The sequence below is a fragment of the Chanodichthys erythropterus genome, chromosome 11 (genome assembly GCF_024489055.1).
Source record: "Chanodichthys erythropterus isolate Z2021 chromosome 11, ASM2448905v1, whole genome shotgun sequence".
Classification (NCBI taxonomy): Eukaryota; Metazoa; Chordata; class Actinopteri; order Cypriniformes; family Xenocyprididae; genus Chanodichthys; species Chanodichthys erythropterus.
In genome coordinates this window covers 44,878,902-45,000,797 of record NC_090231.1, presented here as the reverse complement: position 1 = coordinate 45,000,797, position 121,896 = coordinate 44,878,902, and the positions used below count along the sequence as shown (strand labels likewise).

At 37.9% G+C, this 121,896-nt stretch overlaps 2 protein-coding genes and 3 long non-coding RNA genes across 5 annotated transcripts; 3 read left to right on the top strand and 2 right to left on the bottom strand.

Annotated features, from left to right (window-relative positions):
• Positions 1-2,113: 2,113 nt before the first annotated feature.
• On the bottom strand, positions 2,114-5,207 carry LOC137030667 (uncharacterized). The gene is made up of 3 exons (XR_010896456.1): positions 4,938-5,207; positions 3,865-3,941; positions 2,114-2,777 (listed from the first exon to the last, which is right to left on the bottom strand). It is a non-coding gene; the product is annotated as an uncharacterized lncRNA (long non-coding RNA).
• A 3,712-nt stretch (positions 5,208-8,919) lies between these two features.
• LOC137031234 (uncharacterized) lies at positions 8,920-10,769 on the top strand. Its single transcript, XR_010896514.1, has 3 exons — positions 8,920-9,016; positions 9,539-9,635; positions 10,287-10,769. It is a non-coding gene; the product is annotated as an uncharacterized lncRNA (long non-coding RNA).
• An 11,467-nt stretch (positions 10,770-22,236) lies between these two features.
• LOC137030886 (uncharacterized) lies at positions 22,237-24,504 on the top strand. The gene is made up of 3 exons (XR_010896473.1): positions 22,237-23,360; positions 23,532-23,606; positions 24,122-24,504. It is a non-coding gene; the product is annotated as an uncharacterized lncRNA (long non-coding RNA).
• Positions 24,505-27,259: 2,755 nt separating this feature from the next.
• On the top strand, positions 27,260-72,956 carry ostc (oligosaccharyltransferase complex subunit). The gene is made up of 4 exons (XM_067399903.1): positions 27,260-27,482; positions 27,888-27,981; positions 56,990-57,187; positions 72,521-72,956. The coding sequence occupies exons 1-4, from the start codon at positions 27,344-27,346 to the stop codon at positions 72,537-72,539; spliced, it is 450 nt and encodes a 149-aa protein (XP_067256004.1). The 5' UTR covers positions 27,260-27,343; the 3' UTR covers positions 72,540-72,956.
• Positions 72,957-73,299: 343 nt separating this feature from the next.
• Positions 73,300-102,336, bottom strand: etnppl (ethanolamine-phosphate phospho-lyase). Its single transcript, XM_067399902.1, has 13 exons — positions 102,216-102,336; positions 101,553-101,671; positions 97,996-98,155; positions 97,473-97,547; positions 96,947-97,040; positions 91,678-91,794; positions 80,783-80,865; positions 78,044-78,269; positions 77,578-77,732; positions 77,161-77,250; positions 74,832-74,962; positions 74,677-74,747; positions 73,300-74,593 (listed from the first exon to the last, which is right to left on the bottom strand). Exons 1-13 carry the CDS (start codon positions 102,272-102,274, stop codon positions 74,480-74,482), a joined length of 1,494 nt encoding a protein of 497 aa, XP_067256003.1. The 5' UTR covers positions 102,275-102,336; the 3' UTR covers positions 73,300-74,479.
• Positions 102,337-121,896: the final 19,560 nt, after the last annotated feature.

The window sequence follows — 121,896 nt, the reverse complement described above, 5'->3', positions numbered from 1 at the left end:
CAGGCGCATTTCAGATGGTGGAGTGTTTGGGGGATGCTCATTGCAGGATGCCTTGGAGAAAAGAACATCCAACATTCCTGCACCTGCACCACTTCCTGAATCAGACCAGCTGGCCCCTTACTGCATTGTGGCTGATGAGGCATTCCCCTTAAAGGAATACCTCATGAAGCCATACCCGAACCGCAAGCTGTCTGTAGAGCAACGCATATTCAATTACAGACTTTCGCGAGCTCGAAGGGTGGTTGAAAATGCATTTGGCATCCTGGCAAATCGTTTTCGCGTCCTACTAACCACCATTAATATTCAAAGCACTGCCAAAGTGGAGGACATTGTTTTGTCTTGCTGTGCTCTGCACAACTTTCTGCGCAAAGAGTGCTGTGAAGTGTACATGGCAGGAATCGACCAGGAAGAACAAGATCATGACACTGTCCCTGGAAGATGGAGAGAAGACCCTGGCCTACAGCAGGCCTCTCTGCCACGCACAACCAACAGTACAACACACGCCAAACAGCTCAGGGATAAACTGTGCCAGTACTTTAATTCGGACACCGGTGCAGTGCCCTTTCAGTGGGGCAAAATATAAGCATGTAGCAAACTTGTTTCTTTCCCCCTTGACCTTGGTTTATGTTTTATAACAATGGTGTGAATTTGCAAAATAAAGTTTATATTTTTACATCATTGTGTTTTGTGATTTTTTTTACATAAAGAACAGTGAAGTACCTTTTACACAAAGTCAGTGTTTTATTTTCAAATGTGCAAAAATAGCATTAAGGTAATTTACAGAAAAATATCAACAGTTGGTATTTAAAATAAATAAAATGTACAGAAATATAAACTTTGCATAAGTACTCTAATATAACGTACAACTAAGCGTGACATATTTACTAAATGCTACAATATCTGTTTACAATTTTGCTACATAAAAAATTACAAGTGTGTATACTGATTGGAAGATGCATCCAGTGCATGGTTGTGGCCCACTGAATATTTGAAAATGCAATTATCAACCTCATGCTGGAAATGTGGCAGTAGATGTGGTGGCAAATTCCGCATTCTGTGTTCAAGATTTTTGCAGTAAGCTGAGATGGCATCATTGGTGTTTTCCTGTGATGCCAACTTTTCCAGAGTTTTGCCGATGGTGCGCATCAAGTTTGTGGATTCCTCGCTGGAGGATTCGTCTTGCATCTTCCTGCGCTTCCCTGGAGGCTTTGGTTTTATGTTGGAGCTTTGCAAATGGTCCTTTCTCATGGCTGTGGACTCAGTTCCACAGATGGTGGATTCAGCCAAGGGTGTACTTGACCGTAGGTCAGCATCACTGAAGCTGGGGTCTTCATGGGTGCCAGTCCAGGTGTCACTGTTGGTACCATCTGAGGGTGAACAGGAATCACTATCAGCCGCAGGTTCCTTAAAAAACATAAGATACAAATGTGACAAGTTAATGTAATGGCTTGACTTAATATGCGAGTTACTTGTGAATAGACTCTTTTAAAGAAGCACTTGCCATCTTACAAAAGCAAAATGTTTATTTTATTCTGAAATTAAACAATAAATAAATAAATAAATATAAATATATTTGTTTATTTACCATGATCATTAGATTTGAAGTGCTCTCCTTCCTTTTTGTGTGAGGCTCTAGAAACTGCAGGCGGTTCAGGATCCATTGCTGCCTGCCAGTCTTCTGAGCTCCAGAACTTCCTGAGGGTCCTTGTTTCTTATAACGCATGTATTGGGTTCGCAATGAATCCCACCGCTTCTTGAGCTCTTTTTCTGAGGGACAAAGTAAAATTTTGTAAGCATTAAGTGTTATGGCTGCTTATTTTGTCACTTTAATGAGTATTTGTTATGCCAACAAATGTTACTTTTTGCTGTATTGTTAATTATATTATTAACAATTTGATTAACTTTAATATTATTATGAAATATGAGATGCTAGCACAGCACATATTAATTACTGTCTGTTTCCATAAACAAACTTAGTTTGGTACACACAAAACACTAAAATGGTTATATTAGTTTTACTATGGACTATTGAACAATTACAAACAAGCTTTCTCAATTGCCAAAAAGGAAATCTTACCTGATATGACGAGTTTATTTTCGATCTCACGCCACAGTTCAGCTTTCAGCACACGGTTGACATAACATTTTTCCGTAATGTCATACAAACCCGGCCTTTCCTGGATCATGTTGATCAATTCGTCTTCACTTGCCTCGTTCCAGATAGCCATGTCTTTCACGTACCTAAGGTAAACAATGTGTGTTCCCTCTTGACTTCGTCGTTTACTTGCTTCGTCACTTCCGTTTTTCTTTTCTCATGCACTGGTTCGCTAGCTGAACAGCCAATCAGAATGATCATATGGCCCGACGGCCCGACGAGGTCCAACGCCGATTCAACATTTCGAATCGGCCGAAACAAAGCCGACGAGGACCAACTTCAGCCGACGGTGCAGAACACACCGAGGAAACTTAGTCGGCCGACGAAGAAAAACTGCCCGACGGCCGACCGTCGGCTTGGTGTGTTCCGGCCTTTACACACTTCAGGCACTTTTACATTTTTATTGCATTAAATTAAACTCTACATAAACTCTACACACTTGGACCTATTTATTTTAGGTCACACTGTAATAACATTAGACATTAGAAAAAATAGAAAAATAAACAACACATTCTCTCTCAAACATTTGACAACATTCAATAACTGGATTGAACTTGAGGGACAAGAGTTTTGATAGTGTCCTCATCTAAGAGAAGAAATGCCTCCTCATCTCTGTCTTCACCTGAAAGACAGAAAACAAGACAACATGAGTATTGTTAATAAGTCGAGACAATTGTGAACCACTCACCAGACACTCTTTGATTATCAAGCTAACAAATAATCACTTTTAAGGGAATGATGTTGTTGTTTTTTTTTGTTAAAAAAAAAAAAAAAAAAAAAACGTGGCCCAATTTGCTAGTTAACTAATGTGGTTCTTTTGCAGCATTACCCATTTTGTGTGAATGACAGTCTATACTGTACATCTTTTCTTTCATTAACAAGTGTAATAATGACATTAATTCAAAGGTGAATATCTGGCCCATTATTATGCATAACAGTTTAAAGACAAGGCACAAGTATCTTTTAACTATAAGGGTTATTATAGAGATGCATTCCCCACTGTCGAAGAAGTTGTGACTGTCACAAAATCTTGCACTGACATATTAAAGCCATATTAAAGAAAATATTTAAGTATAGAGAGATGATATGAGGGCAGTTAAAGGGATAGTTCACCCAAAAATGAAAATGTGATGTTTATCTGCTTACCCCCTGGGCATCCAAGGTGACTTTGTTTCTTCAGTAGAACACAAATGATGATTTTTAACTCCAACCATTGTCGTCTGTCAGTCTTATAATGCGAATGAATGGTAACACAATTTATAAGAGTCAAAAAATAATCCAAAAATAAATCCAAATTAAACCCTGCGGCTCGTGACGACACATTGATGTCCTAAGACACGTTTGTGCGAGAAGCCGAAAATTATTTATATAATTTTTTACTTCTAAAACACCATGTCCAACTGCATTTAACAATCGCTTAGGTTTCTCGCACAAACCGTTTGTTTCGTGTCTTAGGACATGAATGTGTCATCACGTGCCGCAGGGTTCAGTTTGGATTTGTCTAAGCATATTTTTTGACTCTTATAAATTGTGTTACCATTCACTCGCATTATAAGACTGACAGACGGCAACGGTTGGAGTTAAAAATCATCATTTGTGTTCAACTGAAGAAATAAAGTCACCTACATCTTGGATGCCCTGGGTGTAAGCAGATAAACATCAAATTTTCATTTTTGGGTGAACTATCCCTTAAAAAGTAAAACGCTCACCTCTAAAATTCTCTATCAGCTCAGACATCCGCCACTCAGTTAGCTTATCGGCAACAAAGCTGTCCATTTAAAATGACCTGGAGAAAACAATAGAGGTTAGCAACAATTTGAACACTTGACACACTTCTTTAACTCTCACTACTTAAGCCCGTAGAGCACTGTATAATATGATAAGCACAGCGCAGCTGGGTTAACATAACTCAACTATTGTGTTGCCTCGTCGCTCTAGCCGCGGCTAAAGGGGGTCGCACACCGGAAGAGATGCGTATTTAAAACTGAAACACATTATTCTCTATGAGTGTACACACAACGGAAGCGCCCAGCAACGGTTCAGGACCTTGTTCAAAATCCTGCAGTGCCACGTACATAGATTTATATTAAATTTACACTTATTTGTCTCAAATCGTCGTTAATGTATATACTGACTTCACCATGTGCTGCAATATAAAGTTAATTTTACATTAATTTACAGTAATCAGCTGCATGAATAAAAATTGCTTATGTTATTGGATTTTCAGGTGATATTCTCAATTCATTCAGTTAACGGACACTCTGAGGTAAAGTGTTCAGACTGCAGACTCAGCAACAATTGTATTTAATTATACAGTACAACCATAACATAGTACTGACATTATCTTAATTCCACAATGTCCTAAAACATAACAATATTGCTGGCCATAAACTGAGAAAGTACATGATACCTCGAAAGTTGTCCTAGACGCGGCGCAGCGCGGTGCTTCTCGTCCGGTGTTCGACCCCCTTAACGCGGCATGAAGTCGCCACTAGCTGCACTGTACTTATCGTATTATTACGTTACGTCAAATTTGGCTGGGTGGTTAATAACACTTTCTTATTTAGTCTGACAAACTCAAAACACATATTTATTTTGACTTTACACAGACTTTAAGCTAGTTAATGTAGATGTTGTCGCGATATCCGCAGGCGGCTACATGCTCACCACAGAATTACCATGGTAAGCCATGGTCATTTTTTTAACAAATGGTGCTAAAATAGCAACGGGGACATGGACACAGACGTTTAACGTTACATTGACACTGAAAATACTTGCTTACCTTGAATACGCGACGAAGTTGCACCGAAGAAGCCCAGGCCAAAACGGATCGAGTGCGTTCAAGTTCAAGTGACGGTTATTTCAAACGACTGTTGTGAGAAAATTCCAGAACATCTGGGAGCGGGGGAAGGGGCGTTAACCCAGAACATGGGTTACTCTTTGAAAAATAACCCAGAAACCTAAACAACCCAGGAATTGGGTCAAAATATTAGCCCTATAACCCAGAAAATGGTTACTCTCTGAAAAAATAACCCATAATTTTAACCCAACACAAATAACCCAGAAAATGGGTTGAAGAAATAACCCAGGAGTTTTTAGAGTGGAGGTATGTGTATATATATATATATATATATATATATATATATATATATATATATATATATATATATATATATATATGAATGTAAAAATTATGTTAGGTTCCTGTGATGGGTAGGTTTAGGGACAGGTTCCTGCTAGGTATAGTGTAGGGAAGGGACATACTATAGTGACTTTTAAGATTTTGTCAAACATTCTAATATATAACTTTTAAGATGTTGTCTTTGTGGGGTCCGACTAAAGGACCCAATGACATAAATTCCTCATCTTAGCCTACTATCTTAGTGTATTAACAAAGTTAATACACTAAGTAGTATTAACAAGGATGTGTGTGTGTGTGTGTGTGTGTGTGTGTGTGTGTGTGTGTGTGTGTGAGAGAGAGAAAGAGAGGGGGCCTTCACTTTGATGCACTGAAAAGCGTGGAGCTCAAAAAATTGTGTTTTAAGATGATTATTTGTTTGCATGTTTTTATTTTTATTATGAGCCATTTAAATACGTTATAAAGCTATTATTTTAGAAATATATTTTAAATATCCTGTTTTCATACAGAGAAAAACACGTTTCACTTGTTCAAGGCTTTTTATTAAATGGTTATTTTTATTTGACATTAAATACGTTACATAATCTAAGTATCATTTGTAACAATATGAACATAAAGGACAGGGGCGCAGGAGACATTTTCAAAGTGAGGGGGGGGGGGTTGTTATGACAACGGGCGGTGTACATATAGATGCGCCGAACGCCCGTGGTCTTTCTGCGCTCATGGGCAAAGAAGTTTCTCTGAAAGGCTCGCGCAAGACTGAACGGAACGCGGGAAATGAAGTACCGGGCCTTAACCGCTCTAAATTGTAATGGACTGCTGGGAGCTCACGTTCACATCGGGAACACCGCGATGCGACCGCAAAAGGCACCAAAGTGCACGCCACTGATAAGCATGTAAATTAAGTATTACAGAATACACATACCAATTAAACGCACAGATCTCCTCTCGTGCGTCCTCCACTGGATGAGGCAATATCACTTTCGTTTCTATTTCAGATATCTCTTTTATGGATGCCATCAATGCTTTTGCCTTTAATTACCGAAATCAAAACAACTTCAGTCAAGCCAGCTCGCGCGTCAACTTGAGAGATCCTTACCTTAAAGTGTCAAATTTCTCGGTTTCTGAATGGACGATTTGGCTTGATTGACAAACGCTAACGTTCGGGCATGATTTATATATCGACCTGTCCTAAAACGTTAGCACGCTTCGATGGTTTGGAGATCATGCGTTTCTCCGTTCGAGAGCGCATTTCCTGTTCACATCCGCGACAAAACAGTTGATTATTTACGAATGAAAGCTCACAGAAACGTGAAAATGGTCTGGATCTCTGGCGTGCGGGATTTGCCTGCGGAAAAAAAATATAGGCCTAGTCCTTGACTTGCTATCGTGCTTCATTTCATTCATACAATTTACACTAATTAATTTATCATATCGTACAATGTTTTAAACATTTAAGTAGACATCGAATAGTAGAAAGTGTGTATGATGATGTAGTGTTTTAGTTGATAGCAGCATACTGACAAAGCTGATTTCTGAGAGACGCAAGAGAAACGCGGCTATTTGATTTACGAACGCGCTGCTCATCATTTCATAGTTTTTGCCCATTTGTGTTTCATCCATCATCTCGCAAGGTTTAAATAATTTAAATACATATCAAATAGTAGAAAATGTTTATGATGCAGTATTTTATTGATGTATTAGAATATTTTTTTTACAAAGCACTGATTTCTGAGAGACAACAGCACGGCTATTTGATTTGCGCTGAGCTCAGTTTACACTCATTCACTTCACACGCCTATTGCGTAGTAATTTTAGAGATTTATGTATTTTGTGTTATACCTCGGCTTACCTGTTAGCCTAGCCTACCACCCTGATAGCACACGTACATCTCGGAGACGTCTATTTGATGTGCGTGTTTACGTCTGGAAGACGTATTATTTAGGGTGTTTGCTCATCTGGAATACGTCTATAGGACGTATCCTGTCAGATGTCAAATAGACGTTTAGAAGACGTCTTTAAGATGTTTATGATTTAGAATGTATGTAAAACTGACATATTAAAGACGTCTATTAGATGTTTGTAAACAGCAGATGCTTTCCAGATGAAGTGATCTTTAACAGACGTCTTGTAGACGTACGTGTGCTATGGACGTCTCTCAAGTTGTCGTGATCTTTCTTAGCACTCTGTGGAGTGAGAGATCGCGGTACCGCTTCAGTTCACGCAGAGAGAACATGAACCGACCGCCACCGGGATTTCACTTTTCCCAGCTGCTCGCGATGGCCAGTCCGATACTGCCTTATATTTAGCACAGTTATTATATTAATAATAAAATATCCAAATATCCATTTATGATGTAACCGAAAAACAGGAAAAATGAACGTCTGGTTTCAATTTTTAATTTTTGCATTGTATGGTCTGAAAATTAAATTGTGAAGCATTACACGGACCCGCAATAAATCAGACAATGCTGAAGTGGCACATTTTAGGCCTATACACCAACAGCTTCAGACTTCATGGCAGCACAGCTATCGTTGGAGGCACTGTTACAGACAGAAATATTGACCATCAGTTAATTGCGAGAAAAAAAGTCAGAATTCTGACTTTTTATCACGCAATTGCGACTTTATATCTCAGAATTCTGGCTTTTTATCACGCAATTGCGACTTTCTCAGAATTCTGACTTTATAACTCGCAATTGTGCACTGTAAAAAGCCCTTCAAGTGTGTTGTCTGTAGGAATTAATTTTAAAAAGTATATTTTTTCCAATAAATTGATTCCCTTTTCTTTTTGAATTCATTTAAGTTTTACATAAGTAAAAAGTGTGAATGTATTTGTAACTTATTATTACCTATCAAAAAATTGATTTTACTGACCTTCACAATAAATTGCTTCTACAAAACTCTATTTAAGTGTTTATATCCAAAGTAAAACGTCACGACCCGCCCACATGCTGCAGCAGAACAACGAGACCGTTGCTCATTGTCACCTGTATCGGACCAGTTTCGGATTTCTGTGGAGTTTTTGAAGGCTTTATACAACGTGTAATCGAAGTAAGTAACTATTTACATTGCATAAAGTTAGGTTTTAGCCGAATGAGCATGCATTTATTGCACTATAAACGTTAAGTTTGTCAGGTTTGCAGGCGCCGCATGAGGCCTTACCGAAGGTCTTAACATTAATATTAAACATATGTTAACTGCTAGGTTTGTAGTTACTGTTGTTGCCCTACACGATTGAAAAAGAAGAGGACATAATATATTCCTGGCGCTTTAACTTAATCTGTTGATATATTTGTCTGAAATATTTTGAAACAATTTGTTCAAGTAGAAAGATTAAATATTTCTTTTGCATTGTAATAACATCAATGATCCTGATATTTTAATAAATAAACTCTTCTTTCATTTGTGTTGCTTCTTTAGAAGACCATCAGAGTTCATGGAGGTAAGCTCTTTAGTAGGTGGAATTGAGGTAAATGTTTCAGAGGTTTGTTGTTATCTGTCATTTAAATTAATTAAGGTAACCAAAAGTTATTGAGAGTCGAAAAAAAAAAAAAAAAAATCTCATCCCTTTCTATATAGAAGCCAGCAAGAAAAGGGACGTTAAAAGCATAAATGCCGATGGCCAGGACATATAGCTGGAGAAGAATGGAAGTAGTTGTCTAGTCCCCAGATGTGGCAAAATTTAAAGAAAGATGGCCTGCCCTCTTTGAACCATTCCAGGTAAATGTTTTAGCACTGACATGCTGCTCATTCAGTTTTTTTAAAAAGGCAAATAATAGTGAACAAGCTTGTTTATGTAATGCTAGACACACTTTTTGCTGACCGCATACTGAAGACCCATCCCACATATTTTATGGAGTATTGGATTGCATAAAAATGAAAGTTTGCTAATTCTTTACACATCTTGAGTGTTCCAAATAACAGTCAAACAATTGATGTATTACAGATAAATGAAGAAAAAAACATTTTTGCAAAAAAAACATTTTTGATTACAGCTCCTAATTCATTTTAAGGTTAAATATTAAAAAAAAAAAAAAAAAAAAAAAAAAAGTTATATATATAGGCTATATATATATATATATATATATATATATATATATATATATATATATATATATATATATATATATATATATATATATAAGCTTTATCAGACCCACACTGATAAATGCATTGTATGTTTGTAGTTACTGTATATGGCCTGCAAGATTCAGTTTTTCATTATTCACTTACCAACTATAGGATCCAAGTACCTCTGTGGTGAAGAAGAGAGACATGACTCTGAGATGCCTCATTGAATACATGGGAGAGAATGAGCAAGAGCTCCTCTCTGACTACTGTAAGTATTTTTTAAAAAGCATAGTTTGACTTTTTTGGGGGAAAAGCACATATTCCTCAGATATCAATCTTATGTCTGTCTGAGTTTAGTACAGAGCTGGAGTTGGGGATTGGTTAGCTTGTCTTAGAACACATACTATAATTGGGTGGAAATGGCTAGTCTGGCTCTGTCACAAATTCAAAAACAGACCTACAAACACCAAAATGTATGTGCAGGAACCAGTGTCCAACATTAACCTTTTGGTCTTTCAGTGGCTAGTAGACTTAATTTAAAAGATACTGTCATATTTTTCAACTGCAGCTTCACAGAAGTAAAATCTTTGTTTTATAATAATGCAGGAGTCATAATCATCTGATGATATAACTAAGCGTGGTATTTTCAGATACTTTTACTTAACCACACCTATGTGTTACCAGCTAAACCCCTCTCCCCTTTAAGGATTTAGGCCTTGGAGGTTACTTGTGTATGTGATGTAGTCTAGCAGGTTTGTTGTGGCAAGTGAGTCCCTACTGAAAGTTGTACTATGAAGCCAGTTCAACAGGCCATGTTCAACAGGCCAACGTTTTGTGAACTTTTAATGTGTGATTTTACTGAAGGCTTTTGAAGATTGTTCTCTGCTGCCACTTATTGTTCTGTTTATGTCTCATACAGGGAAAAACGGAGAGCAGTGTCCACGAGGACTTGAAAATTCGCAATATGCAGATATATGTCTGCCGTGAACCAGATGCAGTGGGCATCATCATTGAGGGAATCCCAGTGCTTACTGATCTTGGAAATCTGGCCAGGGCATGTTGCCTGCTTCTGGGGTTGACATATGCTCTGAACCTGTAGTATCCACCACAACTCTGCAAAACATTTGAGGTGTTCCAAAGACTTTTTGCAGGACTTGACACACTGCACCCAAAGCCTTCATCCCAATTCATGACACTAAACAACAAACTTCTGAGTAGGTTGGTCAAATGCCAGCCTCACACTCAATGTCAATCTTGTGTTTTTCAGAGCTTTTCAGAAGATTGTTCTGTTATATAAAAGAAGTTTCTGTAATTTTTAATGTTAAAATGTTTACATTACCATTATTGTGTTACATTAACATTAAAATTGATTACAGAAAATTAGTGCACCCAATTGTTTGTATATGGCAGCTGTTATATAGTAATAAACGTTGGAAACGAATACCTCTCGTTCCTTATTTATTAAAGTTATGGCAATGCTAACTAATTATTTCAAGTGGATTAAAGAAATAATTTGTCTAAATTAATGAGAGTAAATGAATTCATTAAAATCAAAAAGTTTAATTTTTTATTTTAAATGTTACTTATTTTAACTAAGTACGATTTGGTCAATATGCTGCTCTTTGTCACAATGGCTAAACTCAAATAATTTGCTTTATCTTGTAGACTCTACTTCTTTTTTTAGCTTACAGTAAAATACATAATATTGATTTTTACCAACTCAAAATACCAAGAAGTTCACTAAACTTACAAAAAGTAGTTGGAAAATATTGCCTTAATTTTTTTGAGTTGAATTTAAGCAACAGTTTTTACAGTGTGAGATATAAAGTTGCAATCTTTTTTTTTTAGTGGTGGAAATGGGCTTCCATAGGGTTTGGGACTCCTTCGGAATTTGCCCCTAACAAAGAGTATAGAACTCGAGTGGCGACACTCTGATATTTTTTGAGCAACAGCCACTAGATGGCGCTCCGGTAGCGCGGCCGCCATTATGGGGTGAAAATACTAACTGGACCTTAGAATCCTTCACATCTTACGCACCCAAAATCGGCGAATTTCACTGCCAAATCAGAAGCGCAAAAGAACATTTTTCAAATGAAATCATCAGTAAATTTTATGGCTCCTACAGTAATGTTGTATTGTCTTATTGGCTAGGGCTGGGTTTCCCAATAACGATGTATCTTAGCTCTTAAGAGCGCTTTCTACGTGCGTGGTTACGAACGCTCGCTGCAATTCCACATGCGTTTCCCAAAAATGCCCTTAACATGAACGCGTGAGAACGCGCTCTACGTGCTACTTAAGAGTTGCTGTCCGTTTCTCAAGTGCTGAATATTACCTTATAAAATCGTATCCTTTAACGTTTAACCTAATAATCGTCACCTGATGCGGTTTAGAATAAATAAATAAAGATACCTTTCAAAAAGATTAAATTAATGTTCTTCTGGAGGAGAGCTAAACCAAGATTTAATTTTCAGACGATTTCTTTAATATATATATATATATATATATATATATATATATATATATATATATATATATATATATATATATATATATGAAGACTTCAGATGCAAAAGCCTATAAATGCCGTCTGAAATGTTCTTCTAAAATTAGCATTTTTATCAAGCTTGTATGTTTAGGTTCAGTAATTTCACTTTAATGGCAATTAATAGGTCATTTTCTTTTCCATTAATGTGAAATAACTGAACATAAACATAGGCCTACAAGCTTGATAAAACTGTTCAATTTCTAAGAAAATTTCAGATGGCACTTAGAGGCTTTTGCATCTGAAGTCTTCATATATATACACACACACACACAGTCAAACCACAGTTTATTCAGACACCTTGAACATTTCATTCATTTTTACAGATTATTCACTCTATATATATATATATATATTTATTTATTTTTTTAATGGTAGTAAAATATGACAAGATCTCAAATAACACTTTAGCAAAACATGGTCAGGTCAAAGTGTCTGAATACTTTTTGGTTCCACATTTGTATCAATTTTACCGGTAGTCCACTGTATGAAGAATTGTTGGGCATAATATGTCACAGTTTACTTTATTTTGTCATTCTCACTTACATAAATTAACTATAGTGTCTATATTTAACTTACTAAATTTATAGTTTTTATATATATATATATATGTGTGTGTGTGTGTGTGTGTGTGTGTGTGTGTGTGAAATCAATCAAACTGTGATTCAGTGTTTTTGAAGTTAATATCTAAACTTGTTTATGTTTTAAAATTTAGTTTATAGTTGAAAAAAATCAGTCACTTCAGAAACACTTGGAAGAACTCCTATAGTATTTCATAGAGCTTTAGGCCATGGGTGGTAGGCCTATATAAAGCCTAAAGGGTATATAGGGTGACAGTAGTACAAATTATGTACTTCATCTAGCCAATTTCTACAGGTGTACAGACAATTTTTTTTATTGCAGACATGTTTTATCAGCACTATTTATGACATCATGTGTATTTTTATTTTTTTATTTTCTTCCGTTTTCTTTTCATATTAAACAACAAAGAGGATTTAAGAGGAATACAGTCAAAACCTTAGCTATGTTATACACATTGCACTTGAATAAAGGTGTAATCTGCCGGTTGTCCTGTAGGTGACCTCATAACTCTGTCTTCTTACGATGCACTTAGGGCTTAACGATTACTCCTGAGCACTCGTAGATCTACGATCATTTTCAAGTGCAACTTAAGTTACGATGCTTATGGGAAACAGACCTTAATATTAAGATCACTCGTACGATCGTTTTATGATCAACTTAGGCTTACGATGCTTTTGGGAAACGCAGCCCTGGCTCATTCTACAGAAACGTCCACTTTTCTGTCCCTAGACTTTACAGAAATATTACACTTGCAAAACACTGTAGGATTACAATTTTTTATATTTTAATATGAAACAATATGTTATTTGAACAATTAAACCTTCTTGAGTCATCAATGTGGCAATATTTGTTTTTTAATTAATTATAAAAATTCCAAACACCACAGAAGTGCTCGTCCCCACTGTCATGTACAGAGGGAAAGGGCTTTATTTTGAGCTCAGAAACAGGTTATGTATTCATAACTATCAAATATATAATGAAAATGACATAAAAAAAATGCTGAATAAATATCATAAAATATATAATGAATGTAGTTGTCCCCTGGTGTTGTGTCACTGGTGTTACCTTTAACAAAATCTCTTATTTTGAAAAAATCACACTGATGACATCACTTGACTTCCTTCATCCTATTTCCTAAAGATCAATGAAGAAAGGCTAATGGAAAGTCCTCTATCTCTTTTTAATTATCAGAAATTTTAATTAGAAAATCATAATGAAGCTTTTAGTTGAAGTCACTGGTGTGACCTACTTTATTGCTAGGGAATTATAAAAAAAAACTAGAATACAAATGGATTAAATTACTTAATTTATTGAATATATCATGATTGACAACATGTGGATTGATACCTTTTTCATGAAAAATGTCACTGGTGTTACCTTTTTATGAAATTGTCACTGGTGTTACCGTCACTGGTGTTACCCGTTTATTGATAAACTTTATTTAAAGCTATTCATTTAGTTCTTTTGCATAAAATACCACTAAGATTACATGATTATAACTTTTCTCTCTCATTGTTAATCCTCCTTTGGTCAGAAATGGCTAAATTAAGGGTATTCGGCTAAATTCAGTGCAGCAACTTTACAGACAGCGTATTTTAGAGAGAGTATGCGGTTTCGGATGCAGCCCCTGTCAGTCCTATGATGGCCAAGAGGACTGTCTTCACTTTTTATGTTTTGGCGGTCTTGCGTGCCTGGAGGATACACTCAGAGCAGCCCGAGCCAGTCCTGCATGCTTTCCCTGTCAGTCCTGTGATGCACTCAGGGCAGCCCGAGCCCGCTGCCGTCACCGAGCTGGCCACTCTCCCTGATACGGCCATGGAGGCTGTCACGAGCTGCCCGTTCTCCCTGATACGGCCACAGAGCACCCTTGGTCTGCCCTGCCGCCGCCGCCCAGGCCTTCTGCCATGCCGTCACCGCCCAGGCTACCTGAACCGTTGAGACCTGCCTGGTTTGTTCCTCCAGCACCGCCCTGGCACTCAGCCAGGAATCCAGACCTGCCAGTGCCTGCCTGGTCAGTTCCTCCAGCGTCACCCTGGCACTCAGCCAGGACTCCAGAACCGCTGGAACCAGCCTGGTCAGTTCCTCCAGCACCGCCCTGGCTATCAGTTGGGCACCCTGGATCTGGCCCGCCATCCCTCCCCCTGATCCTCCTCCTGTCTACCTCCCTCCTGAGTTTTTGTGTTTTTGTTTTGTCTGGTGGAGCGTCTGGTAGCCGCTCCTTTGAAGGGGGGTAATGTCATGATCACCAGTGAGAGTGCCCTATCAGCCACTAGAGGGCACTCCATCCCGGACTCTTATTTCCACCCGTTACATATACTACATATCCCATAACACACTGCCTGGACTCGTCATCACTTCATTGCACCCAGTTGGATTGTATTATGTTATTAGTGTCTGTCTATTTATACTGAGTTGTTTCTTTCTTTGGTTGTGGTTTGTTGTTTAATGTTACGCACACTTCTGTTCCTTGTGTTTTTTTTTTTTTTTTTTTGCTTGTGCTTGTTTTGTTTGGACTGCCTTTCTGGATTCTGACCTTTGCCTGTTTCTGGAATATGACCTTGGATTACCCAATAAACAACCGCTGCAATTGGATCCTATCTTCTTGTTTTTGTGTGCACCGTGACAGGATCATGCTATAGACATAACGATCTTATAATGATGCATTGCTGTGTCCCATTATCGCATAAAATTCCCACTTTTGGGCACTTTTGCTTTAACGGACATTAGACAACACTGCAAAATCAAGCTGTTATATTTATTGTCCAACATTCCTAATTTTTCTGATGCTTGTCCTTAATTTAATTTCATATGTTAATTCAGTGTTTATAAGCCTAATGCTAATACTAGATCTTTTAAAGAATTTGAACCCACTGGGTTTCTAGAGAACAAAAGGTTTTTTGAAAGTGGAAGGCTTACACAAAGTCTGTAAAATAAACTGTTAAAAGTATTTTATTCTGTGTTGTCATCATTCAGGTTGAATTTCAGCTTTAATGTATGTTTTTTTTTTTTTTTTTAACAAAGCATATAAGAAACTTGCCATAGAAACTAGTGGACTGCGAGTCGCTTACACCCCAAAATGGCGGAAATGCAGGGCCGCTGCTGGGCGCCGGTGTTGCAATGGAACGATATATTGAGTGTCGCTTCTTGTCAGTGGCTGCGCCCGAAAACCTATAGCTGTCTTGCTGCTTTGCTATCTTATAAGAGAATGACTTGTACGGCAGCATTTGTGCATGAAGGTACTTCACGAAATTGATTTCGGACAGACTTCTGAGGCAGCGTAACAGTTTAATGATCTACAGCAATATAGCGCAAGCTTTGGTGAGAACTAAACAAATATTTAATTACTACAGTAGTAATTTCTCGATAGAAATGATATCAAAATTGAAATATGTTGATCAAAATCGTACATTTATACACAAACTGAGCAGCAAACGCAACTTTCAGACGCCATCTTTATTTTTCTAGCTCAACTGTCACAGAATGGAAAGCACAGGATTGTGGGATATCAAAGGCAGCTAAAGCCGAGTTCAGACTGCACGATTTTCAAAGTAGTCGGGTCACTGTTCTTTTCACACTGCATGACTATCTTGGCCAGCATTCAGTCGCTGCTGTGTTCAAACTGCACGATGGATCGGCGACAGAAGTTTTCACACTGCATGACTTTACAATAGGAAGAATCGCCGACAACTCTGTCTGGCACGCAAACTACGTTTCACAACCACGCGAGATGTGACAAGGAAACAACGCGATATCACGTGTGCAAGACCGGAGTTATTATTATTATTATTAAAAACGGTAGCCCGCAAGAAGCTTGCAATATGAATTGCCTTTGCGCTGATTTGCAGTGAAAACAAGTAAAAGAAAAGAAGAATATGAAGGAGGAAATGGTTGGGGAGACTGTGGATTGTGTGTTCTGCATCGAGAGTTGGAGGTAAATACATAATTTTTCAATGTGCTGCTGTTGCGGATGGTCAAGCAAAGGTTTGTGCTTTGTTTTTGTTTGATAGAATTGTAATGTTTATGTGTATGAAGCCATGCTTGCTGAAATTGTGGTCTATAACTCCTCCCCGAACTCCCCGCTGCTCTGTATCTTGCTCTCTCATTGGCTGTCGGTCATCGCCGATGTAGTTTTCAGTCAGAACACTTTTCACACAGCAGGATTTTGAATCGCCGACAGGTCCAGATATTTAGCATGCCAAATATCTCACGAGTGTCAGCGACTCGTCAGCGTATTTGCTCATTCACACTGCGTGATTGTCACTCGCGTGAAAGAACCCCGATTTGCTTGTGATTTCAAGCATTTGTCGGCGATTTCTCAAAACCTGTCAGCGAGCCAAAATTGGGCTAAAATCGTGCAATCTGAACTCGGCTTAAGGATACATCTGCTTCCTTCAAAAATCGATCTGAGGAAGGTATCTCATGAGAGAGGAAGTGAAGCTAACATTGGATTCGGACGTGCCTTGATGCCTTATTTACTACCTTGAAATGTGTCCTCGGAAGGCAGCATTTTCCAGATTTCGGACGCAGCCAGTGTATATAGAGGATATCCACGTGACGTCACCGTGGATCGTTACGACTGCGGTCACGCCCACTGAGTGGCAAAAGACTGAAGGGGCTCATACACCGGACGCAAAGCTCAGCGCCAGCTACGACTCAGAAAAAATGTAAAACAATGTGTTCGAAGTTGAAAGACGTGTCGCGGCGCTGAGCTTCACGTCCGGTGTGCGAGCTCCTTGAGCGGCAGCATTGGTTTTCAGCGTGAATGTCGTGAAAAAAACACAAAACACTTCCAAAACGGGAAAGAGCTTTGTGATTGACTGTACAAATAGCTTTGATACAAAACCTGTATGTATTTAAAAATTGGAGAAAGCAACGACTCCAGGCAGAGAAACTCGGATTTGCAGTTATCATTTTGTGTCAAATTGTTGGATTTTGAGGTAAAATCACGTATATATTGTATTGTTATATATTGTGTTGACAACTGATCAATTAAATATTTTCCATCTTATATTCTGCATAATTGGGTGTTTTTCAATAAACAACAACACTGACAAAAACTATAAAACTATATATGTTTTAGGGCTGGACAATATGACGATATAACATTGATATAAGTGATTACGCGGATTTAAACCTGTCTATATTGTAGTTATATAAAATATTCACAGGCAGATTTGCTTTATGTATTTCCCCGGCGTCAAATCAGGCACATATAAATGTCAGGAAAAACGACTCCTGGCTGCATGTCAATATCCATGGATTAGGTTTATTTGACAAGCTGGATAGGAACACATTCAAATCCAACCTTTAGTGTAATACGTTAGTTTTACTCATGTTTTCGCAGTTTCCTCTGTTAACTCTTAAATGCATACCTCGGGTCTTTTGTGACCCGGGACGTCATTCACTATACTCTCCTCCTCGTTCATTTTTTAAAGTTAGACATCAACCTTCTTGGTATTCCTCAATCAATTCATTATAGAGAATATAACAAGAAAAAAAACATACAATTATAAAAGAATGCCTATTTTTGTATTCATTTTTTGTAAAAATTGTATAAGGTCGCAAACGACCCGAGGTGTGTATGAGTGTACGTATTTTTCTGCACAACAATAATTGAATCTTAGATGATGGAATAAGTGCGATTCACCTTTATACCACAAGGTGGCAGTGTCTGATACACAATGCTGAAGTGACGACTCATTCAGACAGAAAACGAAATAATAATAACAACATGAAATGGCTCAGTGATTTACTGCAGAGTAAATACTGAATGCAATGAAATAGGACTGTTACTGGATGGATCTGGTGAAGCTGTTAGTGATAGAAATATTGATTTTGAAGATGTTGAAAATGAAATAGTTTTGAGAATACGTTTGAGATCGCAAATGGGCTTATATTCGTGACCTGAAACTAAAACTAGCCTATTATTTGCTGAATGTACTGGGAAATAAGCTCTGACGAGGACAGTGGTGATGGCATAAAACATCTGCTCAGACTGAGCCCTTTCAAGCTCCAAAAGGTAACAAAATATGCTTTATTTTATTCTTCTGTAATTGTTACTCTAATATCAGAGGAGTTTTATATTACCGCGACAGGTAGAAATCCTTCCATGTTAGATATAGTTCCGGGTCGATAAAGACCCGAATATGTAAGAATGATAGAGTGCCCCAGGGATGACGCGTTTTTGTAGGCCAACCCGGAAGTTAGCAGCACACGGGTTCCCTCGACTGAAAGCCTATTCATTTTTCCCATAGACTTTTGAAAAATCGCAGAAAATAAGCTCTGTGTTTAACAAAGGGTTATGACACTTACATGTTTTGTCTATCAAGATAATCTTTACAAGTTATCACAACATTTATAGATTTTGAAGCCTAAATAAAGTCGTCAGATATAAAAGGCTAACAGTAGGCTATAAATGGACTACAGCACACCATGGTCGCGGATCAACGTCGTCACCACCAAGCGTCCTCAAACTTTATTTAGAAAACAACTCTATTTAAAAACATGCTCACTGATTATATATGCGCTGTGTATGAATACTTATCCACTTTTTCATGAGAAATGCTGTCCAAATGTCCTGTTTGTCATGATGACATCTAAAGTCCCTGCCAAAGGAAGTAGTCCCGTTTAGCAATTTGTTAGCAACCGCCGAATTTAAGACACAGTAAAAGTTTAAAAAATCACAAGTGGGTTATAACTGGTGTGTTTTATGTCATAGATCAAAACGTGAAAGTATTTAGAGGCTTTGTTTACCACAGCCCTTATTTCAGGCGATTTAGCAAAAACCCATTCAAAAAACCCATAGACTTTACGGCGTTGGAACCGGAAGTCCTAAAATGCTAACTCGCTTCCGGGTTTTGCCTACAAAAACGCGTCATCCCTGGGGCACTCTTTTGGCGAAACAGTCATGCATTTAAGGGTTAAATACAGGCCGTTTCTCAATATGCGTACTTGTCTGTACTTGTGTTCTTGTGGACTTGTGAAACGTCATCAGTCGCTGTCCAAGTACTGTTCCAATTCAAAGTTCACATCTAGCCAAGTTCAGATCAAATCCCCGGATGTGTTCTTGATCCGCCCCTTTTATCGAGGATGCATCGAGAGGTGACTTGTGCAGACTTGAGACAGCCAGGTATCCCAGAATGCATCTCGTACTAACCAGCAAGCGTCAATAGAAAAGGAGAAAACCCGCATAATTTAAACATATACTGTTATTATGTAATGATATGTAGTTTTAAGAGTTTTTCAGGCGAAAATGTGCAGGTTTAAAGCTCAAATTTGTGGTTTATTGATAAAGATAGCGCCTTTCTGACAATTTGATCTGACGTTGTCGGAGTTGTGAGATCCAGGCGATCACCGGACGCTCAGCGCTCATGTACCCAGCCGAGAGCAGCCTTACCTCGGCTAATCCTTCTGACGTTTGCCGCTGGCTCCGTTTTGGCTGAGGGCAACGTGACATTTCATAACGTTATGGTTATTAACTTTTGTATCCTACTAAAGCGCTGATTTTGTATGCTTGACTGAATTGTTTGCTTTATTTCTTATTGTATATTCTTACCTTTTATAATGGCTATTATTGATCATTAAAACTGACATAAAACATATAGAGACATATGTTTTGTTTATGTTATTGCCTATTTCATTTCATTACAGTTAGGTTAATCAGAGTATGCACAAATAGAATTACATTTAATATTTTTGAAATATATACGAAAAGAGGCAGGGTTGTTTAATATTTCGTTTTGTGATAAATTATATATTCAGACATTGCAGATAATCAGTCACTCGTTGCCTGAGACTATTAATGTTTTTGTTTGTTTTTTAAATAAAACGAAAAGAGGCAGAGTGGTGTTTTATAACAAAATTCGTTTTATTGTTGGCTAAAATATACATAAAGAGATAACCGGAGAAGCCAGAGCGAGCTGAGTGACGTTATCAAGAACGCTGCTGTTCCATTTGCAGAATCACAGGACTTGTGTTCTCCCGTCCACTGGAGTTTGTTCTCCTGACTGAGTCGAACTTGCCAAGTCCCAACTACCAAGGACGTGAGTCCGAAGTTTGCGAACTTGGTTTTGAGAAACGGCCACAGTCACGCACAAGGGCGTAGATTTGGTTTCAACATTGGGGGGGTTGAACGTATGCTGCCTGTTTGTTTTTTTGTTTTATATTAAAAAATAATAATCTGTTTTATGTGTAGTGTTATTGGATAATCTATCTATCTATCTATCTATCTATCTATCTATCTATCTATCTATCTATCTATCTATCTATCTATCTATCTATCTATCTATCAGAACTTTATGAAATGTATGTATAATCATTCATCAAATTCTAACATAACGGTGATTCTAAAAAGAAAGAAATTATGTTAAATATTGAAACCGCCAGTAGGCGGCAGCGATTCGCTTTTTTATTGAGTGAGTGAGTCACTTAAATCGTTCATTCCCCAGCTAACAATGACCTGGCGGTCCGCCAGCGTTTTTTGGGCGGCACAAAGTCAGCGGCTAGAGACGGTCGGACCACCGTCGGCAAGCCGACCAATCTGAAAATGCCATCGGTCTGCCAGCGTTTCTCGGGTGGCACGCCACCAGCGGTTTGCCGCTGCTGGACCACCGTTGGTACACCAGTGGCAAACTGATAGTCGGTCCAGTTTCTACTGAGCACTTACAGGACATCTTTTTTGATAAGTGTGTATTTATTTTATATTGTCGTTGCAGTTAAAAAGAATCTGAAAACACTGAATAAAAATATTGAGAACCTAATATATATCAAAAGCGTGGTATAAAAAACTGCCTATGGGCACGCTTTCAAATAAAATAACGTGGTTGAATGTTTGTAAAAACAACAATAAATAATTAAGTTATAAAAGTTTAAGTTATACAGTTATTAAGTTATAAAAGTGCCACAATTGTCCCACTATCACGTGCTGGGGTGGCATTTTTGCGCCTATGATCGGGTCATAAAACTACAAAATGAGTTTTAAATTCATGAATTAATATTAATGAGATTTTTATGTAATGTTTTAATTCTAGATGTTTATTTATGTAAATGCTGCATGACTGTGACGCGTTTTAATGCGTGCGCGCGCCGAACATTCGAAGCGCTTTCAAACACTGAAGCGGCGCAGCGTTGCCATGGAAACGGAGAAACAACAACTGACAAGCAGCAAAAACGGCAGCCTCTCGCTGTTGTTTTCACTTATTTCAGGTGAGTTTAGTCGCTAAAAGCACACAAATAATACACACAACTGTTCTTGACACTTCTCTAACATGTAATTGACACACTTATGTTGAATATTTACTTTATAGAAAAAGTTTAGTGTCTTCGAAAAACTCCGTTAGCATCCCGTTTTCAGAAGAGGTAGGCTAACTCTATTAGTTGATTTGTTTATAATAGTTTAGGCTTTTAATAACATCTTTATGTGTAGATGATAGGTTTTGATAGTTTTGTAAAGGTTTTGCTGTCAATAGGAGATTAGAATCTGGCTAATTTATAAACGTAAATGTAGCCTACTGTTAATCGGTGACGTAACTTGCAGGAAGCACGTTTTCAAAAGCATTTTGAGCTCTCATGGTAAACAAATATTGATAAACATTGTTCTGTGATTTCAGCAAAGACAAAATAACCCTCTAAAACAGAGGGGAATCTCCGAAGATTTCAACATCTCTGAAGGAAGCTGCTGACAGAAGAAGGAAACACAGATGAGCTAGGCCTGCACGATAAATCGTTATAAAATCGCGATCTCGATTCACCCTGTTCACGATTTAATTTTTAAATGACTTCGATTTAAAAAAAAATTAAAAATCAGCCTTTATTTTGAAAGGACCGCTCTCACAGGGCTTCACCCTCAGCCAACGACAAAGCGCCTGTTCACACCAAACGCGAATAGAGCGTCTGGCGCGAATGATTTCAATGTTAAGTCAATGTAAAGACGCGTTTACGCGCGTCTGGAGGTCTCACGGCGCGGAAGACGCGAATTCGCCTCATTCGCGCGTCAGCCAGAGATTTATGACACAAGTTCATACTTCAGACAGGAATAAAAAGGAGCTCGCTTGGAAGAGTGTCGGTGAGGAGATTGGGCTACCTGGTAAGTTGTAAATACACATTTCACTTTTGAGTCACGTACAAGTTTATCGACCCGCAGCCTTCCCGCGACGCTGACCCCTACGCCGCTGTTCTGCTCTCCAGAGCAAATACAAAGCGGTGGCTCTCTCGATGAACGCACGATCAACATCAGCCATCTTGCAAACAGACAACCGCCTAGCAGTTGCCCCTCACACAAGAAGCGGATTTCGCCTCGGACGCGTGTCAATTTCGCTTCAAACGCTTGTTTTTTACGCGCGTCTATTTCGCTCTAGACGCGCGAATGCATTCAAAATGTTCAAGCGGCAAACTAGACGCGGTAGACGCGAATTTGACTCTCTATTCGCGTTTGGTGTGAACGCTAGTCTCGTGTTTCACTCGTCGAGCGAGTGCGGTAGTTCTATTCATTGAAGCCTCTATGTTTACAGGCTTGTGGTGATGTGCAATGTTCTATAGGTGCCAAAACAAATATTTTTGGTACGTTACTTCCAATTTGTTTTGTTTTGTCATGGTTCATGTGTGCAATAAACATTACATTTCATGAGAAAAAAATCGTTGTAGAGAATCGTGATATCAATTCTAAGCTAAAAAATCGTGATTAATATTTTTCCCAGAATCGTGCAGGCCTAAGATGAGCTGAGGAAACTCACCAAATAACTCCATATCCATTTTTTTCCCCACAACATTTTTCACCTATACCATGCATCTGTTATTTTCTTCTTTTTTATTTTCTCAAATTTACATTTTTTATTTATTTTATTTGTTTTAAGAAGGCTTTGACATCCAAATGTAAGTGACACAGTATGAGCAATATTTGATGAATAATAAGTAAACCTAAAAACACAAATCCTGTTATTTTATGTATATTCTTCTTTTTCTGCTGTAGCTTCTTTTCTTTTAATAAACCTGGCATTGTATAAAAATAATGTTGGCTCTGTGACAAATTGTTTATGTTCCTAGATACTTCCCTGCTGATGCCCTGCACCATAGCAGAGTTGGAGCGGATAAAAAAGTTCCTGTCGGACCACATGACTAGTAAGTAAACCCTCTTAAACATACACTAATGTTCAAAAGTGTTGGGTCGATAAGATTTTTAATGTTTTTAACTTCTGCTCACAAAGGATACATTCACTGGATCAACATACAGTAAAAACAGTAACATTCTGAAATATTACAATTTAAAATCATTTTTATTATGTGAATATATAGTAAACTGTAATTTATTCCTGTGATCAAAGCTGAATTTTCAGCATCATTACTCCAGTCTTCAGTGTCACATGATCCCTCAGAAATCATTCTGATATGATTTGATGCTCAAGAAACATTTATGATTATTATCAATGTTGAAAACAGTTGTGTTGCTTCACATTTTTTTCAGAATACTTTGATGAATAGAAAGTTAAAACAGTTTCCACATCAATATTAATCAGCACAACTGTTTTCAGCATTGATGATAATCAAAAATGTTTCTTGAGCAGCAAATCATCATATCAAAGTCCATTAAAGGAGGTAGTTAGCTAATTTTTCTCCTGTTGCTGTTTCTATTTCAGGATGCCCAGCAAGGTTACTAGAGATTATGGCAGCTCCAGTTTGGATCCAGCCTCACTTGTGAAGACTTCAGATGATGGAAACTATAGATGAACATACAAAACTGACAGATATTATCCTTATATTGTAATCATTGGTCCGGGTTCACAGACAGGGCTTAGATTAAGTCAGGATTAGGTCTTAGTTAAATTAGGACATTTAAGTAGCTTTTTTAAACATGCTTTAGAAAAAAATAAAAAAACATTACTGTTGTGCATCTTGACACAAAACAATAACACTGACATATTTTAAGATATTCTTTCAGTTAAAGGGTTAGTTCACTCCAAAATTACATTTCTGTCATTAATTAATAATTATCAATAATTAATAAGTCATTGCACCTTTTGACATCCAGAAAGGTAGATGAAAACATGGTTAAAATAGTCAATGTGACTACAGTGGTTCAAAAAGTATTCTCGTCGCTTCATAACATTAAGGTCGAACAACTGTAGTCACGTTGACTATTTTAACTATGTTTTCAACTACATTTCTGGACCTCAAAAGGTGCAATGACTTTGCTGCCTATGTGTGGATCAGATACCCTCGGATTTAATCAAAAATATATTAATTTGTGTTCTGAAGATGAACAAAGGTCTTAGTGTGGAAGGACAAGAGGGTGACTAGGGTGAGTAATTAATGACAGAAATTTTATTTTTGGGTGAACTAACCCTTTAATCCTTGTCTGTGAAACCGGGCAAGTGTCTCAAAGGGAAGGTTTGCATGACAGTTTTGCTGACAAATAAACGGATATCTCTATGGAAGCTTGTTTCCGTCACTAAATAAAAAAGGTAATTGTAGGCCTGCACAATTTATCGCACAGTACGAGCTGCGCAAAAAATAATTGCAGTCTTTAATCGCAATAAATTGTGCAGCCCTAGGTAATTGCGACTTTCTATCATGCAATTCTGACTTTATAACTCACAATTCTGACTTTATATCTCGCAATTCTGACTTTATAACACACAGTTCTGACTTTATATCTCACAATTCTGACTTTATATCATGCAATTCTGACTTTATATCATGCAATTCTGACTTTATATCATGCAATTCTGACTATAACTTGCAATTCTGACTTTTAATTCGCAATTCTGACTTTATATCACAATTCTGACTTTACATCATGCAATTCTGACTTTATATCTCACAATTCTGACTTTATAACATGCAATTCTGACTTTATATCATGCAATTCTGACTTTATAACACGCAGTTCTGACTTTATATCTCACAATTCTGACTTTATAACATGCAATTCTGACTATAACTTGCAATTCTGACTTTATATCATGCAATTCTGACTATAACTTGCAATTCTGACTTTTAACTCGCAATTCTGACTTTATATTATGCAATTCTGACTTTATAAATCACAATTGTGATATTTAAATCTCGCAATTCTGAGAAAAAGTCAGAATTGTGAGATAAGAATTTGCAATTTTTTATTTTTATTTCATGGTGGAAACAAGCTTTCATATATCTCAGTACATGTAACTCAGAGAAAGATTAAACATTCTCCATTTACATATATGACCAACATTGTAACAACACAAAGTGTGTTGAAAATCTGCAAACTTGCCCTTTAAAAATGTTGAAGGTAGCATCCTTTTGTCTGTTTGACTGAACACGATTTTAAATTGACTTCATCTTAGAGCTATTGTCATATTGACATTCCTCTGGCTGATTAAACGATATTTTGCTATTGTATAATATTGAACATGCATTTTCTGTAAAGCTGCTTTTAAACTAATATATATTGTAAAAAGCACTATATGGTTTTACTATGGTAAAACTGTAGCAACTATGGTTATCATGACTAGGTACTATAGGTTTTGAAACCATGCGCTTTGTAGTTATGGTTTTACAACAACAATCATAGATAAACCATAGTTGTAGTAAAACCATGGTTCATTTTGTTGTTTTTACTGCAAATGCTGTGGTAAAACCAAGGTTAATTTAGAAATAAATGTGAATTTAATGCTCCTAATTTACTTTACTAATATTCACGTTGGATAAAAACATCTGATAAATGAATAAATGTATGTATTTATTTAGTCTGTTCATTGAAAATGTATTTAAAAATAAATTTGCAACTGCTATTGAGAGTGGTGTACATTGATTCATTATAGTGTGGAAGGACAGTGGTTAATATAAGGAACTGATTATAAACCGTGGACCGACCGCGGGCCGCCAGAAAACCTTTATTATAAACCAGCGGCTCGATAGCGGACCACCGTCGGAAAAGTGGCGGCTGCCGCCGGTGGTCCGCTGGAATAACGATGAGCAAAATTCCAGCGGACCGCTGGTGGCGTCCGCCGGTGGGCCGCCCACTTTGCCGCCGGTGGGCCGCCAGTGGCCCGCTGGTCTGATGTTAGCTGGGTCAGCCAATTCGTTCAAAAGTCAGATTAATTTTGGAAGAAAACAAACACCGATGTGAATATTTTTGTCATTGATCATTACAGACACTATTGAAAAATGAACAAACAAAACAGACGGCTGTTTTGGTAACTGGTTACAGTTACACTGATAGTTATGGCTACATTGTAATGGATTAGCTAGCTAAAATATGAGTGTATTACACAACATTCTCATACCTCCTTCTCAGTACATGCTTTATTCTTTTTAACGGACCAGCGGTTTAATATAGTTTTCTGGGCAGCGGTTCTCTTCATTTTTGGTGCTACCCGCGCTGTCTCATTCAAACAGTACAGCTCCACTCGCGTTGTTTTGGTGAAAGAGCGAGGCGCGTTGGTTGGGCGTTACCAATCGGTTCAATGGAGGGGGAGAATATTTTTGTCTAATTTATTATGACAAACTCATATTTGAATACAAACAAAATTATTGTTACAAAATAAATGAATTCTACATATTTTTAATTTGATCTGCTGTGATTTTCATGTTGAAATATTGGGGGGGGGGGGGTTGTAACTGAAGCATTTGAATATTGGGGGGGTGACCTCCCCCCATCCCCCCCACAAACTACGCCCCTGGTCACGCAGCAGGTTCTTTTGCCACTCAGTCCAGCTGAGGGAGCGCGCTTCCGGCGGGAAAGTGACGTCGATGCATACCCTTTGCCCCTAATCGGAACTCCGCACTCTCTTCCTTCCTGTACACGTCGCTCTACGAATACTGTGACGTATGCATTAACCGGGCAACCACTGGAATAGCATCGATCGAGTTAAACCATGGAGACTCTCTTCAGCCTACCGTTTGCTGTACTTGAATGCCCGAATATCAAACTTAAAAAACCATCATGGCTACATATGCCTTCTGCAATGACCGTATATGCTGTCGTGATTGTTTCATATTTTCTCATCACCGGTGGTAAGAGTCTCAAAGCCATCTCAGGTTAAACTAGCCTTAAGCTACTAACCCTTATCCTGTTGTCTGTGCAGATAGCAGCACAATCGTTTATTTACAAGTCATATTTGTTGTGACGTTGTGTATTAAACTTTATGTGAATATGAAGATGCATGCTTCGTGCTTTGTGAAATAATCTTGCGACTTAGTCTGATTTCTCTGACAATGCTGTTCGCATTCATACATCTCAAATTATATCGTACACGTAGACAGAATTATTTGCTCTTCTGTTCCTCCTGTTCTTGTTCTGATATGAACAAGAATGAATGATTATTTTGCAAAATAATTAAATAAAGTGCGACATTACTCTGTCTCCAAATGACTAAACAAAGCTGTGATAATGCTGCTATAATCTTCTGATCTCTTCAGGCATCATATACGATGTGATCGTTGAACCTCCGAGTGTCGGATCAATGACAGATGAACACGGACATCAGCGGCCAGTGGCCTTCCTGGCGTACAGGTAATGGGTTTTCGTTTGATACAGACAGTCAACGTAAAAATCAATATAGGAATGTGCATCTCCATAACTGAGGCCGATGCGATACGCTTCTCAATGCAGCCAACGATACGATACATTAAAGATACAAATGAAGCAGCTACCGATGCGATGCGATACGATTCACCCCATCGATGCAATACGATACGATGCAATGGGGGGAAAAAATGATGCTATACAGTTCAATATGTAGGGCTCTAAACTTAGTTTCTTCTCATTGTGTTTGTTTATTTATTTATTTATTTATTTTTTACCAAATTAATGTTAAAATTAAACAATAGATGAAAAATTGTGATTACTCATTCAAAAATAAAGTCTTGAATATTTTATTATTATCATTAGTAGTAGTAGTAGTAGTAGTAGTAGTAGTAGTACATTACATTATACCATACAATAGGAAATAGGGCTATATTTTCTTAAATTAAATGGTAAAATGCTCATGAAGTGACTCTCACAGCAGCTCTGGAGATGAAGGTTGTATTCATGTCGTCATATAGTCAGATGAAAACACTGGAAAAAATGCCACAAGTGTCATGATTGCTTCAGTATGTGTAAACATTTGCGCGTCTGCGCCATTCACGCAGAACATGTAGAAATCATATTCAAATAGTCTTTTTGCAGTGTAATATTCACAGACACTAGTCCATATCATGATTTACCCACCTACTTTTGATTTATTCATCCAAAATTTGACAAATTACGTGACATTCCGCTTCAAATTCCATTGCTATAAATGGATTTTGCGATTCTGTCTGTATTTTCTGCGTCGTCAAAATCATAGCGCCCTGGATATGGTACAAATAGTTTGCTTTTATTTCTTTGGTTCAGACAGTCAGCAAATCATAAATTAATTTAAGTGCCCTCTAACACATGGCTCTTTCACAAACATTGTAATGCAATGTTAATCTATATTCTATATCAAGGGTTCCCAAACTTTTCAGCCCACGACCACCAAAATAACAATGCCAGTGACTCGCGACCCCCACTATCCTCGGAGATGGTTAAAGTATAGAAACGTTGTGCGCAATAGTGCATGCGCATACACACCAATGCCTGTTTCACACATACTCTGTTTGCAGTGTGCTTTTTTTTCTGTGCCCATATGAATGGATTAGAGCGTTCACACTGCACGCAGATGCGGTCCAGCACTGCGTTCCAGGAGTGGTGCAGCGATCGTTTCCACGACGAGTCTATTTTTGCTGCGCTGCACAGTGCTAAATTAAAACGATAGCGCATTGTTCGCATTAAAATAAACATGTATTGACACGAAAAAAAATAGTAATGTCACCATAGTCTCTGTTACACAGTAAAGCAAGGAAAATGACACCTTACCAGGCATTTAGGTGAACAAGGAGACATACCCCTTTTCCATTCCCGATACCGATTCCGATACCTGAGCTCAGGGTATCGGCCGATACCGAGTACTGATCCGATACCAGGGTGCAGAGCTCTGAACCGGTTCAAGGAACGAAAACAAAACAAAGCAAAATTTTGACTGGAACATAACCAGAAACGGAAACTGAATCAGATTTAATCGTTTTGAACAGAAACGCTCATTTGAAATGGCCATTAACCGGTTAATAACGTTAGTTTTTCGTTCTATTTAATATTTCGCTTTGGCAGTCAACCAATCACGAATTCAAATAGTACAGCCTATGCAAATGTGACGCTGATGCATCCAACGTGAGTGAAATGCCCGCACTGACGCTCTAAAGTGCGATATGCCCGCGCTGACGCGCTCGATCAGGCTCAGCTGTCATGTCATCAATAGGTTAGGTAAGTTACAATGGCAATTCCCTGACATTAGTTTTTCCGATGATATATGTCACCATTAGGCCTACATTTAAGTGAAAATGAATGTCAAGTAGGCTAATATGCAGCTTGTTGTGCATTTTGAAACCAGCAAAAATTACAGGATATGTAGAACATGAGTTCACACAACGCCACATCACGCACATGCAGCGGTTCAGAATAAAACTATAGGCTAACATAACACATATACAACAAAAGGGAATATTTAGGCCTATTTCACCATATAATTAGGTCTACATATTAACAAAACGAAAGTGGTTCATTGTGGTGCACTCCAGTGATCTAGGAAAGGAAACAGACATTCTGCTTGTTTTCGTTATTTAAATGTATTTTGTAAATGTATGAATTATGTCTGGCTTTTAAATTACGACCGTAAAACATAAATTACAAAGTACATTTTAGGAAAAAAGGTTCCAGTGGTCGCGACGGCGCCTCATGCGCGCGCACACAAATTCTTGCATTGCTTGCTTGATATCGCAGCTCAGCTGTTAAATATTAAAATAAAATGCAATCAACCAAACATATAAAACTTGCTCTACACTACACTGCTCAATTCAATTCTGCAATACAATCTGCCGTCCTGTGACCACCGCCTGACTGTGCTGTTATGTGAAGAAAGATGTCGATAATGTGAGTGAAGTACAAAGCTTACATAATAAATAGTCTAATAGTTCAGTATTCGTCGCGAAAAGGAATGAGAAAGGTATGCTTCAGATTCACTTTAAATTAATTCGTTTAGCATCTTATTTCATTTTATTTCTAATAAATAACCCTGTTTTTCACTTCTTCGCTGCTCTAAACAGTGGTTGCTTATGGCAACACAGCACAACTTCCTGTGTTTGCATTCTGAGAAGAATTGATTTCCGATTTGCTGTGTTAAGCAAAGATAGCCGGCACAACTAGATATTGTTTAAGAAAATGGTATCGGATCGGTACATGAGTTTAATTACTCGCCAATACCGGTGCTAGAATTTTTTCTGGCATCGGTGGTATTTCCGATACTAGTATCGGAATCGGAACAACCCTATAAGCGATAGCACTCGTCTTTTCGTGAAGGTGGAAAAACAAAGTTCTTTGACCTGAGGGATTTCTTGTAAAAAGATTTAAAAGAAAAGACAAGAATCCCCTGTTTTTTGTCTATTTGTCTGTATTTGTTTTTAATTTGATTTTAACATAAAGCTTATATTTAAATGTTTTGCCACTTGCGTGAGCAACATAACAAAAATCTATTACTTTATATAAATATAAAGTAATGAAATGAATAAAACGTTTAAATGTAGTGCGTTTAAACGTGACATCAAAGAGATTCGTAATGCTGCCATGCCATGTTCAGTAACAAATTTTGGATTTGAAATAAAAATAAGTAAATGTTGTGTTTGTGATATACAGCCATGGATTAGTTACGCACTGCAAACTCAGCATGTGTGAAAGCATAATAGCTTGTACTGCAAAAGCATGACGGTGGTGCTTCTCCGCTCTCCTCCGCCGGCCTCCCTGCGTTGTCTTTTTTGGTCTATATTAACCAATGTTTCATTTCAACAAAAATAATATTCAGAGCTTAAAGGCTAAAGAATTATCTACGTGCACATGTCTGAATTTTTAACATTGTGATGTAAACTGACCTGCTGCAACTAATGCTGTTGCTAATATGATGTTAATCTGTCATAATCACCTCAGGAGTCACGGTCAAGGGGAAGGAAAATCGAAAGGTTGATGGCTTTTTTATTTGCATGATTTAACTACTATTTTTAGTATTTTGTTAGTTATTGATAAAATATGCCATTTCTAATCCTTTAAAAAAAATTATTTTTTTTATTTCTGGAAATCATCTCGCGACCAGTCCCCCGCTTTCTCGCGACCCCCACTTTGGGAACCACTGTTCTATGTGACTCTCAGGACATGCCTCGGTCTCCGTAAAGGGGGTCGCACACCGGACGAGAAGCTCAGCGCCGCGCCGCGCCGCGCCACGTTTTTAAAATTCGAACGCATTGTTTTGTATGAGTGTATGCACACCTGTGATGATTTAAGGCCTGGGTACACTTCACTTTCCGCACCTGGACGTGTCTTACGCATCTTTTAAAGTATAGAGACAGAGTGCATTTAGGCCACGCCCACACCGGGCGGGAGGCTGCTTCTTTGTCATTTCTGACTTATAACAAAAAAACAGAACAATGTCTAAAAGCTGGTATATGACAAGGTGTACAGAAAACAAGCTAAAAAACCCAGAACTAAGTTTTTATAAGCTACCGAACCGTAAAAGCCAGCCTTTAAGGAGACAAAAGTGGATACAGGCAATAAGACGTGAAGCATCAGCAGGAAGAATGGGTACATTTTGGGATCCTGACATTCAGTATGCCTCAGTAAGCCTACGTGTGCAGTAAACATTTTGTCACTGTTAAGTCAAATATCCCAATGTCAGTTTTATATATTATATTTTCCTGTCGCTGATTGTTACCCTCCAGTGGGCGTATTTCTCATAGTATTATAACGTTGCGCTCTGTCTTAATTGCCTGTATCCACTTTTTAGTCCTTAAACGCTTGTTTTTTTGAGTCAACAGCTTATAAAAACTTAAGGGTTTTTGGTTCTGTGTTTTTTTTTTTTTTTAGCTTGTTTTCTGTACACCTTGTCACATAGCAGTTTTTAGACATTGTTCTGTTTTTTTGTTTTAAGTCCGAAATAACAAGGAGGCAGCCTCACGCAATACAAAGTCAATGGAGACGGTTGGATTGTTTTCTCCCCCGGTGGGCGTGGTTTTCAGATTATGACACATGTCGCTCTGTCTCTATACTCAACCATGGATGCGTGCGGGTGACTGAGTTTGACACATGCGCAGTAAAGTTTTTTTCTATACTCTTATTAGACATCTTGTCATCAACGGGACATTCACTGGGCAGGATCGGAGAAGAAAAATAGTGAATCCACCATTGCAACATAGTTCAGAAGATACACCAAGAGAACAAGAATCAAAAACGATAGAGAAGGATATGCTTCTAAGTTTACTCGTCTTGTTTTTGTATTGCTCTTTTCACACTCTTCTTTGACGACTGCAAACTGTGCTTAGTACTGTGCGTATTGCCACCTAGTGGACTCTTCTGTCCTGCTTGCGCATGCGCTGTTGCACGTGCACCGTCTGGTCTCAAAATTTGGGCTACACATGGATGGGGTGTGCGGCAGTATACTTAGGGCTTTATACTTTTGCCTGGCTCCGCGGCGCAAGATGTTACATTGTTACAAAATCACATTTCTTATGTAAGTCTTATTTAAGCTTGTCAGACAGAAAAAGGAATATTGTTGCCCAATGTGTAAAATCATAACAAGCAACATAGCATAACATAAGTGATAGGCCCATTATGTCTGTAAGCAAGCGTCAATGCCTTGAACTTGATGCAAGCAGCATGTGGTAGCCAGTGCAGAGAGATGAAGAGAGGTGTGACGTGGGCCCTTTTGGGCTACTGAAAAACAAGAGGTGCTGCAGCATTCTGAATCATTTGTAGAAGTTTGATTGCACACAATGGTAGTCCAGCCAAAAGAGCATTGCAGTAATCAAGCCTAGAAATGACCAGGGCCTGGACAAGAAGTTGGTTGCAAATTCTGTTAGAAAAGGCCTCATCTTCCTGATGTTGCATAGTTCAAATCTGCATGACCGAGCTGTCTTTGCAATGTGTTCTTTGAAGGTCAGTTGGTCATCAAAGATTACTCCAAGATTTCTAGCCAACCTTGATCAGGTGGATGACAAGCTAGCTGGATGTTTAAAATTGTGCTGTAGATTCGGATTGGCAGGGAAGACGAGAAGCGCTGTCTTTGCCAGTTTGAGCTGCGGGGGATGTTCTTTCATCCATGCCGAGATGTCCACCAGACAGCTTGAGATTTGTGCAGTTACTGTGGGATAAACTGGATGAAATGAAAGGAAGAGCTGCATGTCATCAGCATAGCAATGTTATGAGAAACCATATGCCTGTATGATGGGACCCAGTGATGTAGTGTAAATGGAGAAGATGAGGGGTCCAAGAACTGAACCCTGAGGAACCCCAGTGATCAGTTGATGTGCATTGGATACCTTCCCTCTCCAGGCAACCCTGAAAGACCTACCTGTGAGATAGGATTCAAACCAGCAAAGTGGAGTTCCTCTGATGCCCAGTGGTGACAGGGTGGATAGCAGGATCTGATGATTCACGGTGTCAAAGGCAGCAGATAGATCCAGCAGAATAACTGATGATTTGGAATCAGCCTTCACAATCTGCAGGGATTCAGTGACTGACAGCAGTGCTGTCTTGAAACCAGATTGGTTGATGTTCAGCTGGTTATTCTGTGAGAGGTGACACCTGGTTGAACACAACCCGTTCAAGTGTTTTTGCTATGAATGGTAGGAGAGAGACAGGTCTGTAACTGTCTACATGTGATGTGTTTAATGTGGGTTTTTTAAGCAGTGGGGTTACCTGAGCCTGCTTGAATGTGGCAGCGAAAATGCCGGTGTGGAGTGATGTGTTGATAATGTGTGTGAGTGCTGGTAAAAGTGTAGGAGAGATGGCCTGTAGAAGGTGTGAGAGGATGGTGGTAGGATGACTGGAGAGGAGAGGAGTGAGGGGAGAGAAGGAAGTGAGATGATTTGTGGCTGTGGATGGTCCAAGTTCCTTTGTGTGTGGAACTGAGAACTGACTGCTGATGGTTGATGTTTTGTCAGTGAAGAAATTCACTGCATGAATGGTCTCTCTCTTTCTCTCTCCATTTATTTGTGTAATCTATACATGCGTGCATGAATGTGGGGGAGGGGTGCAATTTTCGAAGAATAATCGAATAATTCCCAGCGATCATCGAATATTATTTTTGCTTGAAATGCCCATCCCTAGTATACAGCCCTTTGTCATGGGTGGATTAAGGCCCAATCCCAATTCTATTTTATACCCCTTCCCCTTCCCCCTACGCCTACCCCTTCCCCTTGCCCCTTGAAACAGAGTGTCAAGGGGTAGGGCTGAAAATATTCCCCTAAGAAATGGGACACCACTACTAGACCGTTACACGTCATCATAAGTCGTCGCTAGCTCCTACGTCATACATGCGCCGATGTTTATCACACACTTCTAAAGACCAATTCATACCGCACCAACAACACTCGTCTGTTGGAGTTTGTTGGATCGGTGTGATACCTCTGTTGGTGTCTGTTGGAGCCGGTTTTCACCCGACTGAACATGTTTAAACGGCTTTTGTCGGGTCGTGGAATGTCTGCGCGGTGTGAACAGTTTTCTAACAGACGGCAACAAACTCTGACGTAATCTGACCTGGCCACGAACCGTTGCCATGGCGATGAGGCAAGTCCCCTGCAAAGACAGCTGTTTGATCGCGTCTGCGCCTCACGCACACACAACAAAGCAGTGGAAATGTGACATCGCAGCTTGTTCAATATAAAAAATAAAATACTGTTAAAAAAAAATAAAATATACAAAAGGTACAATAGTCCACAGTGCAATCCGTGCCATTCAGCAAGAGCAGCTGCTCCACTTCACCAAAAGAGAGGGGTAACGTTAACCACTATGAGAGCAACGCAGGTTTACCTTCAGTTTCGTTTTTTAAGAATTCGTTTTGGCTTATTTAGCTACATGGTTGTATATGCTTATGGGTCTCGTTAATAAAAAGGGTCGTGCTAAAAAAATTGTTTGTTGGTGCGGTGTGAATTGGCCTTTTAAGATGCCATCGATAGCTGTAGTGATCTTTGTTGCTTGGGCGACAGCTATTTTTTTGCGTTTGTCTTCGCATAAGACTAGTGATCGACCGATGTATCTGTTTACCGATATTTTTCCAGATATTTAAGCATTTTTCCATAATCGGGTATCGGTTTTGTAATATCGGATTCGCCGATTTTACGGCGCCATCTTGTGGCCGTTTTGAGATTTCCGCCATTGCAGCCCGGGCGTCTGAGGAGATCAGTCAACAACAACTCAGTGCACAGGTAACATATATGTTCTACTTGGTTTACTTTAATTAATCAACTTTATTTAACATAACAGATATGCACAAATGAGATCTGAGACATAAATTCCTGATATAGTTTATTTATGCAGCATGTTTCTAAACAATTGAGACAAACTCATTGAGTCACGTAGTGTAATTCGTCATGTCCTGCCCCAATAAAGACGTAACTTTATATGATTTAAATAAAACAGACATGAATGAGTGCATGTTGAAAATAAAAGCACTGAATTTAATTCTCTATCTGTTGTATTTGGTCACCATTAGTCTAGAAGAAAATGTTCGTTCATATTGCTTAGCAACTGACAGATGATCAAGAGGCTTAAGCACGGCCACTGAATGAAACTTTTGACAAGATTATCTTGTTTAAACGCCCTAGATTATATTATCATTTACTACATAATTTTTTCGCTAATACACATATAAATATAGCCTACCGCTTTGTGGAAATTAATTATTATCTACATGCGCGATCGCGGTTGATTAAGTTATAGTCAAACAGCACTTTGTCAGTTGGCATTTCATGATTTAACGTTAGATTAAATTTAGATCATAAAATGCCAACTGACAAGTGCTGTTTAACTTTATATAGTCTCGGAAAAAAAAGTTTGTTCATATTGCTCAGCACCTGAATGGGTTGATGATCAGGAAGCCTCATTTCGGCGCGGCATTTCACTTTTATGGGGGGGCACATTTTTATGATCCGAGAAACAGACTCACCAAAACAATAATATCCCGTATTTATTATTAATGTAATAGACTATAAACAAACACCAAAACACAAGATAGTCCATCCTAATTAGACCAAACTACACCAAAAACTAGAGAATGACTGATTGTATTACATTTGGTGTAAATGGGGATCGATAGTGGATCGATCGCTCATGCAGCTCATCTCGAGCAGAAATCAAAACAAATGAGAACAGCACAAACAAAGAAACTCAGTTAACGTGATAAAAATTCAAAATGTGGAGTTTTTATATTTCTAACATATGATACAGTTAAGCAACATCACACGACCAACAGTACTGTCCTCCAGATTACGTTACCATCATAATTGAAAATGTGACACTGATTTCACGACAGTTCAGTAAACAAGTAGTTAATATTAAAGGTGATACAGAGGATCTTTTCTTCGCTGAGAAACCAAAGACTGTTACTGAGTTTTTGAAATGAGCGCATGCGTAAGAACAACCCCCCTCCTTCACAGCTCATTTTGAGGGAACGCCTCCCAAAACTCGTGCACAAGTATTGGAACACGAGTGTTTACCACCGGCATTCGCTGTGTCGTGTTAGTGGATTCATTATGTCGGACTCACCGCAGGAAAGTTACTGGAGCGCGCAGCCGCGCATGTCTCTCACAAGGAACGTCATGGCAGTGATTGACAAGCCAGAGGGCCAATCTGCGCACGCCTCTCACAAGGAACGTAATGGCAGTAATTGACAAGCCAGAGGGCCAATTGTTTACGCGATGATCGCATAAACGATTGGCTGATGTTTTTAAGGCCCTACCTCATGCACAGATGATGTATATTAATATTATTCCTTTACAGTGCACCTAATAAATAGTCTTTTATCAGTTAGTAAAGACATTTTCAAGTAATATTGCAAAAACGTATAAAACAAAACATCCTCTGTAGCACCTTTTAAGTCACTTACATGAGACACAATATTGCCTGTTTTTGTTCTATTTCAGCAGCGAAAACGGTTCCAAACAAAGATCACAGCAGAACCATTGCACACGTACATCAGAGCAACACTCAGTCGTCTTTCTTTACTGAATGATTCAACGTTTTGAACGAACCGGTTGAATCAAAGATTCAATAACCCATTCATAAACAACTGCCTCATTCTTGAATGAATCAGCCATTTGAATGAATCGTTTGAATGAATGACTCAGTGACAATGACTCAATGATCAAGGCGGTCAAAAGCCGCCAACTACCGCTGTTTTAATTTCATGTTAAAACAATCTCTTATTTAAAGCAGCTGTCAATGTGTCAATGATTTGATTGATAATAGCCCTGTGTGTCTAATTATTCTAATTGAATTTATTGATCAAATAAAAAAATAAAATGAAAGATGCAGCATACATTTAATAAGGTTAGGGGGAAATTCCCTTTATAAAGGTAAAAAAGGGGGCACTGCCCCCTAATACCCCCCCTTGGCGACGGGCCTGAGAGTCGGGATGAGGCTGCAGCCTTGACCGACTCCTTTATTCTAACTGAAATAATCAGTTATTCTGTCACTGATCTTGACACAGCACTTATATATGTATATATCCTTTATAATATGTCCTTCCTCCTATTCCACATTGGATAAGTTTTAGGAAAAGTCCATTATGCCATAAAGAATCAAAGGCTTTTTTAAAATCAATGAAGCAATTAAGCTTTTTTTGATGAACATATTTTTGTATTAGTGTGTGGAGTCTGTAAATGTGATTTGATGTTCTCTGATTGGGCATAAATCCAATTTGACAATTCTTTTAAAATCTTGTGTTCGTGAATGAACTGAACTAATCTGTCATTAATAATGGAACAGAATAGTTTTCCAAGGTTACTGGTCACTGTGATGCCTCTGCAATTATTTGGTTCGTACTATTCACCTTGTCTGAAAAATTGGAGTTATCAATTTTTTTTTTCCATATCTCAGGAGAGTGTCCTGATTTTAATAAGAGATTGAATAATTTTAGAATAGCATCTTTCAGTTTGTGGCTGCTGTGTTTCAGCATCTCATTAGATATTCAATCCACACCATAGGATTTTCACATTTCTTTTTTGCATCTGTATTTTTTTCTTTTTCTCAGGCCTTTTCTGACCAGTGTATAAAAGATTTTAGTGTTAACTGTTCAGTTGCTAAATTGGTAATTTTCTTCTCTTCTCTAAATGAAGTCAGTAGAAATTAGGCTCTGATGTTCTGAAAATGAGTGCTGTAATAAGGCGACTCATATGGGGGGATATATGTGGCACACAGGTACAGGTCCTCATCTAAACACAAAAGCTCTTTAAGTTTTATCCAAATGTGTTTTCCCTTTTTTCAAAGGTTGAATATAATGCCACAGATGGTCTTTGAACCAAACTATAATTCCTGAATTTCTTCCGTTTTTAACATTAGGCTGTTTGATTGAGGGTATACGTAGCTCTCTGTGGTTTGAATGAATGTGGGTTTTGGAGTCTAAATGACTCCATGTCTCAAGTAAAATAATTATATCTGGACTATATACAGAATTAACAAAATCAGGCTTAGTAATTTTCTCCCCAAATGTTGAAGAGAACATCCCTTGAATATTATGTTATTGTTATAATATACATGTTATTTCAAACGATGACATGAATACTTTCCGTACCCTCTGTGTGTGTAATATATAAATAAATAAATATATTAGGGGTGTGACGAGATCTCGTGGCACGAGATCTCGCGAGACTAATCTGTGACGAGGCTTGTTTGAGATGAGCAGAATAGATCAACGGTGATCACTGTGAGATGCATGCCGGTTAGAAATGTGTCCGAGGGTGGTCCGCCTTGCTCTGATGTCATGCTGACGTGTGTCAAAAACCTCTCGCGAAAGCGAGGCGGACGCGTCGAATTCTGCAGTCGAGCGCAGTTGCTCTCCACCGACTGCGCTGACCAAAAGCACGATGGGAAACGACTTGATGACGACACAGCTTAAAGCTTATTGGTTTAAACAACCGTGATGTATTGATCTCTTTTAAAATGTTTGATTTTGAAACACTACCATGATTTTATGCGTATAAATTATGTGTGAATATTTCAAAAGTCTCTGAGAGTGCGATCTCTCTGTGGGTTATGTGATTATCATATTTATAAAAATATATAAAAACATGTCTGTAATTTAAAATAAAAATGATTGATACACACATCCTTCGAATGGAAATAAATATCAAGTATTTTGGGTGTGTTGTTCATTATCTTTATTTTAATTTAAAAGCAACAGAACGTAAGTTACATCCAGTTTATCAGCAACACAGCGCACGAGTGTGAATCCCGCGATATCCGCCTTTGATCTCGCAGGTGTCTGATGCACTCTGAGAACGGAGAATTTTCCATCTTGCATGCACTTTTTTCACTCCACCCCTCACTGCAGCCGCCTACTCTCGGCTGAACTTAAGGCGAGGCCAGGCGCATCTCAAACAAGCCTACTATTTCTCATTTTTGTATTTAAATAAAAAACATCTAATTCAGTTGGATAACGGTTGCCGCCACCATATTTACAGAAATGGCCCTTTCACACAGGACGCAGCATGTGCTGCACTCGCCGCTGGGTTCAGCGCAGCCCTTCAGATACAAAGCGATTTGCGCTGCGCTGGCCAGAGCACAGTAGGCGGAGTTTTCCAAACTTGTACCGGGAGTTCTATACGTAGTCATTTGATTGTTGTTTCACCTTTCGGTCAGCAGCAAAGTATATGTCCCGTGCTAAGAAGTGAGCAATAGCAATAGCCCTTGTAAGAAGAAGAAAGAGAGCAGCTTGACAGTGTTTATCATGTCTCCATGACACAGCTTTTCTCCCGATGTCTCTATACGACCAGCAAACTTGTATTGTATAGCTCTGGATATTCCAACACAGTAAATAGCTGTTCATCCATTTTGCTTTTCCTCGCACAGCGCAAGCCATTGAAACAAATGGGTTTCATAGCGCAGCGCATACCGCGTCCTGTGTGAAAGAGCTTTTAAGCGCGATCGTGAAAGTAAGCGTGAGCACGCATTCAAACGCAATGTCAATACCCTGCATTTTGGAAATTCTGGAATAAAGCAAAGTCAGAGGGTGCTTTTGGTAGCAATTGGGAACTTCTAAAGTTTAAAACTGGCCAATATTTGAGGAATTATGGTAGTATCTTATCCAAAAATCGTAAATTGGAGGAAGAGAGAGTGGTTTCTAAAATAATTTCCTTGTACCAGAAGGACCCTGCAGATATATCACAGGAGGATCAACTAACTTTAATTTCGGAATAACTTAAATTAAATGAGATCTTCTCCAACAAAGCATAAGGTGCCTTTATAAGGTCAAGAAAAAGGTGGATTGAAGAAGGGGAGCAGAACTCTGCCTATTTATTTTGGCTTGGAAAGATATGGGAAATTTTAATTTGATCCAGCAACTTAATATTAATGATACTGTAACTGATATTTCGAAGAGCATAGCTGTTTTTTGTGCTGACTTTTATAGTAATTTATACAAATCTAAATATTGCCATCAATCATCCACTACATTCGTGAACTCTTGTCGTCACTCCAATCTCACAAGATGATAGGAAACTCTGCGATGACCCTATAACTCTGCAGGAAATTTGCAATTGAACATTGTAAAACTAACAAATCTCCTGGTGTTGATGGCCTCTCTGCAGAGTTTTATCAGGTGTTTACGCAAGATTTAGCTCCCTTTCTACTTGAAGTAATTTTAGAAAGTGTTAAAAGGTTCTTTACCTCCTTCGCTGAGCCAAGGCTTAATTACCTTAATCCCCAAACCCAATAAGGATCCACTGTTTATAGATAATTGGCGATCTATTTCATTACTAAACACTGACTACAAAATTTTTGCAAAACGATTAAAGAATGTTTTAGACCCTATTATTGAAGTCCAATCAGGATTCATGAGAAAAAGACACATCTTAAACAATATTCGGCTTGTCTTAGATATGATTGATTATTTATTTTTATGTCCTGATGATAGTTATATCTTTTTTTTTTTTGACTTCTATAAAACCTTTGACACAGTAGAACATAACTTTATATTTAAAACTATTAAATTTGGTTTTAGTGATTTTTTTTTTGTGTGTGTGTAAAGCTGTTAGAACTGCAAAGGCAATAGCTCTATTAGACTAAAAAATGGGACTTCACCTAGATTTGAGCTGCAAAGAGGCATCCGACAAGGCTGCCCTACCTCCCCCTACCTATTCATTTTATGTTCTCAACTTCTTTCCACCCATATTAAAAATAGTACCCTAAAAGGAATTTCAATTTCTGAAAGAGAAGTTATCCTCACCCAAATTGCAGAAGATACTACGTTATTTTTAAAAGATGCCACCCAAGTGCCAATTGCTATCAAAACAATAGAATTATTTTCAGCAGCTTCTGGACTCTGCTTAAATCTAAAGAATTTTATACCTAACTATATCTTCTCTAAGGTTGGTTTTATGTGATTAGATAAAATTAAGGGAATTTTCTCTATTTTATAAATTCCATAAACAAACGCTCTAAGCATGGTCATTAATTTACAAACATAATTTCTGCCCACATAAGTGCTTCATCTGGAATAATCGACTTATTAAATTCAAGAATAAATCCTTATTTTATAAGACTTGGTTCAATAATAACATAATTTTAGTGTCCCAACTAATAAATGATAGTGGATCATTGATGAATTATTCTGAATTCCTTAACACTTTTGGCATTCCAATCATCCCAAGAGAGTTTTTTTTATCTTACCACTAAGAGTTCTCCTAAATAGCAGTAAATGTTCTTAGCAGCTTTGTGAATAGGTTAAGAGAAAACTTGTGGCTGAGACAAACTTTTACTAAGGAATAGACTGAAGTCTTAAGATAAGAGTAAGGGCGGGGTTGACCTCGTTGCTATGGAGTATACACACAGTGATTGGCTGATGGGGAGGAGTCAGCGATTTAATCATAGAAATATTGTAGAATGAGGTGTCATGTTTCCATATTAAAATAAAGGTTTTAAAATACAAATGTTACCATAGTCCAAATAAAATGTTGCCATATTGTTGCCATAAAGGTTTTAAAATGTAGGCTGTGTCACTAATTAAACTAGTATATACAGTTTTTTATATATATATTTATCTTGATCTATAACGCCCATCTTGCGTTATAGATCAAGATAAAGATCATTTATAAAGGCTTTTAAACGACAAAACACACTCACTTACACATATTTGAGGATCAGAATATCAGATAGTTGATAACATGGTAAGCAAGTTTGTGAATATTTTAAATAAACAAGGAAAAACAAAATAATAGAGATCCATCTGTCATACAGTTTTATTGTTGCTGCGCTCAGCGCTAATGACACGCAAGACGCGTTGCTATGGAAACATTAAAGGCAAACGTTCTAAAATAACGGTTGCATTAAAAAAAAAAAACTCACTCTGGGGGGAGAGTTAGAATATTTTAAACTCACGCGCGAAAGGGATAAAACAAAAACAGCTCCTTATAAAAAAAATGAAAATGTCATATAGCTTACAGGGAATCCAAAGTGTACCCAAACACCAGACCTGTTGGTTATTGGACGATCTTCTATTTCTGGTCTGTTAAACGCATTAGCCATTTTGCAAAGAGCCTTCAGCGCGTACTGAGTGAGCGAGCACCTGACTGAGTAGCCACATGTAAATCAGACGCTCCAGACGCCCCAGACACGTTCGGTGTGAACGCAGCATAACATAAACACATAAGTTGGTGTTTTTTTTTTTTCTTCGGGGTGTCAGGGGCGTTGCCTGTTACGTCGTTTGGGTTATTGGCCTACCCTGTTGAAAGCATAACATAATTTTTTCATTATATTTCACTTTTTTATTTTCTAAATGTAATTTAATTGTTAGTCCAACGAACCGTTCGGTACATAATGCGTACCGAACCGAAAGCCCTGTACCGAACGGTTCGATACGAATACATGTATCGTTACACCCCTAATACATACATACATACACAGTGGGTACGGAAAGTATTCAGGCCCCCTTAAATTTTTCACTCTTTGTTATATTGCAGCCATTTGCTAAAATCATTTAAGTTCATTTTTTTTCCTCATTAATGTACACACAGCACCCCATATTGACAGAAAAACACAGAATTGTTGACATTTTTGCAGATTTATTAAAAAAGAAAAACTGAAATATCACATGGTCCTAAGTATTCAGACCCTTTGCTCAGTATTTAGTAGAAGCACCCTTTTGATCTAATACAGCCATGAGTCTTTTTGGGAAAGATGCAACAAGTTTTTAACACCTAGATTTGGGGATCCTCTGCCATTCCTCCTTGCAGATCCTCTCCAGTTCTGTCAGTTTGGATGGTAAACATTGGTGGACAGCTATTTTTAGGTCTCTCCAGAGATGCTCAATTGGGTTTAAGTCAGGGCTCTGGCTGGGCCATTCAAGAACAGTCACTGAGTTGTTGTGAAGCCACTCCTTCATTATTTTAGCTGTGTGCTTAGGGTCATTGTCTTGTTGGAAGGAAAACCTTCGGCCCAGTTTGAGGTCCTGAGCACTCTGGAGAAGGTTTTCATCCAGCATATCCCTGTACTTGGCCGCATTCATCTTTCCCTCGATTGCAACCAGTCGTCCTGTCCCTGCAGCTGAAAAACACCCCCACAGCATGCTGCTGCCACCACCATGCTTCACTGTTGGGACTGCATTGGAAAGGTGATGAGCAGTGCCTGGATTTCTCCACACATACCGCTTAGAATTATGGCCAAAAAGTTCTAACTTGGTCTCATCAGACCAGAGAATCTTAATTCTCACCATCTTGGCAAACTCCATGCGGGCTTTCATGTGTCTTGCACTGAGGAGAGGCTTCCGTCGGGCCACTCTGCCATAAAGCCCCGACTGGTGGAGGGCTGCAGTGATGGTTGACTTTCTACAACTTTTTCCCATCTCCCGACTGCATCTCTGGAGCTTAGCCACAGTGATCTTTGGGTTTTTCTTTACCTCTCTCACCAAGGCTCTTCTCCCCCGATAGCTCAGTTTGGCCGGACGGCCAGCTCTAGGAAGGGTTCTGGTCGTCCCAAATGTCTTCCATTTAAGGATTATGGAGGCCACCGTGCTCTTAGGAGCCTTAAGTGCAGCAGAATTTTTTTTTTTTTTTTTTTGTAACCTTGGCCAGATCTCTGCCTTGCCACAATTCTGTCTCTGAGCTCTTCAGGCAGTTCCTTTGACCTCATGATTCTCATTTGCTCTGACATGCACTGTGAGCTGTAAGGTCTTATATAGACAGGTGTGTGGCTTTCCTAATCAAGTCCAATCAGTATAATCAAACACAGCTGGACTCAAATGAAGGTGTAGAACCATCTCAAGCATGATCAGAAGAAATGGACAGCACCTGAGTTAAATATATGAGTGTCACAGCAAAGGGTCTGAATACTTAGGACCATGTGATATTTCAGTATTTCATTTTTAATAAATCTGCAAAAATGTCATCAATTCTGTGTTTTTCTGTCAATATGGGGTGCTGTGTGTACATTAATAAGAAAAAAAAAATAACTTAAATGATTTTAGCAAATGACTGCAATATAACAAAGAGTGAAAAATGTAAGGGGGTATATATATATACATCTCAGTACAGTCCAAAAGTTTGGAACCACTAAGATTTTTTATGTTTTTAAAAGAAGTTTCGTCTGCTCACCAAGGCTACATTTATTTAATTAAAAATACAGTAACAAACAGTAATATTGTGAAATATTATTACAATTTAAAATAACTGTGTACTATTTAAATATATTTGACAAAGTAATATATTCCTGTGATGCAAAGCTGAATTTTCAGCATCGTTACTCCAGTCTTCAGTGTCACATGATCCTTCAGAAATCATTCTAATATGCTGATCAGCTGCTCAAACATTTAATGTGTACAATTGTACAAAATATTTGTGTACAATATTTATTTTTTTTTCAGGATTTTTTGATGACTAGAAAGTTCAAAAGAACAGTGTTTATCTGAAATCTAATCTTTTGTAACATTATAAATGTCTTTACTGCCACTTTTGATTGATTTAATGCATCCTTGCTAAATAAAAGTATTAATTTCTTTAATTTCTTTTCAAAAAAATAAAAATAAAAATTCTTACTGGCCCCAAACTTTTGAACGGTAGTGTATAATGCTACAGAAGCTTTGTATTTAAGATAAATGCTGTTCTTTTGAACTTTCTATTCATCAAGGAATCCTGAAAAAAAAAAAAAAAGTACACGACTGTTTTCAACATTGAAAATAATCATAAATGTTTATTGAGCAGCAAATCAGCATATTAGAATGATTTCTGAAGGATCATGTGACACTGAAGACTGGAGTAACGATGCTGAAAATTCAGCTTTGCATCACAGGAATAAATTACTTTGTCAAATATATTTAAATAGTACACAGTTATTTTAAATTGTAATAATATTTCACAATATTACTGTTTTTTTTTACTGTATTTTTAATGAAATAAATGTAGCCTTGGTGAGCAGACGAAACTTCTTTTAAAAACATAAAAAAATCTTAGTGGTTCCAAACTTTTGTACTGTGTGTGTGTGTTTTTATATATATATATATATATATATATAATATATATATATATAAATATAAAATATATATATATATATATATATAAAATATATAAAATATATATATATATATATATATATATATATATATATAAAATATAATATTTTTTTTTTTTTTTTTTTTTTTTTTTTTTTACTCTATTCAATCATTTGTAAGTGGGAACTCATGAAAACCACTGGCACAGGTAATCAGACAATATTTATTTTTTAAAGATTTTTTTTGGCGCTTCATTGTAGATTCAAATCTATAAATCAAAATGTATTGCGTTTATGAAGAAAAGGTTCAGCCCCCAAGGCTCTATCACTATTCCCTCAATGGTGTACAGTGTCTTTGAATGGATTAGGACTGTTTGTGATTTGGTCTTAGTGACTTGGGAGTCCTCTTGACTATTCCTAATGTTTCACAGACTTAGGAGCTAGTTTTAGCGCTAAAATGCTTTGTGAAATACTCTGAGAAAAAATTGACGACCTAAAATTAGGACTGACGCCCATTATTTTTAAGAGTTTCTCCTAAATTGGCAAGTTAGGGGCTACCTTTAGCCTTAAGATGTTTTGTGAATACGGCCCCAGGACCCTAATTTGACCTCAGTTGGTAAAGTATGTTTCGCAACAACAATGAGGAATAATAATCGTAATAAACTCTTTATTTCAGAGAGATGTCACAAGCATACCTAATGTTGTTTCCTATTGGTCTAACTTTGTTGACAACCTGAATTGGGGAAATATTTGGAACCTTCCTTACAAATACCTCCTTACGAATAAAGTAAGAGAAGTCTCTTTCAAAATCATACATAGGTATTATCCTGCTAAGCATTATCTCCTTGGGTTTAAGTCTGACATATGTGCTAACTGTTCTTTTTTTGGAATATGTCCAGAAACAATGGTACATCTGTTCTGGCAATGTCCCTATGCCATCACTTTCTGGAAAGATCTATCCCGATACATTACTGTTAAACTCATTGCTGATTTTTTTTTTTTTTTTTTTTTGGAAAAATGTACTGTTTGGTTTCCATGATAACAAGAATAAAAAACACCAAGAAATATACCTAATTAATTTATTGATAATTTTAGGGAAGCCAAATTTAGCAATTCTAAACCTTCTCTTATTTCTTTTGGTAAGGAGACGGAATGGTACATCAATTCCATCCATGATTCAAAAAATAAGAAGGCTGCAAAAACCATTCAGTTATGCTCTATCATTAATGTATTTATTTGAAACTCCCCCTTGCTCTGCTCTTGTCTTATTTGATATTTCTGTATTAATGACTCTATTTGTGTGTTCTTATAGACACCTTAAAACTTTGTAAACATTGCAACATTTCCTGGTGGGCGGGGCTTAGCTGGAGGCAAAAAGAGACGCTGGACTCAATGTTGACAAGCGTAAGCTAGCATGTTTTAGGAGGGATTTATTAAACATAGATGCAGAAGAAGGTTCAGAACTGTCCGAATATGTACAGTCACTGACTCTGCGGGACTGTGACAGCTATTTTTGTAAATTACCTTAAGTTTTGGATATTTCCTAGACAACATATGAATTACTTTCGGGTGGTTCAGGGAATTTTGTCAAGGTTTATTGTCTAATGTAACCTAACGCTGGGCTAACTATGATTATGGCTAGCAATGTGGATTAATTTAAGAGACCATTTAAAGGATGGCACACACATCTATCGCTGTATGTTTGTTTAACATTTAAGCTAGTTAGTGCGCTGAACGTTGGCGACTTTTCACCTATAAAACAGAAACGTGCTGATTTGTACTAGATAAAACCAACACACCATTACATATGCATCGATTATTTTACCTGATATGAATTGTGCACTGCAAACACGAGTATTATTTATGATCGTCTCCTTCCAGTCTGTATGCCGTATTGCTTTCAACCACAATTATCTTTTTGATTTCTGTGAAGGAATGTCTGCCGTGATCTGGTAAAACTTTAGTTTTGAACCAAAAGTGCTGTTTCTTCTATTCTGGCAGCCAAAAACACAACAAGACGACATTTTAAAGTCAAAACCTCAAACTTTTAACGCGCCCGCTATTAGTTCTTATTTATTTTTTGCCTCCAGCTAGAGCGGTGACGTCACAGTGACATAGGCGATTAAGGGGTCTATTGTTTGTATCGTAAAGATTTAATAAAGATTAAAAAAAATAAAAATAAAAAAAAAACTCAGAAAAGCCATTCGTTGACCAAGAACTTATAGTCAGCAAGATAAATAACAAAACAATTGTAACAAAATTGTAACAAAACAAAAGTAAGCATAATTAACTTTATTATTATAAAATTAAAGACTTAATCTGGGTGCTCATCTGTGTGAGCACTCCACGACCGTGGTTGTCATGCCTACCGTCACAGCCCTACTTAAATGATTTTAGCAAATGGCTGCAATATAACAAAGATTGAAAAATGTAAGGGGGTCTGAATACTTTCCGTACCCACTGTTTATCCTCCACTACTGCAACAACAGCAGCTCAAAAGTATAGAATATGAATATATATATATATATATATATATATATATATATATATATATATATATATATATATATATATATATATATATATATATATACACACACACACACACACACACACACGTTTGTTTTTGTGAATTGTGGGGACTTTCCATAGGCCGCAATGCATTTTATACTGTACAAACCATACTTTCTATCCCCCTACCCTAAACCTAACCATCACAGGAAACTGTGCACCGCTTTATTTTCTCACAAAAACATCATTTAGTATTTTTATTAATTAATTTACATTGTGGGGACCAGTGGCTGTAGGTGAACTCAGGTTTATATTACATCGTGGGGACATTTGGTCCCCACGATGTAATATAAACAAACACACAGACACAGACACAGACAGACAGTATCTCACATCAGTACACCCCTCACATTTTTGTCAATATTTTATTATTTATCTTTATTATTTTATACTTTATCTTTTCATGTGACAACACTGAAGAAATTACACTTTGCTACAATGTAAAATAGTGAGTGTACAGCTTGTATAACAGTGTAAATTTGCTGTCTCCTTAAAAATAACTCAACATACAGACATTAATGTCTAAACCGCTGGCCACAAAAGTGAGTACACCCCTAAGTGAAAATGTCCAAATTGGGCCCAAAGTGTCAATATTTTGTGTGGCCACCATTATTTCCCAGCATAAAATATGGGAGTTTAACAGCATAAAACATAACACTGGTGTCCAAAGTATTCACATTCATTAATCAGGTAGAAGTATAGATACTTGGGTTTAAAATACTTCTGTAGAAGTTGAAGTATCATCTCAAGCTTTTTACTCAAGTAAAAGTGTAAAATTCCTGGTTTCAAAAGTACTTAAAGTATAAAAGTAAAAGTAATGTAAGGAAAAAAATGCCATTAAGGACAAAAGCTTAGGCTGCGCCACAGGGGCATCCTCCAAAAAACATTTTTCTAAAGGCCATAATGACTATAATGTTATATTGAAATGTTAATGTTGGAACAATTTGGGATGCACTAGGCTACCTGTTTCAGCCACATATATGCCCATTGAAAATGAATGCATTTTAGTACAGTGCAAATACATTATAGGACCATATATGTGTACTACTGAGCATTAACGTGTTTCATGGAGCGAAAGATATAACTAGTTGCCTATAAGTACTGTAATGGTGCAAAAAGTCAAACTTCAGAGGCATGTCATCAATAACCTTTATTGGAATGTAAATGTACAACAATAAGGGCTTCACATTAACACCCACCTACCCGCCAAATGTGGGTAGATTTCAGCTGTGGCGGGTAAGACAGCCACTTCCACTAGCCACTTTGGCGGGTTTAATTTCAGCATACAGCCAAATTATCGTTAAAGATCATAGATCACAAAATTACAATTCAATTACAATTCTTTACCGATTAACTTGTTGTGAAGTTGGGATATCGGAATCTCTCTGAATGGCACACAACAGAAGCGCCCTCTCACGTACGCTCTCTCTGCGCGCCCGCGATCACTTCTCATTGCACCTGAATATAGTCAAATACACGCAAACACGGATGTCAAAATGTACGTACATCTGCTATGTCCAGTGTTGGGGGTAACAAGTTACAAAGTTAGTATATCCTGCTTATCACAAAATGGTCAATCGCGAACACTAATTTATTCAAACGCCTCTCTACTGAACTACCTACTGTAGCTTAATTTGCGGAGGAAGAGAAAGCACCCGTTTGATAAATGAGCCAGTAGTGGAGAAATAATAACTTTTAAGAAATAATATTTTTTTAAGTAATGACCCCAACACTGGCTATGTCCTCTTAGAGACATGATTTGGATGGAGTGTGACATGATTTGTGTCATGTGCAGGTGCGATGGATCGCATACCAGTAGGGTGTCGGAATGGTTATATATTTATACTTCTCATCTAGGGTTGGGAACCGAGAACCGGTTCTCATCCGGAACCGGTAGTGTTTTTTGAAAAGAACCGGAACCGTGCAAGATTTCTAAGTTTCGGTTTCTGAAAACTGTTCTGGTGTGATGGGTGGTCGAAGTGCGGGGAGCGTATCCTTTCATAGAGACGTCTCACATCGTGAATATTATAGCAATGAATGCACTGAAAAGCCCTCACGCGGTGATACTCATATACGCAAGACATGCCAAAACCTGTATGATTAATCTTTAAAAGATCGCGTTCTTGATTTCATCACCCACATGATCGTCCCTGTATATTAAACCTTTGACAAAAGTAAAATCGCGACATTCAAACCTGCGTTCGCGCTGCCGTTGATCTGAAGAGAGTTGTAATGTGTATATAAACAGCTTCAGTCTTTTCAAAAGCACAGTATCATTATTTCTGTGTGACAAATAGGCCTATTATAGCCTAACAGAAGTATACAAAAGTTTATTATTCAGATAGAAACGCTGATGTTTATGTATAATAAATTACCTTCTGTTCTGAAGTGACGACTGTATCGATTACAATGTTACGCCACTAGGTGGCAACAAATTTACTGTTAAAAATGTGTGTATCAATTAATCATTCTGTCAGAAACAAGTCTTTATGAATCCAACTTAAAAAAATATTCTATTTCACCTGTCTGAATCTTACATGTTTGTTCAAGCATCTTATCTAATTTGTGGTAACACTTTATAAGGTTCATTTATGAACTAACCATCAGTAATACCTTTGTTACTGTATTTTTAATCTTTGTTAATGTTAATAAAAATACTGCCGTTCAGAGATTGTTCATGTTACTTCAGTGCATTAACTAATGTTAACAAATACAACTCTTGATTTTAATAATGTAAATGTTGAAATTAACATTAACAAAGATTATAAATGCTGTGGAAATGCAGTTCATTATTAGTTCATGTTAATGTAGTTAACTAATGTTAACTAATGAAGCTTATTGCAAAGTGTTAGCGAATTTGTTGAGATTAACAGTTTGTTTAATTAATTTTACACAAAAAGGACTGTTTGAGTCGAGTATTGTGCATTTTTCCCTTACTACTGTTTTTTTTAATAGTTGTTTAATTATTTTAATGGAACCGGAACCGGAAAATTTCTCACGATTCCCAACCCTATTCTCATCCAACCACAATCAAATTCACTCTATCCGGATGGCTCAATTTATCTGGATATTTTTATTTATTTATTTTATTGAACGATGACAAGCCAGAATGAAAACAAACCGAAATGAAATAAGAGTAACAAGGCTATTTTTAAAACGTAAGGAGTAGAAAGTACAGATAATTGCATGAAAATGTAAGGAGTAGAAGTAATAAGTCGGCTGAAAAATAATTACTCCAGTAAAGTATAGATACCCAAAATTTCTACTTAAGGTAACAAAGTATTTGTACTTTGTTATTTTACACCTCTGAAACATAACAAACAAAACGTTTAGCATAACTACAAAAAATGCTGTCATGCAGGGCCACCAACTCTTATTCGAACTCTCAGTTCACCACACGTCCATTTTCTCATGCAGTGAAAGATACACAGCAGAGCATAGAGCACACAGACAACATGCCGACAGATAAGACAGATCAGGTTAATTTTGATATAAAACAAAGTCTCAGCTTTTAAATTCTGTCAATTTTACTACGGGATTCAAACAATACATGTGGTTTTGATGCTCTTTAATGTTGCATTAAAGGTCGCTGTAACACCTCAGGTCAAGCGTCATGTGAACCTATTATCTCTTACTCTTCTGCTATTACAACACGAAATAAACATTAATGAACATCAAAAGGTATTCTGAAAGATAAAGTACAATTTACTGAAATGAATCCATCTCTAATGTAATCCATTTAATCAGAGTTTCAACTGCAGAAAGACCACAATAAAACAGCTTGCAAACAAATATCACAAAATGTTACATTTACCTCAGGAAAGCCATTTAATGTCCATAAATTCGATAGTTAGTAAAAAGAAAAAGAAATCTAGAGAGGAGCATTTTTCAAAAATTTTTGCACAATATTACATAAACATATTTTTACTCTTATTAAAGTTTATTACAACAGTATTTAACAGTATTTTTTTTTTAATTCATTAAAAATACACTTTCAAAAGCTGAAGTGATTTCCTTGTTTTAATTATCAAAGTATTTTAACTAATTGCTAGTGGACTAATCGAACAAAGCATACTGAATAATCAGTGTAATCATTGATGATTAGTCGATCAATCGTTTCAATAATGGGTAGATTAATCGATTATCAAAATAATCGTTTGTTGCAGCCCTAGTTTGAGGTCGTTATCACGTTGGAATACTACCCTGTGGCCCAGTCACCAAAGGGAGGGGATCATGCTCTGCTCATTCATGGCTCCCTCATTGAACTGTAGCTCCCCAGTGCCGGCAGCACTCATGCAGCCCCAGACCATGACACTCCCACCACCATGCTTGACTGTATGCAAAACACACTTGTCTCCTCACCTGGTTGCCGCCACACACACTTGACACCATCTGAACCAGATAAGTTTATCTTGGTCTCATCAGACCACAGTAATCCATGTCCTTAGTCTGCTTGTCTTCAGCAAACTGTTTTCTTGTGCATCATCTTTAGAAGAGGCTTCCTTCTGGGACGACATCCATGCAGACCAATTTGTTGCAGTGTGCGGCGTATGGTCTGAGTGCCTCCCCTCCCATATCGCCATTGAAATTGATTAGGAATCAGCAAAATGGCTAAGCGTCCCAATACACTTGATAATTATTTCTCCAAGAAAACAAAAACAGCTGACGGAAGACAGGTAACTGAGCAGACCGGTGTCATTCATTCAGAGGATGAGATTGAAAATTGTGCTGTGAGCCGTCGGCTCCGCAGCAATTTGGAGCGGTTAGTCAGGCCTTCCACAGTGCGCGACCTGAACGAGATCCAGTTCACGGACCCAAAATGTCTGCAAACTTTATTGACATTGGGCCATTTCAACCAGTAATTTAATTTCCAGTGACTGATGGTAGAAAGTTCAGAAAAGAATTGATGGATTTAAGGGCCACTGATAACCAACTTATTAACCGGCTGCTTTTTAATTATGTTCATAACCAGCACTAGAATGAGTTGATCAATATAATGGCTGGTCAGGTTAAAACTGACTTCATACAATGAGTGCATGAAGCCGGGATTTTTGCCCTTATTGCAGACGAAACGCAAGACATAAGTAGGCATGAGCAAGTTGTAGTGGTTTTAAGATCTGTCGATAGAATAAATTAAATAATGTCTACTAGAGGTTCTGATGAAATGTTAGTTGATGCAGTCTATATAAAGAAATTTAATTCATTTTAATTTTTTTTTTTTTTTTTTTAATGGTTGAAAGACTTCGCTTCATTACTTTACTACATTCCATTACTGGATGAATCAGCATTTCAAATGTTTTGCTCTCTTCACAGAAACATAAAATGGTAGACAAGTATGTCTCGTTTTCTTTTTTTTTTCTTTTTTTTAATCTATTATTGTCATGGTAGGTTGCAGACAGGCAGATGAAGACGTAGAATGAGCTTCAATACGCAGGTTTAATAATTTAAAACAGACTGGCTAACAGGCAACAACTCACACTTAACATTGACGATAACGGAAAAAGAACTGAACACAAGCAGGAACTAAATACACACAGGTAAATGACAAACAGCTGTGAGGGTGGTTAGTGTCCATGGTGACTGTTGAGTGGCGGCAAAGTGGAACAGGGAAAGCGAGACGAGTGATAACAAGGGAAAGTCCTTGAACAGAACATAATGGTGACAATTATTCTGTAGTTACATAATTTTGTGAGGCTTTAAACTGAAAATAAAGCTAACTCGTCCACACTCTGCCCCCTTTCTTGTCTGCCGCTGGCTCCAAAGTACAATTTGAAAGTGCAGTGCTGATGCTCCGCATGTTATTCATACATCCATGTGAAAAGCATTTTTGCAATGTCAGAGAATGGGACGCGACACTGCATGGCACGCTCCCTAATGTGAATGCTGTTATCTGTTAGTCTATGGGCACCTCTGCTCATGCAGTATGTGTGAATCCAGTTATACATTGTGCATACGCTGATATCAGACCATGGGTAGAAAGACTTTTGTGAATGCATTGCTTGTCTTATCAGAGAAAGAGATGCTGACTTGCCCAGTTGCCCATATGGGTAATAATTTGTTTTTAGTCAGTACATAACACTAATGAAATGTGTTTGTTTTTGGAAAACTTGTTTTAAAATGCCCCTATTATGGATTTTTGAAAATAACCTTTCATGTAGTGTGTAACATAGCTCTAAGTGAATGAAAACATCCTGCAACGTTTTAAATCTGAAAATGCACCATATATAAATGTATTGTCTCTCAAAAGTAAGAGTCGACTCTGACAAATCTCAGGCGGTTTCATTGTGACGCCACACAACGAAACATTAGCATATTGCCCGCCCACTTATTGTGCTTGCAGACACCAGGGGAAAATGAATTTTTTTTTCAACAATACCACAGCAGTACAATCTTTTGTTGTGTTCCCGTCATTTTACTTATGACAGCTTCTCAACCCTCTGGGAGTTAAACACAGTATTCACAAAACGCTTGGTCTTAAAATATGGATCAATGCCCAGTTTATTTGGACCAGTTTGCTCCTCTGAATCTCAACCTGTAAGTATGATTAATAATTGATGATTATATTTTCTAGCGATTGTTCATAGTTTTTTTTGTATGTTATGTTGTGTAATGTACACCCCTAGTCTGTATGTTTCCTGCTAACAGGCTAACTAACATTTCTGTAGTTCTGCTATTCAAATGTGGGTCCAATATTGTCTAAAATTGTGTCGATTAATGCAGCTTGTCTGTCTTATTACTTGGAGTAATGATCAAGGATGGAACACGACTTTTGTTTACAAAGTGTATTGCATTATCAGCTATTCACGTTTGTGCTCGACTAACGTGGGAGTTTACAACATGGTTGTGGGCTCGGTTCACTTACATAACTGAAAAACAAACTTTTTTTCCTCTGCATTTTAATTTTTACAATAGAGTGGAGCTCTGTATTGTAATAGGATGTTAGGATGCTAGTCCGTGCTAACTAGTTGAAGTATTCTCTCTGTAAACATTGTAATGTCAAACAGTGATATTGCCATTTTTTACTTTGTTAATAGTTATGACGAAAATGTCTGTACACGTCTGGCCTAAATGTTTATCCTATGTTAGAGGTTTTCAGCTTTGCTTGGCATTCTGATTCAGTTCCCACAGGTGCACCTACATAAAGTATAACAACGACGCTGCTATCACGTCTTATAAATAATGCAAACTAAGGGGACACTTACTATAGAGAAACGTCCTACTCCAGTCGTGATTGCGAATCAGTTTCTGGTTGATTGTCTACTTCAGACGTTTCGTCGTCGGACTCAGGCTCGAATTACGGTAAAATACGGTAAAATCTATGCTATCTTTTCTGTCCACACATAGTGTTGTCACGGTACCAAAATTTTAAGGTTCCAATTTCGGTACCACAGCAAAATCTATTGGAACTATTTAACTATTTTATATAGCCTATTTTAAAAACATTAAATATGATTTGGAGTGTGTGTGTGTGTGTGTATTTATATAGGCTACCTCTATGAAATAAATTTTGAAATATAAATAAATAAATAAATAAATAAATGCTCAAACATCCATTTTGTACTGTTGAAAAAACCAGCATATGCTGGTAAGGTAGGTTTTGAAGCCTTATGCTGGTCAAGTGCTGGTCCTAAACTGGTCCTGCTCGGCCATGCTAGTCCTAAGCTGGTCCTGGACCAGCATAAACCCGCTCAAACCACCATACCAGCTTCAAAACCTACTTTATCAGCATATGCTCGTTTTTTTTCAATAACCTATTATTTCTTCTGTAAACAAAGCTTTACTCGTGTCATATTCACAAAAAATACTGGCACAGCCCTATCAGTGGGTACCGAATATACCCGGATTCTCGGGTACTACCAGTACTACAGAAATTCTGGTATCGTCACATTTTCAAAATTTCAGTACCGAAGTACCAGTACTTTTGACAACACTATCCATACATGGTATACAAAATCTTGCGAATTGATAGCTGTCATTCAGTTTTGGCAATATGTGCGCGGTGCACACAGTAGACCAATCACAAAGGATTGGGCCATCTGACCAATCAGAGCAGTGTTGGCTCATGGAAAGGAGGGGTTTATTGAGATTCTTTGAACTGCTTCTAACAAATTGTTTACAATACATTGAGAACTGAGGTGAAATTAAATGTATATTATGAGAAATTAAAGTGTTTCTTGACCTTGCATGCATGTAAACCTGTTGTAGGAGACTCCCAAAACAATATTAGGAACCTTAAAAAAGGCATAACAGGGTAATATACCCTGATTTTTGACATGCAGAACAGCACAACAGTGCTTCTGTGATCCCTGTAGCTAGATAAAGTGTTTAAGTGCAACATTAGTCTGTCCCTGAATGATTGTGTTCTCTCTTAAAGGGTGAATGGGCAGTACATCATGGAGGGGTTGGCATCCAGTTTTCTCTTCACCATGGGAGGCCTTGGCTTCATAATTCTGGATCGCTCTAATGCACCCAACATTCCCAAGCTCAACCGTTTCCTCCTGCTCTTCATCGGCTTTGTCAGTGTGCTACTGAGCTTTTTCATGGCCAGAGTCTTCATGAGAATGAAACTGCCGTAAGTCACTACACTTTACATTAGCTTTTTAAACATTTAGATTGTTTATATTATATTACACTGGAAACACCTACTCATTCTTTAATATTGCTAGGGGCCAAGCACTCAAAGTATTGTTTATTGTGTAAGACTGATACCAGAATGTTTGGACCAAGAGGGGGCTATTCTCTGAGAAAACAAATGAAATTAACATTTGAACTCCCTCTTGCAAAATTAGCAACCCACCCAAGTTGATCACACCTTAGTATTGTCTTAATCTACATTTCCTTTTCTTCTCCCCCTCTTCCCAATCTTTTCTCTCTACATGTGGAGATGACCTGAAATTCACCCAAAAATATATATAGTTTAACGTGAACAATTATCATAAAGCACTATACATGTTTGGTATCATTTGAAATGTCTGACTGGTAAAATTATCCCATCCCCATAAAAGGTAAACCAAAAGGTAATAATAAAGGTTTTAAGAGTTTAGAGATACTTTGCTTACTGTAGCAGGTGTGCCCTCTTCCAGGGTCTTTCATTCAAATTACCTTCTGTCCTCAGTAAGGTGTAAACTACGCAAGTATGGGACCTTGAGTATTTAAGGAAATGCTGCAATGGGCTCAAGGCATGGTTCTGTAGCCAGATCGGCCCATAATAGGGGATTTCACTCCGAAAATAGTTCTAGGAAGTCAGTTATAAGAACTAGCCACTAGGATAGTTCCCCGAGAACTAATTTCTCCCTCGGAACACCTGGAATAGGAACTGTGAAGCGGCCAACAGCGGCGTCTTTAAGCGTGGCATTTACAAACCCTAAAAAGTGAGGATGGAGGATGCCGTAATCGGAGCTTTGTGTCGTGGGTTTCGTGATAACGGAGATGGAATGTAAACAAATAATTTATGCGACTGAAAGAGCAAAAAGTGGGGCTAAGAGACTAAATATCCTATGACAACTTTCAGTATTAAATATCATGGAGGTGGAGAAAAGAACCCTGCAGACAACAGGTAAATGCCATTATTGCTGTTTTTCTTGTTCGTGAAGTAAATGTGTTTACACTGCTTTTTTAAAGATGCCAGGTGCTGGTGTTTGACACATCAATGTACACTCAGGTCACTGATAGTTCCTATAGTGCTGGACCCTACTCTGAGGTGGGAGGTAATTTAGTTCCCCCAGAAGAAGTTCCTAGAACTAAAATTCCTAGTTCCTGCGGTGCGAACACGGCAAAGTCCGGGTACTTAAGCCAATAGTTTTAGGACTAGGTTCCTCCGGTGCGAAAGACCCTTATGCTGTGTGTCCTTCAGAAACTCGGCAGTATGTATCTTTCTGATGTCAGGTATGCATCTATTACTCTTCATTTCTTAGCATTTGATGTTTTATATTAATTAACATTGAGTTGATTATGTAATCTGCATGATACATTTACCTGCCTAATAAATTGTTTAATTTGATTTTATTCTGACGTACTCTGAAATTATTAACTTGAGTAGATTACGATGTATCCTTTGTTACTGCAAATCTGCAACCATGGTTAAGTACATATTAGATCTCGGTTTGTATTTAGCATCTGGTGAGATTCTAGATTTCTGATAACTGCTTGAACGTTAACTAAGTTGTTATACAGTCACATTCACTATATGGGGCTAGACAAACGCAAGTACTAGCCATAACCTCTGGTCATTATCTCTGCTTTAATTAAGTTGTTATATAGTTACACTATATGGTGCCAGATAAAATACTATAAAGGTTCTATTCAAGTCAAGTCATCTTCATTTATATAGCGCTTTTTACAATACAGATGATCACAGTGATAATAGGTAAATTAATGGACAGAGATTATTTTCTAGTAAGCATGAGGCAATATTATTACCTCATAGTACTGGCCATAACCCTTGACTATTGTCGGAGCTGTAACTACGTTATTATTTAGGTGATTTTATGGGGCTACACGGGTACCTTTTTAACAGTAGTTAAAAGGTTTAATTGCTTCATCTTTGCAAATCTTTGCAAATTTATTAAAAAAAAAAAAAAAAAAAAAACATAAGTATTTACAGCCATTGCTCAATACTTTGTTGAAGCACCTTTGGCACAAATTACAGCCTCAAATCTTTTTGAGTATGATGCTACAAGCTTGGCACACCTATTTCTGTCAGGACCACTATCGTCAAATATAAATGATAATTGCATAGAGTTTGTATTGGCGGTATGATTCTGTTCTGAGCAAGAACTCCTATGCAGCCTAGCATGGATAAGAGCAGGGAGAGCAGCAATAACCCCCATAGGGTAAACAGAACAGAACCAACAAATGCAGATATAATTAATGTCAATAATTTAACATGTACACGTTTTTCAAGAATTAGTTTGATTCAGGGTAATCATAAGGCCAATCCTGACTGACGAGAGGAGGAGCTGGGGATGGAGGAGGGTATTAAGCTCCTGAGAAACGCATTAGCTACTGACAATACTGAGGTGCTTATTTATGGATGCTGTGATAGGCGTCGTATCCTATAGGTAGACGTGAGTCACCTGGGAGTCAGCTGATGCAAGCTTGACTGATGTGACCTGCCAGATCTGATGCTAATGCCGGATTTCTGTCAGGACCACTATAGTCAAATATAATTGATAATTACATAGTTTGTATGGCTGTATGATTCTGTTGTGGGCAAGAACTCCCTGCGCATCCTTGCAGCCTAGCATTGATAAGAGCAGGGAGAGCAGCAATAACTCCCCAAAACAAAACCATATGCTGATAACCCCCAACACAAACTGACTGCGGAAATCTGAATGCCATGTTTCCTTAAATGCAATTACCTGAATGAGCCCAGTCCTGTAAAAACAAATTTATTTATTTTAAATGGGGGAAGCATACACCTTTAGCGGCAGCAAATCTGATACAACAGCATGTTGTAAATCACAGACTAGTGTAAAAATAGTATTAAACTAGTTTAGTCATAAACTAAACTAACAGACATAAATTTATTTTTTTTAAATGCATCTATTGGGGGAAGCTAACACCCCTAGTGGCAATCTAGTCGAGGAAGCATACACCCGTTGCCTAATAAATAAATTCTTTTTTTTTTTTCTTTTTTTTCCCCCTTCCTATTGGGGGAAGCTTACACCCCTAGCAGCAAGTCTGATACAAGCAGCATGTTGTAAATCACACACTAGTATTAAACTAGTGGTAGTCTGGTCGGGGAAGCATACACCTGCAGCAATAGCTTAGATGCAGCGTGCAGCTAAGCAATGAAATGCAGTGTTCTTCCTCATTCATGAACATGATTTCTGCTCCCGTTGGCGAGCGTTTCAAGAACAGCTTGTTCCCAAATAGTGACTATAGCTTTAATAGAATGTTTTTCCAATAGCAACTATAGTTTTAAAAACGAGCATTTTTACAATGCACTATAGATTTAAGAATGAGCATGTTTACTATGTGCTGCGCCACAGCAGAAATCCGTTTGCACCATGAATCGTCTCTTCCGGGACTTCCGGGTTAAGCATGGCGTGAGTAGGCGCACACGAGTGTAGCTCCCGACTTCTTTCGTTCATTTGGTCGTTATTCTTTCAATATTAGTCCCATTACAGTCTATTATCTGGCAGCTGATATTACGTGAAATCTAGGAGGAACAAAAATGGCGAGTAGAAAGCAAATTCGGAATAAAATTGTCGACAGAGATGGCGAAGCTTCCTCGAGCAAGACCGACGAAATGGCACCGCCGCCTGAGGGCCTAACGGCTTTACCTGAAGATCTCGAAAAACTCCGGTCAGCGCTCCTTTCTGACATGACGCAAGTAGTTCACTCACTTTTAAAAACAGAGCTCGCTGGCGCACTGTCACCGGTGAACGCGACATTGGAACAAGTTAAATCATATTACGAAGCTCATGACGAACGACTTTGCGAGGTTGAAGACGGGCTAAATGATTACAGTGACAGGCTGGCGAATGTTGAGGTTTCAATGGATGCGCTACGGAAAGAGAACCTGTTCCTGAAGGAAAAGCTGGACGATCTCGAGAATCGCTCACGGAGATCTAACATGAGAGTGGTGGGCATCCCTGAAAGGCTGGAAGGGTCAGACCCGATTAAATTTATGACTGAGTTTTTTGAGGAAGTGCAAGGAGTCCTCTTGTTCTTTCTCGGGCACATCGAGTCGGACCCAATCCAACTAATGATACAAGGGCCAAGCAGACCAAACCCAGAGTGTTTCTGGTTCTCTTCCACTTTTTCCAGGATAAGCATCACATCCTCCGATTCAGCAGGCAACAGCGGGAGCTGCTCTTTCGTTTCCACGAGGATTTCAGCGCTGAACTAGGGAAAAAGCGAGCGTGTTTAAAGATGTTAAGTCTCTGCTCTACGAGAAGGGAGTCCGATTTGGTCTATTGTACCCTGCAAGGCTCCGTGTTTCTCATGAAGGGAAAACACACCTCTTTGGCACGCCAGAGGAAGCCAATGAGTTCTACCGTACTCACTGGGGTGAAGAATAATGTGCAAAGACGTTGCTTTCGTTCCCTCGGGTAAGAATTAGAAAACTGTTGGTTTTATATCGTATGTGTAAAACCCGAGGCTGAACTGGACTTATGGAAATAATTGTACACTCCATTTTGGCTTTTATTTTTATTATTATTATTCAAAGCCAGATAATGTACTCAAACGTTGACAACTTTTGTTTCTGAACTTCTTTTAGGGGCTACATCCACATTGTATATGACTCCATTTGTTGTTAGTTTGCATACTTTGGAAGTCTTTTCATTAATCTTTGTTTATCTGCGATCATCCTCAGTTGGGGAATTATATCTAGGTATTATAATGTTCTTTTCCTGTTTCGTTTGGGGGGTGGGAAGGGCGGCTGGCAGCATTGTTTACCTCTGGTTTCTAGGTCTGGTATCTCTTATTTGTCATTTATGGTTAAAATTTGTTTCAGTTTGGAACCCTTGCATGCTTCTAATTTTTACATCACTCAGGTAATATAGGTGATGATAATGGAGGTCATCCTGTGAGTCTGATGACATGGAATGTCAGGGGATTAAACGGACCTGTTAAAAGAGCTAAAGTTTTCTCCCATCTTAAATCTTTCAAACCAGATATATTATTCTTACAGGAAACACATTTAAGACCAGAAGATCAGAGTAGAATTCGCAAGATGTGGGTTAGTCAAATTTTTCATTCCAAATTTAACAGTAGATCAAGAGGTGTGGCAATTTTAATTAATAAGAGAGTACAATTTATACCTTCTGACACAATCTGTGTTAAGTTATTGTCTCTGGATCTCTCTTTCAAGTCCCAGTGGTTTTAGCTAACGTTTATGCTCCCAATTGGGATGATGTTCAGTTTGCAAATAGTCTCCTATCAATAATTCCCAAGCTTAATACACATCATTTGTTATTTGCTGGAGATTTTAATTGTGTTTTCGATCCTCAGCTTGACAGGTCCAGCTCTAGTAGCAATGTTTCTGATATGGCAAAGGCTTTTTCTCTATTTATGCAACAGAACGGCTGTGTGGATCCTTGGAGATTCTTAAACCCAATGACAAGGCAATTCTCCTTTTATTCCCATGTCCATCACTCCTTTTCTAGATTAGACTATTTTTTTTAGACAACTTGTTTATATCAATGGTTAAGAAAGTTGACTACTTGGCTATAGTTGTTTCCGATCATGCACCTGTCGTGCTGGACCTGCATTTCCCTTTAAACATCAGGGAACGCCCTCTCTGGTCATTTAATTCATTACTACTATCTAACGATAATTTTTGTAACTTTGTCTCAACTAATATAGACACATTTCTGGAATTCAATAAAACGAATACAGTGTCTTACTCCTTACTTTGGGAGACTTTGAAAGCTTATTTGAGGGGCCAAATATTATCTTATACATCGTATGCTAATAAAGAACGTAAGAAGGAACTGCAAGCACTCTCACAATCCATATTACATTTAGACAGACGATATTCTGAATCGCCTACAGCTGAATTACGTAAAAAAAGAGTGGAATTGCAAACAAAGTTTAATTTTTTATCCACTACTCATGCAGAGCAATTAATAATGAGGACACGTGGTCTTTACTATGAGTATGGAGACAAATCAAGCCGGCTCTTGGCTCACCAGTTGAAACGTCAGGCTGCTTTCCCGTCTTATTTCCCAGATAAAGGACTCTAATCAAACTTTAACTAGCAACCTAGAAGAAATTAACAAAACGTTTAAAACCTTTTACTCCTCATTATATACTTCTGAATTCCCTTCAGATCCAACAGATATGGAATATTTTTAGATAATTTAGATATTCCCACCCTGCAATCAGATAAGATGGAAGATTTAGAGCACGACCTTGAGATCGAGGAAATCAGTAGGGCCATTATGGCAATGAAGAGTGGGAAGTCTCCGGGCCTTGATGGGTACCCTATAGATTTTTATAAGAAATTTAGGGAGAAACTTGCGCCATTTCTTCTGCATGTTTTTAAGGAATCATTGGAGGCAGGCTCTTTGCCTCCAACTTTTTCGCAAGCATCCATTTCACTCCTCCTTAAAAAAGATAAAGATCCCACCCAGTGTGAATCATATCGCCCCATATCTTTTAAATACTGACATTAAAATATTAGCTAAAGTGTTAGCATTTCGTTTAGAACGTGTCCTTCCTTCAATAATTTCAGACGATCAAATGGGATTTATTAAAGGTCGCCAATCCTTTTCTAATATTCTTAGACTTGCTAACATAATGTATCTTTCTGATCCTTCTCCGCACCCAGAGGTAGTTATTTCCTTGGATGCGGAGAAGGCGTTTGATCGAATTGAATGGCCATATTTGTTTGCAGTCTGAAAAAAGTTTGGTTTTGGTAATATTTTTATGTCTTGGGTTAAATTAATATATAAGTCCCCTTCAGCTTCCATTCGGACCAATTATTCCCGATCAGACTTTTTTCCATTTAACATGTGGGACTCGTCAGGGATGCCCACTGTCCCCACTCCTTTTTGCCATTGTAATTGAGCCTCTTTCAATAGCTCTGAAAACATCAACTGCATTCAAAGGAATTAAGCGAGGGGGTATTGAACATCGTGTGTCTTTATACGCCGATGACCTTTTGCTTTACATCAGTGACCCCATATCTAGTTGTCCTCTAATTATATCATTATTAGGTCGGTTTGGTAACTTTTCTGGATACAAATTAAATTTCCAAAAAAGTGAATGTTTCCCCATTAATAATTTGGCCTTACAAATTCAACAAGAATCATTACCCTTCCGTTTTTCTCTTGATGGGTTTAAATACCTTGTTATTCATATGACGCGCTCCTTTTCTTCTTTGTTTGAAGCCATTTATAAAGCTCAGTTAAAAGAAGTAAAGGCAGAGTTGGAAAGGTGGCATAGTCTTCCCCTTACTTTAGCTGGAAGAATAATTTCAGTGAAAATGACAATTCTTCCCAAGTTCCTTTATTTGTTTCAGTCCCTACCAGTTTTTTTGCCCAAATCTTTTTTCCATTTAATCAACCAATCCATATCCTCTTTCATTTGGGAAAATAAGATCCCCCCCAGGGTTAACAAACATGTTCTTCAAAGGACCCGCGATGTTGGTGGTTTAGATCTCCCAAGTTTTACCCATTATTACTGGGCATCAAATATTCAGAAGGTATTGTTTTGGCTTCATTGCCCAGAAACAAATTGGTGTTTAATTGAAGCACATACATGTCACTCTTCTTCTCTCCCTGCTTTAGTGTATTCTTCCTTGCCTTTGAAAGCTTCTCGATTCACATCCAATCCTGTTGTACTTTCTACTCTTAAGATCTCTAATCAGTTTCGTTGTCACTATAAATTTACATCTGCATCGGTTTTGGGTCCTATTTACAAAAATCATTTATTCCCTCCCTCTACACTGGACTCAACATTTAGACAATGGGTAGTTTCCGGGTTGAAATGCATCAAAGATTTATATACTGAAGGTTTATTCAACAGTTTTGAGAACCTCTGCAGATTGTATGATCTCCCACAAAACCACTTTTTTAGATATCTTCAGATTCGCAATTTTGTTAAAAACAAATTCCCATCCTTCTCTGACCTTCCTCCTACCTCACCTTTAGATAATCTTACTCTCAATTTTTATAATAAAGGATTGATTTCACTTTTATACTCCCAGCTCATGTCTTTGAAAGAGTACAGTCTGGATAAAATTAAATCCAGATGGAAAGATGAATTGGGCATTGAGCTGTCTGAGACTTTTTGGAGGGAGGCGCTTAAAAAGGTCCACTCATCATCATCTTCTGTTATATTAGGGCTCATACAATTCAAGGTGCTGCACAGGGTTCACCTGAGCAAGGCATGGTTAGCTGGAATATATCCTGGAGTATATGCAGCCTGTGAGAAGTGCTCTTTTTCCCCAGCCAGTCTGACGCATTCGTTTTGGTCTTGCTCCTCTCTAAATAATTACTGGGCATTGGTGTTTAAAACTATCAGTGATGCCCTTGGGGTGATATTGCAGCCTTGTCCTTCAATAGGTATTTTTGGAACCCCCTTTCTCTTTATTTATTTATTTATTTATTTATTTATTTATTTTTTTTGTGATGCTGTATTTGATGTTTTGTCCTCTGTGTAATGTCTCACAGAATGGCTAAAAAAATTATTATTATTATTATTATTATTATTTGTACTTTTATCTATTCACACTGCTATACTATTATTGTAATAATAATAATATCATCACTATGTAGTGGTATGCATGGGTCCAGGCCTTGAAAAGATGTCAGACATTATGTTGTTTTGTTGTTGCTAAGCTGTCTAGGGAAGGGATAGGTTTGGGTGGGTGGGGAGGGGGTGGTGGTGTTATATTTAAAATAGAAGGAAATAAATTGTATCTTGGATTGTATTAATGTATGTTGTTTTACTCCTTCAATAAAAAAAAATAAAAAAAAAATGAATCATCTCTATCGCAAAACTGCTTGAATCAGTGATGTATAGCACTAAACACAAGGTGACCCAACCAGCATGATGTTGCTTGACAAACGAAAGTGACCCGACCAGCTGGTTGCCAATGACAACAGATAAGTAACGCACATTGCCAATACGATCTTCTCTTGAAACCCTCCTTCATGCGGGGAATGCAGATCAATCTGAACTTGTTCTTGAGTCAGCCATAGTATGACTTCATGGTGTGAGTCCATTTCTAATTGCAGCGATGTGAGAAGCAATGCTAACTCAGTCACAAATCAGGCGGCTTATAATCAATGTGGCGAATTTGCGTGTTCAAGAGGTGAAATCCATGTGGGGAACGAATCCCTCGCTAAATTCCAGATTGCACAATTCCTTGTAAGATGATACTGTTTAGCCTGTTGAATTAGCCATTTAATTAGCTCCTGAGAAACGTGATAGCCACTGATAATACTGAGGAGCTTATATATGGATGCTGTGATAGGCATTGTATCCTATAGGTATATGCGAGTCACCTGGGAGTTAGCTGATGCAAGCTTGACTGACATGACCTGCCAGAACTGAAGCTAACGCTGGATTTTTGGGCAGTTTCTCCCAATCTTCTTTGCAGGACCTCTCAAACTCCATCTATTTACATTGGGAGCATCGGTGCACAGCCATTTTCAGATCTCTCCAGAGATGTTCAATCGGGTTCAAGTCTGGGCTCTGGCTGGGCCACTCAAGGACATTCACAGAGTTTCATCAAAGATGTCTCTGTACATTGCTGCATTCATCTTTCCTTCAATCCTGATTAGTCTCCCATTTCCTGCTGCTAAAAAAAAAAAACATGGTATTGGCCAGGTGATGAGCGGTGCCTTATTCCCTCCAGACATGATGCTTGCTATTCAGGCCAAAGTGTACAATCTTTGTTTCGTCAGACCAGAGAATTGTTTCTCATGTTCTAAGAGTCCTCCAGGTGGGCTGTCTTGTGCCTTTTACTGAGGAGTGGCTTCCATCTGGCCACTCTACCATACAGGACTGATTGGTGGAGTGCTGCAGAGATGGTTGTGCTTCTGGAAGGTTCTCTCCACAGAGAAATGCTGGAGCTCTGTCAGAGTGACCATCGGGTTCTTGGTCACCTCCCTGACTAAGGCTCTTCTCCCCCAATTGATCAGTTTGGCCGGGCGGTCCGCTCTAGGAAGAGTCCTGGTGGTTCCAAACTTCTTTCTTTTACACATGATAGAGGCCACTGTGCTCATTTGGGACCTTCAATGCTGCATAATTTTTTCTGTACCCTTCCCCAGATCTCGGAGGTCTACTCTCGGCCTTCATGTCTTGGTTTATGATCTGACATGCACTGTTAACCCTCTGGAGTCTAAGGCTGATTTGGGGCCTGGAGAAGTTTTGACATGCCCTGACATTTGTGCTTTTTTCAGTTGTTCATAAACATATTAATGGAAAAAGTGTCATTACACTGTATTCAGCACAAACTAGGCTACAATAATATGTGAGGAACATGTATGTACATGTTTGTGTTTTTGAAGGAATAACATTTATGCGTGGTTATTGAAAAAAACAAAAAAACTTCACCCAAAAATGAAAATTTGATGTTTATCTGCTTACCCCCAGTGCATCCAAGATGTAGGTGAATTTTTTCGAACGCAAATTATGATTTTTAACTGCAACCGCTGCCATCTGTCAGTCAAATAATAGCAGTGATTGGGAACTTCAACTATAACAGTAAATAAAACTTGCTTAGACAAATCAAAATTAAACCCTGCGGCTCGTGACGACACATTAATGTCCTAAGACCCGAAACGATCGGTTTGTGCGAGAAACCGAACATTATTTATATAATTTTTACCTCTAATACACCACTATGTCCAACTTCGTTCAGCTTCCTGTTAGTGAGGTCAAAAAACGCGTTGTGATGACGGAAGTGATGTCTCGCCCATATACTTCAATGAGCGCGAGACATCACTTCCGTTGTCAGAGCGCGATCAGACCTCACTCACCGGAAGCTGAACGCAGTTGGACATAGTGGTGTATTAGAGGTAAAAAAATTATATAAATACTGTTCGGTTTCTCGCACAAACCGATCGTTTTGTGTCTTAGGACATCAATGTGCCATCACGAGCCGCAGGGTTTCATTTGGATTTGTCTATGGAAGTTTTTTCGACTCTTATTGTTCAAGTTCCCAATCACTGCTATTATTTGACTGACAGACGGCAGCGGTTGCAGTTAAAAATCGTAATTTGCGTTCGACTGAAGAAAAAAAGTCCTCTACATCTTGGATGCCCTGGGGGTAAGCAGATAAACATCAAATTTTCATTTTTGGGTGAACTATCCCTTTAAGTCACTGAAATAACACAGTGACACACAACACATAACACACAACACTTTTTGCCAAGAAACACAGTATGCGAGGAGGTGTGAATCACCACTGAATAATGGGCCATTCTCACCTGAGAAGACAAAAGAATTGGATAGTAATGAGCTGAAACGACTTGCACATTAATGAGGCATTTCAGTCAGGTAGGCTGTGAAAAAAACCTTCTGTGATGTCTCAAGCTCATCATGATATATGAAACATACAGAAAAATATTATTACAATATAAAGTAATGGTTTTATATTATACTTTAAAATATAATGTATTTCTGTGATGCAAAGAGTCTGAATATAGGCTTTTAGTTTAAAAGCATGCACATTTGGAGAAATATTGGATTCTCATATGCTTGTCAATTTTCTATACAGAGGAGTTATATTAATTTAATATTCATTGTCATTACTAGGAGTGCTGGTGTTTTCAATTCATACTTGAAGTCGGAGGGCGATCTCTGTGCATTTTTAGTCCGAAAATTCATCTAAAAGAAGAAGAGGCTTTTCCATGAATGGAGTTTCCAATTCATACTGCAGCCGGAGGGCGCTAAAGAAACAAAAACCAATCTAAAATTCATCTATAGAAGAAAATAAAACAGGAACTAACTGCATGTCTTCTAGAGATCACTAACCATGACTTTTACATCCAGATAAACACTTTTCAAGACAATAAATACACGATTGAGACGATGAATGCATGTATTGCCTCTGAATTTGCGTCTGAATAGCGCTGGCTCCGTGGGCGTGGCCGCATTAGCGGATAATGAGCTGAATCACGGACTTCTGACATGGCTCTTTTCATACAGATTACATAAACACAGAAGGTTTGTTTTCGATTTGACTTACATAATTTAAAACCTGACATCTTAACATTTTTTTAGACATAAGTCTAATTTTTTTGTCATTAGTATTCACTAAGTTACAGTTCATTTTCTGAGAACTATCAGATTGGACTTCGTTCAGAGGGAGACGAGATCACGCATCATGTTAGTTTTCTTTATTTTACAAAAAGCACAACATTTTGTTTGTACACAAATGAAAGAAGATATTCCACAGATTAAAATGGTGTATAACTCTTAATTGTATGTGCAACATTGACAGAGTATTTTGAGTCTCTTTCACACTGATAAGAAAAAAACCACGGTGGTATTGCCGGCGATACCGTCAGACCTCAGAGTGTTAAAGGGATGGTTCACCCAAAAATGACAATTTGACAACGGCAATGATGTCTTGCACTCATTGAAGTATAAGCGTGAGACATCACTGCCGTTGTCAGAGCGCCGCAGGGTTTAATTTGGATTTGTCTGTGCATGTTTTTTCGACTCTTATTGATAGTTCCCATTCACTCGCATAATTTGACTGACAGACCATGACGGTTGCAGTTAAAAATCATCATTTGTGTTCTACTGAAGTAACAAAGTCACCTACATCTTGGATGCGCTGGGAGTAAGCAGATAAACATAAAATTTTCATTTCTGGGTGAACTATCCCTTTAATTGTGGGACCTTGGTGTGTGCCTTTCCAAATCATGTCCAATCTACTGAATTTACCACAGTTGGACTCCAGTCAAGTTGTAGAAACATCTCAAGGATGATCATTGGAAACAGGATGTACCTGAGCTCAATTTCGAGTGTCATGGCAAAGGCTGTGAATACTTATGCACATGTGATTTTTTTAAAAAAAAAATTTTCCCTCTCCGTTTTTTATATTTAATAAATTTGCAAAGATTTCAAACAAACTTCTTTCATGTTGTTGTTATGGGGTATTGTTTGTAGAATTTTGAGGAAAATAATGAATTTAATCCCTTTTGAAATAAGGCTGTAACATAACAAAATGTGTAAAAAGTGAAGAGCTGTGAATACTTTCCGGATGCACTGTAAATGGTCAGTAATAAATTGGCATTCTAACCTAAATTCGAGGCCATAATAAAATAGAGTCAGATAAAAGTTTAATTGCAATTAAACTACTTTGACACACTGAAAAGACCGAACGTGTGGGAACCCTCTGCTCTGTTAGAAACCATCTTTTGGCCGATTGAGTGGGCTCTACAATCGTTCTTATTAAGGGCTAGGGAAGGGCATTTCAAGCAAAAAATAATACTCGATCGCTGGGAATTATTGGATTATTATTCGAAAATCGCACCCCTCCCCCTCATGCACGCACGCACGCAAGAGAGTTTCAGTCTGTATAACTAAGACTGCCCTCGACTAAAGATTTTTCTGGTCGACTAGTAGTCATCCATTTCAAGAGTTTATTTGACTAATCGCACATTTATTAAAGCTGCAGTCCACAACTTTTTTGTGTTAAAAATTTACAAAAATTATATAATGAGAATATACAACATGAATCCATTTTCAAAACTGTGTTTTTGTCTTATCCTGAATCATTATGGTACACTTATAAGAAGTGTTTATATTCGGACTGTTTCAGACCAGACTGTTAGGACTCGCCGCAGAGTATCACGGTAAGTACGTGACTCGCCATAGACATACACGGAGAAAAGTAGCTCCGGCTAGAATGTTCCTCCACAAGACGTGTGCAGTTCTGTTTATTAACCGCTAGAGGGCCAAAAATCGCAGACCGCAGCTTTAATAAACCATATAAATCACAATAAAGAGCCTTTAATGCCTACATAGCCTAATCAGTGCTCAAGCACACACATAAAGCTTGCCACAGCACACTGGCAGAAGTAATGATTATAAGTCAAATTGATATCCAGTTTTCCTCCTGGATAAAAAAAAAAAGTTTCAGGCAGCACCAGCTTGTGGTCAAAAATTATAATTAAATTTTAAATAAATGTATGGCATACACTGCAGGAGAGATTAAAGCAGAACGAAGTAACTTTTTTTACCTTCATAAATAGTTTAAGTCTTCATGATGGTTAATTGACATGTAGTGGTGTGTTTGAGGCGTTATAGCATTATCTGATTTGATGGTATGATGCCAAACTGAATCCTAGGCTGTATCTTTGCCCAGCTGGTACAGATATGTTTTCATTTTCCACTGTGGGGCTTATAACAGAGTTCTATGGAATGTAATGCAAATGCTTCAGTTGTTGTCTTGGTAACGCAAGTGTTTACAGACGAGATGTAAATAGCAACAGCATTATGGAGGATGATCAGGTATTTATTTTTAATTTTATGAATAACATGTTTACTTCACTCAAATCGCACGCTTGGCCAGCTAAAGAGAAACTGTTAGCCAGACAACAGTCAAGCAACCAATTCTGAGTGGCGATGTCACTACACGCATTCTACCAGCACGATTCAACAACCATAGACAAAAATGCTGAGAATTCTGGGCGGAGAACAGTTTGTAATTGTGTTGTGCGAACCAAGCTGGAAATATAACTGGAACGTTTTCCTTACCCTTTGGCCCAACATTGTTCGTTTTACAAATGATTCCATTTATGATTTTTTTTTTTTACCTGTTTTTTCTAAAATAATCTAAAAATGTCTTTATTTATTGTAGCAGTTGTTGTGCTTGGCCCCATTAATTGCTACTTGCAGCTATATGGCCGTGTGTCCACCTAAGCGTTTTTTCCAGCTCCGAGCGTACTTTTTCAATTGTTTTCAATGGGAACGCCGCGTTTTTTAAACGCGAGAGCGTAACGAGGCGCTGAGCATCTTTTTCACGCTCAAGCGCTGAGAGCTGGGCATTTTTTACTGGTCGCCTCGAGTTGAAGAATGTTCAACTTAGAGTAAAACGCTGCGCTCATCACTGTCAATTTTTAGCCAGCCGATCAATCAGAGTGAAGGAGGGGCGGGACAAATACAACACTGGCCAACTGATATTGCGTATCATAACAACAAAGCGTCTCAACGGAAAAAAAACGCTGCGCTGCAGAAGCGCTCTCAAGCACTCACAGACGGGCATTTTAAGCAGAGCGCCTAGCGTTTTCAGCTGGCTAAAAACGCTTAGGTGGACACACGGCCTATTTGTTATTTTCAGAGCATGGAGATAGCAGCAATGTTTCAGCAGTTTCTTTAAAGATACATGCATCATCATATTGTGGTTTTAGATTATTCTCTGTTGTCTTGCATTTGATGAACTTTTTGTATTTCTGATCATTATCTGAATGTGTTTATCTTGCAGTGGTTACCTTATGGGTTAAAGCTGCAATATGGCATACGCCACGGGAGAGATTAAAGAGATACAGAAAACCATTCCAGTGCCAAGGACTCAATCAAATGCTGATCAGTTATTGCCACTGGCAGACATTTCCTCCCTTATTTTTTATTTTTTTGTGGTGACATGCAACTTGGTCTCTAACAGGACTCTAAATGTGCTAAATTTACTTATCAACATTGCTGATAAAAAACATCTCATTACATTTGTAAAAAGTCCAGAGGGTAGTCAGTATTATATTGATGCCCTCAAAAATGACTGTTGTGGTCGAACAAAATCCATTTTGAATATCTCCTTATACTGTTATTTTGCAGACAGCCTGCTCTGTGTAAAACCCTTAAATGTGGCTGTTTGATGTGATTTTTTTCTATAATAAACAAATGTATTTCCCACAAAACGTTTCTAAGTTTGAGTTATTTGATGATTTGATGAAATTATATAAAGTCAAAAAACAAGATAAAAAAGTACAATGAAAGACTCTTTTAAAGTTATGAAATAGATTTAAAATGTAATAAGACTTGTAGATGTTTTGATAACTTTCAAACACTAGAGAGCAGCACTGAATAGACTGACCTGAAATAAAGTGCTGCAGGGATGACAAAACCCACAAATGAGTTAGCATTTTAGCATTTCCTGTTCAAGTCAATGGGTTTTTTGAAAGGGTTTTTGGTTAAATGCTTGAAAAAAGGTCTGTGGATAACACAAGCTCAAGAGATTTTCACATTTTGTTTTACAACGTGAAATACATCATTGATACCTTTGTGATTTTAATTTTTTTTTTAAAAAGCTTTTTACTCAAGTGGCAAAAAAGGGACTACAGAGGTTGTCATGGCCATTAAATGTTTTCATGCTGAACAGGTAAACTATTCTAATTTTAACGGAACATTTAAAGGAAAATGTTTTTGAATAAAGAAAGTGTTGTCGAAGCCTAATATGCAACCAGTGTAGTTCATTTATGGCCTAAATTTAGCTTTTTACTTATGGCAATTGTTTAATCATAAAGGTTGTTTATTTGTGAAGATTATCATGATGATGAAAACGTGTAAGAATCATGAACTTTTGTTGGTCACAGGGCTGTATTCATTTTTATTTTATTTTTTTATTATTTTTTTTCAATAATTTAATGCCAATGTAAAAATCCTATTGGGTAATGCTAGGGAACCAGGGTGATGCTAACTTCTGGGTTGGTCTACAAAAATTTCACTACTGCAGCACTTTGAGTGCAAAAATCCTAAATGAAGACAGAATTGTACTTTGAAACAATGTTATATATATATTTATTTATTTATGGATATACCCAAGCAGCACTCCTCTTTTAACTATTTTTTCTAAATCTTTCATTCTACATTAGTTTTTTTCCATGCTGCCTTTTATCTAGAGGGTGTTTTCCACTCCATTACTATCAGACATGAGTGATTCTCCAGCTGTTTTACTGTGGCAGACAGCAGCAGAACCTGCTGAGTGTGCATTTGCTCAGGTATGTATGTAGTTGAAGAGGCTGTTGCAAAACAAGCAGTGTTGAAGGTGCACTTGCTGTATCTAATTTGGTATAGATGCATTTCAACTTATCTATAGTCTCTCCCACAAAACTAACCAGCTCCAGCAAGTGTCCCTCAGTTCACTTGTCACAACACAGATGATAATGCCATAAATACAATGATTTATTAGCTTATTTTTACTCTTTTAGTAATTTATAGCTTTCTATGTGTGAAAGCTAATGCTTTTATCATATTGGATAATTTAATTTCACCCAGAGGTAATATTTCAAAACTCATTATTAGAAACACTGATACAGTTCTGACTGGCACTACTAAAATATATGGCAATGTAATCTTCATACAGTGTAATTGTTGATCCATTATAACATGGAAAATGTTAGACATAATTAAATAGTAATTTAAAGAAGTTGTGTCCCCCGCTGTTTCATTAGGTTCTTAGTTTCTTGTTGGTTTTTTTGCTGTGAGGTATTGTGCCGGTGTGCTTGTGGCTGCTGTCATATGAAGTATGATCGAGGGTGAGGCCATTTTCCTCACTGTGTTCCTTGGAACCAAAAGGTAAAGAACAAAAGGTCTTAGTTGTTTGATTCTGCATTAAGTAGTTTATTACATAACCTGCAAGTTTACCTTTCTCTTACTATGTCCATTCTCTGAGATTACTGCTTCATGCATGTGAAGGCCCAAAGCCTTTTCTAAGTCTAGAACAAAAGAATAAAGCACAAATTACCATGAGAAGTGTGAACCAAAATTAATTAAACCAGGTTTTGAGTTAATAGAAGTACCTGTCAGAATTTGGTCAATCGTATCCACGGCAAGTTCCGCATCCTCTCTCGTGAAGCACATGGGAGGCTTGAACTTCAGAACGTTGCGGTGTGGGCCATCAGCACTGAGCAGAATCCGCTGCTCTTTTAGTCTTAAAAAATAAATAAATAAATTATATATATATATATATATATATATATATTTATTATATAAGTTCCATTCTAATTCAACCCTTTCTGTGCAGTTCTATATATTTTAAAGGTAGGGTAGGGTTTTTTTCCATAATTTTTGTTATATTGTTTGAAATTCTCTTCACATCCTAGCAAGCAGTAATAAAAGTGGTTTAAATAAAAAAGTGCATATATCTTCTGTGGAAGACTCAGTACCAAAAAAATGGCCAAACAGCAGCCTCCTTTTACCATTTCTACTGAATCAAAACAACGAACTTATGCTGAGTTCACACCATGTCATAACCGTAATCAAGAGATGTGACATTCTACTCAAAGCTGTTCGCGTCCACTGACTCTGAATTATGTGTTTCTATTGCAACTCTATCAATGCTGAAATTAATCTACAGCAGGTCAGGTAGTCCAAGTCAGTTGTTTACGTTCATTATTGTAAAGCTATGTGCTATGAGACATGAGGTAATTTAACACTTCTGACACTTTGTAGACTCTGTTCTGGCTTTGTGAGTTCAGGTGTTTTGGAGGAGACGTGGCTTTGGAGGGCGCTGAAGAGAGGGTAGAATGTTTTCAAAGCTAGCTAGCTATTGCTAGCCTCTCCAAAATTGCCTACCCTACCTTTAACTTGCCATGTTTTGTGGCTAAGCTAACAAACTTTATTTACAACTTGTTTTATATTATTACTAAATTGTATGAGAAACATACACAAATAACAGATAGTTAGCAAAGAAAAAAGTGACAAAATATGTAATTTTGTAACTTGCATATCTTTTCAATGGGAACGCCGCGTTTTTTAAACGCGAGAGCGTAACGAGGCGCTGAGCATCTTTTTCACGCTCAAGCGCTGAGAGCTGGGCGTTTTTTACTGGTCGCCCCGAGTTGAAGAATGTTCAACTTAGAGTAAAAAGCTGCGCTCATCACTGTCAATTTTTAGCCAGCCGACCAATCAGAGTGAAGGAGGGGCGGGACAAATACAACACTGGCCAACTGATATTCCGTATCATAACAACAAAGCGTCTCAACGGAAAAAAAACGCTGCGCTGCAGAAGCGCTCTCAAGCGCTCACAGACGGGCATTTTAAGCAGAGCGCCTAACGTTTTCAGCTGGCTAAAAACGCTTAGGTGGACACACGGCCTATTTGTTATTTTCAGAGCATGGAGATAGCAGCAATGTTTCAGCAGTTTCTTTAAAGCTACATGCATCATCATATTGTGGTTTTAGATTATTCTCTGTTGTCTTGCATTTGATGAACTTTTTGTATTTCTGATCATTATCTGAATGTGTTTATCTTGCAGTGGTTACCTTATGGGTTAAAGCTGCAATATGGCATACGCCACGGGAGAGATTAAAGAGATACAGAAAACCATTCCAGTGCCAAGGACTCAATCAAATGCTGATCAGTTATTGCCACTGGCAGACATTTCCTCCCTTATTTTTATTTTTTTGTGGTGACATGCAACTTGGTCTCTAACAGGACTCTAAATGTGCTAAATTTACTTATCAACATTGCTGATAAAAAACATCTCATTACATTTGTAAAAAGTCCAGAGGGTAGTCAGTATTATATTGATGCCCTCAAAAATGACTGTTGTGGTCGAACAAAATCCATTTTGAATATCTCCTTATACTGTTATTTTGCAGACAGCCTGCTCTGTGTAAAACCCTTAAATGTGGCTGTTTGATGTGATTTTTTTCTATAATAAACAAATGTATTTCCCACAAAACATTTCTAAGTTTGAGTTATTTGATGATTTGATGAAATTATATAAAGTAAAAAAACAAGACTTCTGACACTTTGTAGACTCTGTTCTGGCTGTGTGAGTTCAGGTGTTTTGGAGGAGGCGTGGCTTTGGAGGGCGCTGAAGAGAGGGTAGAATGCTTTCAAAGCTAGCTAGCTATTGCTAGCCTCTCCAAAATTGCCTACCCTACCTTTAACTTGCCATGTTTTGTGGCTAAGCTAACAAACTTTATTTACAACTTGTTTTATATTATTACTAAATTGTATGAGAAACATACACAAATAACAGATTGTTAGCAAAGAAAAAAGTGACAAAATATGTAATTTTGTAACTTGCATATCTTCAATAATTTTATGCATGGTATGCAAACAAACCTGTTAAACTTTTTTTTTTTTAAATCCTCTTTTTAATGCATGACTTGTCCTCACCTGTAAATAACATCCTGAGCTTCAGCTGTGGCAGGTGTCCTTTTATCCCGGTTTCTTACCAGCTCCAACCCAATAAACAGACCACGGCCCCTAGAAAACAAAATGTTTGACCTGCAACTTTAAACCTCCGGGCAATGTGTGTTCCAGACACACTTTCATCAGCACTATTACAAGTGTACCACCGTCACAAACAACCCCAGGGAAATGATTAACACAAGACTTGCAACATAAAGAGGCCATGGAACTTCAATAATCTTATGCAAACAGTCATGGTTACACCATGGCACAGTATTACTCACAGTCTTTACTGCAGAATTTGTTGATATATGAATAAATAAACAATGGCATTATGGATCTGATCATGTCCATCAATTACTGATTTTATGATTTTTAGAAGTTAGGAGGGAGTTAACCAACCTCACATCACCCACTAAGGGGTGTCTTTTCTTCAGATCACCCAAAAGCTGAGTCAGGTAACCTCCGACATGCAGGGCATTGCCTTGGAGATCTTCCTTCTCAATTACATCTAGCACCGCCAATCCAATAGCACATGATACTGGGTTACCTCCAAACTAGAGGACACCAAGGAGGGATATTCTTCAGCCTTTTGCTTTTTGTGTCAATAAGAATTTCTGCTCTAAGCTGCTCATTTATAAAATGTTGTGTAGAAACTGACCTACATTTGTTTGTTACGATCATTTCTCAAATGTGAAACCCAAAAAACAAATGTGAAAACGCAAAAAAAACAAATCATCCTCACAAGTTATAAACGAGGCCCCTGTTAACAATGCAAATAGTTTTTTTTTTACATTTGTTGTTTTAGTCTTAAACTGTATTATTTCGTGCCTGCCATTGTCAAAATATGGTTTCTTTTTGTCCTCACTGTGTTGAAGTACTCCATTCCAGATGACATGAAGCTTTCGGCGACCTCTCTAGTGGTGATCACACATGACATTGGATGACCATTTCCAATAGGTTTGCCCATTGTAACAATATCTGGTACAAAATCTTCTCCTTGTAGCTGGAAGCCCCAGAAGTGGATGCCCACCCTGCCAAAGCCCACCTGGACCTCATCAGCAATGAAAATGCCTCCTGCATTTCTCACATGCCTGTGGTAAAGCAAGAGTTGTGGTACATACAAATTGGAATGTATGCATATTTATATTCAGAAACACATATTTCATATGATACATGCATTATAAGACATGTCCCTAGTTTGACAAATGCACACTTGGATACATAGTGATTCATTAATGGGCACAGAGTAAAACGGTATAATTTTATTAGCCAAAAATTGTAATACTGTTTGGTCCAATTAAAAAAAACAAAAATAAAACTCTGCACCAGTCAAATTAAAATTAACTTTATAAAAGTAGTTAATAAAACAAACAAAATCTATAAACAAGCCAATTTAAATTGTGCTGAATTTATAGACATAATTTAAAGGGGGACTCAGTGATATTTCAAATACACTGTTTGGAAGTTAGTCGACCGAGTCCAACAACAAACATCTAACCAATTGGCATCAGGGGGCGTATGACGTTCGAGGAGAGAACGAGCAAGAGGGTGATTTGAAAATAAAAAATAACTGCAGAACGAGAAATGGGACACAATACAAAACAGCTCAAAAGAATATCATTGGAATGAAGGTTTATATTAGAAAAGCTTTCCAGCACTGGAGAGAGCTAAGAGGGAAGGCCTGAAAACTGCTTTGATCCCTCTTATCATGTGAGTACACTGGGTTTTGATTGTCTGGGGCCCGTTTCAGAAAGGAGGTTAAGTGAGAACTCCGAGTATGTTAACCCAGAAATGAGGGAAACTCTGGGTTTTCCGTTTCAGAATGGGAGGTATGTCAAACCCGAGAAAGCAGGGTAAGTCAAGCCCATTTCTGAAAGAGAGGTAACTTATACTCAGAGTCCGTTACCATGGTAACTTACTCTGTGAACCTAACCTGGTCGCGAGCAGGTTTTCTTCGGTAAACCCAGAGTTTCTTTCAATCTCCTCCCCCTTTTTAAAGTGTATGTAATGTTTAAATAGTTCATTCATTCATTCACGCCACAATTTTTTTAAAAATTTTTCAAGTTACAAATATCTAAAAGTTCTTAAATCAAGATGGATATTCTATACAAGAAAATGTAAAAAAAAAAAAAATTCATGCAAACAGAAAACAAGATTTATCGGAGCTTCTATTACTAAGAGCAAATTTACAGTAGCCCCGCCCACCAAAATCACACAAGGTTAAAAACAATGCATGTGAATAATGGCTTCAGTGGTGTAAGCAGTATCGTGTTGGGTGCGCAGAACTAACTTGTGACGCGATTGATTGGGTTCAAATCTGCCTTTCGCCGAGCTTGTTCTTTTCCCTTTTCCCATCACATGTCACATCAGAAAGACATTAATTTTCAATAAAAATGAAAATATTCTAAAAGTGGAAGTAAAGTGGAATGCCTAACAAGTGTTAAATAATAAAATAATTTGCACTGATATTATTGCATCCCTTTAATTTACAATAGGCCTACTGAGGTGCAAATAGTATGTATCTGCCAGTATAAAATATAAATAGAATCGAATTATGCTATTTACACTTATTGCAAAGAACTGCTACTTTTAGCCTACATGATAAATAGAACATAATTAGCAAAATAAAATAAAAAAATAAATTCATTTTGTGAGATACCATAAAAATGAATATTAGTTCAATAACTTACCATTCTACCAGTTTTCACCTTTGATATTATAACAGTGATAAGAATTTAACTCAAAAGTATGCAGACGTTATTTTGTCAAGTGCTGTTGCCATGGTGAATCGTAATATCGGAGCTCCATTGGTGATGGCTTTTCATAGTCGTGATGCACGCGCTTAACTCAGTCAACCTACTCAGAGTTGATTGAACTAACTAAATTCAGCTGTTCTGAAACAGAAAACTCAGAGTTTCCCATTTCAGGGTAGGTCAACTGAGAGTTCAAGTTTTAACTCAGAGTTGGTTGAACCTCCTTATTGAAATGGGCCCCTGGAGCTGCTGTGCTGTTTGTGACTAACAATGAACACTTTGTATTTACTTGTGTGTGCTGTATGTAAATTTTTTGTGCTTCCTTGTCGTTAGTTCATCAATTGCGCTTTATTTTTCGTGAAGCATTTTGTTGCGCATCAGCTGTGATAAACAGCTGCATCTGCTCGCAGCTAAACATCCGCTCGCGTGTGTAACAGTAGCCAGATTGTGAGAGTTGAGCAGGTTAACCACTGCATACTGACAATCGCTAGAGAATGCGGTGCTTAGCGTCATTGGTAGTGCATTCACCTTGCATGCCAGCAGCAATCGGACGGGCAGCTATTCAAGTCCGACTCGGAGCATGGTGGTTAGAATTGGAGTGTAAGTTTTAGAGGCGGAGCAATGAAGAGAGGGGTGTGTTTGTTTGGGTTGGTTTCAAATATCAACAATGTACAACAGCATAGTTCAAATACCACTTACTGCACCTTTAAGCTTAGAAAAGAGGAAAACAAATGCAAATAGTATATTAGCCTATAGATTAACTATGTCACTGACTGAGTGAAGCAGAAGAGCTGCAATCATGTAACTAAAATGCTTCAATCAGAGCCAGTTAAGCACTTGGTAGTACATACTGTGCCACTTTCTGGAAGTAGCCCACTGGAGGAATGACCTGCCCTCCGCAACTCTGCAGTGACTCAGCGATAAAAGCGGCAATCTACACAGGAAAAGATCACATGAGTCCCTTGTACCCTAGTGGCAATACGTGCAAGGTCCTACTGATGGAAGCGTCCTTTTTAAAAGCTGCTTAAGATGACTATAACAGCCACTGCCATGATCACAGCTGAAGAAAGCACAGAACATTCACAAAGAAAATCAGGAGGAAAACGGGCACATACGAGTTGCCATGATGTTTGGGCAATTCATTCACTGATCCTCACAGATTCACGTCAGTTCTCACTTCTGAAATGGGACTGTGTATGACCCCATATTTTCCTGCAACAGAAGGTTAAGGGGCTTTTTGAAGACGCACATGCATTTCTGCAAATCATTGAGCCTTTAGGCATCGAGGAGGTAAGAATAATTCCCGTCTTTGCTTAACCTGGAGAGAAGGAAAACAGCAACAGGTGGAGAGCAGAGGGAATGTGGGGAGGGAAAAGGAAAGGATACAGAGGAAATCAGTCAGTAATAGAGATCACACAGGAAATCACTGACTGGAAAGATCATGTCAAGGAATTTAAGGCAAAACACTTCAGGCAAAAACATTTTGGACTATTTGGCTTTTCATAAAGTGTTGTTTCAGACTAGTGGAAAGAAAACATCTAAAATACACTTTTAAACATTTAATTTATTGCACTTTATCTATTTGATCTTTAGATTTCAATTACAGTACATATCTTTAAAGGCTGTTTCTCAAAACAAGTTGTTTCTCGTGCATTAAGCAAGAAATCTCTAATTCAGAAGTAATAATGTAAACCAAACTTTAAAGTTTTATTCCTATCTATATTCTGAACATTTTTACAGTGGGGTTTGTTCATATAATATTTGTCTGGTTTTATAGTGCATTTTACTTCCAAAACACTTTTTTTTTTACTTGCCAATAATCGTATTTTCTAATTTATGGAGTGATAAAAGAAAACAAACAAAACAAAAAAAAAACAAAAAACATCCAAAATCCACTCTATAAAAACCATTGACTCTAATATGTCAAGCAAATGAAACAATTTTGAGCCAGGCTTTATCCAATGTTCAGATTTCTGTTCTGGAAATGTGTGCAAATTAGTGCTTTAATTAGATAAAGCCTAGTTTGCATATCTAAACATAACATTTTGGGAGACAAATACAAAAAAAATAAAATAAGTTTGCAATACTTAACCCTTGTGCGTCAATTAAAAAAAAAAAAAAAAAAAAGTTACTAAGTTCCTTAGAGGACAAAAATGTTCATGTCAAAAAACTGTCATAAAAAATTGAAGCTTGGGAGCACAGATTAAATTTGGTCTCATTTTAAAGAACACCCTTGGCAGATTATTGTTAAAGTAAAAAGACAAAGTTTCAAAAATGAGAAAAAAAAAGTTATTAGAGGTTTAAGTTAATGAAAATGATTTATGAAGATTGTTTTATATAAAATCAATCCTGAATGAAACAGCCCCTCCTAACTTCACTTTTATGAGTGTCTGCAGAGCTGTTAGGAGAGGTGGAGGTGTAGCTGCTCTATTTAAAGATGTCTATCAATGCAAGCAAGTGTCATTTGGTGATTACTTGTCTTTCGAATACTTGGGTATTGTATTAAAAGGTGCTCCTCACATTCTACTTATAGTTATCTACAGGCCTCCAAAATACTCTCCAGCCTTTTTGGAGGACTTTACAGAACTGTTATCAGCAATTTCCTCTGAGTTTGACTGTTTTGCTATTACTGGGGACTTTAACATCCACATAGAAAATGCAGAATCCAATATGGCAAAAGAAATCATAACTGTTTTGAATACTTTTGATCTGACTCAGCATGTACATGGACCTACACACAATCGTGGACACACTCTAGATTTAATTATCAGTAAGGGTCTAAACATTTCATCCATTGTCATTAAGGATGTAGCGCTATCTGATCATTTCTGTATTTTCTTTGAAATATTGATCTGTCCGACTGTTGAAGCTAGATCTGTCTCGTCAAAAAGCGATGCTTAAATGAGAACACTAGTGCACTGTTTATGAAGGCTATATCTTTAACACCAAGCATATCTGCAGACTCTGTTGATTTTCTCCTTGATTCTTTTAACTCAAAAGTACAGAATGTTATTGATAACATTGCTCCTGTGAAAGTCAGGAAGAAAAGTGGCAGACAAAAAGCACCATGGAGAAACTCAACAGCAGTGCAAAATATGAAAAGACAATGCAGAAAAGCTGAGCGCATGTGGCGAAAGACAAAACTTGAAATCCATTATAACATCTATAAAGATATTCTTCATGCTTTCAATGTGGAATTAGGCAAAGCTAGACAGACCTTCTTCTCAAATATTATAAACAGAAACTTAAACAACACCCGCACTCTTTTTGCTACAGTAGAGAGACTAACAAACCCCCCAAGTCAGATTCCCAGTGAAATGCTCTCAGACAGCAAATGTAGTGAGTTTGCTTCCTTCTTCTCTGAGAAAATTAATAATATCAGAAAGGCGATCAGCACATCCTTGAGCTGCACTGGGGTAAAACAGACCAGATCACAACCTCTATTATGTCCGATTTCGAAGCAATTGATGGTAAAATTTTGGAAGAAACAGTACAGCACCTTAAAACATCAACCTGCGCCCTTGACACACTTCCCACATCTTTTTTCAAAAGAGTGTTAAACTGTTTAGAAGCAGATCTCCTAGAAGTGGTAAATGCCTCACTTCTCTCTGGGACTTTTCCAAAATCCCTGAAACCTGCAGTTGTTAAGCCCCTCCTGAAAAAGAGCAATCTGGATAACACCATATTGAGCAACTACAGGCCAATCTCAAATCTTCCTTTCATAGGCAAGATCATTGAAAAAGTTGTTTTCAATCAGCTGAACAAGTTCTTAACCTTGAATGGATACTTTGATAACTTTCAATCTGGTTTCCGACCACATCACAGCACAGAAACAGCACTCATATGTTACAGTACACTGGAGACAGACACAGACGTAATAGGTAATGTAGAGTTTATTTAACCACAGCAGAGCAAATGGATGAAACAGGTGTGTGAACAGATACTTGGAATTAGTGGAGTAGATATGAATGAGATAATTACTGTCCTTTCTTTTGTAGTTGGAGTAATGCTGAAGACTGGAGATCGCTGGAGAACAATGGAGTTGGTGTAAACACACACACACAGCAGACGTGGAACACAATGGGAAGGAGACACGCTGGAGACAGGTAAGTATATGAAGAGTAGTCCTTGAGGTAAGTATCACACTGGGTATATGCGAACGAGACCGGACAAGTAGTGCTGTGTGTGTGTGTGCTTTATACTGGTGATGATGAGTGAGGTAATGAGGTGCAGGTGGCGGTGATCAGTACTCGGGAGATGGCGTGCGTTGTGATTGGTGGAGGTTGGAACCTGACGTGTCTGTGACAGTACCCCCCCCCCTCCACGGCCCGCTCCTGAGGGCCGAGAACCCCGACGCCGTGGTGGACGTCCTCTACCCCGCGGTGCCGGCTTCTCAGGGTGATTGTCGTGAAAGGTTTGGAGTAAACTGGGATCTAAGATGTCGTTCCTTGGGACCCAGGAACGTTCCTCTGGACCATATCCTTCCCAATCCACCAGATATTCAAGTTGGCCACCACGACGTCGGGAGTTCAAGATCTCGTGAACCTCGTAGGCAGTTCCGTCCTCCAGGATGAGTGGAAGGGGGGGTTCGGCGGGAACCACGTCAGGTCCTGTGGGGGAAACAGAAGGGTAGTGAGCCTTGAGTAGTGACACATGGAAAGTGGGGTGTATACGATACCCTTGTGGCAGTTGAAGTTGGTATGTGACGGGGTTGACCTGCTTGATGATGGGGAATGGGCCAATGAACCTGGGACTCAGCTTTTTGCAGGGCAGACGCATTCTGATGTCCCTCGTAGATAGCCAGACCAACTGACCAGGTTGGAAGACAGGGGTGTCAGATCGTCGAAGGTCGGCTACCATCCTGCGTCTGCGTAGGGCTCGTTGCAACTGATGGTGAGCTGAGTCCCAGACCCTCTCGCTCTCCCGGAACCAGTAATCCACAGCTGGAACGTTGGAGGGTTCCCCATCCCAGGGGAACAGTGGGGGTTGGAAGCCGAGTACGCACTGGAACGGAGTAAGTCCTGTAGTAGACTGCTTGAGGGAGTTTTGAGCGTACTCGGCCCAACCCAGGAACTGGTTCCAGGAGTCCTGGTGGTCGTGACAGAAGGTACGTAGGAAGCGGCCTATTTCCTGTACCTTCCTTTCCGTCTGCCCGTTCGACTGGGGGTGATAGCCGGATGTCAGGCTAACGACCACACCTAGGAGAGACAAGAAAGATCTCCACACTCTCGATATGAACTGTGGACCTCGGTCGGAAACAATGTCCTCTGGTATTCCGAAGTATCTGAAAACTTGATTGAAGAGTACTTCGGCTGTCTCCATGGCAGTTGGTAATCCTGGGAGTGGGATGAGACGACAGAATTTAGAAAAACGATCAACTACAACTAGGATGGTGGTATTACCGTCTGAAGCAGGGAGATCGGTTATGAAGTCCACTCCTAGGTGTGACCATGGGCGTTCTGGAACGGGCAGAGGAAGGAGTTTTCCAGATGGCAGATGACGAGGTGACTTGGAAATGGCGCACTCCCTACAGCCCCGCACGGACCTTCTGACATCAGAAGCCATTCCTGGCCACCAGAAGCGTTCTTTTAGCAACGAGAGGGTTTCATTGACCCCTGGGTGACCAGTACCAAGTGACGTGTGAGCCGAGTGAATGGTGGGAGTGCGACGTGTCCGTGGTAGGTAGAGCAAGCCTGGTGGACAGCCCGGCGGAGGGTTTGTGGAGGCATTGGAGGAGGGGATCGTCTCCTCGGACCAAGTGATGGGACTTACTATGAGGGAGCTTGGGATGATAGGTTCAGGTTCCTCAGTTTGTTCCTCAGGAGCATGGAGTCTGGAGAGAGCATCCGCTTTAACGTTCTTAGTCCCTGGACGGTAGGAGATTGTATAATTGAAACGGGAGAAAAACATAGCCCAGCGGGCTTGTCTGGGGTTAAGTCTCTTGGCAGACCGAAGGTATTCGAGGTTCTTGTGATCTGTTAACACCAGGAAAGCATGTTTAGCACCCTCCAACCAATGCCTCCACTCTTCCAATGCGAGTTTGACTGCTAGAAGTTCCCTGTCACCGATGGAGTAGTTGACTTCCGCCGGGCTGAGCTTGCTTGAGAAGAAGGCACATGGATGAAGTCTACTCGGTGTCCCCTGCTGCTGCGACAACACCGCTCCCACTCCAGTCGTTGATGCATCAACTTCAACAATGAAGGGTTCTTCTGGGTCTGGATGTATGAGTAAGGGAGCGGTGGTGAAGGCTTTCTTGAGTTTTTCAAAGGCGTTGGTGGCTGCTGGAGTCCAGGACAGAGACTTGGGTTTATTTCTGAGGAGACTGGTGAGTGGATGGGTGATAGAACTGTAACCTTGAATGAATCTTCTGTAGAAGTTGGAGAAACCTAGGAATCGTTGGAGCTCTTTTATGGTTGTGGGTGCTGTCCAGTTAGTGATGGATTCCACCTTCCCCTCGTCCATCCAGATGCCACTGTGGTCAATTTGATAACCCAGGAATGAAACGGAATCTTGATGGAATGAACATTTTTCAGCCTTGAGGAATAGATGGAATTGACGGAGACGGTTGAGGACCTCCGCAACGTGTTGGCGATGTTCGGCCTGGCTCCGGGAGTATACGAGAATGTCGTCGATGTAGACTAGGAAAAAATTGGTGGAGAAACTCCCGGAGCACCTCATGAATAAAGTCCTGGAATACGGAGGGGGCGTTGACCAGTCCATACGGCATGACGAGGTATTCATAGTGTCCAGTAGGTGTTATAAAGGCGGTTTTCCACTCGTCCCCCTCACGTATCCGGATGAGGTTGTACGCGCTGCGGAGGTCCAGTTTGGTGAATATAGTGGCACCACGGAGATGTTCCAGGGCTGCTGGGACGAGAGGAAGGGGATAACGGAACTTCACGGTGATTTTGTTAAGTGCTCGATAATCTATACATGGCCGCAAGCCTCCGTCCTTCTTCGCCACGAAGAAAAAGCTGGAAGCAGCAGGGGAAGTAGACGGTCTGATGTAACCTTGGGCGAGGGCTTCCTTGATGTAGTGTTCCATGGCCTTCTCCTCCAGGATGGAAAGTGGGTATATCTTACCCTTTGGTACTGGTTCACCCGGAAGCAGGTCGATGGCACAGTCCCATGGCCGGTGTGGAGGCAGCTTGGAAGCCCGTTGTGGACAGAAGACATCGCTGAAGGGGGCGTAACACTTGGGGATATCCACTGAACGTTGTTCCATTGGACTTTCGATGGAAGTGGCACATAGAGATAGATCAGGTGGAGATGATGGTGGAAGAGGAAGTTCCATCAGGCAACGTGAGAAGCAAGTGTCGCCCCACTTCAGGATTTCGCCCGATTTCCAGGAGATGGTGGGATTATGCTGCTCCAACCAGGGGCGCCCCAGAACCACGTCAGCCGTTGATTCCTCCAGAACCAGCATATGAGCTTCCTCACGGTGTAGAAGACCCACTTGGAGAGTTACTGGTCCAGCCACTTTACACACGCTCTTACGACTGAGGGGTCTACCGGTTATAGAGTTGATCTTGTAGATTGTCGGAGACGGAGTGGTTTTGAGTTGAAGTTGACGACAGATGGCCCCAGAGAGGAAGTTGCCGGCAGACCCCGAGTCGAGGAGCGCGACCACTGAAATAGAGACATTGGCCGCAGTAAGAATGACAACAGTGGTAAGTGGTTTCATTTTATGTGTAGCGGGAATAATGGCACTCACCAGGGGTCGTGGAGGTCTAGTGGGGCATGCAGCAATGACATGCCCAGGTTCACCACAGTAGAGACAGAGACGTAGAGTCAGACGACGGCGTCGTTCTTCAGAAGATAATAGTGAATGTTCTAGTTCCATGGGTTCTTGGGCTGGTTCTGGAGTGCTGACGGGTTCGGATCGACAGGAGGGCACGTTGATGTTGTACTGGTCCTGGTGCTCTTGGATGCACGCTTGCATGCGAGTGGCGCAGCGTATGGAAAGCTGGATGAACTTCTCAAGGCCGATGTTATCCTCGCATGCAGCGAGATGCAGCCGTACCCGAGTATTCAATCCTTGCCGGTAGGTGGTGATAAGCGCTTGTTCATTCCATCCGCTGATTGCAGCAAGCGTTCTGAACTGTAAAGTATAGTCATAGATAGACATAGATCCTTGTTTAAGATTATAAAGTTTCTCATCAGCAGACGAATCAGTGATGGGTTTCCCAAACACCTCCCGGAAGTGAGAGATGAACGCTGAAAATGATTGCGTAACTGCACCCTGTTGGGACCAGATGGAATCAGCCCACATTAACGCTTTACCGCTGAGTTGAGAGATGAAAAAGGCAATTTTAGATGTATCACTCGGGTACAGGTGCAGCTGCATCTCCAGGACCAGTGTGCATTGCAGCAGAAATCCGCTGCAATCCTCCGCCGATCCTGAGTAGGGCGCCGGTTTGGCCATGGGACTGGCGTACGGAGGCAGTGAAGGAGGAATGTTGACTGTGCTACCGGTGTCCGCTGGTGCAGGTGAATGAACTGGATCAGGAGCGCATCCACCAGCTCCTGAAATGGATCCGGGAGGCTCATGCTGGGTTGACTGTATTGGTTCCGGTCTTCTGTTACAGTACACTGGAGACGGACACAGACGTAATAGGTAATGTAGAGTTTATTGAACCACAGCAGAGCAAATGGATGAAACAGGTGAGTGAACAGATACTTGGGATTCGTGGAGTAGATATGAATGAGATAATTACTGTCCTTTCTTTTGTAGTTGGAGTAATGCTGAAGACTGGAGATCGCTGGAGAACAATGGAGTTGGTGTAAACACACACACACAGCAGACGAGGAACACAATGGGAAGGAGACACGCTGGAGACAGGTAAGTATATGAAGAGTAGTCCTTGAGTTAAGCATCACACTGGGTATATGCGAACGAGACCGGACAAGTAGTGCTGTGTGTGTGTGTGCTTTATACTGGTGATGATGAGTGAGGTAATGAGGTGCAGGTGGCGGTGATCAGTACTCGGGAGATGGCGTGCGTTGTGATTGGTGGAGGTTGGAACCTGACGTGTCTGTGACATCATAAAGATAATAAATGATATTCGCCTAAACACAGATACAGGTAAATTATCAGTGCTGGTTCTACTTGACCTCAGTGCTGCGTTTGACACTGTCGATCACAACATTCTTCTTGACAGGCTCGAAAACTGGGTTGGGCTTTCTGGGATGGTCCTTAAATGGTTCAGGTCATACTTAGAAGGGAGAGGTTATTATGTGAGTATCGGTGACCATAAGTCTGAGTGGACATTAGGGCTGCACGATTAATCGCATGCTATTCTCACACGCATTTCGTCAGTAAAGCCGGTTCCCTGATTACCGCTAAATCGCCATCACCTGCTTTCAAATGGAGCGCCTTTTAATAGACAGAGCCGTAGTTCACAGAGAAGCCACGCAATATCGCGTTCATTATCGCAGACGATTCATCTGCGATATGAACGCGATATTGAGTGGCTTTTCAGTGATCTACGGCTCTGTCTATTAAATGACGCTTCATTTGAAAGCAGGTGATGGCGATTTAGCGGTAATCAGGGAACCGGCTTTACTGACGAAATGCGCGTGAGAATAGCATGCGATTAATCGTGCAGCCCTAGTGGACATCCATGACATGCGGAGTCCCTCAAGGTTCAATACTTGCACCCCTCCTGTTCAACCTATATATGCTTCCACTGAGCCAAATAATGAGAAAGAACCAAATTGCATATCACAGCTATGCAGATGACACCCAGATTTACCTAGCCCTATCACCCAACGACTACAGCCCCAATGACTCCCTGTGTCAATGCATTGATGAAATTAAAAATTGGATGTGCCTAAACTTCCTTCAGTTAAACAAAGACAAAACTGAAGTCATTGTGTTTGGAAACAAAGATGAAGTTCTCAAAGTGAACATGTACCTTCACTCTAGGGGTCAAACAACTAAAAATCAAGTCAGGAATCTTGGTGTGATTTTGGAGTCAGACCTGAGTTTCAGTAGCCATGTAAAGACAATAACTAAATCAGCATATTATCATCTCAAAAATATTGCAAGAATTAGATGCTTTGTCTCCAGTCAAGACTTAGAGAAACTTGTTCATGCTTTCATCACCAGCAGGGTGGATTATTGTAATGGGCTCCTCACTGGTCTTCCCAAAAAGACCATAAGACAGCTGCAGCTCGTACAGAACGCTGCTGCCAGGATTCTGAGCAGAACCCGAAAACATGAACACATCACACCAGTCCTCAGGTCCTTGCACTGGCTTCCAGTTGCATTTAGAATTGATTTTAAAGTACTGTTGCTTGTTTATAAATCACTCAATGGCCTAGGACCTCAATACATTGCAGATATGCTCATAGAATATAAACCTAACAGATCACTCCGATCATCAGGATCAAGTCACTTAAAAATACCAAGGGTTCACTCAAAGCAAGTAGAGTCTGCTTTTAGCTGTTACGCCAGCCGCAGCTGGAACCAGCTTCCAGAAGAGATCAGGTGTGCTCCAACAGTAGCCACATTCAAATCCAGACTCAAAACACATCTTTTTACCTATGCATTTGCTGATTGAGCACTGTGCTATGTCCGAACTGTTTGCACTTTATTTTATACGTATTATCTTTTTATTCTTTAAATTCTTTTCCTGTTTTTATTTCATTTTTAATGTATTTTTTTATGTTTTATGTAACATCATGATTCTGACTTTTAATGCATTTTAAATCCAAATAGCAAAATTATCTGTTTTTACTGTTATTTCTATTCCTTATGTTCTATTTTTATTCTTCTTCTTTATGTAAAGCACTTTGAATTACCATTGTGTATGAAATGTGCTATACAAATAAAATTGCCTTGCTTTGCCTTGCCTTAAAATATAAATTTAATAAAACATGTTAAACAAAAACAGCTTTTTATCTAAAAAAATTAGCTTTCAGTAAGATTTTGTTTGGGCACAGAACCTAATTTTCGCCATTCGATGCAAGAAAAGCTCCACTATACAGTGGTTGGATTTGTGATTTGCAGTAAAGTGGAGTTTTTCTCTCTCAAATATTTACACACACACACACACGCGCGGATTTGTGATTTGCAGTACAGTACAGTAGAGTTTTTCTCTCTCAAATATTTACACATCATACTCTGACATCCATACCAACACACCCACACAATTACAGCTGCATGATTTATCCAATTGGCTTTATAATATGCAGAAGCAGAAAACAGGAACAAAGTGAGCATTTGCTTTATAGGCCAAACTTGAGAAAATGGCACCAAAAATATTACATTCTTAAGCTTTGCCAACAGAATGAAAGACTGAATCATTTTAATGTTAAATGGCCCTGAGATTATTTTTTTTTTTTTTGATGGGTTTCAATTGGGACATTTTTGTGTACATAGTGTAAAATAGATTTGTTAAAGGAAATTTGGGAGAAACAGTAAAATTCCACTAAAAAATACATACTTGTGCCAAAATGTATTGGCATTAACATAGGCAAAATGATAAAAAAAAATAAAAAAAAGTCCATACAGGGACACACAAGGGTTAATGTAATCACATAACTGGGGACTTAAGATGCCAATTGATTATATTTGTAAAGTAATTCACACAATTATCACAAATTATGCAAATTAAGAATTGAATTTTAAAAAGAAAGGTATTCAGTAATGAACCAACTCTTTACTGACTGTTTAAAGGTACAGTCAGTAAAGAATGCTGATTTCTGTTTATGTTAAAAAACTTTGATGGACATTTCTCACCTTACGTCCCTTTTCATGGGCCTGTTCGATTACATCTTTGACATTTTCAGCATAGGCAGTAGCAGGGTCTGGGTGGTCCTCACGATATTTGCCTCTATAAATGTCTGGACTGAGAGCCTAAGGAATTATAACATTTATGAAAAGTTAGTCAGTTTATAGTGCAGAAATAAATCTCTTCACTGGGTTGGTAAATTTAAATACAAGCTGTACATTTATACTTTTATTCTGCAGAATTTCATTTATCTATTGGTATCATTCAAAAATATTTTATTTTGGTGTAATTTATAAATTGAATTGCAAAAAAAATATGAAAAAGTCCTGCACCAATTTGTATATTAAATATATTTTCTGGGAACGTAGATTCAGTTTACATAACATGAAAAAACAAAAGGAATCCCCACACCAGGTAAATTAAAATTCCAAGATTTGAGAAAAAATATTTGACTGAAGATTAGAATGTAACAACAAAATACAAAAAAAACAAACAAAAAAAAAAACATCAGGACCTTCAAGAGTCTAAATCCATCCCGTAGTTGCACCACAGTCGGTATAGACCAAACGGTCTTTAATGGTTAGTCCTCTTAGAGTGAACAAAAAGATGTTAATCAGTAAATAAATTCTTACCAGCGTTGAATGACTACTCATTGAAACTCCCTTTTGACCCTTCAGTGAAGAGAGTTTCAAGGACTAGTCATTCTTAAAGTACTACGTTATACTACATCCCCATTTGTGCTGAAAAAAAAGAACATAATAACAATAATAAAAGGGTATATGCTATCAGTTGATAGTGTTCGTAAGAATTTATTTACTGACTTGACTCTTTTTGTTCACTTTGCAACTTTTGTTGTTTGTTGCTGGAGCATGTGCCAAGAATTACTTCAGCCATGTGGATGGGATTCGCATCCATTACCCATTCATTGTATAATCATTTAACCAGCATTTTACCAGTTGTGTTAATTATTTGGTGTTTTCAATTAGTGTCTTGAACAATGCATAATTCATTTATGTTGTAAAGATTTGAGCACTGAAGATAGACCAAGATGGAGTGAAAGGTTTGTTTTTTCTTTTGGTGCACAGTCACTTTTTTGTTAGTGCACTTTTGTATTTTGTTGTCACTTTAAATGAGAATCTTCCGTAAAATACTTTTCTCAATGGATCTTGGACTTTGAATTTGTTTGGTGTGCAGATTCCTTTCTTTTTTAAATCGAATTGCAAACATAATGACTTTTGTTTTCCCCCCAAACACTGCTCCATTTACCATTTGTCAAGTCAAGTCACCTTTATTATATAGCACTTTTTACAATGCAGATTGTGTCAAAGCTTTACAGTGTTAACAGGAAAATATTTTTAGCTGTACAGCAGCTCTAGAAGAAAATGGTGTCATTGGCCAGCTGACGTAAGTTTAGTATTGATTCATTCCACTGTAAAAATCATTTGTTATTAATTTAGTTAACTAAACTAAACTAAACTTAAACTAAGTTAACAGCTCTGGAGAAAACAGTGATGTCATCGTGTAGCTCATTTCAGTTTGCATACAATGGTGTCAATAGAGTACCTCAGGGATGACGTGTTTTTGTCACTCCAGTCTCACGGCAATTCGTACATATTTTACGAGGTGGCTAAATCGTATGAATTCATACGACCTCACTCGTACTAATTCATACGTTTTTTGCTAAATCGTATGTATTTTACGAGTTGACAAATTCGTATGAATTCATACGAATGACCTACCCCAAACCCCGCCCCTAAACCTAACCGTCACTGGGGTTTAGACAAATCGTACGAATTCGCACGAGTGAGGTCGTATGAATTTATACGAAATAGCCACCTCGTAGAATAAGTACGAATTGGTCGTGAGATAGCGTTGGTTTTTGTAGGCAAAACCCAGAAGCGAGTTAGCATTTTAGGACTTTGGTTCCATCGCTGTAAAGTCTATGGGTTTTTTTGAAATTCACGTTTTGATTTATGACATAAAACACACCAGTTATAACCCGTTCGTGATTTTTTTTTTTTAAACCTTTATTGTTGCTAACAAATTGCTAAAAGGGACTACTTCCTTTGGCAGGGACTTTAGACATCATCATGACAAACAGGACATTTGGACAGCATTTCTCATAAAAAAGTGGATAAGTATTCATACACAGCGCAGATCATAATCAGCGAGCATGTTTTTAAATAAAGTTGTTTTTTAAAATAAAGTTTGAGGAAGCTTGCTGGTGGTTTTGATCCGTAACCATGGTGTGCTGTAGTCTGGTGGTTTATAGCCTACTGTTAGCTTTTTATATCTGACGACTTTATTTAGGCTTCAAAATGTATAAATGTCATGTTAACTTGTAAAGATTATCTTGATAGACCAAACGTGTAAGTGTCATAACCCTTTGTTAAACACAGAGCTTATTTTTTTGCAATTTTCCAAAAGTCTATGGGAAAAATGCATAGGCTTTCGATCGAGCATATGCATAGGCTTTTACGCCGCTAACTTCAGGGGTTGGCCTACAAAAATACGTCATCCCTGAGGTACTCTATGCAGGCAGATCAAAAACATTGTTGAATATCAAGTGTCAATCAGACAGTCCCGCCTCAAACTTATGCCATTGGTTGAGCCAGTGTTACTCAGATTAGATACTCTAACACAGAGCAATGCATTACACCAGTGTTTACACTTCAGCCTATGAAAAGATTACTATTCTCTGCATATTAAGTTAGGATAGGATAAAGTATTTCACACTGAAAATATGACACATCAACTTCATTATATGTTTTTTTTTTCAGGATATCAACTATAAACATAATATAAATATTTAGATCAATATTTAGTAATATCAGTATTTAGATAAAAAAACAACAGCGTTGGTACTCTGTATCCAATTCACAATATAAGGGAGTATAAGGACAGGGCAGTAAGATGAACCTGAGCTTAACCCTTTCTACAACATGCTGGCTGTAAACAAAATAATGTTATGGGTTGTCTCATCACTATTTGTGGAAAGGTATCTCAATGCCATAGCAAGGATTACATTCAAGTCACAAGCCCCCTAGATTTACTGTACGTGACTTTAAGCATTCAGTTAACATTAGAGGCCTGAAAAGAAAGACCAAGCGTCTTTAAAGAGGCATTCCATAAAAAATACATGCTAAGTGGTTACGTATGCTGATGTGGCTCACTAACTTGTAACACAATACTGTCTTATCACCACAGTCAGAGTTCCTTACAATAAGGTGATGATTGAGAGGCTAGTTCACACACACACACATACTACACAATCAGCCACAGCCCCATTGGTGTCAATTTATGGATTCCAAACTTATTGTTACCCTGCATTCCAGTTTTAAAATTTTTCAAGGTATTTATTTAACAAATGACATGACATTTTACAACCTCAACTAACCTTGCAGTCATATAAAAAGGTCAAAATTCAATTAAATCCAATTCACATTTATTTGTATAGCGCTGTTCACAATACACATCTACATTACAATTTAGAGTTATTTGTTATCAGAGGTTTCTTATATGTCCTGAAAATGGAGACAGAGAACAGAGAAAAAAAGATAAAATAATTTTCTAGGAAAATTATAAAGGTTTATGCCAAACTACACGAGGTTCCCTTTCCCTTTCGAGGCACTGTGTCCTTCTTAGGCCAATGGGGAATGCCTCCGGCATGACCGGCATCTAAAGCATGTGTCAAAACCTGACAATAACAGCCTTATGATGTCACTACTGGTGTGACCGGAGTATAAAGAGGCGTCTATAGTACACGTCATCCTCTTTCTTGTCGCCAGGAGCCGTTTGTTTTTGACATGTTGGAGGCAGTTATGGCAGTGAAAGCTTTTTTTGATTGGCCATGATCAGCCAATCGATGGTGGCAATGGTGGCTACTGAAAGGCATCTCTGGGTGAACGTGACAGACATCAGGGAGAAAGAGAGAAACTTTCTCCTCAATGCGCCGGTTGAGACAGTGGTCTGGATATTCAGAGAGGCAAATGCACTGTCTGCAGCCTTCAAGACCTATACATCATGGCAATCCTCTGAGTGTTACTAGGTCTCTTCTCGTGAAACCTCCTCTCATCAGGGGTGCGTCCCCTGTAGTGACCGGCAGGATTTATTTTTATCCTTGGCCATATTCCTTTTAAGGTATTCTTTGAATACCAGGCCCTGAGCTAAGCTGCCTGTTGATATGTGGCCCTAGAGAATAGATTCATGATGACCGCTGGCACGCAACTTTTAGGATGGGGAACTGTGACTCCGGATTATCTCTGTTGAGTCAGTGACTTGTGTCAGTCATACAGCATTTATTCCTTCAGAATGGTGGAGTGGGAATTTGTTCACCATTAGTGTCCTAGAACACAGTGCAAGTTCCCATTCTAAAAGGAAAATCTCGGATTACAAATGTAACCTTGGTTCCCTTAGAAGGGGAACAAGAAACTGCGTCTCATTGCCATGCTTCAGGTATGCCTGCCCACATCTCCTTCTCGAGAAGAAGTGGATGATGTGTACTATAGGCACCCTTTTACAAGCACCAGTGGTGACATCGTAGGCTGTCATCAGCTAGTGTTATTGTCATACCGGAGGCATTCCTATTAGCGTCCTAGGATGCAATGTCTCTTTCCCCTTCTCAGGAAACTAAGGTTACATTTGTAACCCCAGACATTTTCAGCACTGAATAACGCATTTCTATGGACAAAAATGCATCTAATTTTTTTTTTTTTTTTGGATATTATGAGTGAATAATGACTATTTAGTTGTTTCAGTTTATTTGCCTAGTAATAGGCAATAACATTTTTAGTTTTAAACAAGTTTTGATAGATTCATAAAATATGTGTGTTCTCTCTTTATTATGACACAGGTAGTCTAATAAATTTAGCACTGTATGTTTTCATAGCATTCCATTGGCACATTTGTTTGAAGTACATTGGGCAGGACGTGCAATAATGTGTTTTCTGTCCAAAAAAAATTTTAATCGAAAAAATAATTGACCAACTAACCGATTATCAAAATAATCGTAGGTTGCAGCCCTAATATATATATATATATATATATATATATATATATATATATATATATATATATATATATATATATATATATATATATATATATAATGTATAAAATGCATTCGAAAAATAGAAAGAGACATTAGAAGTCTGGCTACACATTTTTCGTTTGGCCATCTCTGAAATGTTTTGACTTCAAGCATAGTGTCTGAGCACTATGTGCATGTGACCATTTGTCAAATCCAATATGTCAAATGTCTCATGTTGCAACACTCACCACGTGCACATGTTGGCTCGCCTCTGCACCAGCCATCTGATGAAACTTATATGGACTGATATCAATGAGCGATGACACATGACCATGGTAGGCACTGCAGGAGAAACACACTGAATGCAAAACTCACAAGAATCAACGTAACAAAGTTTCACCATGTTTGAGAGGGCTTGAGTTATCTTATCTTCTAATGATTTTTTTGCTTATGTGAGTGAAAAGTGGCCCAGAAACAAAACAATGCAGCAATAAATCACATGCTACATTTCTGAACGGATATGGCCTTCATTCAAATAAACCCAAAGACGAGTTGATGCTTTCTTTTTGCACAGCACTGGTTTTGAATACCAAGATGCTGACTATGTATATCCATATGCAAAACAATATGAATGTTCTCCACAGTATGTCCAGATACAAGACTTAAGATAAAGTTAATATTTAAGCTATGAACTTCACGCTTCTAAGAACTTGGTTACTGTTTAGATCCCAGTGCAAAGGAAGAGGAGACACAGCCAGTGTGCTGTTGACTTACTTCTCCAGTGTGATGATGTCTTTGTGGCCGGTGTACTGCCGAGCCAACCTTAGGGCCAGATCATTTGCCTCGGACCTATATGTAAAATTGGAAAAGTTGATCACGGGTTTAACTGCTTTTAACACTGAAAAGTGCTACCTAGCCATCCAACATAAAAGCTGTCTGTACAGTCCGGTTAGTAATAATATCTCAATGCATGTGTAGGTATTATTAAAGACATGTCTGTAAAACCTGTTTCAAACTGGGTGTGTTTTCAAGCATGCAGAAAACTCCATGTGCATGTACAGTATACGCTGAACAGGGCAGCGTTTCCCAAAAGCATTGTAAGCCTAAGTTGATAGTAGCTCCATTGGTTTCAATCATCTTAAGCTTACAATTCTTTTGGGAAACGCTGCCCAGAACAGTACACAAAATATATGTCTCTTCTGTTTACAAAAATGCAGTAACTTCTTCATTACTGCATTCCCCTGGTGCAAACATGTGGTATATAGTCTATTCAGACTGTCTGAGCTCACAGACCTACCCTGAGTTGACAAAGTAGCACACAGAGAGCTTTTCAGGAAGGGTGGCTTGGAGACGCTGAGCATACAGGACCAGATTGTCATGTAGAAAGCGAGAGTTGGTGTTGAGAAGCTCCATTTGCTTTGTTCCTGCTTCAACCACATCTGGGTGGCAATGGCCCACTGGAGAAAAACACAGAAAGAGCAGGTGAATAATTAGGGATGAATGTATTAGCACATATAATTGCACTCAGGTAGACATGTAATAATGGCAATGAACTCAGAAGTACTTTATGAAACCAGATCATTTCAAATATTTTTTAAATCAATGAGTCCTTACAAAAAATGAGTATAAGTTCATTTTATTAAGTATACTTAAGTAAAGTTCAAGTATATCTTTAGTATACTTTATGTTGTAAGTGTACTATTTCAGTGCTACTTGGGACTAAATTGGCTCACGTTTTAGTGTATAAAAGTACACTTTTAAGTATACTTTAAGTGTGACAGTAATACACTTTGAGTACACAACTAGTTTACAACTACATTTTTCATTTGTTCTGCAACTATACTACTTATAGGTATACTGATATAAATACTTAAATAAAACATTATTTAGTTTATGAAAGTACTATTTGATGTATACTCTCAGAAAACTACAAGTTTAGTACTTTTATACTGCAAGTAAGTAGTAAGTTCTCTTTAAGTGACCTTAACATCATACTTATAGTTTACTATATATAAATATAAATTTTTGCACTTTGCACCCCAAAGCTGACTTGTTACTATATAAACTTGAACATGTTAAGTTTATAAGACAGTATGTCAATCTACTAAAATGAACTATTTTAATTTAATTATGTCTTTCTATCTGTGCCTTGAAATTTGGAATGGCATTGCTGTGTACAGGGAAATCAGTAACCTCTCAGATTTCATCAAAAATATCTTAATTTGTGTTTCGAAGATGAACAAAGGTCATACAGGTTTGGAACGACATGAGGGTGAGTAATTAATGACAGAAATTTCATTTTTGGGGTGAACTAACCCTTTAAGTTATGAATCAGGACATCTGCTTATTTCAATGGCTCTGAAAATGCATGCTGATTAGAGTGAAAATGATAAAGATAAATGAACATTTTTCTTTTAATTTATCTTCAGACAGAAATCTTTATTCAGAACTGATGCATCATGAAAATCTTTATTCCACACATCATCAAAGCAGCAAAGCAGACAGTTAAATAACTGCAAGGGTACTTGAGTACTTCATTTTGGTACAATGAAGTGTACTTCAGTATAGCATAATCAAGTATTATATTGGGAAATTGGTACATTAATCGAGTTAACTTAAACAGAAACAAAATTGCACTCTTTCTCACAACTTCACTTACAATTTAATTTAGTCATTACAAGTACAAAATACATGACAAAGCAGGTCATGAATGATTTATTCTGAATTAAGTTTTTTATTTCTTATTAAGTTTTAACATCAGCATATGTGGCCTAATGTTGATTACCAGAGGGCAAACATGGTTACACTTTATTTTAAGGTGTCCTTGTTACAGTGTAATTATACATTTAAGTACTGATTAATAATAATTAACTACATATTACATACTACTTATAAAGTTAGGATGAGGGTTTGGTTTAGGGTTAATGGCATATAATAAATGCATAATTTATAGTTATTACTACAATAACTACATGTAACGTGTAACAATGACACTGTACAGTAAAGTGTTACTGACAAAATCTGTAAAACAGAATGCAAAAAAATTTATGGAAAGTGCAAAATTGTATTTTTGAGGTATACTTCTCTAAATGGAGGAATTAAAGTAGTGTAATTCTTGTGGGCCAAGTTTGTCAGGAGTGCTTTATCATTAGTTACCATGTTTACCAGATATATGCCACTTTGCTCTTGGCTTATTTGTCTAGTTCAGGTTTATACATAAAATCTGAAAAGTAAAATTAAAAAAGCAGAATAAAATCTGCTCAGGAGCAGGTAAACTGTGTAGCCTAAGTTACCACGAACAACACTAAAAACCAATCCATCTTCTTAAGCCAGAAAAACTAGTTTGCTCAAACTGCTCAAAAATTCTAAATTACCTGGGTAGCAACTGAAACCTGCTTTGTGCAATATTTTGTAAGGGTGTAACTGACTTTTTTTTTTCAGCTAATCTTTTCCTATAACAACTTATGTAATAAGAGTTTGTGTTGGTTCTATTTCAACATGTATACAATTACTGTTTAAATAATGACAAATGAAATTCAAAGTGTTTATGATATCAGATAGACTATCATCCACAATTTAATGTGATGGTAGTATATCTCAAAACTGGTGTACATTTTTTCTACGTGCTATTTTAGTACCAAATATTTAAATGTAAGAGGTTGTCCAATACTGGCTTCAGGTTATATAATATTTGATTCTAGACACTTACATAGTCAGGAGATTGAGAAAATTCTATTAAACAAGTTGCTTTAAAAACTGCATGAAACTTACTCTTGAAAAATTAACTGATGAAATCCAGAGATGTGAACTTTTCAAAGATTTACATTTTACTTTTAAACACTCAAGACTGGTTAGATACTTTTAAATAAGCAAAAATGTTGATACTGTATTCAAACCTAATTTGCTCTGCACTTTTCACACCCCTGGTTAACTGGCAGTCAATATCTTACATTAGATCTAAGGAATTTGCCATTAGGTGCAATTAGGTTTTGAGGAATTTTGACCAGCTGCACTGTAGGGATCTTTTAAATATTTTACATTTTTAAAGGTTGCTTTGCTTCAGGTGTACAGTTCACAAGTGTTTGGTTCAATCCCTGGTGCATCATTTCTATTCTACTTAGAGTCTAAGTGTAAATAAGTGCATCCCTTGTTGGCAAACGCTATTCACACTAGCTCCACCCACTAATGTCTCGTTGGGCCACTCAAGTTGTTAAAAAAAAAAAAAAAAAAAAAAAAACATGTAGCAAGTGAGGTTCGCAGACCTGACCTTTAATGCGAGTTGGAATCCGCCATTGACAAGCTCACATTTATTTTCAATAAAAATGAAAATAATGTTCTAAAAGTGGAAATAAACTGCGAACGAGTGTTTAATAATATTAAAAGTGTTTATTGGGTAGGGTTAGGGGAAGGTGTAGGGAGGGTTTTTTATTCTCACAATAAGGCAGCATCCATTTAATAATTTTAATAAATATAATCATTTACACTATGATATTATTGCATCCTTTTAATGTACAAAAATACTAAGGTGCAAATAGTATCTGCTAATATAAAGTAGATAGCATCTAATTACTATTTACTCTTATTGTTAAGAACTGATACTTTTACATGGTGTAAATTGAATCTATCGCTATTTTCACCTAGTGTAAATAGCATATTGCTAAGAAAATGCTGCTATTGTCACTTAGTATAAATAGAATATATTATTTTCACTTAGTGTAAATAGAATATATTGCTATTTACACTTGCCTTTTATTTTAGTTTAGTTTTATGTTGATGTGTTTTAGGTGAGGATATTTTCCACAAATCTTCTATACAAATTTACTACAACCACAATTTCCCTTTAAAATTACATACCATGTGCTACGTTGTTTATGCAGTCCAGGTATTTTTCATCTTTTTCATTGTACATGTACTGACCCCTTGCACGCACAATCTTGATAGGGTCATGACTGAAGAACACTTTGCAGGATGGACTACATATGGTGGCAAAAGCAATGAGAAAAAAGAAAGAAAGAAAAAAAAAACAATTAAAAAGACAGAAAGAAAAAACTTGTACCGACTGGCGCATAAACCATTATGTTAAAGAATTTAAGCCATAAAGCATTTGAATTATTAGAGCATGTTTTGTCTTGAGACATGTATTCTGTGAAAGATTTCTGATGAAACATAACACTTGTTGTCAGATCTTCTTTTTATCATGACAAGTGCCAGTATAGACTTTATCCAGCCATAAACATGCAATTATGTAACAAAGTTTCCTTATAGCCTACACTGCATATTTCAAAACTCATTTCAAATGTCTTCTAATATCAATGATGCTTAGCTATTTCTTAGTGAGGAAAAAGACATCCTCTGTGCCACGCTAATTATGTTTCTTTTTTAAAGTACATTTTTAGGCACGTCAAAAAGGTCTACCCCCATTGACACATTTTAACATAAAAATCGGCACATAGGCCAAACAGTTGTCATAATAACTGATATAGTTTGCACCTAATAACTGCAGTAATGTCTCCTTACCCTACATGTTTCTGTCGGAGATCGATAGTCTTCTGCTTATCGAAAGTTTCCGTTGCCATTTCTGTGCCTGTAGGAGCTCACAAACGCGTATGACTGCTACTAGAGGTAGAATATATGTGTGTGCGCGCGCGCGGTAGAGTACTGTCAACTCCATTGATATACGTGTGTGTGAGTGAGTGAGAGAGAGAGAGAGAAACCCTAATGATCATCACGGTCAATATCAGTTTAATCATTATTGCAAAAATGGAACGTTCGCTCCACTCTACATGTAGATTACAGTGATCAAACACTTGGAGAAAACAGATTTTATTTGGCTCCAACAGAATATCACATAACATGAGTTTGAAATGAAGTTTCCAGAGCCATGGACACGCACAACAATACACAATCTTGTGGCAATTAGCAAGTACTTTAAAATGGTACAACAAAAATTAATAGCATATAGCCTACAAGAACTGAGAAATGTGAGAAATAAGAGAGATTTTTACAGTTCAAAAGTTTTAGATCGGTAAGATTTTTTAAAAAGCTTTTTCTTTTTTTTTTTAAGTCTCCTCTGCTCACCAAGGCTGCATTTATATGATCAAAAGTGTCAGTAAAGACATTTACAATTTTAAAAAAGCTTTCTATTTCAGATAAATACTGTTCTTTTGAACTTTTTATTTATCAAAGAATCATGAAAAAATTGTTTAACTGTCCACATTTAATAATAATAATCAGCATATTAGAATGATTTCTGAAGGATCATGTGACACTGAAGACTGGAGTAATAATGATGCTCAAATTTCAGCTTTGCCAACAAGAATAAATTGCATTTTAAAATATATTCAAATAGAAAACGGTTATGTTAAATTGTAAAAAAAAAAAAATAAATAAAATAATAATAGTAATAAATGACATTATTACTGTTTTTGCTGTAATTTGGATCAAATAAATGCAGCCTTCGTGAGCGGAAAATACTTCTTTTAAATACTTTAAAAATCTTACAGATCTAAAAAAAAAAAAACATTTTGAACAGGAACAATAGTGGGGGTATATACATAAGTTTATTTAAAATAAAAACCTTTTGTAACAATATACACTACCGTTCAAAAGTTTGTGGTCAGTATTTTTTTTTTTTTTTTCTTTTTAAAGAAATTAATACTTTTATTCAGCACGGATAAATTTGTTAAATTTGTTAAATTGATAAAAAGTGACAGTAAAGATTTATATTGTTAGAAAAGATTTACATTTTGAATAAATGCTGTTCTTTTAACCTTATTCATCAATAAATCCTGAAAAAAGTATCTCAGGTTCCCAAAAAATATTAAGCAACACAACTTTTCAACATTGATAATAACTATCAAATCAGCATATTAGAATGATTTCTGAAGGATCATGTGACACTGAAGACTGGAGTAATGGCGGATAAATATACAGCTTTGCATCACAGAAATAAATTATATTTTAAAGTATATTAAAATGAAAACCATTATTTTCACAATATTGTTTTTTCTGTATTTATCATGAAATAAATGCAGCCTTAATGAGCTTAAGAGACTTCGTTCAAAAACATAAAAAATACTAATGTTTCTAAATTTTTGACTGGTACTGTATACCAAAATGAGGTTAACTGATAATTTGATAATCACGGCAAAAAAAAAAAAAAAATCACAATTTTCACTACAATAACACAATCAAATTATGAACAATATATTTTGTTCAAATCTTTGTCTCTCTCTGTGTGTGTGTCTACATCTCCAACATCTGTATATACATTTGGGGGAAATCAATCAATTGGAGCACAAGGTAAATCAAACAAGCAGTTGAAACATTGTACAAACATATATCTAGAAAATCATAAATTGTAATAACTTACAAAGATTAGGAAAACAAAGAAATATAGTTTTCTGTAATAAACCTATCTTGGCAAAAAAAAGAGGAATACAAAACAAGGAAATGTTTTCAGAAATGCACCGTTTGAAAGTTAAACGAATGAACAAACATTAGTTTGAAAGTCACATTTGGCCCATGCCTTCTATATATATATATATATATATATATATATATATATATATATATATATATATATATATATATATATATATATATATATATAAATGAACAAAAATGAAATGTTTATGAAAATGTCTCATTCTGACCCTAATTGATGGAGTGTGTAGCTTTTCATTTCTTAAACAACCATGTAGGAAGACACATCATGGCCATATTCCAGGATAACCATGTCAAGATCGGGCTCAAATTGTGATAGAAAGGTTGGGAGGGAGCATGAAGAATCATTCATTTTCACACATGAATCGCCACCTCTGAGTCCAGACATTAAATTCATTGAAAGACTTTGGGATGTGCTGGAGTAGACTTTACAGAGTGCTTGACTCTTGCATTGTCAATAACCAAAAGTCAACTCTTGATGGAAATAAATAATGAAAAGATACACACTCCATCAATTATGGTTAGAAGTTGCAAAACATTATAACATGCTAGAATCATATAATCGATGCAGTAATGATCCAGTCATAGACTTGTGAGCATTTGCCTATTTAAATCCAAAAATCCAGCTTAGCCATTTCTGTTTTTAGTCTTGTTTGCAACTGTATTCTGTACTGTTGTTAAAACAAAACAAATCCCCAGAGCCAACATTACGGTGGCCGAGAGAGCTCAACGCGCTGCAAATGAGAAAACATCTTCATCAGTTTGACAACACATGCGCTGCAAACTCCACAACACTTACAAATAGTGAAACGCGCTGCAAATAAAGAAAACATCTTCATCAGTTTGACAACACATATGCGCTGCAAACTCCACAACACTTACAAATGGTGAAACGCGCTGCAAATAAAGAAAACATCTTCATCAGTTTGACAACACATGCGCTGCAAACTCCACAACACTTACAAATGGTGAAACGCGCTGCAAATAAAGAAAACATCTTCATCAGTTTGACAACACATGCGCTGCAAACTCCACAACACTTACAAATAGTGAAACGCGCTGCAAATAAAGAAAACATCTTCATCAGTTTGACAACACATGCGCTGCAAACTCCACAACACTTACAAATAGTGAAACGCGCTGCAAATAAAGAAAACATCTTCATCAGTTTGACAACACACGCGCTGCAAACTCCACATGTTTTCTTTATTTGCAGCGCGTTTTTCTTTTTGTAAGTGTTGTGGAGTTTGCAGCGCATATGTGTTGTCAAACTGATGAAGATGTTTTCTTTATTTGCAGCGCGTTTTTCTTTTTGTAAGTGTTGTGGAGTTTGCAGCGCGTGTGTTGTCAAACTGATGAAGATGTTTTCTTTATTTGCAGCGCGTTGAGCTCTCTCGGCCACCGTACAACATGAAAACGATTAAAGTATATTCTTATTATACAATGCACACTTATACAATGTGGCAGAGTAACTGACATCAAAACACATTTGTGTATGGTGCACATTACATCAGAACATAAAAAAAGAAATATTAATCGCACTTTAAAAAAAGGAAAAATATTTAACTGTACATTTATAGTCCACTATACATATATTAATCTAAATTTAATGCAACAAGATGGAGAGAAAGAATGAAAACAACAAAAAAAGAAGTAGAGACATTACATTTCAGATTCATTCCTTCAAATTTCCAGTCAATATTTCATCAAAATCAGAACTATAATGATCACACTGTCTGCAACTGCATCTGAGCATGAACAGAAGTAAAACACCTTATGGTGAAAGGTACTTCAACTTTCATATTATCAGGAATACCTGTTGAACATTGCAGTATAGCAAGTAAAATAAAAAAGAAAGTAACAGCCAAAAAAGAAATTAAAATTATCTAATTAAATTATCTAATAATCATTAAATTCAGTATATACAAAACTTCTTTCAGCACAACATTTCTGCATTGTTATCATGATCTTAAATGCCCATCAGAGGTTGAGAGAGACAATAATCCTGCCAACCTCCAGACAGAAATGACAGAATGTTTTAATGTATCTGTTGGCTGAAGCCTCATTAAAAAGATCAAAGTAATAGTCAAAATGGTTTTAAAGCTGTAAAAATAAATGAACTCTGGAATGTAGTGGTGCTGGCATATTATAGGCTATAAAATGATAACCACTGCTGACTAAGGCATGTTTGCACCTTGTACTGTACATTAACATTGTATTTGATTGTGGCAAATAATACTGATTGATTTCAAATGTTTTTGTTATGGTTACTCAGAATTTCAGTGCCAAAAAAACAGTGTCCCATCTTTCCCATTCCCTTAGACACCCCAAGAAAGTCATGAAAAATGTAACTCTTTCAGCTCCAACAATACAGGAACAGAATGAGTCTATATAGCTGTAAAAGATACACTGAAATGTTATCTCTACAACTCAAAAATTACAAAAGAAATAACTATTTTCAACAAAGGAAGGAATGACAAATTATTTCATGCACAAAGACTATAATACACAAAATGAACAAATCAAAAAATGAGTAAAAATATTAAATAATTAAAGATATGCCATCCTGCTGTTCTCAGTAGATCTGTGTAGCTCACTGCTACGAAAAGAACCCCACTGACAAGAGAACAAACATAGCTTTGCCAGTGGAGGGATGAATGTAGCAACTTCCCATGCATCACGTACACCATCCTTTTTAAGGATTTCTGAGTTTCAGCTGCCTAGCTTACTCTGGAGCAGCCGCAGATGGTGGATGCATCTTGTGTCCTGCTCTTTCGATAATTTTAATTTGTAAGTTGTCACTCTCACTACAAGGCAGAGCAACGGCAAGGCGCGGGAGGGCCAGATGCCACACTGACTTCTTTGCAATAAAGAAATCCAGCAATCACGCTTTTCTGACTTTCTCAAGCCACCAGCCAAGGCGTGACACCCTTTATAAGGTGAAAACAAAAGAAAAATGAACCCCCTCTAGATAAATACATCTTTTTGATTCGATCTGAAAGACAGGCAGTTAGTGATTTGCAGAAGCCATTCACTTTGACCACACCACAAAGTGATATGTATACATAGATTATGAGTTGGCATCATGCTTGTTTCGGGGTGTGTGAATAGAGTCTTTAGTCGTTTAAACTGGTAGTATGGATGGTGTGGAGAAAAAATGGCAAACACACTAAGATCTTGTTTAAGAGCCAAAGCTGATCCCTTAGTCGCTTCCTCCTCCTCCTTTCGGTTTACCCCGTTAGTCTGTTTTGGTATCCACGCTCATTCTGGGCCATGCAAAGCCGGGCAAACACACCTTTTTTGCTGGTCAAGTCTTTAAATTCCACAGTGTTGATGTGAATATAACACACATGGCCATGAGCACACAGAAGTGACAGGAGCAGCTACGTGACATTTTTTTTTTTTTTTTTTTTTTTATGTATACATACATCCACTTTCCTTTATATATATATATATATATATATATATATATATATATATATATATATATATATATATATATATATATATTTTTTTTTTTCCACTTAATTGTTTCAGGAATTTAAGAAAAAATATATAAATACAAAAAAGTAAATTTTTATTTACAAACTCCATGCGTTTTGTGTTAGACTGATCACTGAAAAGAAAACACAAAGACGTTAATGTTTTAATATATGGAGAAATAATAAAGACAGTTTGAATGGCCAAAGGATGCGAGTTACCACTCAGTGGCTTATATATGAATGAATAACTTAAACTTCATGCTGTTATTATGTCAACAGAGCTGTGGAAAGCTCGTTATCCCTAATATTTAACCACACTTTACAAAATATCTATAAGCTTTATGAGATTTTCTTAAACTTACCTTCTGCCAACAGCCTGGCATTGGAAGTCCATCTGGACCCTGTAGTGGAGAAAAACAAAAACAAAAAAACAGACAAAAACAGGAAATATGCAGCGTCAGTTTATAAATTTAAGAATGTGTGTTTTTCTTTTCATTTCCTTAATAAATCAATATATTAAAGTTTAAACAGGCTTTTGAGGTATTATGTTTAATTAAACTGAAACCATAACCATAACCATGTGTTAACTCATGTATTTCGTGAAACTGCCAGTCAATGTTGCATGCAGAGACAATATTATAATGAGACAATGAGTAAATAAACAAACAAATCACTTTCATATATTAATTTATACTGAAACAAACCAGACATGGTAATGAAAAGCAAGCTCACTGATTTAAAAAAAAGAAAAGAAAAAAAAAGCAATTCTGAACTGGCCATGAATAGTCAGATGTGTTATTGACTCTACAAACACTTAGTCGTTGATCAAACATAAGCATAAGAAAAAGTCAAACTGAACTACTCATATCATTAATAATTTTAATAATGAAGTAGGACTCCTATACTGCACATACACATTTATACATAGATGCTCTAATGTTCTACCTTTCTTTTAATAATGACACGTTCATTCAGATATGAAAATGACACAGTCAAATGTATAGTTATCTGAAGTCATTAAACATGGTGATTCAGGATGTGGATTGAAAAATCTTTTTTTTTTCTTCTTCTCTAGGATTGAGTGCCCAATTGGAACAGGGAGGGAACAGGAGAGGGTTAAAGGCTGGAGGAGAGAGACTCATGCTGACACTAAACTAAATAACCTCTCAGGTATGGTTTGGCATAAGATGGATTATTTAGGGGATCTAAGGTTAATTACGACTGGTTAATTCATCTTAGGAGAGCAAACATTCAATAAGCAGAAATAGTAGTCCTTAATTTTTTTACTCAGGACAACTAGAATAAGATTAAATGTTATTCCAGCAGGTGAGAAAATCACAAAAAATATGATATTGGTGCGAGTGAATGCAGTTTTCAGTAAATATTACACAGAAGGGTGAATTAAACTATTAGGGAATAAATGAGAGCTATTGATGCTAATATACAGTTGGGAAAAACATGTTAAAATGTCTTTGACTTTTAACTGTACTGCATGCCTGCTTTCTACAGGTAAAGTGAAATGGCAAAAACATACTATAAGCTCTGCTCCACTATTTATAAGCCATGTATGGAGGTTAAAAAAAGCATGGATGAGAGGTGCTCAGCGGTGTGGGTGCAGAATTGGCAGCATGCACAGGAGAGGTAGGAAAACAGGATACTGTACCAATTGGCACGGGGCATCCAGCCCATCCAGGCCAGGCTGACCTGGCTCGCCCTTTTCACCCTTAAAGCCCCGGAAACCCTGTGTCATAGAAACGGAACTAGGAGTGTTACTAGGATAGAGGCTGCAGGCACCCTTCCGGCCACCCGTTGAGAGGGCACGGCACAGGGCAGAGAGGAGTGGCCCAGTGGTTTCTTGGTAATCATGTTTATCACCTTTCCTTAATATGAGCAATACCCTAAAAGAGACCAATTTGTCCAGGCTTTTGTCCTAGAAATTACCTTGCGTGGTTTGTAAGATTTAGGAATTTCATTTTTTTCAGGAAGCTCCATTTTTAAAAAGATTTTGGAAGTATTTATTTTGGCGAAACAATATATATTTCAGATATCAAGGATGAGGTGGGTTGCCACTTTGACCACGGGACAACTCTTCCCTTAAGGGTCCGCTGTCTTACTTCAGGGGCAGTTTTCCAGCTCTCAGCTGGGACATACCAGTGGGCAGGGTGCATCTAATCCAGGGGCACCCTGTTCTCCTTTCTCCCCCTTAGGCCCCTTTTTGCCCTTCTTTCCCTTCTCCCCCTGTGGACACAATAGTTTGGTGAGCTGAAGAATATGTCTGATCAGAGTTCGTAAAGTATTTTAAAATGTGTACAGTGTTTTGAGACCAGCATTTAAATTTAACTGTATTTTAAGCCACATTTAGTATTTTTTGTTTATGTTATTGGTTGATATTGTAGTCTTGGAGTTGAAACTTGGTGGTGTGGATACAGCATAATGCAAAAGCTGTATGCCACTGTAAATATGCTATATTCATTTATTTAAAGGGATAGTTCACCCAAAAATGAAAATTCATCATTAATTACTTTTGTTTATCTTCAGAACACAAATGAAGATCTTTTTGATGAAATCTGAGAGCTCAAGTGTGTTTGCTTGACGTGAGAGAACCAGTGAAGATCATTCTCATGTGTTACACAGCACGTTTGAGCTTCCACAAGAAACAATGAGGTTTGTTCTCGTGCACGCAGGTTCAGTTGAGCTTCTGTTTTTGTTCCCTGATCATTTTTTTATGTGAAAAAATGCATAAATTAAATCTGTTCATCATATAAAGCGATTGAGTCTCTTTATAGAATTTGAACTAAACCACTCAATTCATATCCTGTAGATTAGTTTTATCTATCTATCTATCTATCTATCTATCTATCTATCTATCTATCTATCTATCTATCTATCTATCTATCTATCTATCTATCTATCTATCTATCTATCTATCTATCTATCTATCTATCTATCTATCTATCTATCTATCTATCTATCTATCTATCTATCTATCTATCTAATGGGGGGAGTGCATTTATTAGGCTTAAATGGAGTCATGTACATGAATTTAAACATTTTTTTTAGGGGTATTTAATGAAGAAAAAAACAACTACTAAAACTACTAAAACCTAATATATTCTGACAATAATCAGTCTTATTTTCTAAACTGTCACAATATAAAGAATTCAATGCATAACTGAATGAAATGTACAGTAACTACATTCAAACATACATTATAGTTTTACTGAAAAATGTTACTAGGAAGGGAAGCTTGTGAGAGAGGCTTTGAGGGAAAGGAAAAGTTAGATGGGAATACCAGGAAGTGGGATGAGAGTTGGTCAATTACAGATGAAGGGAAAAGGATTGACAGCAGTCTTACAGGGCACAAGGGAAGAGAAAGAGAAGCAGGGAAATACCCCACAACAGCACCACCGCCCAACAAACAGGTAAAAGAAACTGTATCATGTCATGACAAACACAGAAAAGTCAGTTCCTTCTTTGCTGCTTGGTTACAACACTAAATTAAACATTATACATGAATTATACATTATACACAAACAGCTCAACCAATTTCAGGAGATTACATTCATTTTAAATTTTAAATGATGAAAATAAAGAAAAATGAATTGATGGTGATTGAATTAAATACCAAAAACAAATGCGATGAAATGATCATGCTGTGTGCGTATGGCGTTATTTTACTTACAAATGTCGAGAGCACATTATTGTGACACGAGAGCACATCAATATAACTTGGGTAAAGTTGGCACATTCGGACATCCGTATTCAATAGCCTTGTTAATCACACTACATTGGACATTCAGTCTGAATTTATCAGAAGTCCGAATGTGTGAATATAAAACCAACTTTACCCAAGTATCAAAATAATGCATGAGTGCAAATTTCTCCACTCGCGCATGGATTTCCTTTGCTCTCGCACAAAACTGAATGCGGGCTGTCAAATATACAGTGCTCTCTTATGAACTGCCTCTCCTCTCGCTCAGATTGCGTGTACACGCTCAAACTGTGTCCTGCGCGCTCAAACTGCACCTGTGCACTCGCGAATCTCTCCGTGGTCTTGCAGAAATGAATTTGCTTCTGGATTAAATGGTGTCAAAAGTTATCAACCAATCAAAAGAGACGACTGATCCATGAAAATGCTACGTGGAATCTTATTGGCTGAGAGTGAACTGTGCCTGGAATTCTTTCGACAAAGATGGATATTTAATTCCTTTACAATTTAATAATATTAATCAAGGTCAAACCCCAAATTATCTAAACAAACAAACAAACAAAAAAATGTTCTTAAAGTTATTGTGGTCGTACGTTTTGTGTACTTGTTGAAATTTATATAAAAATAGGTAACATTTTAAAATAAGTTTTTATTTGTTAACATTAGTTAATGTATTATCTAACATGAACTAATGTGCAATACATTACTGTAATTATTAATCTTTGTTAAAGTTAGTTAAAATACAGCTTGTTGGTTGTTTACTTCACAGTGCATTTACTAATGTTAACAAATACAACTTTTGATTTTAATAATGTATTAGTAAATATTGAAATTAACATTAACAAAGATTAATAAATGTTGTAGAAGTGCAGTTCATTAGGGTTTGACCTGTAATGCAGTTAAACAAACAAGCTTATTAATATAGAAACCATCCAAGACATGGCCTACATTTTGATTAATATTATTAAATTGTAAAATTGTATTATAGACTGGGTAAACCCAGCCTGATCTGCCTGCAATTTGATTTTGCCCGGCAACTCAGTCTGGAAACCCGTACATTCATTTCTACTGCGTCTGTTACACTTTTGCAGGAACCAATCACAGACTGGCTTTATCCACCTTGCTCGTTATTGGCGGGTTTAACATGATGACGATAGAGAAGCGACAGCAAGAACGACCGTCAATCCAATTCCTTTTAACCCCTTGACGATGCTGAATGACTTCTTTAGTTTAGCAAACAAATCGCTCGAGTGGGTGTAAATACCACTCACTTTCATGTTTTTTTTCATTGTCATTGCTGCTTCTGCAAACCGCTGATCAATGCTATAAAACAATACAAACTAAACCTGTATGGAGTTTTCGCATCGCTCTGCAAAGTACGTCACTTGGATCGTTGATCTGATTGGTTGAAGGACTATCCAATTGCATGAATAATGCTCGCTGATCACGCCTCTTGTGCAGTAGAAAATACATTCATACTCCCCAGAACAATGTTAAATTTTAAATTGAGCTTGGTCTGGTGATAGCCAGACAAATTGTATTATTAAATTGTAAAGAAATTAAATATCCATTTTTGTCAAAAGAATTCCATGCAGTCCCGGCGCCATGGGCAGGCATTGGTGGGCCTGGCCCGCCCTGTGAGTCACTAGTGCCCGCCCTGGACGAGTCGACAACTCCACGTCCCCCCAACCAACAGTCCTTGCTTTTTTTACCAATAGGCTACTGTCATCATCATTTTGTATCATAACTACCGGATAAAAATGTGTTTGATCTGATTTAAAAAAAATAAATAAAATAAAATAAAATAAACGGATTTGATTAGTTTGTAAATGTTGAGCGCGGAAATGTTTGGTTGTGTGCTAAGCATAGTGCTGCCGCTTAATGTTAGCGGTCATTTTTTAAACAACTGCTGAACTATCTCGTGTGACAGTGTCTGAGGATATACGGCGTTTCTTTAATCAAAGACCACCAAAGTTGGCAGGAGAGATCAGCGAGGTAATGCTAGGCGAAAGCCCGAGTGTTGCTGTGAGACTGAGACATATCCAGCTGCAGACCCGCAGCACCACAGTTTCAGAAACGCAGAGACTGAGGCGCTTCTGCTATGATATTTGTCTGAACCATTTTCGCTGCTAAAACAGAACAAAAACAGTGAATATTGTGTCTAAAATGTAAATAAATTCATATTAATTACTTGTTTATAGAACTGCCATATGAAATCAGTGTCACATTTTCAGTCATGATGGTATTATTCGGCACTCTTGGCCGTGTGATGTTGCTTAACTGTATGTCATAAATATAAAAACTCCACATTTAAATTTTTACTGCATTATTCAGCTGCAGCTCGTCTGGGTGGGGCATAGCCCAACAAAATATTCATCCAAAAATAGACTGAAATAATAATATATTGTAAATGTGTCCAGCATTCTGCAACAAATATTTTTCAGACTTTCTAGTCGTAAAGTGAGCAGGGTATATTAAAATATAGCGCAAGGATTCGGCAGGCATGAATCATGATTAGCGGGGCAGCCTGTCTCAGAGCCCTCCCAGCTCTACAGCGCCCCACAAATTTCCAATGTAAACCTATGATGTAAACCTGTGGTGAAAAATGGAACTGCAGCACCAATTTGAGCAGCCGTTTGAGCAGATTTCTGGCTGCCCAGCTTACTTCCAAGTGACGTTATGTCACGTAAACATCGCTCTAGGTCAAGACAACATCAGTCCGTTTCACATATGTGTCTGTATCAGGTCAGTAACTAGTTGGCATGTCTGTTCTTCCTATGTGGAGTAGCGTATTAAATAAATGAGAGGATAAACCCTTTAGTTCATGTGAATAGCTTCTACATACAGTAGTTCTGTTGTGTTTGTTTTATGTTTTTCTGAGAATAGACATGACTTTTTTCTTCGCTGGAATTCCTACATACCTTGTAACATCCTAAAACAACATTTGTCATGCTGCGCTCATTTGTTTCGATTTCTCCTCGAGAGGCAGCGCGAGCGCCTCAACAGCGCAACATTTTGTTAGCGTCAGTACATTACATCAGCCTATATATTATGCACTATCGATAATTATTATGCACTAAGCCACTTAGACTAAATTAATGCAGAAGCATTATCACATTTTGGTGATTCTCTAGTCATTTTTATGTTATTGGCATTTTAATCAGGCCAGGCAAGTAAATTTCTCTTTATTGCCCCTTTAAAAAAATCAACTTGTCCCGGGCAATGTCGAGCCCATGCAACGTGTTTAGTTCTTCCTCTTTTTTTTTTTTTTTTTTTCATTTAATTAATAATTAGTGTTATTATGCAATATAAGGTTGATCTCATTTGTGCCCCCCTGAAAAAAATGTAATGCCCGTCCGTGTATTTGTGTCTGGCGCCGGGTCTGATTCCATGTGCAGTTCACTCTAAGCCAATAAGATTCCACGTAGCATTTTCATGGATCAGTCGTCTCTTCTGATTGGATGATAATTTTTGACAGTGTTTAATCCAGAATATCTGAGCGAGAGGAGAGGCAGTTCATAAGAGAGCACTGTATATTTGAGAGCGTGCATCCAGTTTTGTGCCAGAGCAAAGGAAATCCATGCGCGAGTGGAGAGATTTGTGCTCGCGCATTACATTGATGTGCTCTCGCGTCACAATAATGTGCTCTCGACATTTGTCAGTAAAATAACTCCATATGTGCGCACATATTTATAAGAAAGAGATACAGTTAGGAACATGCCAAACTAGAAATATAGCCACAAGCAGCAATTATCAGGGTCCAAGCACAAACAACTCATAAAGACGATACAGTTTTACAATGGTCATGTCTTTAAGTGTCTCTATATGGAAGTATTATTTTATGTAGTCTACTATTTTACAATAGACAAATATTATTATCTCCTTTAGTTGGACATACATTCCGTCATGTCTGGCAACTTTGGAGATCACTTTGCAAACTTTCTTTGCAAACTGATTAGACTTTTAATTTTAGATTAGACTTCATTAAAATTTATGAATCTATAATGAGTTTTATAATGAGGCTTTCTTGTCCTCTTGACTTCATGATTTCCCTTAACTCCCAATTAACGACAGCAAGAAGCTGCAAGAGCTTAGTGACTTGCTTCTTGAAATTCTAGCAGCAAAGAAAGAAGGTTATCTTCTCGGGGTCAACTTCCTCGATACAGCCAGAGGAATAAACCCAATTTTAGAGAAACTGCCTCATAGTATTCAAGAACAGTGGATGAGCAAAGGCTCTCACTACAAAAGAGATTACTCTGTTCCTCCTTTCCATATCCTCCTTTTTTGCTGAATTTGTGGGTTAACAAGCAGAAATGAGAAATGACCCTAGTTTTTTCCTCTCAAGTTCCAGCATTGTTCTATTCAGAGTTGAGAAGCAACATCCAGTCAAATTATGGAAACCTAAGGCCTCCTTTTCAGTCAACAGAACGCTGGTGGAAAACCCTCTCTCTTTTGAGCATTTAAAAGAGGATCCAGACAAACTATGTACTCTTCACAAAAAACCCCACTCACTAAAAAAGTTCCTCTACACTTTATATGCTTTAGATGTTGTGCTTCAACAGCACATCAAGAAAAGGATTGTAAAGTTGTAGTGCGTTGTGAGGAATGCAATAGTGATCAACACATCTCAGCTTTACATGCAGGACCAGCACCTTGGATTAGAGTGAACTCTTCTAAACCACCGGATGAGCATGGTGGGGAGCGCAGTGCATGTGAAATAGCTGCAACTACCTCAATGTGTACTGAAGTGTGTGGAGGAGGACTCAAAGGTAAATCATGTTCCAAACTTTGTCTTGTAAATGTCTATCCAAAGGGACAACCCGAAAAGAAAGTGAGAATGTATGTACTACTAGATGACCAGAGTAACGTGTCACTAGCTAGATCAACCTTTTTTGATATTTTCCAAATCCAAGGAGATGCTTGTCCATATATACTTAAGACATGCTCTGGAACGATGGATACTGCTGGAAGGAGAGCAAGTGGTTTCATTGTAGAGTCTGCAGATGAAGAAGTCTGCCTATCATAGCCAACTCTCACCGAATATGATTTGATTCCTAACAACAGGGATGAAATCCCAACTCCAGAAGCTGCACGCAATCATATTCATCTTAGACCTGTAGCTGACAAGATTCAACCTCTTGAACATGATGCCAAGATTCTCTTGTTGCTTGGCAGAGACATAATTTGTGTGCACAAGGTACCCATAAACCTGCTGTTTGTTCTTATAAAACCAACTTCCTCTGGAATGGACATTCCAGTTACCTGACGCCATGTGAGAACACCATCTACATGAAAGTACAGTTGTCAGGTGAGCAAAATGAGTCTCCTGTCAGGCCAAAATGCACAGATGTGGGCAAACTGATTTTCAGTCAGACAGAGAATGATCATAAGCTTGCTGCTTCAGTTAAGGATGAATGCTTTTTACAGATCATGAACCAGGAATTCTGTAACGATGAGGCAAACAGTTAGGTAGCTCCTCTACCATTTCGCACACCAAGACAACGCTTACCCAATAACAGACAACATGCTTTGAATCGACTAGATTTCATGGAAAAGATTTTTGAAAACAATCATGCTGAAGTAACACCTCCCATTGATAGAGATAAGGAATGTTGGTACTTGCCAAGTGTTAGAGTCTACCACCCTTAAAAATCTGGACAAATTAGAATTGTGTTTGACTCAAGTGCACGGTTCAATGGTGTGTCTTTGAATGATGTTCTCCTTCGAGGTCCAGATCTTAATAATAGCTTGTTTGGGGTTCTCATGCGCTTCAGGACTGAGCCAGTTGCAGTGATGACAGACATCAAGCAGATGTTTCATAGTTTCCTTGTGAGAGAGTATCATCGTGTCTACCTCCGATTCTTGTGGTTTTGTAACCACCAACTTGACAGTGAGATCATGGAGTATCGCATGAGAGTTCATGTATTTGGTAATTGCCCCTCACCTGCTGTGGCCATTTATGGTCTGAATAGGACGGCTATGGAGGGGGAAAGTGAATTTGGAACAGAAGTGAGGAAATTCGTAGAAAGACACTTTTATGTAGACGATGGCCTCAAATCATTTCCCATAGTAGAGGAAGCTGTCAGTGTGTTGAAAGCAGCTCAAGAGTTGTTGGCCCAATGCAATCTCAATTTGCATAAAATTGCATCCAATAAACTAGAGGTTATGAAAGTCTTTCCTGCTGTTGATCTTGCCAAGAGCTTGCAGGACCTTGATGTTGGTCAAGACCTTTCTTTTGTGCAACGAAGTCTAGGCCTCAAATGGGACCTTGTTGCAGATACACTCACTTTTCAAGTGGCTAATGTTGAAAAACCATATACTCAACGTTGTGTGTGTGGCGACCAGGGCGGGCGAGAGCCGTGAGGGAACGGCGCGAGGCCAGTGACGCAAGTGATAATGAGCATCACCTGGGAGGTGCGCCGGCCTTGAGTCTCTCACGGAGGAGCTCCGGGAGCATAAAAGGAGGAGCGACGACAGTGAAGGACGAGAGAGGACCAGGCCTGGATATTATTTTATGTTTTATGATGTTTGTGTGGCCGGCAGACATCCGCGAGGGTTTTGTTCTTTGTTTATTTTGGTATTAAAACTTTGTTTGAACGTTCGCCGGTTCCCGCCTCCTTCTTCCCACATCTACGAACCGTGTTACAGTGTGTTATCTGCAATCAATAGCCTATTCGACCCGCTTAGATTTGCTGCTCCTGTGAGTGTTCAAGGTCGAAAAATTTTAAAAGATCTGACCAGTGATGCCTGTGACTGGGATGCACCACTCCCTGAACACAAGTTCCAGGAATGGCAGAAATGGTGTATTTCATTACAAGGTCTGAAAGAGGTGAAGATTCCAACAATGTACACATCAATTCCTCATTCACAAGCTCAGGAAAGAGAAGTTTGTATATCCTGTGATGCCTCAACTAAATGTGATGCTGTTGCCTATTTAAAGGTTACAGATGCTCAAGGACAGGCTGAGCTTGGGTTCATCTATGGTAAAACAAAACTGGCTCCGAAACATGATCTTACCATTCCCAGACTTGAACTGTGCTGCTGTTCTCACAGTAGAAATAGCAGAAGTAAGCTCTGATGAGTTGGACCTGGAACTAAAGAACATGAAATTCTTCACTGACAGCAAGGTGGTTCTTGGTTATATATTCAATGAATCGAGACGTTTCTTTGTGTATGTCAATAACAGAGTGCAACGAATTAGACATTCATCTCAGAAACATCAGTGGCACTATGTTCAAACTGATCTTAATCCAGCTGACTGTGGAACGAGAACCATTTCAGCAAACCAACTTACCATCTCTGCATGGCTGACTGGTCCAACATTCCTTTCACATGCACAGATCTGTCAACCAGTTGTGACAGCCTTTGAACTCATCCATCCTGAATCGGATTCAGAATTGTGACCTGAGGTAATGACATGTTTAACAAACCTTTTTCCACGCCTTGGAAGTGCATGGTTTGAAAGGTTTTCAAGCTGGATGTCTGCTTCTAGAGCTGTAGTCAAGTCAAGTCACCTTTATTTATATAGCGCTTTTTACATTGCTGATTGTGTCAAAGCAGCTTTACATTGATAACTGGTATATAATTTTTCCTGTTAAAGAATAGTGTCAATGCAGGCAGATCAAAAGCACTGTTTAATAAATGTCAAGGATACTGTTGAATATCAAACATCAAGTCAAATTAAATTAAATTAGGGCTGCACGATTAATCGTATTTTATCACGATAACGATATCTGCTTCTCTCGATTGATTTTAAATAATCGTCACGATATTGGCCCGCTCTATGAAAATGAACATAATTTGGAAATATTGGAAGTAATATTAGGAATTTCGCTGTTTTATCTTTTGAAGTTCCTAAAGGTTTTACCAGTTTTCATAATGTTGATCAGCTAGAAATAATTTTTCTTTGCTTTACGAATTTGCCAGGCAATTTGAATCTGGTTTGTTTTATTGCAAACGAATTGTGTTGCTTTAAAATCTAATGTGAATACATATTACAAAACGCTCACCAAAACCATGTTTTGTATTGATTTACCATCTAACGAAGTTATCATAGTTGGTTAAATTTAAGTCTTTGTGCCACCTACAGGCCTTTTGGGTGAAGTGTAGGTTGGTAAAGAACTTGCAAAATAGCCATAGTTACATTACCCTTTGATAGAATAAACATGATTAATAATCGTGATTATAATTTTTAGGAAACTGTGGCACTGGCTGTCGTGTTGATGTCTTCACAATGGATGATCTAGTCGACTCGATCTCTGCTGATACAGGGCTGCGTTGTGGTCGTGTCAAGGCACCGGTCCTTGGTCTCATCTGGATACGGCCCGAATACGGTTGACTATGGTAAACCTCAGGATAAACAGAAAGACTAATATTAGCGTAGATGCCATTCTTTTTCTGATGTAACAAGTACATCTGGTGTTATAGGAAGTGTTCCCGGTTCCGGCTGAACTAATTTATGCAGCCTAATGATCCTTTAACATATTTGAAAATATAAATATATAATGTGTTATGTGTATGCCAGGTTAAAGAGATGCGTTTTTAGTCTAGATTTAAACTGAAAGAGTGTGTCTGCATCCCGAACAATGCTAGGAAGGTTGTTCCACAGTTTAGGTGCCAAATAGGAGAAGGATCTACCGCCTGAAGTTGATTTCGATATTCTAGGTATTATCAGCTGGCCTGAATTCTGAGATCGCAATAAACGTGAAGGACTATAATGCATTAAGAGCTCGCTTAGGTACTGGGGAGCTAAACCATTTAGTGCTTTGTAAGTAATTAACAAGATTTTAAAATCTATACGATGTTTAACAGGAAGCCAATGCAGTGACGACAGAACTGGGCTAATATGGTCATACTTCCTAGTTGTAGTAAGAACTCTGTAGTTGTAGTAGCTGCTGCATTTTGTACGAGCTGTGGTTTATTTATCAAGCGGGAGGAACAACCACCCAGTAGAGCGTTACAGTAATCTAGCCTTGAGGTCATGAACGCATGAACTAACTGTTCTGCATTCTTTATTGAGAGCATATGTGTAGTTTAGATATATTTTTAAGATGGGAGAATGCGGTTTTACAGATGCTAGTAACATGGCCTTCAAATGAAAGATTGGTATCAAAGAGCACACCCAGGTTCCTAGCTGACGACGAAGACTTAACAGATCAGCCATCAAGTGTTAGACAGTATTCTAGGTTATTACGTGAAGAATTTTTTGGTCCAAAAATTACAATCTCTGTTTTTTCTGAATTTAGTAGTAGGAAATTACTGGTCATCCAGTTTTTTATATCAGCTATGCATTCTGTTAATTTTGTGAATTGGTAAGTTTCGTCAGGGCGTGAAGAAATATAGAGCTGAGTATCATCAGCATAACAATGAAAAATAACTCCATGCTTCCTAATGATATCTCCAAAGGGTAGCATGTACAGAGTGAAAAGCAATAGTTCTAGTACTGAACCTTGCGGTACTCCATATTTAACTTGTGATCAATATGATATCTCATCGTTTACTACTACAAACTGATAACGGTCAGATAAGTATGATTTGAACCATGCCAATGCAATTCCACTAATGCCAACATAATTTTCAAGTCTATTTAAGAGAATATTGTGATCAATAGTGTCAAATGCAGCACTAAGATCCAGTAACACTAATAGAGAGATACAACCACGATCAGATGATAAGAGCAAATCATTAGTAACTCTGATGAGAGCAGTCTCAGTACTATGGTACGGTCTAAATCCTGACTGGAAATCCTCACAGATATTATTTCTTTCTACAAAGGAACATAGTTGCGATGAAACTGCCTTTTCTAGTATTTTTGACAGAAAAGTAAGATTTGAGATTGGCCTATAATTGACTAATTCTTTAGGATCTAGTTGTGGTTTTTTAATAAGAGGTTTAATAATAGCCAGCTTAAAAGTTTTTGGTACGTATCCTAATGACAAAGATGAATTAACAATATTAAGAAGGGGATCTATGACTTCTGGAAGCATCTCATTCAATAGCTTAGTTGGTATAGGGTCTAACATACATGTTGTTGATTTTGATGATTTAACAATTCTTCCTCTCCTAAAGCAGTAAATGAAATGAATTTTTCCTCAGGGACACTACAATGCAATGTCTGACACGATACTGTAGTAGACGGTTGCATGGTTATAATTTTCTCTCTAATATTCTCAATCTTGCAAGTAAAGAAGTTCATAAAGTCATTACTGCTGCGCTCTTTGGAAACATCAGAAGTTGAAGCTTTATTTCTTGTTAATTTAGCCACTGTATCAAATAAATACCTAGGGTTGTGTTTATTTTCTTCTAAGAGTTTTGAAAAATAGGCAGATCTAGCAGTTTTTAAGGCCTTTCTGTACTCAATCATTTTCTCTCTCCACGAAATGCGAAATACTTCTAGTTTTGTTTTCTTCCAGCTACGCTCCATTTTTCTGGCTGCAGTTTTTAGGGCCTGAGTCTGCTCACTGTACCATGGCATTGGATTAAATTCCTTAATCTTTTTTAAACGCAAAGGAGCGACTGAATCTAATGTGCTGGAAAAGACAGAGGCAATAGTTTCTGTTGC

Excerpts from the sequence above, each read along its gene's own strand:
- ostc (XM_067399903.1), top strand. The coding sequence starts at position 27,344 with ATGGAGACTCTCTTCAGCCTACCGTTTGCTGTACTTGAATGCCCGAAT. Across the intron at positions 27,483-27,887 it reads ATATTTTCTCATCACCGGTG|GCATCATATACGATGTGATC; the intron begins GTAAGAGTCTCA and ends TGATCTCTTCAG. Across the intron at positions 27,982-56,989 it reads GTGGCCTTCCTGGCGTACAG|GGTGAATGGGCAGTACATCA; the intron begins GTAATGGGTTTT and ends TCTCTCTTAAAG.
- etnppl (XM_067399902.1), bottom strand. The coding sequence starts at position 102,274 with ATGGCAACGGAAACTTTCGATAAGCAGAAGACTATCGATCTCCGACAG. Across the intron at positions 97,041-97,472 it reads GACATCATCACACTGGAGAA|TGCCTACCATGGTCATGTGT; the intron begins GTAAGTCAACAG and ends TTTCTCCTGCAG. Across the intron at positions 77,251-77,577 it reads CCCTTAGTGGGTGATGTGAG|GGGCCGTGGTCTGTTTATTG; the intron begins GTTGGTTAACTC and ends TTTGTTTTCTAG.